General features: G+C 41.9%; 1 protein-coding gene across 1 annotated transcript; it reads right to left on the bottom strand.

The window, feature by feature from the left end:
* Positions 1 to 38,871: 38,871 nt before the first annotated feature.
* Stmn2 (stathmin 2) lies at positions 38,872 to 91,510 on the bottom strand. The gene is made up of 5 exons (XM_048420523.3): positions 91,272 to 91,510; positions 60,926 to 61,021; positions 57,232 to 57,404; positions 46,940 to 47,131; positions 38,872 to 40,210 (listed from the first exon to the last, which is right to left on the bottom strand). The coding sequence occupies exons 1-5, from the start codon at positions 91,288 to 91,290 to the stop codon at positions 40,151 to 40,153; spliced, it is 540 nt and encodes a 179-aa protein (XP_048276480.1). The 5' UTR covers positions 91,291 to 91,510; the 3' UTR covers positions 38,872 to 40,150.
* Positions 91,511 to 144,179: the final 52,669 nt, after the last annotated feature.

The following is a 144,179-nucleotide window of genomic DNA, read 5'->3' as shown; positions in this document are numbered from 1 at the left end:
TCAATTCTTCTCCTCTGGGAAAACTACTGGAAGCCACTTTCTCCTCTGATTTTGGTTTTGTCGTATGAAGATGTTAAATATAATATCTGTATCTATATTGTTGTGCCCAGAAATGATTCTTGCACGTGATGAACACAGGCCAGGAATATGACAGAAGAACGGCACTATGGTCATTAGATCACACCATTCCCAAAGCCCACATTCTGTAGCATTATTGCATTTGAGTATACTGTATATAATCAGGTTTCACTGCGAGCTGTGCAGATCTGAAATAACAGTAACTAGGGCATGAGACATCTTAAGTTCTTCTCGTGTGAAAGTCTGTAGGCACAAGTCTGGTGTGGGGCACCCACGGCCCTGATCTAAGACAGAGCCTTTGTTTTCCAGTTCTTAAATAGTGGCATCTGTTTTCCAGGCACTCACAAAGGGAAAGAGACAAGAAAAAGATGAAGTAAATGCGTTATTTGTTTCTTAGGAAAGATTCTTAGGAGTTGCCAAATACATTTCTGCTCACATCTTGTTGGCACTTAGTGCTCGGGAGACTGGGAAACGTAACTTTTGGTGTCCAAATGCTCAGGCTGTAACCAGCTGTATTGTTATGGGCTAGCAGGAAACACTGTGAGGCGGTGACTTTATTTACCATTTAAAATCAGTTCATATAGAGTCTTCTGTCACCGTGGAGCCCAGGAGATCCAGACTAAGTTTGCTCTGTGCCACACCACTAACAGTCCTCCCTCCTCCAGTCTTTTGGCGTAGGAGTTCAAGTTCTGGTGATCTCGAACTGATTGTTGAGCACCTATTTCCCTTTGTTCTATATCTTCAGAGTGCCCAGTTATTGCCAGGTGGCCTAGAGAGCTATATTGAGGGATTCCATAATTTTGTCTTGGTGATCTGTGATCCATTATTGATGTCTGCTGGGTGTTCGGTATGGGGAACACAGGATTTTTTGCCCTTCTGGTAAATAGAAGCATCGGATGATGTTTCTCATTAAGTGTCTATTCCTACCTGCTTTACACATCCAATGAAGAGCTGTATTTCAGTCAGTCACCATTGTGTCCCACAAAATTACATGTTCCATGCTAAAAAAATATAAATAAACTATGACAGCAATGTGTGTATGATAAGAATCAATCAGCACTTGCTGAGTCTCCATTTTGTCTCCCAGAAGAGTGCACTTGACTCTGAAGGCAATCGTTTAAATGCCCAGGTATGTTTTAATTTAAACATTTGACATACATCTTCACACACATTTAATCCAATTATCACCTTTTAACCCCTCAAAAGAAAAACCTATCCAGTATATCATATTTTGTTGCTGCTGCTTACATTAAGCAGTAGCAAATACCAGGGGAAGATTTCAACCACCAGGAAGCCTGTGTGGAGAAGGATCTCATTTCTAAGGAAAATAACTCTAAGTATATACTGTGCATCTAGGAGAAATGACAGCAGCAGAAATGTCTAAGTAGTCATGGTGATAAAGGGAAGCTAATGAGGGCCATGTGTGTGGCGGGATTCCCCCGTGGGAAAGGCCATGGCTATTTGCAGTGGAATGCCTCACACAGATGGGAAGGACTTTCCTCCACTAGGAGTCCTTTGGATGCCACTGTATGAAAGGTGGCCGGGTCCCCTAAAGAGAGGGCAGCAGGGCGTGAACATGATCAAAGTGCGCTGAATACATGTATGAAAATGTCACAATGAGATCCCTTGTTGTATACCATCAGCACATGCTATTCAAACATTTGGAAAGAGGAACTTGGGAAGAGCCAATGCCAAATGACTTTCTCTTTGTGAAACATGTTTCATATTGTGAATTTCTTAGGTCACCAGGATGCCAGCTAAATCTGCCAACTTTGCCAACTCCAGATGGCTAGCTTTTACTTCATTTCTCAGGAGTGAGGGAAAGTGGAACAAAAACATCCGTTTGCTTCCGTCTCCCCTACCACAGGGAAAATTCTGCCACAGGCAAGCCCCTAAGCCCACGCTGTCCTCCCTCATCTACCTTTCCTTCTTGCAATTTTGTTTGTATTTGTTTTGTTTTGTTTTGTTTGAGACAGAGTTTGTCTGTATAGCTTGGGAGCCTGTCCTGGAACTCACTCTGTAGACCAGGCTAGCCTCGAACTCAGAGAGATCCTCCTGCCTCTGCCTCCGAGTGCCGGGATTAAAGGCATGCGCCACCGCCATCCAGCTTGTAATTGTTTTTTAAGGCAGACTCTCACTATATAGCCCAGACTGATCAAACCCTCCTAACTCCACCTCCCGAATTCTGGGTTTACAGACATGCATCACACCTATCCTCTCTTAATTTTACCCTTTAAATACTAGATCTTGTGTATATATTTGTGAGTGTGGGCATGCGCATGTCACAGAGTGAGTTGTATATGTATGAGTGTGAGCACGCACATGTCACAGTGTGTGTGTTGTGTATGTGTGTCTGTGTGAGAGCACACATGCCACAATATGTATATTGTGTATGTGTGTTTGTGTGAGTGTGAGCACGCACATGCCACAGTATGTGTGTTGTGTATGTGTGTCTGTGTGAGAGCACACATATGTCACAGTGTGTGTGTTGTGTATGTGTGTTTGTGTGTGAGAAAGCATGCACATGCCACCGTGTGTATTGTGTATGTGTGTTTGTGTGAGTGTGAGCACGCACATGCCACAGTGTGTGTTGTGTATGAGTGTGTGTGTGAGAGAGAGCACGCTCATGCCTCAGTGTGTGTTGTATGTGTGTGTGTGAGCATGCATATGCCACAGTGTGTGTGGTAAGGATAGAAGACAGTCTTGACTATTGCTTGAGACAGAGTCTCCTTGCTGCTTCGCACACCAGGCTGCCAGTCCCGCTTCTAGGATTCTTTCGTCTGTGCCTCCTGTCTCATCACAGAAGCCCTGGCACTACAGGCACAGCTCTAGGGTTTGAACTCAGCCTCACTCTGGTGTAGCAAACCCACTGGGCTGTTGTCTCCCAGCTTCCACTGCCCTGTTTGTAAAGGAAGCACCATATAGGTTGCCCTGCTTTCATCTCCTAATAGGACACTAGGGGTTGTAGGAAAACTAGAGAGATGAATTCTTAAAGAGAGAAACAACTCAATTACTAATAGTAAAATAAATGTAATTTGTTTGTAACTCTCTGTTTCCATTCCTTTCCTTTCCTGTAGCATCTACCATTAGGAGTGTGTGTGTGTGTGTGTGAGAGAGAGAGAGAGAGAGAGAGAGAGAGAAAGAGAGTGAATGTGTGTGAGTGTGTGTGCATGTGTGAGTGTGAGTCTGTGTGAGTGTGTGTGTGTGGTGTATATAAGCATGGCCTACACGTAGAGGGCAGAGGACAGCTCCCTCTCTGTGGGCTCTGAGATCAAATTTAGGTTGTCAGTCTGGTGGAAGCACTTTAAGCCTCTGAGCCATCTTGCTGACCTGTAACTCTGGATTTGATTTTAAAAGTTGCTACCTTTCCCTCCCTCTATTCTCTGACTCCTTTCCTAGGGGATCTGAACAGGGGTGGGGGCGGGACTGTATTGCATAGGTACCCTGCAGCCATCGCTTCTACCTGCGGGTGGTTGTGTGGCCTATTTGTTTCTGAGATTGAATGCCGCAGAGGAGTTGGACGGCACTTAAATCTTGGTGATCTTGATGGACCTCAGGAAGGCCCTTTCATCGACCTGCTTGTTACCAACGGCTTTCATCACCAGCCTCCCTATGACTGATCACCCTTCTGCCTGCAAATCCTCTAGAGACTTCAGACTAGACTATGAACAAATATACTTGACCTGACTCTTCAGAGTACCGCTTCTGAATAGCCTGGAAGACGTCTGAGACTCTGACACAGACGAAGGCGAGACTTAGAGGGATTGTGCTCTTGAGTTTGAAGCACGATTAAATGTGGAATTGAGGTTGTCCCGAAAGCGCAGTTGTCTTTTGCACAGAATCCCCGGGCTACTTTGCAATCACGCCTGTGAGTCCTTTGCTGCCGTCTTTTTCCGAGCTGCCAGAGACTGTAGACTGTGGAGTATGCACTGAAGAACAATTTTCTCTCCAACTCTGTCCCTTTCTCTCAACAGTGTCATGGAGCCAAGTCTAGCCTTAGAGTTGCTATGGTAGCTGAGCATGGCTTTGAATTTCGGATCCTCCTGCCTTTACCTCTCAGGTGCTACATGAACATGCTCTGTCTATGTGGTGCTGAGGATTGCGTGTTCAAGGCTTTGACGTCTTCCTAAGTACCGAGTGCCAGTTCACAAAGCGTATTGCTCTGGGGGTAAGGATGGGGAGGGGAAGGACGGCCAAGAGACTGGCTCTTGGTAATCCTAGAGATGCTGGTTCCTGGTTTAGCTTCCTCTGGAGGAAGCTCTTACACGCTTCAGCAGAACTTGTTCATGACTTGGGCACTAGGGGAAAGAAAATCTTGAGATCGCTGCTTTGTCCTGGGACCTTAGTTCTATGCCTTCTTCCTCACGCATCATCAGAACCAACGGAACACGGGTCCTTTAACATCAGGAACGCAAGGCCTATCTAAACTGTACTCTGCAGCCATGCACCGAAGCTCCCGGCGCTCAACAAATGCTGACGCAGCATCTTCCAGCCGGAGCCTGAGCATCCGCATCGGGTTTGTCTCTGGTGCTACTACGTCCTTAACTCTTGAAATCAGGAAACTGTTCTTTCGTCTTACGTTTAGGCAAGAAAGAAGCAAATGCCATGCTGGATCAACATCTTATGCAGGTTTTCAAGTTAAAACTTCACGCCGATTCCATGACTGTCAGGGTCCAGCCTCAGTGGGTACATTCCAGGTGTGGGGGCATGTGGCTTAGAAACCCCAGGCAGGCAGAACAGAGATACAAAGGGGATACAGAGACGAAGGATAGAATCGGGAGGGCAATCCAGCGAAACCTGAATTCTCCATGTTTATTTTCCATATGCTTGTATACCCCACTCAAAAAAGTGGGAGAAGAAAGCAAAAGACGGCTTTAACATGGCACAAGGAACAAACAGAGTAATTATTTCTTCAATACCTGAAATATCAAATCTACTATATTCTGAACTAAGCATTCTGTTGTTTAGGCAGGACATGCAGCAACCATACCTTAGACCAAGTGTCCTGTAGGCAGCCACTCCCTGGGTCAAACTTCCTGTCACTTTTTTGATGGAATAAGAAGAGGCCTGGACTCTCTGACTTCTAGTCAAGGTGGAATGAACCTGCATCTGTGGGTCCTCACACATGATGAGGTAGAGGGGCCAGACTTGGTTAGAACAAGAATAACAGGCTTGATACCAAGGCTACCCTCATGCACTCATGAAAGGAGCTGGGACTGTGGCTCCCTTAAATGGAGCAGTGACCCAGTGGCTTTTTTATATCTGGGTGTCAACTGAGTATTTGCTTGAAAAGATTTACTGTCATCAAAATAACAAAAAGGTTTCTGTTTCCTTTGTCTTCTTTCTTTCCTGCTCACTTGCTTTATCCTTTCCTCTCTATTTCTCTTCCTTTTTCTCTTAAAATATTTTTAATATATACAATACAGGAAAAGTTATTTCTTCATTGCAAGTCAGGGGCCCACACAAATGACCCCTTCCATTTCAAATGCTTTAATATAATTTATCTTTTTTGCTTCTCTTTTCTTGTCACATCAAGGTTTATGGCTCCAAGGAAATAGAAAATTGCCTTTTAACTCTATTCCTGTCTTTTAGAATGCTCACGTTTGAGAGACAGGAAACATAATTAGAAAAGATGACTATTAAGTATAGCGAGTGTGGTGGTATACCTGTGCTCCCAGTGGAAGGCTGGGATTGCAGCCTTGGGAGTGAGGCAGGGGGATTGAGCTCAAGGTCAGTCTCAGCTACATAGTAAACAAAAAGAAAGACAAAACCAATCAGAATATTGAAAAATGAATTTAACCACTCAAGGTGACCAGAAGTTCTGCCTGTGAAAGCAGGTGTCCTACCTACTAAATTCAGATGCCTCCAAATGCCTGGGCCTGTCTCTCACATGCCTAAGGCACAAACTTGACTACAGATGTGGAAGTTATCAATGAGAAGTCACCATAATTTTATTATGACCTAGCAGAAGATGAAATTAGGTCTGTGTGGTTACTAGAAACTTTTGGGGAGTTTGGGAAGTCCCATCTGAGTTCCTCACATTCCTGGGGACATTTGGACCTTCTCACAGGGTTCTTTTTGAAAAATAACTTCTGAGATTACAATGTAATCACATCATCTTCCTTTTCCCTATCTTCCCTCCACTGATCCTTGTACCCTATCTGCTGTCTTTCAAATTCACGGCCCAGTTTTTTGTTAGTTGTTACACACCCACCTGCCCCCAACACACACACACACACACACACACACACACACACACACACACTCCTGGTTATATAAATACAGTCTACTCAGACTGTATAATGTTACTTGTAAGTATGTTTTCAAGGCTGACCATTTGATACTGAATAACCACTTCTCTAGGGAAGATGGTTTCTCCTGCTCTCAGCCTTCCCTAGCTGTCTGTAGCTGTCTGTCTAGGGTTGCAGCCTCACAAGCCTTTCTCTTTCCACATCAGCATGCTTAGTGGTGCAAGAGTTGTTCAGGGGATGTTTAGGCAGCTGTATTGTTGAAACTTCATGGATACAGCTTCTGGCATTTCTAGGAGACACAATCTTTATTTTTAATTTTTTATATTTAAAGTTATTTTTTCATTTTACATACCAACCACAGCTTCCCCTCCCTCCCTTCTTCCCACCCTTCTTTCCCCCACCCAATCCATTGTCCACTCCTCAGAAAGGGTAGGGCTTCCCATGGGGAGTCAACAAAGTCTGGCATATCAAGTTGAGGCAGGGCCAAGCCCCTACCCTCTCTACCGAGGCTGATCAAGGTATCCCTCAAGAGGGAATGGGCTCCAAAAAGTCAGTTCATACACTACACTAAGGATAAATCCTGATCCCACTGATAGTGACTCCATAGACTGCCCAAACCACAGAACTGTCACGCATGTTCAAAGGGCCTAGTCGGGCCCTATGCAGGTTCCCCAGCTGTCAGTCCAGAGTCGGTGAGCTCCCACTAGCTCAGGTCAGCTGTCTCTGGGGGTTTCCTCATCTTGGTACTGACCCCTTTGCTTATATAATCCTCCCTCCCTCTGTTCAACTGAATTCTGGGAGCTCTGCCCAGTGCTTAGCTGTGGCTCTCCGGATCTGCTTCCATCAGTTATTAGATGAAGGTTCTGTAATGACAGTTCGGGTAGTCATCAATCCGATTACAGGACAAGGCCAGTTCATGCACCCTCTCCACTATTGCTTAGGGTCTTAGCTGGATTTGTGGATTCCTGGGCATTTTCCTAGCACCAGGTTTCTCTCTAACTGCATACAGGCTCCATCTACCAAGATATCTCGTTCCTTGCTCTCTCTCTCTCTCTCTCTCTCTCTGTCCCTCCCTCAAACTCAAGTATTTCATTTCCTGATATTCTCTTTTCCCCTCACCTCTCCCTCCCCTCCCTATTTACTCAGGAGATCTTATCTATTTCCCCTTCCCAGGAGCAGCCATTCGTGTAGGATCGACATTCTCACAGCAAACTCCCTGATCCTCTGGCTCTTACTGGATTTCTGCCCCTCTTCCTCTGTGTTCCCTGAGGCTCAGGTGAACAGTTGTGTTGTAGATGTATCACTCGGGATTGGGCTCCACGACTCTGCATTTTCTTCAGTTGTGGTTTCCTGTAATGGTCTCTGTTGCAAAGAGAAATTTTCTTGATGACAGGTGAGAACTACACCTATCTGTGGGTAGAAGGGCAAATATTTAGACTGATATTATGCTAGTTTATTAAAGTGGTGGTTGTAGGTTCTCCTCCAAGATCTGTGACTTCACTAGTTCTGGGTGGTTTGCAAGATCTGCGGTGCCAGGCATGGTTTCCCTCTTGCTGAGTGGGTCTTCAGTCCCGTCAGAGAGCTCTTGGTTACCACACAGGCTGAAACGTGTGTGGCACTACTACAGCCTGAGGGTCAGGGTGCTATCCTCGCCATTGCTGTGGTTCCCAGACATCATAACTGTATTGTGGTTCATAGGAATCACAGCCGTGCAGGGCTGTTGATTGCGTCTTTCCTTTGGAATCTTGAATGACACATTCTGGCACCATGAAAGCTGTTTCTTAGGCAGGAGACTTACAGGTCAGCTTGAGGGCCTTCGACCCTTAGGTCTAAAAATGCGTGGTGTCTTCAGACTTACCTTTCACTTCTAGGGGCAGCCAAGGGCAACAGCCATAGCCTGTACTGTTTTGGGAAGCCCTTAGACAACCCTGACCAACAACTCAAAAGAGGTGTCAAGGATTTTGTTAGATGATCTGTGACTCTTGGGGTTTGGGGAGCATTGTCAGCACAGATGACAAAATTTCATTAAAAACATATAGTTTATATATACATATATAATACATAAAAACCATAACATATAAAAACTATTAAATATAAACTCTTTATAGACTATATAACTATTACTATAACTTTGAAAAAATATATATAGCTAGAAAAGTGGGCAGACCTTAGCAGAATCTTATGGCTGTGGTTTCAGAAGCAGCTAGGCCAGGACTGGGTTTTGTGGGAAGGAAAAGTACATTATATCTCACTAAAGGAATAATTACTCCTCCTATTCCTTTAGCATGTCTTCTTAAAGAGGGGTCTCTTAAGAAGAGATCAACCTTCCTGAGAGGTGGCCTCTCCCTGGTGAAACACAGACCTAGCTGGATTAACTTTCATATTTTGGATAGTTTGGAAACCCAAGGCCAGGGGTAGGTTCCAGTTTTTAACCAGAACGAAATAACTCTTTCTTAAGGGGCCCCAAAAGAACCCAGACCAAGGCCCCTCTAAGGCTGTCTTTACCACTATTACCATCGTCGTAATTATCCGAAGGAACCCAAAAAAGAGTATAAGTCACACACCCCTCACTTAAACCCCTCACTTAAACAAAAATCTTAAGTCTCACACTAGAAATTATCTATCAGAATAACTAAACTACAGCACATGGTTTATGCTTTGCAAGTAATGGGAGAATTGCGTTTTAGGAGAATAAATCCCTCTTGGGTTAATTTTGAGAGTTTACCTAAGCAGAACATCAGAGTTAGGCAGTATATTTATTCTGCTAAATTTTGAAACTAAAACTGAAAAGACTCCTCATAGTACACAGGCTCCAGCCATCTAGTCACCAGTGTGGGCGATAGTTTTAGTTGTGTTATCAAGCTTAAAAGTCCCCTGGTCATTGTTGGTTTTTCTCTGTAGGGTGTCGGAAAATCTTTCCGGTGGGAACCTAATGTCTAGCAGCAGCACTGAGTGAGTCTCAGGAGTGTGGTCCTACATCAGAAACACAGGCATGAACTGCAGGAAGAAGCCGGGATGCAAGAAGACCACCACAAGACCAGGACTTTGGGACCTTACTTCTCACTGGGTGTAGAAGCAGTGCTGGTGAGCACCTGTCTCTCAGCACCTTCGTTATTTATGGATGTGCAGGTTTAGCTCTTCAATAGCCCTAGAGAAGCTGTGGCAAAATCGTGAGAATCAGTTGTCACCCTGAAGCCATGAAAGGAATTGTGCTTTCCCCACTGGAGCTGGTATCTGCAGCTTCATTTGCACACTGGATTTTTTTTGCACACATGCTCACTGCACATGGGTTTCTTTGGTTAGTCTGGGTCACCTTTGGCCTTGGCCTTCATGTGCCACATTCTTTCACACAAAGAGGGACTGCTACAGATAATAGGATTTCCTAACAGCTTCTGCTGGTCCAGAGGCTTTCAGCAGGTGTGCTTTGTATTTATATTTAGTCTGTTAGACACAGGAGTGGGCTTCTCACACCAAGAGGTGAATGAGGGTAGAATGGCCTGTTAGAAATCATTTTCTTGACCATATTCCTAGGGAGTCACTTCCCAAGGACAAGGATCGGGCAGCTGGGGTAGCACTCTCCACCAAGACACGAGTGTAGAAAAAAAAAACCCAACTAGTCTTAACTGTTTTTTAGGAAGATTGGTATCCCAGTCAGAGGGAGAAGAGCTGAGGCAAAGGGAGGGAGCTAGTTTCCTGAAGGCATGGCACTCTGGTGGCTGACAGGAACAGAAACTCCCACAGGCCACCTCCTCAGAGACAGCCTTCTGCTTCAACTTGGGGACAGTTAGGCTAATTTTGACCTGGGTTGAGTCCTCTGTCCCACTTTTTACAATAGAAGGAAGTACTCCCCACTTAGCCTGCTTCCTGATAGTCCCCGAGAAGGTTTGCCGGGTGAGTCTTCTCTGGAATACAGTGTCAGCATTTCACGGGTGAGCTGTGTGATGGGCAAGCGTGGGTGTGGGACAGTTGCCCTGCTCTCTACCTCCTATGGGAAACTGAACTTCTCTATGTGTTCGGTGCTGACAGGGGTCCTCCTAAATGAGATGATACTAGGAAAAGTGTTTAAACCATAAAACAAAACTGACACGTTGTAGATAGGGCGATGGTTCGGTGGGCAAGAGCGCTTACTGGGCAGGCCTGAGTTCAGTGTCCCCCCAAACACATAAAACACCAGGAATGGTTCTGTTTGCCTGTAACCATAGTGATGGGGAGGGGAAGGGTAGGCAGTGACAACAAGATCACCAGGGCTTGTTGGCTGTCAGTCTAGCCAAAACCCAGCCAGATCTAGGTACAGTGAGAGACCCTAACTCAAAGGATGAAGTCACAGAGTGATAGATAATACCTGATGTGCTCCTCTGGCTTCTATGTGCACACACAGGCATGCACATTGTACACACATCTGTCCAAATAGTTCATACACACTCTACACACACAAACACACCTCTTTGCATATGTTTGTACAGTGGACGGTATATGCAAACAAGATGAACACAGCAAACCATCAACCTCCATTCTTTGCTAGGTTGATTTTCATCTCTTCTTCATTTCCTTTGGAATTTATTGAGACGAAGATTCTTTCTTCATCCTCCTTGCCCTCACTCAATCTATGTAGTGTGAGGGCTGGCTTGCCCTCACTCAATCTATGTAGTGTGAGGGCTGGCCGCCCAGCTCCCGCACAGCTAGCTTAGTCCCAGAAATAACAACACACAAATTGTATTCATTTAAGCACTGCTTGGCCCATTATCTCTAGAGAGTTAGTTATTGACTAACTCTCATATCTTGATATTAACCCATTTTTAATAATCTGTGTAGCACCACGAGGTGGTGGCTTACCGGGAAAGATTCAGCATGTCTGACCTGGTGACTGGCTCCATGGCATCTGCCTCATAGCCCTCTTCCCAGCATTCTGTTCTGTTTACTCCGTCTACCTAATTTTCTGTCCTATCAAGGGGCCAAGGCAGTCTCTTTATTGATCAATGAAAATAACACAATAGACAGATAACCCTCCTCCATCAAATCTATTCCTAAAAACATTGTTATGTTTACGTCAATGGCTTCTCTTCACGTTCATTCTTCAGGAAAATTGTGGACTCCAATACTTTCTGTCTCTTCCTCATTATGATTATATATTTAGATTGCTTAAAAATATAAAAGCCACACACACTACATGTGCAGAGACAGATCAAACTATTTCCAGAAGTGCATGGAAAGTTGATTAAGTTGCTTTTGCTTCTGATCCCCCCATCCCAGCCATCCAAGTTAACAAGTAGATGTACATTTCCCTAGCTTCCCTTTGTGCTAGCAGAAGTAGGGTTCAGCGGCTCCTGCGTGAGTCTTCTTCCTTGCCTTTTACAGGAGACCAATCAATGGAAATACAAGTAAATATTACTTTGCAGTTTGTGGCTTTAAAATTACAGGGCATCCCTCAAGATGAAACACATACATCATTTTTAACAGATGCACATTATTTCATAGTTTGAATATCCTGTGGTTTAGTCAATCATTTTCTTACCGGTATCCACATTTTTCAAATTTTTTTCTCCTCATGTAAGTATTTTGAAGCATGTTGCAGCCCTGTTTCGATGTGATGGACTTTCAAGGTTGTGATGTTATTGGTCCAAAGACGTTTCATATACCCACATATGACTGTTAAAAAAAGATCGCAGCAATTCTGTCTGTACTATCATTTGCAACATATGAAAGAGCCTCTCCCCCATGTTCTAGACACCATGGGTGGGACCAGCATTTCTGATAGGTCTTTATTTTTTTATTTTCTTTATATATGTCTGTGTTTATATGCCATGGTACATGTGTGGAGGTCAGAGGTCAGTCTCAGCTGTCAGTCCTTACCTACCTTTTAGAGACAGCATCTTCTGTTTGGCTGCTACATACAATGTATATAATTTTGTATGTGATGTGTACATCGTGTCCTTGTTCATATGTGTGCTTGTGCATAAATGGGTGCGTGTGGATGCATGTACATGTGGAGGCCAGAGATTGACTTTGCATGTCTTGTTTCATCATTTTTTCACATTGTATTGTGAGACAGTGTCTCTCAAGGAACAGGTCATCGATTTGGTGACTGACTGGTCAACAAGCCTGGGGGATTCTGTTTGCCTCTGCCTCCGTTACGAGAGCACCTTGTCACAGTCAGCTTTTACATGGGTGCTGAGGACTGAACTCAGGTTCTCACGGCAAACACTTTACCAACAGGGCCATGGCAGATTCTCTCTATCCATGTATCTGTCTCTATGCCCGTGTGTATGTGCATGTGCCATGACACACGTGGTCAAGGATGTCAGGTCTTACCTTCTTTAAGATGATACCTCATTTCATTGCCGTGTTCCTCAGGTGAGCTGGCCCGTGAGCCTCTGGTAATTTTCCCATCTCTGCCTTCCATCTCACTGATACTATCCCCAGCCAAGTTTACGTGGGTTCTGGGTGTCTGAACTCAGGTTCCCATTCTTGTGCCGCAAGTCCTTTACCCACTGGGACATTTCCCCAGACAATCTGACATATTTCTGTCATATTGATATGAACTAATCTGCCATGTGTAGTTCGCATGTGCTGTGATCTGGATGTATGTGTCCTTGTAAAAGTCACGTGTTAGAAGGGTAACCTCGAGACAGCTGTATTCAGAAGCAGGGGCACAGGAGACGGTGGGCCACAAGGGCTGCTCCTTCCCGAATGAGATCTGCCCATTAAAAGAGGCTTTGGAGAGCTCATTCACCCACTGTCCAGACACTGAGTCTGGGACTGAAACAGGGCCTTTCCAGCCTCCTGAACCGAGAGCAGCAGCAGTCCGAGATTTGCAAGTTACTTCATCTAAGGCCTTTCTCTAGCAGCCGTGTGGATGAAGGCAGGCGTTTCTTCTGGTCCAATGCTCGTCTTTCGTTCTTATGACGGCATCTCTATCTCCTACTCAAGTCATCTACTCTCTTCTCTGAAACATTCACAGCTCTGGGTGCTTCTCGCCCTGCCCTGATTTCTGTCTGCTCTCTACCCGTTCTCCTTCTGTCTCTCAGCAACTTGTTCCCTCCTTCTCTAGTCCTTTGCTGGTCTCGCTCAGCTGTGGGCTGTGCCTGCCTGGCCTTTGGTTTTCCTCTCTTAAAGCTCAGAGCACTTATGCGCTGTCTGTTGCTCTCACTTACGGATCTGACTCTGGTGTCACCCTGCAGCACAGTGCTAGCATGTAGTAAACATTAGCCAGCGTCACTACTGATGTGGGATTCCCCTCTGTATGCTGGAATTACCATTAGTGAACAACGAAAAAAAAACTGCTTTGGACCTATAACAGGGCAGAACTTGCAAGGCAGGGAAAACTAAACTGAATGCTGGAAGAAAGAAGGAGGAGTCAGGGAGAAGCCATGGAGCCACAGCTAAAGACAGAAGCACTGAAACTTTGCTGGTAGACCCCAACCTTGTGGTGATGCACAGATTAATGGAAATGAGTTAAATTAAGATATAAAAGTTAGCAAATAATAAGCTAGGGTGAATGGCCCAAGCAGTGATTTAATTAATATTGTTTCTGTGTGATTATTTCTGGAGTCTAGAAAGTGGGAAAATGAACAAGTGGCCTCCTTACAACAAATTGGTGCCCACGTGACCAACTAAAATCCACTTAAAACCTGAGAGGGCTTGCAAAGGAATTCTAGACACACACACAAAAGTTTAGCTGCATTTATTTTCCTGAATGGGCTTTACTTGCTGGTGGCATGCTGCAGCTTCTTTTAGAGAGGTTTTCCTGATTCAGCGGTAGCAGAAAAAGCTGTGATTTTGAAATACTGGCTTTCTGGACCGTACTGCCAGCACAAACTCTGATTCTTTCTGAAGGTCTGGCTATGGAGCATTTAAATGGTGTTTCTGAACAGAGTGCTACAACTTGCTTAATGGCAACATAGACTGGATGTCTGACTAAAAACGGGGCTGTGAGTTTGGCTCTCAGAAGCAGCAAACAGCTTGGCCTTGCAGGACTGGGCGGGGCAAGCAGGCAGTGTTTTATTTCCCCTAGCAATGCTGCAACTTAGGTTTTTAAGAAGCACTTAGCATTTTAATAAGCAGTCCTGGTCAGAAAATAATTATAAATACACAATAAAGACAAATTCAGATGGAAAAGACCTCTAAATGGGTCACAGTGTTAGATAAATGTATATAGGTTTAGGAGAAAGAAGAAAAAGAATAAAGACAGTTATAAACAGAAGTAAATGGTTTGAAAAAGGGTAAAGTCTTTAAAGAGACAGAGTACAGTTATAGATTAAAAGAAGTAAAAATGAATAAGGCACATAAAGATGGAGAATACTTAGAGAGTCTAGATTATGTAAATTATTGTGTTTTCTTTGAATTTTTTGACTGAGAGACATTTCATTGCATGGGCTGCTAAGCTAAACCAGCATATATGTTTTAAAAGTATCTTAACTTCAAGATTTGAGTCTAAGGATATGTTGCTTTGGAAAAGAGGTTCTTTTTTTATTTCCACAGAGAATGAGAACTTGTGGAATCCTTCCAGACTAATGTGGTTTGATGGACCAAGAACCCCTGAAAGGTCACCTTGAATGCCCCTCAAAAAAGTACTTCACCCAATAAACAGCAGTAATCAATTTGGAGAGAACTACACTTATATTCCCAAATATTGTTTATAAATGTTTGTTTACATTTAAAGGGGATATACTATAGAGATTTGCATTGGTATGGATCTTTATTGATACAAATTTAAGATTAATTTTGTTTTATATATATGTATTTCTGATCTTGATTAAGGTATTGTGTTTGTACAGCCCATTTAAAAATGTAATGTATAATTAAGAAATATAGGTTAAAAGTTATCTATAATAGTCAAGCTTGTAGCCCCATGATAGTTATGTTTTTTAGATGTACAGAGATATATTTCAGTTGGATAGGGATTCTTCAAATCTTTCAAAGACCTTCAGAATGTGGCACTTAATGTGTTTAAGAACTTAGGACTTTTCATGACATTGAGACACATCTGCTCCTGGAAGCACCAAACTACTTCAAGAGGGAGATGGGCACCAAAGAGGCTCCTTGTGGAGTTTGCTAGTCATTTGGGAAAGAAACTCCTCTTGTCTGGACCGTTTGATGAACCAGACATGCAGGACCCACAGAGAAATGACTGCTGAACTTGCCTAAAGGTAAGACTGTCCTTTGGGGTTCATGCTTCATGAAAGAGTCTGCCAGACGTTGTGCAGGACACAGAAGAAAGCAACTAATAGATTTTGCCATTGCAAGGCAGAACAGATCTTCAAATTTCCAGCTTCATGGAAAAGTCTGCTGAATACTATGGGCCTGTAGGCTGAAAATGGGTGCCCCAACAACTCCAAAGAACTTTGGATGACTGTCCAGGCAACAAGATGTCTCTGTCATTTGGAAGTTGTTGACAATGTACTTCCTGTTTACTTAGGTAATATTAAATCCTTCAGGAGTCTTTGATGGATTAAAGAATATGTAATTATAGTTATACTTTTTCTTAGTTATCATGAAAGATAAAGTAGATATAAATATTACAACTGTAATTCTTGCTTGATAACTGTTTTTTCACATGTAATTTTACTATGTTAAAGTTAAAACCTTTTTATTTAAACAGAGAAGGGGAGGTAATGTGGGATTCCCTTCTGTGTGCTGTGATTACCATTAATGAATAAAGAAACTGCTTTGGACCTATAGCAGGGCAGAACTTAGCAAGGCAGAGAAAACTAAATTAAATGCTGGAAGAAAGAAGGAGGGGTCAGGGAGAAGCCATGGAGCCACATCTGGAGACAGATGCACTGAAACTTTGCTGGTTGGTCATGACCTTGTGATGATGCACAGATTAATGGAGATGGATTAAATTAAGATATAAAAGTTAGCAAATAAGAAGCTAGAGCTAATGGACTAAGTAGTGATTTAATTAATATTGTTTCTGTGTGATTAAGTCTGGGCAGCCGTGGAACAAACAAGCAGCCTCCTTACTGTTGCAGGGAAGTGATGGAAGTTGCAGGCTGCACAGACTTCCACAGCTTGTAGTAAACTTAGGTAATGAAACTGTTGTGTGGTCTCCTCTATAGCAGGATGCTGCTCTTGGAGACTTTTCCTTCACGTTGTTAAGGGAGACAGCATCCTCTTGTAATCCCTACTCTAAAAATTATGCTGACCCCTGCTGTCTCCCTCATCTTGATTTTCCTATCACCACAGAATCTTTCCATTTTCACTTTGACTCTGGCTTCATTCTACCTTAAATGTCACGTTAGCCTACAGTTAGTAGGCTAGTTACTGGCTAGTCCCATGTAGTGTCCTGACAACTGTTTTGACTTTCTTTTTAAGAATAAGAGAGTAGGGCTGGGGAGAGAGTTCAGTTTTTCCAGCTTGTTGAGTAAACTGTGACCTAAGTTAGGCTTCCCAGAACCCATATAAAAGTCTGACACAGTAATGCCTGGATCTGCAGTCCCCACACTTCTGTGGCAGTGTGGGAAATGGAGACAGGAGAATTCCTGGAATTCATGATGGTTAGCCTGGTGGTGAACAAGACAACTCTGGTTGAAAAACTGTGGATGTCAAGGACCAACACCCAAGGTAGTCTTCTGTTTTCCACTTCCATGCCATGCATGCTGCTCTTTCCCTCACATGAAGACTAGAAAAACAGGGGCCAGGGCTATATAGCACGGTGGTAAGGCATTTGTCCAATATGTGTACGGCTCTGGGTTTTACCCCCAGTACAGTAAATGGGAAAGGGCCTGGAGAAATAAAATATTCAGAGCCAGGCGCGGTGGTGTGTACAGTTAATTCCAGCACCCTGAAGATTGACTCAGGAGAATTGCTAGTTCCATGCTATTCTGGGAATCATAATGAGACCCTGACTTAAAACAAACAAGGAAGAGTATTCTTTGAAATGCCCTCCACTGCCAGGGATCCCCTCATTTCCCTTCCTGCACCTCTCTCCGCAGATGCCATCACTTTTAGATCCAGATTAATGCAGACATTTCCAGAAAGCACTTCCCGACTTCCTGGGTTTCCTGCAAGTGGGTCATCTCCCTTAGATGTTTTATCGTGAGACAAGTTAAACACTGTGAAAGCTGAGCTGCCGGATCTCTCATGTTCATTTTGTACACTTCCTCTTCATGGATGTCAGCAACAGAGCCCGGTGAGCTATCCTGCCAGGACCTGTAGGAATTAACAATGGTGAACACGTCCTGCCAGGACCTGTAGGAATTGACGGTGGTGAGCACATTCTGCCAGGACCTGTACGAATTAAGCACACCCAATGAGAAATAATTGTCCCTGATGCATTTCTTTATCTCTAATATTTAGCAGTCACCACGTTTCTTGGCTCTGTAGTCTAAATGTCTTCATCCACCTCTTTTATGCTGTTGGTTGTTCTACTACAAATTATTCTCTTCAGAAAATGAAATTTCCTTTTTATTGCACGTGTGTGACTGTCCCAGTCTTCTCTGGTACGTCCAGTGCTCCGCTGTGTAAGGCAGAAGCCCTTCCTAGAATCACAAAACCATCCATTTCTGCTCCCCCTGCTGTTCCCACCACCTCCCATCATGGATAACAGCGTGACTCTGAGCTTGGGTGTGACTGACCACTGGGACTGTTCCTGCCTCTGAGCTATGCTTATCTAGTTCCTTCTACCTGGAAGACCCCTCCTCCAGGAGTCTAGCTGGAACACACTTTTGAGGTAGTCCTCTGAAATGAGCTAATGAAGTCCTGAGTCAATGAGTATTGTTGACGTGGTTATTGCCCCGTCGAGGCCCCCATGCTTTAGCTCTACTGGACTGGCAGAGCCTCCCTGTCTCCCACCCCTGCAGGGTGAAGCTCAGAAGGACGGCAAAGCCTTTCTCAGGTCTGAGTGTGAATGTTGACAGGAAAGGTTCCCCATAGCCCCTCCCAGTGCTTTTTTTTCCTTAGCAAGCAAATGCTTTAAAAGGACGTACTGCTTTGACAGATTTTAATCTGTGTCATCAGTTAAAAATAGATTGTGTTTGCTGATGTCCTTCTCTGCTTGGGTGTCTTTGAACCGTGCGTCCTGTCCTGCTCTGTTCAGCTCCGCAAACACGCGCTCTTTGGTGGCACCTCCCCTGTGGTTACGGTCTGAAGATGGCTCTGCTATAGAGACTGTTCCTAGGACGTGAGCTAAGCCTGCTTCCTTGTTCAGCTGCACGTAACACCAGTTCCTCCCTTCCTCCCTGCCCGATTGGATGTAATAAATTCACTGAGTTTTTAGGGCACTTCAGTTCCTCCACTAGAGAGTATAGTCCACCCAACCCTAGCTTTTCTGTGTCCGTGCGTCTGTCCTTGCTTCATTCCCTCTCAGCCCAGTTAGGCCAGTTCCTGGAGCCAAGCAAGGATGTGGCATATCTCAAAGGTCACCTTTCCCTTTCCTTACTTTTTATCTATTTATTTATTTACAATATTACTACTACTATGACTGCTACTAACTACTAGTACTAATAAATGCTGTGTTGTGAGTACGTGGAAGTCAGAGGAAAGTTTTGCGGACTGCATTTTCTCCTTTCATCATTTGGGTTCTGAAGATCAAGCTCAGGTTTGGCAGTGAGTGGTTTTATCCCGAGGCATTTTGTCAACCCATAAACGGCACCTTTTTATTGTGCTTCTTCCAATCATGGCACTCACATTGAAGACTCCACTGTCTATTACTACACTCACATTCTCTCTCTCTCTCTCTCTCTCTCTCTCTCTCTCTCTCTCTCTCTCTGAAATATATATATATATATATTTCAGGAGTGTGTCGTTCAAGACACTATATATATATATATGTCTAGGAATGAATTTTGGTTATCTTAATTGTCACCTCAACAGGACCTGGGCTCACTTAAGAAGCGTGCTTCTGGATGGGTTTGCAAGGGTGCTTTTGGGATCGACTGACTAAGGGAAGAGCACCCTTCCCCAGAGTGGGTAGCACCTTCTGGAGGGTGGGTGTGGTGGGAGCAGAGCTGCTCTCCTTCACACATCTGCCTTGCGCCTCTCTGGGGAGCACACTAAAACCATCACTGCTGCGGCCGACACATCTGCCTTGCACCTCTCTGGGGAGCACACTAAAACCATCACTGCTGCGGCCGACACATCTGCCTTGCGCCTCTCTGGGGAGCACACTAAAACCATCACTGCTGCGGCCGACACATCTGCCTTGCGCCTCTCTGGGGAGCACACTAAAACCATTACTGCTGCGGCCGTCACCGCCTTTGACTGACGCCAGAACCCAGCGTCTGCAGCCTTTCACCATGGCCAAAGGTTTCCTGAGGATCTTTTAGGTCTTTAACACCAGACTGAAGGTACCATCCAGTTCTATGGTCTGAACAAGATGGGGTCCTCAGACTCAGTCATGGTGGGTGCTGTTTGCAAGATGTTCTGGCAAATACCTTTCTTAACACAACTCTTGGTTCTGTTCCTCTAGAGAACTCGAGTATACAGACATACACCCCCTCAAACACACATCCACTCTCCCCATTAGAAACTAATGACTTATCCAGGGGTCTGTCAGGCATTATGGCTTATTCATGTCTCTGCCATTTAACATAATGTAAGTGGTCCATTAAAAGCAACAGAGAAAATTAATAAGTAACAGCCCCTCCCTCCTTTTTGAGAGGAGACAGGGTCTTACCATGTGACTTCTGCCTCAGTTTCCTAGTCTGGAATTGCAGGTGTATGCCGCCACCTTTGGCACCCCAGTGCCTCTCCTATACGCCCTTGCAGCCCATCAGTGTTTGGGACTCGGTGACCAGGACTATTCAGTGACCTCTGCCACAGGGACAGTCTGTCTTATGCTGTTATTCATGTTTTAAAAATACTTGGATTTCAGTTTCTCAGGATAAGGAGTGTGTTCCACATGGCTTTCCTTGCAAGTGCCGCATGCACGCCGTTTCATGAATCGCTGTTGATTGAATAACCAGGAAGCAAACCTTGAATCATTTCCTTCCAACTTTTAAGCCATTTTGCTTCCTGGAACAGTGTCTGGCCCCTCCCACAAGATTTTTGTAATAAGGGCGTCATTGAGGCTGTGGGACCCTCTTCTTGGGGCTGACCAGGACCTTCATTGCTGCCCCCATGTCCTAGTGGTCTGTCAGGAATCACACCCTCAGGTGTCTTGAAGGACACACCCTGGAAAGCACCTGGCCAGTGAGTTTTGTCAAGCAATGGCTCTGTGCCAGGGCCGGCTCCCTCTGGCTAGCAGCGAGTGAGGACTTCTACTCTGCCAGGGACTGTTTCCTAACTGCCAAGCAAAAAACGGTAATTGCCTCTCGTTGGTTTGAATAACTTAAGATGAGGCTAAACAAGGCTATTCACCAGGAAGAAAGCAGCGGTTGGAAGTGCTCAAACAGCATAAACGTCGAAGAAGAACCGGAAAGCTCCTTGGCTCCCATTATGAGGACCTGCCGGGACCTATAGGGAAGTGATGGAAATGACAGGTGACCAGGAAGCAGGGATTTGTTCCCTCAGAGAAGTCTAGCTGCAGAGCTCTGAGTATGAGCGCATTCTGCTTTAATAGGTTTTAGTCCCACTATAAGACTTGTCACCTTTGAGGATTGTGTGCTTATTAGCGATGCGGAAAGAGTGAATAACACTTTGCTTATGAGTCCTCTGTTTCCTAACAGCGTATTTTCCGCGAAGATTCCAGTGCAGAACGCCTAGGTCGTAGGACCTCTCATCACCCGTGATCAGACACTGCCCCCTGGTGGCTCAAAGGGATCTCACACTTTTGTCCTGAAAGGGAAGTGAGAAAAGAGATGGACCATCTGCCCTAAGGCTCTACTCCCCTCACTGCACTCTGTGACACCAGTCTATGTGCCCCGTGACTGCTCCTCCTTCTTCTGAGGCTCTATGTGTTCTATCAAATGACGGAGAAAGCTCAGTGAATTCCTAGTATGTGTAGGGCATTCGGTCACCGCTTTAGAGGGAGCCTTCAGAACGTTGGCCAGAACTGCTCTCTCCGTTCTTTTAACAGGCTCTGACCCTCATTATTTGAGAGGTTATTTTATTTATTAATTAATTTGTTTGTTTATTATTGGCTATTTATTTACTGTCAACATCCCTTGGTAAGTCTAGAGTGAAGCCTGTGTTACTGTTGTCTATTTAGTATGGACCCAAGCACTTGGCACTTAACGCCCCCTCAGGAAGGTTCACGGAGTAAGTTAGTGATCTCGGTTTCCGTGTGGTAGCTGTGGATAGTGGCGCACGGCGGGTCACAGGGTAGAGAAGAGAGCTGTCCATTCTGAGGAAGAAGTTCATGGGATGGAGTTGTGTTCTACCCAGGTTCCCAAGGGAGGCCTTTGGAACATGAAAAGCGGCAGGAACTGGGGACGTTAGTACGGGTGGTTGGCAGAAGGGTCTTCAAGCCAGGAAAACAGCATGGGTGAAGGCACAGCTGAGCAGGACCTGGCTATGAAGGGCTAGGATCGCTGTCTAGTCAGCAGTGATGGAGGCAGAGGTCAAAAGTGTCTACGGGCGGGAAGCGCAGCTGGGAAGGAGAAGACAGAGCTTTGCAAGGTCTAGATGCCGCGTTTTTACTATCTGTGGGTCCGTGGTAGCCCCCGTTAGAGAAGGAAGTAGTTCCATTGTTTTCGGAGGACCACCTGCTAGCTGCAAAGCTAAAGGTCCGCTTCTAAGCACTTCTGCACAGCACACGGCCATCTCCACACACATGAACACAAGAGTCACGAAGAACGAGAATGAGATACAGATAGCCTTGGCACAGCTGAAGGGATCAGACTGAAGGGAAGAGAATACGGTTTATGTCTGGAAGATCAGAAAGCAGAGGGCAAACGAGGCCGTTTTCTCAGGTTGTGTGAGCCCTACGATGAACCGTGCTGAGGGCTTGTTAAAGGCTTCAGTGAGCCTTAGGGCTACTTACTGAGCTGAAATTGTTGCAGTAAAATTCTGCGGAGTCTGTGAAGTTTTCTCAGAGTTTACTCATTCTGGGCACTGTGAAGTTGCATTAATTAAGTTCTCACTGCACAGTTTATCTGGCAGTGCTAACTGCTTGTCTCACCTAAAGACCCTTATTGATTTGCTTAGACGTAGCCTACAATCGGGAAGGTTTCAAATATGAAGCAAGAGAGGAAATCCTCTGACTTATCAATTACATTTTAATATTTTATTTATTACCATTTTTGTGATTTTTTTTTTAAGAGGAAGTCTTACGAAGCCCAGGCTCTCCTCAGACTGGCTCCAGAGCTTAGGCTGACTTGGAACTCCTGATCTTCCTGCCTTCAGCTCTTGCAATGGTGATATTTCAAGTGTGTACCACCAGCCTGACACAATTATAACTCTTAAAAGTTTGTCCTTTAAATAATTTCTGGCATCTTGCAAATAAAAGGATAGTCAATTTTCAGCCTACTCCTCGTGGTGTAGGGTGTACAACTTGGGAAGCTGAGAGGGAGAATCACAAGTTCAAGGCCTGCCTGGAATACACGAGAGCTCAAGACCAGCTCGGACAACATAATGAAACCCTACTTAAAAACAAAAACCAAAAAACAAAGAACTAGGCATGTAAATTACTACATGTCACAGTACCTGGTTGTGCGAGACTCCAGGTTCAGGCTTCAGAAGAGCAAAATCCTTTCTCAAAATGTGTCCATTTGAGGTCGCCATCACTGGTTTATGGTACAGAATCACAATGTCATTACTCTCTGTCTGCCCGGTACGGTGTGCACAGACATGCTCCACGACTGAGGGTCGAGTTGTTAAACCTTTGAGATTTCTTACTCGGTATTTATTGACTTTAATTTTTTTTCATACAATAGATTTGTTTGTGTTCTTTCTCCTCCCCCGGCTCCTCCCAGGTCTTCCCACCTCCTTACCCACCAACTTCATTTTCTCTCTCACTTTCAAAAAACAAACAAAAATCCAAGAATCAATCAATCAAAAAGCCTAAAAAGACAAATGCTAAATTTAAACAAAACCCAAACCCAAAACAAAACAAAACAAAAAGCATACAAAAATCATGGAGCCTATCTATTTTCTGTTAACCAGCTCCTCCCGAGCATAGGACTTACTCTGGAATACAGTTGACATACTGGCCACTGCACTGGAGGAAGCCGATTTTCCTTGGCCAGCAGGTATCAGCTGCAAACAGCTGCTTGGCTGGAGGTGGTACTTGTGCCCACATTCCCTTCTCTGGGCTGGGATTGACTTACTTGCACTCGTGTGGATCTTATGAACTCTGCCACAGTCCTCAGGAGTTGATATGTACACCAGTCAATGTTGAGTCTGGAAGACACTGTTTCCTCGGAATCATCTATCACCTCCTTCTGCCCCCTCTTCCCAATAGCTCCCTGAGCCCCGAAGGCAGGGCTTTGATGGAGACATCCCATCCCATTTGAGTCTGAGCATTCCAAAGTCTCTCACACTACACATTGAGCAGTTGTCAGTCTGTACTGGTTTCCATCTACTGAGAGAAACTTCTCTGACGAGGGTGGAGTACATACCCACCTGCGGGTATACGATTACGTCATGAAGAGTGCTTTTATTTCTACGTTTCAGAAGAATAATTGTAGTAGGTTTTCATCTAGGGCCTGTGACGTATCTAGTCTCAGTTCTTAACCAGTTCAGCGGTGTCAGTATGGGTCCATCTGAAACTACCAAAACATTAAAATACCCTTAAATTATATGTGTGCATGTGTCTAAGTGTGGACTTACATATGTGAATGCAGTGTCTACGGCGGCCAGAAGAGGAGCCAGGCAGGTGTACGTTGCCTGATGTGGGCTCTGGTCTCTCCATTTAGGGAAGAACACTCTGCAGTATCTTATCCTCTGGAGAGTGTGTCTATGTGTCTATGTGTTAATTTGTGGTAGTTAGCCATCAACCATTAAAAGAAGTTTCTCTGGTGAGGGCTGGAGTGACGTGAACTGCCTCGAACCAGCAATGACGACGTGACCACGAAGCTCTTCTTGCACGCAGTTTATTTAGGACCTTTGCTTCTCTCTCACTTCTCTCCCGTTTCTGTCTGTCCCGGGGCAGACTTCTCCCAGCCCTTATATAGGCTATGGTCGCCTATCCCAGAGTGCCACGTGGACATCGCCCATAGGCTCAAGCACACGTAAGTGACACACGATCATAGCAGGTCACGGGCCATCACCATAAAAGGAGTTGTTTATCACGGAGAGCGCTAGCTTTTGGGCTCGCGGAGGGCGGCAGCCGGTGCCATCTTAAAGGCACAGCTCCACGCAGCTCTCTACACCAGAGGATGCACTAACTCATAGATGCAGAGATAAATCAGTAGAAGTGAGTTTAAAGCCATGTCCATTTAGTGGAACACAGAAGGCAATTTCCCTTAAGGCTTGTCGGCCAAAGGCACTTTGTCTCAGTGTTTTGGGAGTGGGCCTTAGAAAGCAGGAAGTGGTTGGTTACTCTCCAAAGGTTCATGCTACTGCTGTCCTAGATGCATGTCTGTCAGGTTGATCACTGTGACTCCCAGCTGGGGAAGACCGGTGATTACTTTTCTCCTCCAGTAGAGTACACAGCGCCAGCATGGATGAATCTTCCAGGGTGTACCAACTTGATTTCCGTGTCCTGTAACTTCAGCAGCAGGGTCTTACCATCAAGTTCTGGAGAGTAACCAAGAGCAATAACAGCAGCCTATAATGATTGGGGTCTAGGGGACCCCAATGACCAAAAACTCCAAAGGAGGTAACCCATTCCTGGCACTGAACCTTTTATTTGATAGCTTACGGTGTCTAGGATGGGTAGGTAGCATTGCCCCGCTATCAGGTAAGTCTATTTAAATGCTCTGTGTATAGGAAGCATCTATGGGAGTAGGTTTCTATATGACTTTCAAGAGGGGCAGAAAGATTCTCAGAGCCGGAGGCAATGGATGATCACAGCATCCGCTGAACACACAGCAGGGCAGTGCACACATGAACTGCAGCAGTTGTTACAGCATGCATAATATCATGCAAACTCAAGCCCGGCGAAATTCAAGCATGGGTGGGGGAGGTCATTATGAAGCCCTAGCCCTAGCTGAGGAGCTACTGGCAGCTGATAACTTTAAGGAGAGGGAGGGGACGTTAGTAGAGTGAGACCCCCCCCCCCCCGTAGGTCCAGCGCAGTGCGATAGGTGATTCTACACCCAGCAGTATACAGATGGCACAAAGTCGATTGCAAGGGTTCATAAACAAAGGACACAAATTTGGGGGCTGGGTGGGGAATTAGGGGTGGGTTTAGGAGGGATGGGAGAGGAGTGGAGGGTGACTGTGACTGAAATCCATTGTATTAAATTCTCAAAGGATTAATCTTAAAAATGAAAACGAATACAATCTGAAAACAGTAAGGTTTATGTCTTTGTTTCAGCCATTCATTTTATCCATTCGTTCCTTCCACAGTTATTCATTAGGCTTCTGCCCTGAACCTGGCGTGTTGTTAGACACTGATCTTTCCAGAAACTCAAGGAGGTGATGGTGCTCTGCCCATCTACGGGACTGTAATACGGGAGTGCAGACTCTTTCTACGGGAAGGAAGATTTACCAAAATATTTTAGGTGAGGAAAAGACACAAAGAGATTTCCGCAGTAGAGCCCCACCCTAGCTGGCGGGTGTGGAGCGAACAGCAGTGGGCGAATCATTCGGCAAAGGACTACCCTGCTCTTTGCGCCTTGTTCTCCTGCACTTGGTGTTAGCTTCATTCTAGAAAAGAGAGGACCCAGCCAATCAAATGCAAGCTAGTTAAACTTAGAAGGCTTCACTTGACGCTGTAGTCGACATTCTAAATGTCTGTGTGTTGCTCACGTCTCATAGACCCCCACCCCCTCCTCCCGAGCTTTCGCTGTTCCAATCCTGACTGCGTGCTTTCCGCTTTGCATTAGAAAGGATGCTCCCTCCTTCTACAACCACCACTTTCAAGCCAAATGTGTGAACGGTTATGGATTCCTGGGTAGGCACCCAAAACATTAAATGCTGGGTAAATTCTTGATGTGCTCTGTTTTTCCTCATCAGTTCCTTTATGGTGTATTGTTGATCTCCCAGGGGACAATGAAAAGCATATAAGCAAAATATTGTTGCTGAGTGAATGCTTGTTAATGAGCAGACAGATGGGTCACACGTGGGAAACTACCCACAGCTGTCTGAATTTATAACTGATCTTTATCGCTGCATTTTGCAATGTGTTCCTCACTAGAGTAAATGTCATGATTTAAAGGGTAAATGTAGTATATTTAGGCTTCAAAATGAGCAGTGGAAATATATTTATTTATATTCTGCTCTAAAATTGATGATATATGGGTCCTCTCTACAGGGTGGTAGTGTTTTGATTGTGTGTGTGTGTGTGTGAGAGAGAGAGAGAGAGAGAGAGAGAAAGAGAGAGAGAGAGAGAGAGCATAAATATAGCTTCTTACTGCAGACACAGACAAACTTAAAAATTAAATTTCTAATAAAGCTTGCAAAAAAACACTTAGCAATGCAGTTATGACACAAAACAATCCTTCAGCAAGTGATTTGAGTTTTCATTTGGGTTTAACATACAGTCCATGAGAAGTGCACTCCCCTCCACTCCTTCTAGATAAAAATGATAAAGGTAACAGGTGCTCTACTTTACAGGACCATGTGTTGCTTACTAGAGGTCAGGCATAGCTGCTAGGCCTTGGAGTCACAGCTCATTTCATTTGCTATTCCTTCCTCCCTCCCTCCTTTTTTCCCTCCCTCCCTTCTTTCCTCCCTCCCTTTCTTCCTTCCTTCTCTTTCTTTTTAAGGTAAGGTCTCACTCATCTCGGACTGTCCTTGAACATGCTGTGTAGCTAAGGATAATCTTGAATTTCTCATCCTCCTTCCTCCACCTCCCAAGCGCTAGGACCACAGGCATGAGACTTCAGCCTGGCTAGTGCAGCTCTGGGGATTGAACCTAGGACTTAATGTGTGCTAGGTAAGCACACTGCCAACTAAGCAACATTCTAGCACCTCATTTAATTTTCATTTCAACTTAATAAAATGTGTATTGTTCCTATCCTGCAGTTTATAACCGAAGAAATAGGCAAGAAAGGGTCAAATAATTTGTTTATTGTTACATGACTGATAAGTGGCAGCCATGGGGTTTGAATTGAGCCCTTTGGTTCAAACATCTTTATTCTTGCTCGGTACACCATGATGCCTTTGTGGCTGTCAGAAGCTGGCTCCAGAATCCAGATTCTTGATAGTGGATTAGGCACAGATGAAAGAGAATGTCCACACATCTGCGTCTAGACAGACTGAGGGAATAACCTAGTAGCCTGGTACTTGTCCAAAGAGTATAAGACAAGCCTAAGACGATGACAAGAATTTTCATTTCTTGTCTGAGCAGTTAAAAGGATGAAAGCAGAGAGGATGAGAAGTGAGCTGGGCTGGGAAGGAATTACTGGGAGTTTGTAGATGATGTCTTACTTTGAGATTATCATTATCCCCAGAGATGTGGAGCCACCAGTTGGACACAGAAGACCGCAGTTCAGGTAACAGATTGAGAGACAGATTTAGAATTGCTAGCATATGGACACTGAACTGCAGGCTTGACCCGTGCCGGTGACAGCGATAGTGGGAGGAAGAAGCACGGAGACTGAATCCCGGGGGGAGCCCAACACGTCCACGCTGGCTTGAAGAAGAGGAGCCAACAAAGGAGACAGTGGAGCGACAGCACTGACGAGAGAGAGCCTGGAATGTGGGCATTAGAGAGACAAAGAGAACGAGGAGGACAGAGTCCTACACGGTCAGTGGAATGAGCGTTGAGAATCTCTACTCTGCACCATGGGGTCACTGGCAGCTTAGTTGGTACCACACAGCTTTGGTTGGACGGGGATAAAGTCTTATAGGAGCAGGTTAGGATTCGGGAATTGGATTATATCTTCAGGGAGTCCATTGTTATAAAATGGGGCCAACCATGTTGGGCTTGCCTCGACCCCTCTGTGCTGCTTTGCCACATTGACACACGGCCAGCGGACCAACACCAAGGTGGTTATGTCCTTCAGTCACAGACAACGTTCTTGGTAAGCTACTCAGTCTGAAGTGTTCTGTTCCAGCTCCACACAGCACACTAAGGTCGCAGTCTTTGGAAGCTATTGCCTCACTTCTTCAGCGAATCCAAGAGCCATCATCTTCAGCGACACTGGCGGCAGACGCGAGCACCTGCAGGCTCTGCCAGCCCTGCCCTACAGTCTAGCTGGGTGCAGCCCTCACGGTCTCTCTGTTGGGCTGGAGTTTCTCACTGCAGCCTAACTCATCAGACATTGTACCCTGTGCTCCTGGCATCCCTCAGCTTCTTAGGTGTCCATTGTATCTTTCAGGGCTTCATCCATCACCACCTTAGGGGGATGTTCATGGAATCTGACCCTGTTCCTTGTTGTTTGGCCTCTAGGGCTTTCCTTATGCAATTGAGTGAAAGCCTCCACGATCCCGCAGCTCCAGCTGCAGCCCCAGCATGCGGCATGTGGATGATGTCACGGGCTACAGTTGGATTGTTTGGTAGGTGGTCCCTCTAGGACATCATCTACAATAGCCTCTGAGCGCCTGGATGGTTTGCAGGCAGGGCCCTTCCTTGCATAGGTGCTAACTCTCAAGTCTTCCTAATGAGTTTACACTGCTTCCTCCAGCACTTCCTAACAGCAAATCGGATGGACCAAGGCTTCAACACATGAGCTTGTAGGAGGCTTTTCACATGTAAAATAACAAGGAATATGCACAGCACACCTCCCTGAGATGCTAGCAGAATGCCTAGAGGAAGCTGAGTCCACAGGAGAAAGGGTTAGGCCTTTAAAGGAAGGCAGCACACAGGGTTAGTACAGAATCTCACACCCCGAGGCCAGAGGTCAGCGAGGATGTATACGCACCCGTCTGAAGACAGCTTAGTTCAGCTAGATGCCATCTTGTCAGGAACAAGCAGGAACTCCAGGTTTCAGAGAGCTGTGTAACTGCTGCCTTGGGCAAACGTGGTCTGCAGACAGCCAGCAGCCCTCAAGGTGGGCTCAGTGGGACCAGTATTGGCCTGGGGGTGTAGCTGAAGTTTGGCCTTAAGTTTCTAGCTACGGAGCCATGTACAGCTGGGTAACAGTTTTATCTTTCACCGAAGTTTATTTTTCTTGTCATTTAAAATAGTCTTCTGTGGGATGAGAGATAGCTCAGTGGTTAGAGCACTTGTTCTTGGCAGAGGACCCAGGTTCGATCCCCAGCTCACAACCGCCCATAACTCCAGTTCTGACCTCCACATTCACCACACATGGGCATGGCACATAGATGCACATGCAGGCAGAACATGCATATACATATAAAAGAAATTACAAATCTAAAACATAGTCCTTGCATGGCACAAAGCTTAACTTCAGAGTCAATCAGGGTAAAAGCAAGTATGCACTATCAGAATATAGAGAACCAAGAGAAGGTGGGAACTCAGGGCTAGCTGTGCTCAAGCATTATGTGGAGTGTTTCTCTCATGTGAATACAAAAATTCATGTTCTTCATTCTCTCAGTCCCTCCATATGGAGTGTCTGTATGCATTGAACACTTGCTAGATGGTAGGAACTCAACAAAAAGCTAGAGATTGTGTTTCAGGGGAGATTATGTCTAAATGAATAAAAACTACTCAGCAAACAGAAGTTACAAGGGTGTAAAGAGTATTAATAAGTACTAGTTAGCAAACGTTTCTTGAGTACTGGGTGCTGCCTGAGTCCTTTCTCACAAGCTCACTTAATCGTCTTTGCAGTCTATCAAAGAGATTATATGAATCATCACAACAGATATTTACTTTTTCTGGAATATTGTTGTGCAGGCTGTTGGCCAACCAGGCGTAGCTTTGGGTTTTCGTCAGGTTCAGTCTGCTTTCCCTTTGTTTCCCAAGCTTCCTCAGGACAAGCTCTCAAGGTGATCACAGAGGGGTGCGGTGTTAGCTGCCAAGCTCCTGGACGTTTCAAATTCTAACCTAGACACTGGATTCACTGTTGCTGCGCTGCTCAGAGTAGGGTGCGTGGCCATCAGTAAGGTGGAGAAACACATTGTTCCTCCTGCCGGGAGAGGAGCTGCGAGCTAGTGGATGCAGGGAACAAGTGACTCAAAGAGCCAGAGTTGCGGCTGTCATCGTTTACAAGTGGAGATTTAATGAAGAAAGGACGAGGTCGGCACAGCTAGAGCCTAAACCTGGAGGCTGTGAAATGATGTTTTCCCAGGATTCTTTGGGGGCAGGAAGGGGCACAGGTTAGGAAGGGCTGAATAGGGAAGGTCGCCTTTGGGGCCAAGCCTGAATACTGTTGGGTAAGATTTCAGACCTAACTGTGGAAAACAACTGAGGTCATTAGCACTTGTGAGAACAGTTTCCTTGGGGGAGGTGAGAAGAGAGGCAGCTGGTGGTAGATTAAGGGTGAGTGGGAGGTGAGGGAAGAGAGCCAGTTTCCAGAGCCTGGCTGAGGAGGAGGGAAAATCCTGCAATAGGGTAGAAAGAAGCAAGAATGTCACCTTTTTGTCTTTCTTAAAAGTCTTGAATATTTTATGTATTTTTTCCATCTACTAGCTTGGGGTTTAGCTTGCTGTTTTCTGAGACTTTGAGGTGGGTCTTTAGGTTCCGAGCTTCATTCTCCCTGGATTTTATGTGTGGATTCTCATTGTCATAGTTTCCTAGGAGAATGGCCTTTGCTGTGTCTAATAGCTTGTGTTTCTCTTTTCATTGGCTTATAGGAACTTTTTCATTTTCCCCCAGAGTTGTGTGGTATTGTCTCTTGCTGTTGACTTCTAGTTCTATTTCATTATTATCTGATAGGGTACGAGTAGCAGTTTTATCTCCTTTTCTATTTGTTAAAATTTCCTTCATGGCCTACAATGGGATCTGTTTTAGAGAAAGTTCTGTTGGCTACTAAGTATGTGTATTTTGTTACTGTTGGATGGAATATTCTATGGATGCCTATTTTTGTTTTTGATTTGCGGTAGAGTCTCATGTAGCCGAGGGTGGCCTCAAACATGATATATAGCCAAAGACGACCTTGAACTCTGCCTTTGCCCTCTTGGGGCTGGGATTATAGCTATGCATCACCATGGCAACTCGTAGATGCTTACCAAGTCCATTTGATGTACGATACAGTTTAACTCTGAGGTTCCTTTGTTGGTATTTTTGTCTGTGTCACCTCTTTATTCAGGATAGTAGGGTATGAGAAAACCTGCTGTCAATGTACCTGGACCTATTTACCCCTTTATATCCAGTCAGTAGTGTTTATAAAACTGGGTATGCCAATATTTGATGTCTAAATATTTGCTGTCTTACCTTTTTGGTGCGTTGATCCCATTACTGAGTTGGATTGATTTTCTGTGTCTCCTCCCACTAATTCTGGTCTGCTGTTTCAGACAGAAAAGTGACCGCCCCTAACTGTTTGCTGCTTCGCTCTCTTGCTGTAGTTTTCCATCCATGGTCTCTGTGCGTGGTCTGCCAGGGAGATGTGTCTCTGCTGTCATGTCCATGAGCTCTTATTTATGGCAATGAATTAATTCAACTTTATTCAGATGGAGTTTCTTCTTCTTCTTCCTCCTCTTCCTCCTCCTCCTCTGCTTCTTCTTCTTCCTCCTTCTCCTTCTTCTTTGTTTTAGTTTTGGTGTTTTGACACAGGATTTCCTATGTAACCCTGACTTCCCTGGAACTAGTTCTGTACATCAGGCTGGGTTTGAACTTGTAGAGATCTGACTGCCTCTGTCTCCTGAGTTCTGGGATTAAAGGCATGGTTCATCATGCTTGGCTACTTCATTATTTTTTAAGTTTTATACGCATTGCCTATAATTGCAGCTTGAGTTAAATCCTCCTATTTGAACCGTTTCAGGAAATAAAGTTTCATTTTTCAAGTGTTCAACTTCTTATTGCTAAACTCTTGTAGTAGTTACCATCAATCCAATCAATGCACATCCATGCTTATTGCTTCACGGTCAGAACCCAGACTCAGTACAGGTGCCGCCAGCAGTTGAATGAAGACAGTGTGCCATCCCCAAGGGATTTTCATTCCACTCTTAGGAAGAAAAAGATGATGATATTTGTATAAAAATGAATCAAGGTGGAGGTCATCATGTGACTCCAAATAAGCCACATCCAGAAAGACAAATGCTCCTTTCTCTCATATGCAGACTGTAGACTAGGAAGTGGAGACAGACAAATGCTCCCTTTCTCTCATATGTAGGCTGTGGACTAGGAAATGAAGAATTGTTTGGGAAATGGAGATACTAGCATGAGTGGGCAGGGACTGGAAGAAAGTAAAGAAGGAGACAAAACTTAAAGTACACTCGGGACGTGGTGGCACACACCTTTAATCCCAGCACTTGGGAGGCAGAGGCAGGCGACTCTCTGAGTTCAAGGCCAGCTTGGTCTACAGAGTGAGTACTAAGACACTAAGACAGCCCAGGGATACATGGAGAAACCCTGTCCAAAAACAAAAAACAGAACAAAACAAAAAAACAAAGTACAGGATAGACTTACAGGAGAATGTCTAAGTTAATCAAACCTACCATTGTTTTTTTGTATTGAGAACATGCTAAGAAGGAAATGAATAAAACACAACACCACCCCAGAGTACTCAGGGTTTAGTGAAGAGGTGCTCCGGGGCTCATCTCCAGCGCCCTTAGGTCCTTAGCGCTCAGCACAAATGCACTAACTAGATACCGAGGGTGAAGAGTGCAGGGCTGACTGGGACACAACAGGAGGGGTGCGGTAATTGAACAGGCTCTGACTGTGAGTCCTTGTGGCCTGGCTTCACCTCTGTTGGTCAATTCATATAAAGAATATTTAGGGAATGAGGTGAGCTTTATTTTGAAGGAACTTGAAAGACATCTTTTGAGCTCACCACCCCCACCCCTGTTGTCCTTTTGAAGAAGAGGCCTCCTAGATTTTGAGACTGCTGGGGAGGGTTTCTCACTGCTTGTGTTTCCCAGGCCCTCCAGTAGCCTGCACTGGTTTTCTTCATTTGCTTACCTATGCTAATGGAACTGTCATGAACGTCTCCTTATTCTTTGTAAGGTGCTGTTTCCTTTATCCTGCTGGAATCTACGATGGAGTCTATGATGATCAGTAAAAATGTATTAACGGCCCTTGGATACTCAAGCCTGTTGGGTAGCAAATGGAAGCTGAGTGACCCCGGTAGATACAGCCATGGAGGATAAAGGACCAGGAAGATTAGTTAACTGGGCAGAGCAGGTGTAGAGAGTTGCATGGAGCTGTACCTTTAAAATGGCACCGGCTGCTGCCCTCCGTAATCCCGAAAGCGATTGCTCTCTGTGACAAACAACTCCTTTTATGGTTATGGCCGTATTGATCACGCTATGATCGTGTGTCGCTTGCGTGTGCTTGGGCCTATGGGCGATGTCCACGTGGCACTCTGGGATAGGCGACCATAGGCTATATAAGGGCTGGGAGAGGTCTGCCCGGAGAGAAAAATGAGAGAGAAGCGAGAGAGAAGCCATTGTTCAAGGTCCTGAACAAACTGCCTGCAAGAAGAGCTCCGGTGTCGCGTCGTCCTTGCGGGTTGAGATGGCAGCGACAAGCAGGGAGCTGGGCAGAGAGCTCAGTGGATAAAGTGCTGGCTTTGCAAGCATGAGGACTGGAGTTCAGATCCCCAGAACCCACCTAAGCTCACAGGCTGTTGTGGTCACCTATAATCCAGCAACCTGATGGTAAAGTAAGGGGAGGAGACAGGAGAAGCGGTCAATTCAGGGGTCAGACTAGCTAGCAACAAGTGATCCTACTTCAAACAAGATGGTTGGAGGACAGACAGCTGAGGTTTCCCTGTGACCACACACACACTGTGTCTTGCATGTTTCTATGCTCACGCTTAGGGACATGTATACAAATACAGTTCTCTGTCTCTCTCTGTCTCATTTCTGTCTCTCCCTCTGTCTCTGCCCCTTCTCCCAACTGGTGGAGCAGGTAACCATAGGGAACAACAGACTCATGGCAGAGGCTTTGCTCTGGGCATAAGATGGGGACAGAATAGAAGAATGTTCTTTCTTCCAACACTGCACAGGGTCTGTCCAGGGGGTGCCAGGATTTCTGAGGTGACTGGGCGCTGTGCATCTCTTCCCTTTAGATGAGCACAGATGTGTGCTTATCTTGTTCAGTTTCACCCACTTCACCACTGACTTGCTTTTTAAATTTGTTCCCGGTGAAGAGAACTCTGAGTTACTCCTCTCATCACCGTGGCAAACACCTGGACTAAGCAGTTAAGGAAGGAAACATTTATTTTAGTTCATGGGTGGAGGGCCCAGTCCTGATGGAGGAAAGACTGGGCCAGTGGTGTGAGGGACAGTTGGTCATGTTGCAACTGCAGGCAGGAAGCAGGCAGAATCCTGGTGCTCAGTTTGCTCTCTTTAGTCCCCATTTTCATTGAGCCCGGAAAGCCAAACCCATGGACAGTCTGGCCAGCATTTAAATTGGATCAAGCCTCTCTGGAATCAACCTCACAGCCACAACCATAAGCGTGTTTCTTAGCTGACTGCAGATGCAGTCAAACTGAAAATGAAGACTAGCTGGCTATCCCCTGGACTCATGCACAGATGGAGGGAGGAAGGGGGAGGGGGGCTGTGAGGTCTCGACATTAATCTTGATGCATGGCTTAAATGACTTGGTGGTTTTCTGCATGGGGGACAGACAGTGATAGAACCTGAGTAAAAAAAAAAAATGAGCTGAACATTTGGTTCCAGCAGGGTGGCAGTCAGCCGAGCAGCCCACTAAGCCTTCTTGGTTTTCTTCCTCTGATTATGATGGGGGTGAACCTTCCTGTGAACTTGGTGTAGAATGGGCCCATACCACTTGCTTTGGTGAGGTGGGTGCTACTTTGGGTGGAAGCTTGGAACACCCAGTGCCCGACATGTCATGCTTGCAATTTCCCTTCTCTATAGTGACCAGCAAACCCAGCTCATTGGCCTTCGACTCCTGAGTGAGAAATGACAGACATAAGGCCACAGAGACCCATGTTAGCTATGTAACAGGAGTAGCAAATAAAATATTGAGTTTTCATTTATTGTGATTATAAAATACATTTCAAGATCACAGCCTTACCTAGACTGTCACCGTGTCTTGAGTTGTAGTGACCATAATTGTATGCAGAGCATGGCATGGGTGTGGAGGTCTGAAAAACCACACCAAGTGTGTCAGAGTGCACAGTGCTGTGAAGGGGAGTGGAATTGTGAGGACAGAGGGACTCATGGACACTTTAGTGTTATCCTGTGCACGAATGGGAGGGTAGTAAGGTGGCAAACAGACCAGATCAGTGTGCAGACTGGAGCAGAGGTGTGCCAGGGGGTGGTCAGGGGTGTCTAAGAGGACCTGATGGAGGCAGTTCTATGGAGAGAAGAGGGGCCCAGGATGAGGATGGTGTTAAGGGCTAGCTGATGCGGCTTAGTGCTCACTTGGAGATGATAATGGGCACAGGGAGGAATCCAAGCTGGCTCTGAGGTTTGCCAAGGTTTTTTTAGGCCCTGCATGTGCCTGTGCAAATGGCCTGATAAAAGGCCAGGGCTTGTTGCAAAAGAAGTGGCGGACTGCGTTCCCGCCAAGATCCCAGCTTATCGACTAGTTTACACCCGAAATAATTACATGGAAACTATATTCATTTAAACATTGCCTGGCCCATTAGCTGTAGCCTCTTACTGGCTAACTCTCACATCTTGATTAACCCATTTCTATTAATGTGTGTAGCACCACGAAGTGGTGGCTTACCAGGAAGATTCTAACCTACGTCCATCTTGGGCTGGAGCTTCATGTGTCTGCCTGACTCTACTTCTTTCTCCCAGCATTTTGTTCTGTCTACTCCACCCACCTATGTTCTGACCTATCAGGCCAAGGAGTTTTCTTTATTAATTAATCAATGAAAGCAACAGATAGATAGAAGACCCTCCTACATCAAGGGCTGGTTATGCTGGTTGTTAAAGCCAAGGACTCCACATCTCTCTCTTCTGGTCCTCTCCCTCAGCATAAGAGTGGATGGTGCAGTCACGCCAGTTGGCGCATTTCAACTTTATTTCCTATTCTGACGTGTAGAGAAGGCTGGTGAAGAGCCCATGGGCAGATACTTAAGTTTGAATCTGGAATGTTCCCCCAAGTTTCATGTCCAGACAAAAATGGGTGTAGTGGGCTCTCTCTCTCTCTCTCTCTCTCTCTCTCTCTCTCTCTCTCTCTCCTTTCTTCCCTTTCTTCCTCCCTTCCCCCTGCTCTGTCACACAGACTTCATTAGAGGTTGCTTTTCAATGAGTCCTAGAATAAAGGAATCAACCAATCACAGGATGAAGCCTTCAAGACTGAGCTAAAACACAACTTCTTTTTTGTTTTGTAGTTCTTATAGCTATTCTGACACAGCAGGCTCTTGAGGGGGAACAGCATTTTTTGGTGTGTGGTCGTTCCATAGATTTTTGGGTGTAGAAGATGCAGGAGAGACGGCTGGTTCATCAGACCGATGGGATCATGTGAATTCTGCAGACTACTTTAGAGGTATTTATGCAACTTAAACATAACCCTCACCAAAGCAGGAGTGTGGTAAGAATATCTCTAAGTGGATTTCTCTAAATGCCATCACTCCCACAAATGACTCCAACTTCATTTGTGAAGGGGCTGGAGAAGCTGCAGATATCGTTGGCCTTCCTGAAACAATGTGTGTATGAGATGCCAAGCCATTGTCCTTTGACTTTGCCTGTTTCTTACTGTAGCCCTGCCTGGGCACTTCGTTTCTGCCCTCTTGGATGCCTTCCACCCTCCGCTATCTTTCAGGTAGGATCGCATGCATTTCCCTTCATCCCCTGACCATCATGGTTCCCATAGCTGAAACAGTGTCCTCCAGGGAGCAGTGGCTAGGACTCCTCCACACAGCAGAAGCAACGTGTTTACAGTGAGGCTTGGGAAGATGGCATAGCATACCCGGGGGGAAGTGGGCAACAATGAACACTTTGGCATCAAGGTGCGGAGCTCAGGGATAAGAAAGAATCCGCAATCCGGTTTTTGTTTCCCTTTACTGTTCAGTGCTGAAGATCAAACCCAGGACCTCATGCATGCCAGGCAAGTGAACAGTCAGTCAGCTAAGATCAAACTCCCAAAACAACCTGGAGAACTACTGGTCTAGAGCAACGTCACAGACGATCTGTCTACACCAGAGCGATGAGATTTGGGAAGTGTTTGCTGTTAGCCAGGCCCTGGGCACTGCACCGGTGACAGGACTGTCATTTCTCTGTGGCCCGGTTTTTTCTTTCTTTCCTTTTCTGTTTTTCAACATTAGGCTAATTCTTGCTTAGGGAGGGACACACTGCAGTGTGAGTGTGAAGGGTGTCCACTATTCTAATACTCAGAAAGCCTCATGGGAGTAATCTGCTTATCTTCAACCTGCCAAGTGGACTAGCAATATCACTTACTGTTTGGGGCCTAATTAATTAATCTTTGGATTTGTGGTCATTCACGGTCACATTCTGAGGGGCCAAGGAAAAGCCTCAAAGATCACATTTTCCTACTGACTTATGCAAATCAGCATGAAAACAGAGCTTGCCCTGGACTAGCCAGGAGCCCAGTGTTTACAAGCATGCACACTGGGCTGAGAGAAGCTCAAGTCCTTGGCACTGACTGTTCTTTCACAGCCCCCGGCTTGGACTCCTAGCCTCGATATGGTGGCTCACACCATCTGTGTCTCCAGTCCCAGATCTACTACCCTCTTCTGGCCTTTTTGGGTATTGCACACATGTGTGCACAGACATACAGCGGGCACAACATCCATCCACAAAAATAAAATAAGTAAAATCTAAAAAATAAACAATTAAAAAGCATGTGTATCTTTTTTTTTTAAAGACATGTTTTCACTGTGTAGCCTTGCAATACTAGTACTTGGGAGGCAGAGACAGTGAGTTTGAAGCCAACCTGATCTATATAGAGAGCTCTAGTCCAACCAAAGGCTACATCAGAGACCTTGTCTAAAAAAAAAAAAGTGCATGCATCATTGATTACAGTGTTATAGAGTGCTATTATCCCACAAATTCTAAAGGACATTCAAAAGAGATACCAGGTGACCTCAACCTTAAACTTAGCCAGTGCTCTTATGAGCCCAATTTACTTACTCATAAATCTGCATTGTTTCAATTATTTATGACTTTCTACTCAAACTGCATGCTGTTTGTCTGGTCCTATAAAATCCATCTGGGTCTCTGGCAGGATCCTGCTGTGTCCATGTGTGCAGTGTGCTCATTGGCAGGACACAGTTTGGCAGTGTGGCAAGGAAGTCACATTTTAACAGACGGTCCGGGCTGGGGGTGTCCTGTGGGCAGCATAAGAGAACCTGAGGTGGTGCCAGTAACCTCCCAATGCCTGGAACGAGGCTCGATTCCTCAGCACGACTAGTCCAGACCTTCCGTTTCTCCTTCACTCTGCCTATTGCTAAGGGGAGCCGGCTGAAGGTCTTTCCCACTGTGTCCAAGGGAGGGGAAAAGAAGTGGCCTGCTGTTTTGCAAGGGAAGTCAACCAGCAGGCCATTGGCTTCCTCCAAACTAATTACAGCCTGTTTGCTTGTGAGATGGCCCCGTCCAGCAGTCACCCTCTCATGATCTGAACACCAGGGTCGAGACACACGGGGCCCAGAGACCAGACCAAACGTGATTAGTTCACAGAACTCCAATTCTTTATTCTTCACAGCTTGCTCACAATGACATACAGGAAAATAGCACTAGTGGAGAGTAAATATGCAGGCAGCAACCTTCGGGAGTGGGGAGTTGGGGAGGAACGACTTCAGAACTGCAATAGGTACTTATGCTGGGTATCGGCTGATTCTTTTCGTTGGCACAAACGCCCTGCCTAGCCCCCTAACTGCGTCAGCTTCACAGATGGAGCGATTTGGTTTTGTTTACAGGCAGGATTGCCCTACACTGGGGAAGAAAGACCAGCTTGAGTGAAAGTCCACAGTGTGTGTGTGTGTGATTTTCTTTGTGTTTTTTAATGCAACAACCAGCTCACAGTCTCCACGTGGAAAATATTCAGTAGCATCATGTGCTTGTACTACAGGCAAAAGCTTAATACGAACATCATCACCCATGGCATCCACAAGTAAGCCACCCGACACGTTAACTAATTCATTCCATCCAAATGACTGAAATAAGAGAAGTAAGCCCACTTCATGAAGAACGACTTCAGGGCGCCTTGAACCCTCGGACTTCGCATTTGCGTTCAGCACTGTAAAGGTTCGGCCGTTTGCTTCTACCCTGACTGAGCTCAGATCTGTCTTCCCATCAATCCCTTTCTAAGACCTGAACACGCGTGTAGCACATAGTGCATGAGAAGCAGAAGAAAGCGCTAGGACTGGGTTTTCCTTAGCCTGGCTTTGTGGTTTCTTGGCAGGAAGAGGATGTGGAGGTTCTCATGGAGACACAACACCTGTCATTTAGGCGTGGCCTTGGTCAAGCTAGGGATTAGGAAGTCATCCAGGTCACTAGGCAGTGGTGGGTTTCTAGCACCATAGACTGTCTACTGACCTCATTTTTCTGTTGGAGTGGGAAGGGCAGGGACTACAGTTCCACATGGGAAGCTTCGGGAAGAACAGACCTAGCAAATTCATTTGAGTGGAAAGACACAACATCGAAAGCCTGTTACAGGACATGTAAGATTATGAAATAACTTGCATAATGCAATACTTGTATTTTTTAACAAAAATGTAAATATTTACAAAATAAGATCCAAGGTACTTTTTTAAACATCAAGCAAAACATTCTGCAAAGGGACCGCATTGATTTTATTTTATTTTTGATTCTGTTTTTTGTTTTGTTTTTAATAATGAGTTCTTTTTAAACCATGTCATACATTTCCCATACTGATATCTCATGATCCATTATAATATAGGCAGAGGGATTTACTATGGGAGGGGCGTGCCATACCCGCCATTGCTTCAGCCAGACAGTTCAACCTGGAGCTCCTTGTTCCTGCGCACCTCCGCAGCGTGCCTCTCCTAGAAGACATCCAAGCAGAAGAGGTCAGTCCATGTGGCAGAGAGAAGTAGGAGGGCCACCCTAGCCTTTGCTGGACATATTTGGTCAGAAAGCACGCGGTGTGGTATCCACCTAAACAGAAATTCCTAAAGGAATGTTCTTCACTTCACAAGGAGAATGTGGGCCCAAGAAACAGTAGAGAAGACCACAAACATCTTTATCACCCCATACCCCTCCCCTCAGGTGCCATCCTCCCTCGCTGGTGATCAAACCCTGGAACCAAGTGCCTTGTAAGTGATAGGCAAGCCCTTTACTGAGGAGCTGTACCCTAATCCTGCACTTCCAACAACAACAACAACAACAACAAACAACAACAACAACAATATTCTTCTTTTAAAAATTATGATTAAAATGTCAAATAATTAAAAAGAAGATATTGAATATACTGACTTCTGTATAAATTCTGAGACTGGCAATAAAATATATTATTGATTTCCCCATCTTCAGTCTTTAATTCTTTATTTTGGATTATTTTAAGGGGTTTGAGTTTGCCCACAGGCCTTCTGGGAAACTGAGATCCAGAGAGACGACTTTGGTACCACTTTCTAAAGCCTTGCTTGAAATGGCCCTTCTGAACTTGAGCCCAGCCATGTTTCCAGAAACTTTGGCACATGCCAGCCGATTCAGTCCAGCGGAAGCATCTTTTCACGCCGCTTCGAATGTCTGGGGTCCCCACCCTCCATCCCCGCGGGCAAAGACTGTAGGCTGTGTGCTAAGGCCTGTCACAGCCATCCTTTCCCCATAAAGGCTTTCACAAGACCCCAAACCGATACAACTGCATCTGAACTCTTACATAAATGAAATGCTTCCCTTTTATGAGACATTCACATAGTTCTAAACAGGAGAATTTGTCTCCTTGGCTATGTTTGGCTATAAAGTCTTGACTGTGTCATTTTATAGCATGATACATTGCATGGGTTGGTGGAGATTTATTTGCATAAGGAATCCTACTATTAGAGATACTGGCCTTGGGCTAGGAAGTGAATTTTCTAAGGAGGGAACCAATGGAGGAAAGGTGGATCTAGCATTTTTTAGTTTGAACTTCTGCACTGGATAACCAAAGGCATGTGGTTTTACACAGAGGGGCTCAATGACTGTTGAACTGCACTTTGAAATGCTAATTATTAGTAATAGTATTATTTTCTAAAATTTCTTTTCTCCTCATTTAGTTTCTTTGATTCATTCATAATCATCTCGACCAGCTATAAAGTAAATCTTATTATTAAAACCGATTTAAATCAAGTGTCTGTGCTTACAGGGTTCTTTATACTGCAACACTGAGCATGTATTTATACTATAACACTGAACATGTATTTATACTATAACACTGAACATGTATTTGTACTATAACACTGAACATGTATTTGTACTATAACACTGAACATGTATTTGTGCTATAACACTGAACATGTATTTGTACTATAACACTGAACATATATTTATACTATAACACTGAACATGTATTTATACTATAACACTGAACATGTATTTGTGCTATAACACTGAACATGTATTTATACTATAACACTGAAATGTGTTTGTACTATATACACCTAATGCGTACCACAACTACATCCATATAGAATTTGCATAGATTGATATTCCTCAGAATATCATAATAGAGATTCTGTTAGTTTCATTTTACAGGGAAAAAAAAACCCAAAGCTCTGGAAGGCTGAGTAATATTTCCAAGTTTATATATCAAGCAGGTGATGAGATTCAATGTTAGTTATATATGAATGTGACCTTTTCCCCCTCAAGTTTAGGCTGCAGGAGGGAAACATGGCATATACTCTGTACTTCTTCAAAAGTTAAAAATTGGTGGAAGCAGGAAGTTAACTCTAGAGAAATGTAATGTAATTGGTTTAAAAGAGCCTTTCATGCCATTGAAATCATGAAGAGAAGGAGCAAAGGCTTATGCTGAGAAATCAAGTTGTGTGTGGAAATGCGGGAGATCATACAGACGCCACAATTCCTCTTTTGCTCAGTTATTAGGAGGCAAAGCTGTAGTGGTGTCTGTTTTGCATGCAGATGGGGACTCATTAATGAAAGCAACTGGGCAGTGCTGAGACCTCTCCTGTGCTGGGAGACCACAGAGCTTCTGGTAGGGAACAGCTTCACAAGCGTAAACACTAGAATTAGTGCTGTTGGCTTCCTTTGGACTTTACTTCTTACTCAAATTAGTAAAGTAACGAGTTTGCTGAAGAAAATCAAAGACTTAATTTGAGTTCAAGAAAACTTTAAAAGGAAATTTCAATAATCCTTCTGAGTTTCTACAAAAATATTTTCAGGAATTTTAGCTGGCTTGGTATTTGGGAACATTACATTAAATAATGGAATGCAGATTCCTGATGTGTTGATGTGATTTTAAATGAAAATGTCAGAGAAGTTAGGATAGTCCTGCACAGGCAGTGATACCATCAACCTGTGGTCCTGATTAACAACCAGAACACGACAGCTGGGGGCTCCTAGGGTAGCTGTGAGGATCTGTCTATCTATAAAGTTCACTCAGGACGTGGTCTGTGGAGTTCACTCGGGACGTGGTCTGTGGAATTCACTCGGGACGTGGTCTCTGGAGTTCACTCGGGACGTGGTCTGTGGAGTTCACTTGGGACATTGTCTGTGGAGTTCACTCGGGACGTTGTCTATGGAGTTCACTCGGGACGTTGTCTGTGCAGTTCACTAAAGACTTTTTTCTTTAGTAATATCCACTTCATTATACATTTCACACTTACTTTGCTAGGTGCACTTAGAGTTACCTGCCAGGCTAGGCCCAAGCATTTCTGAATTTACAAAATGCTTTTTCTGCAATTCCCTGTCTCCCTATTCCTGCTAAAGGGACGTGTAGTAGTATTTTGACACTGGAAACATTACTTTTACATGAAGGTATGTATGGAAGATGTCTTTAAGAAAACTTCTGGTCCTCTGAAAAAATGTGATTTAGAGATTTCTTATTGGAAGTCAAGAAATGTGAGGTCGTTTTTCTTCTCTTTCTTTATCTCTTAATGCCTTTTTAATGTCCATAGATATCAAAACTTGAACTAGATTATCATGGATAATAATTTTATAAGATTCTATTGTCAAAGTCTATGTAAATGTAAGATTATGTCAGCATAATCAGGTCCTTTTCTTTTTTATTAATGGTTATGAGCCTATGCATAAAAGATAAATCAGGAATAAGTTGAGAGAGCTCATAAAAGTCCTGTTGTCATAAATCAAGATGCTGGTGGTCATGGGGCCAAGGGGAGTTCTTTAACTAATGGCTACAAACGCACCTACTTGTTGCTGGTTGGATAATGAAACATAAAATTGCTACCTATGCAAAGATCCTTCTTAATTCTACACTTCTAGTTGGTGAGGGCAAACCTGGTTGTGTGAGCCCTGCTGGAAACTCCTGTGAGTTCTGTTTTGCTAAGGCAGATGGGCAGGTAGGATGGGTGGAAGGTACTTCAGGTTGCTTGGGAGTACACTGGAGCACCCATTAGGCTGGGAAGAAAGCATCTGTTCAATTATTCCCTCTTGGCCAGAGTGGGTGTTTTCCCTAGTATGGGAACCTTGGTGTGGAGTGATTTCTACTGATAACAGATAATTGGCAATCCCGTCTCTCTCTTTCTTTTAACCACCACCCATACCCCCCTGCCGACAAGGTGTCACTGATTATGTAGCCAAGTCTGGTCCTTCTCTTCAGCCTCCCAAGTGCTGGGACTATGAGTGAGGTCTGCCATGCCTGGATGGAGAGGACCTTTTTCTGTTACCTCCCCTTCCAGGTTTCTGAGCACACAGTAGGGACCCTGTAAATGCTCACCGAGTGATTAACTCATTAATATCCAATTTCTGAAGTAACTGCCTTTTCGAATGTCAAGTTTCAGTAAAGCCTCTGTTACAGGGGCAGCTCCTCTGTTACAGGGGCAGCTCCATGCTCTCAGCATTACACAGCTAGAACCCTTTTGACTTCACTTAACTAGAAGGCTGTGTACAGCTCAGAGCAAATTTGCTTTGTCCTATTTGAGGAAAGAAGTAGTTTTAGTGCTCACAGACACAGACACATAGAAGATGACCCTTACTACACGACACCTTCAGTTCATTTAAAACATAGGACATAGAAGGAAATTTGGTGCTTCCTAGGTGTTCCCATTTCACTGAGGAGATAAAAGATGCTTGTTGTCAGTGGCCAAAGAGTCTATATGATTGGAAAAGTATCCATTTAGTTATGGAATGCCAAAGAAAATCTGGCTCTAGCAATGACCTTTACTGCCCCATATGGTGTGGGCTAGAATGGACTCCTGTAAGCTGAAATTTAAATCAGAGTAGGTTATAGAGTAGTTCTCAAACCTGGGTGTATGTAGAGTTTTCAGAAACAAATATGGATGGCTGGTGTAGTTGTTTGAATACTTTGTCCTCGGTAGGTGGTGCTGTTTGGAGTGATAAGAGGGTGTGGTCTTGGAGTTTTCAAAAGCCCATGTCATTCCCTGTGTCATACTGTCCCTGCCTCGTGCTAATGGGTCCGGGATGTAGGCTCTCAAGATACTGCTTCAGTGCCAAACCTGCCTTCTTACTGTCATGCTCCCCAGCACAATGACCATGGACTCTAACCCTTAGAAACATGGGTCCAAAATTAAATACTTTCTTTTATAAGTTGTCTTGGTCCTGGCATTTTATCACGATGGAGAAAAATGACTAAGACTGTTAGGTATCTCCTGGGATGATGTCAGAGCTTGATTCCATGAATTAAAAACCCTCCACAGGGGGAATATTTTCGGGGGAATTTCAGGCAGAAATGGATACATGCATATATGTATGTAAGGTACTAGATCCAAGTATGAGAAAAAGGGGCAGAGGATGGGTAAAGACAAAAACCACAGAGAACCAGGTGGTGGTGGCACACACCTTTTATCCCAGCACTTGAGAGGCAGAAGCAGGTGAATCTCTGTGAGTTTGAGGCCAGCGTGGTCTACAGAGCGAGTTCCAGGACAGCCAGGGTGGTTACACAGACAACCTTGTCTCAAAAAACCAAAGCCTCAAACTCAACCCTCCAAACAAACAAACAAAAAACCCAAAACATACCAAAGCAACCAAACAACAACAAACCACACAGTAAAAAATGCTTGTTAAAAGCAACACTTCTAGAAATGCTTGCTGAAGTATGTAAATTTTATGAATTAGTTTACAAAGAAAATAAAGAGCGACACATTGCAGGTTTGCATGTATGTTATTTCAAAAGCAATGGTGCTCCTGGATTGCTACTGATGTAGACTTCACCATGGACACTGATAGTGATGCTGACTTCACCATGGACACTGATAGTGATGCTGACTTCACCATGGACACTGACAGTGATGCTGACTTCACCATGGACACTGATAGTGATGCTGACTTCACCATGGACACTGATAGTGATGCTGACTTCACCATGGACACTGATAGTGATGCTGACTTCACCATGGATTCTGATAGTGATGCAGACTTCTCCATGGCTAGTCGAGGTGAGGTTGAGTTAGAGAGTGAGACCACCATATTGCATCCCTGGCAACTGCACTGGATTATTTTAGAGCCTGTGATGTGAAGTGAAGGATGATAGATTGCTCTGGACTGAACACATGGTCCTCTGTTGCCCATGGTTCTATTGCTGTAGTGGTAAGCAAGGAGCTCCTTTGAAGAGAAGGGTAAACTGAGGAAAATGTGACTGGCTCAAGATCAGGAAGGCAGATAACATCAAAGGGAACGTGCTGTCCTGGATTTCAGTGCCTTGGCGCCATCATGTGTGACTTGTGGTGAGCCAGACTCTGACTCTTAAGTCAGACACTGGGAGAAGTGTGAATGCATCTTCACATCTTTTCCAGAGTCCCTATTTTTCAAGCTTAATCCAGTTTTGGAAACAGACAAAGCAAAACTATTCATAGCTACTATGTCTATTTTTTCAAAGACAAGCTTGTGTGTGTGTGTGTGTGTCCACCCACGTGGACGGTGGGACATGAATAAAGGCCTGAGGACAACCAAATATGTATGAAATGGTCCCTCTGCTATGCTTCCATGTTCCAGAGTTTCTTGTAGATTTTCTTACATGGAGAGACTGAAATTATGACAAATATTTTGTATTAAATATATATTATTTTAATAAAATATTATTTGTTAATTTTTACTAACATTAAGTACTATAGCATTAATGCAATCAGTTAAGTATTAAATATGTGCAACTTGGTAACTTCCAACACATTGGTTTGAACAGAACTCATACACATTTGAGACCAGCCTTCCTGGGCTCCCTGTCCAGTGGAACATTTGGCAAGGGCTTCAGGGCTGATGTAGAGTTCCCTTTCTCTACCATCAGGTCACAGATTCAAAATACACGATGAGAGAAGCCTGAGGTTGACTGTCCCACCTCGTTTTCCTGTACCCAGGGTCCCCCAGCTGTGCTGCACAGCGTTTGTCCCCCAGCTGTTCTGCACAGGCATGTCCCCAGCTGTGCTGCACAGGCTTGTCCCCAGCTGTGCTGCACAGACATGTCTCCAGCTGTGCTGCACAGTGTTTGTCCCCCAGCTGTTCTGCAAGGCATGTCCGCAGCTGTGCTGCACAGCATTTGTGCCCCAGCTGTTCTGCACAGGCATGTCCGCAGCTGTGCTGCATAGGCATTTCCCTCAGCTGGGCTGCACAGAGCTTGTTCCCCCTGCTCAGCATTCTGGTGCCCTTACCTTTTCCTGCAGACGTTCAATGATAGCAGCTAGATTAGCCTCACGGTTTTCCTTAATTTGTTCCATTTTCAGGATCAGCTTCTCCTCCGCCATCTTGCTGAAGTTGTTGTTCTCCTCCAAAGCCTTCTGGAGGACTTCTCGCTCGTGCTCCCTCTTCTCTGCCAACTGTTTCAGCACCTGCGCCTCCTGAGACTGGGAGAAAACACAACCATTTTTAGATATCTGGAAGCCGACTTAGCTGAGTGCTAGTTGGTGCTGCGGCCATGAGCATTGCTATTCACCGACTCTTGTCTGTAGACTTTAGCACTTTGTATAGAATGTGTTGACAGCGAGTGTGGCTCCCTGAATTTTCAACTGTCAAGGTTTTAGGCAGATTGTCTTAGAAATAGCATTAACTCTCATTGAAGAATTTCTCTTTCTTTCTTTCTTTCTTTCTTTCTTTCTTTCTTTTATTCTTTTTTCTTTCTTTCTTTCTTTAAAAAGTAAGACGCTGCTAACAGGAAGTGCTACAATGAGCCATTGGACCACTACACTCACTGAGAACCTGGAGAAAATGGCAAAGGCCCGGGGCCTGGACATCCTTTTTTTTCTGTCCACTGTTTTCTAACCATAGGGTGGGCCCTGAAGGAGCTTTTCAACTTTATTAATCAAATCCACTTTCTCTTTTTATTACACAACTGTCCTTCCCTTTTCTCAGCAGCTATTATATTCTCCCTGGTGCTGGAGCTACAACTCAGTGGTAAAGGGCACTTGCTGCTTTTGAAGAAGACCAGATTCAGTACCTAAAACCCACATTACAGTAAACAACTGTCCTCAACTCCAGTTCTAGGGAATCCAATGCTCTCTTCTGGCTCTCTGGACACCAAGCATGAACATGGTGTGTACGCATACATGCAGACAAAGCATGCTTACACATAAAATACTCTATAGAGACTTGAAAATATTTGTGCAAATCTTGTGTTGAGTGTCCTTTTGGCCAAACCCAGAAGAAAGCCCTGATTCTGGCTGTCAGTCTTCAATTGGACACTCAGAGGAATTACGGGGATTCTGTGGTCCTCCAGGAGTGAGAGCAGAGCCAATGGGGTTAGCTGTGTCTTGTGCATGCTCTCACTTCTTAGCATCAGCAGGATATATGGTTCTCTGAAAATTCAGTCACTGGGGGCTTGGTAATGACAGAGAACCCAGTATCTTCCTGCTGAGATCTATTTCCAAGGTTCTTTGGTGAGGTCGAGAAATCTCACCTTTTTATTAACTATTTCAGTGATTTTATTGCTGGTGGCCACAGTCTGCCCTTTGGAGACACATTGGCTTTCCTCTGCTTCAGCCTCTAAGTGCCAGGTTTAAAGGGATGAGCTACCACACCTTAAAGTACTAAACTGTGTGTGTGTATGCACATGTATGTGCATGTGTGTGCCATCATGTGTGTGTGCGCGTGCCATCGTGTGTGCGTGTGCCTTCCCCTATGCAGGCTTATTGGGATTCTATCCTCAATTTCTGTTTCACTTACTCACTTGCTTTTGAGATGTGGTTTCTTGCTGAACCCGAAGCCTGCCATTTTGTAGAGTAACTGACCTGTGAACCCCAGGACCACCCATCTGTCTCTGACCCTAGAGTACTGGACCTACAGACAAGTGCCTGTACTTTTACATGGATGCTGGGCATCTGAACTCAAGTTCTCAGACTTGTGCAGAAAGCATTTTACCCATGGAGCCATCTCCCGGGCCCTGGCACTTGTTTAGGCAAACCCTTCACTATACCATAGCTTAGGGCTCTTGAGCTCTCCATACTTCTACTAGTGCTGGAAGTTAGACTTAGGACTCCATTACTGGAGTGTGCTAGCAGCTCTTTCTGCCTGCAACATCCCTGCTTTGTTCCTTGGAGAAATCAGCTCTTCCCTGAACATGTCTCAGTCTGGCAGTTGTACCATCAAGGAAGGAAATCAGTTTTGATGCCGCTATCTGTAAAGTGAGAAGATAAGCAGTAATCTCAGAACATTATACAAAGGCATAGCATACGATGTGCGAGAAGTGAGAAGCTGAAGACTGGCAACACATGACCCGAAGCAGTGGAAGCTTGTCTCTACCTGTGTGGGGGAGTAAAGGTCTAGCTGCATGTTCAAACCGTTCTTCCTACAGTCTTGTGCTTGGGCAGATGAGCAGGAAGGCAGGTGGGCTGTGTGGGTTTAGAGAGTGGTTCAAATAGGGACCTTGGCAAATGTTGGCACATAGGAAGTTTTCAAAGGTAAGTAATAACCTTGGAGGATCATGGCCTTTCACAGAAGCTCTCTGAGTTAAAACGGAGAATTGGGTGAGATAGAGGGAAGCTGGTACAAGGCAGAAGTAAGCTAAGGCAAATACAGAGCGGAGCCATTCAAATGTGCCATCTGGGGAGATGGGAGAAACTGAGGCAGATTGCTGGTGAGCACGTTTTCTGCACATCCTCACACAGAACTTAGGATCACCGGATGATGATGCGAGAGGTACACGGAGGCACAGTAATGAGACAGGGAGAAGAGTTATTGTCCATTTAGGAACACTTGAACGTTGTGCAAAGAGGTTAATTAGCATCTCTGACGCTACTGAGTCTAAGAGCTTAATTACTGCACAAATGAATTGGATGATAAATCTGAGTTAACCGGCCTATAAAACTCACTTTACGTGCACGTAAGAGATTTAAGACACTGTAGACGCCACCGGGTTCCCATTTACTTCTGAAGTACATATACTCCTGCCACTCTGCCTTCTTGTCCCCTTTAATCATGTGTGGGATATGTTACTTGACACTCAGATCCATTCAACCAACACCAAAGCCCTAAGTTCCAAAGGATCTTTCCACTAGTAGGCAGGATGCTTTCCTAAAAGTATTGGGCTTTCTGCTAATCCTGATAAAACATTGTCAATATGGCTAAGAGCAAAAAGGTGTGTGTTCAAATATGACAGTTGAGTGTAGTTGTGTGAAGCAAAGACCACAACGTTCTCTTCCCACTGAAAAGCCAGGAGTACAGAAAGAGACTTAACATGAGGAAAACCTGAAGTTTCATAATGAGCTCTTTTCGTTCTGAAGCCTGGAATGGGGTGGCTGGGGTCCCCTCGCAGAAAGAGAGTCTGCGTGCTCTTCTTGCTTGCCCAGAGGACCACAATAAGAAGGTTTTATGACCACGAAGCCAGCTGGCTTCCAGAATACCGAACTGCACTATATAAAAACTACGCCCTTCCCCCTATATTCCTCCTCAAGAGCCATTTACCAACTTAAGATGCCAGCTGCAGATGACAGTCCCCAAAAGAATACAAACTTGCCTGGTCTGTCCAATTAAACTGAGTAGGAGCAGTCTATTTTGGCCTTAGACATAATTATCCACCTTTGTGTGTGACCTATTGTGTTGTGGGAGTATCTTCCGCTGCCTCAGCCAATAGTTGCTGAAGCACGAGCCCACAGTGCAGCGGGGAGCGACTTCCGCTCCGTCAGCCAATAGCCGCTGAAATACCAGCCCACTGGGGCGTGGTATATTTCTCTTTTAAAAAGAGACACAGATCCGGATCAGGCCCTCTTGGTTCCGGCTCCTGCTCCCGGCCTCTGCTCCCGGGTCCTGCTCCCGGCTCCTGCTCTAGCGACTATTGGCTGAGGCAGCGGAAGATACTCCCACAACACTATTGTTTTTGAAAGCATCACTTGGAGCCCTTTGCAACACATTAGCCTACGCAGACCACGAAGTTTCAACAACTCAGACAGGAGTGAGACCCGGAGCAGAGGTCTCTCCGCTTTGTTGAGGCCTATCTATCATATCCTTCCTCAGTGTATTTAAAAAGTGTCTTGATTATGATTCCTTCTGTTTTGCTACTATAAATCTTAATGGAACTGCTACCATGTTGTGACTTGGTATTTGGGGAAACCAGAAACTGAGTTCCTGGGCTAGAGTGGCTAATAGCTTACTCAGGAATAAACTCTCTATTAGCCCCATTTAAAGTGAGAGCTGTACTCTTGAGAGGCTGCACCATGTCACTGGAGGACAAGGTCAGGTGTCTTAGAGTCAGTGCAGGAATTAGAGGGCCAGCAGTGCGGGACATTGGCAGCCATGTGTGTAAACTGCACCTGGTTCAGACCTCACGAAAGCCATCGTCTGGCAAATGCATAATTTGGTAAGGGAACAGGAGGAGTCCATTCTAAAACTTTGGAGCTACAAATGAAGAAGTTGGGGTCACCTGATTTGTCTACTAATGGTTCCCTTTCACACCACTTCATTTAGAGCAAGGAATTCACTTCTCTTTCTGAGGTTCATAGGTTGTTAGAATTCACTGTGCAGTGATATTGATGTACGAATTAGCTCTTACTGAAAAGGTTTGAGTGGGGAGCCTTTTAATTTAATCTGTTTATCAAAGTATCATTAAATTTTCATCTTTTTTTATAATATTAATGTTTTCAAGCCAGTTTTAGTTGGCCTGACCTGTTTATATGTATCTGTTTTATCACCTTGATTATTCTATGTATTATGATCAAGACCACTTTAAATTTAAAGTATTTATGAAATGCACTATATGGCAGTATTAATCAGGACCATTTTCCTTTGTAAAATCATTTGCTGGACCATAATTTTTGCTAAGCCAGAACTGGTTGCATTTTATCAGGAATAGGCGACAGCTCATGATGCTCCTTCTATGTGTGCAGAGAGTAACTCCTTACTCCTTGTAATACTCTGTGACATGGGACCTTTTGCAAGTCTTTTCAATGGAGGACAATGCCGGATAGTATCACCAGGGAGGAGGGATCTCAGCTGAGGGGCTGCCTCCTTCAGACTGGCTGTGGGCAAGTCTGTGGGGCATTTTCTTGATGAATGATCGATGTAGGGAGGGCCAGCTCACAGTGGGTGACTCACCCCTGGACAGGTGAGCCTGGGATGTAAGAGAAAGCAAACTAAGCAAACCTATAGGCAGTATTCCTCTGTGGTCTCTGCTCCAGGCTCTGCGTGAGTTCCTGGCCTGACGTCTCTCAGGGATGGACTGTGACCTGGCAGTGCCCCTTCCTGCCCAGGCTGTTCTCGGTCATGGTACTTATCACAGCCACAGGGGAAAAACAAACTAGGAAAATGGGCGAAAGGAGATAGAATTGAGATGATTTGCCCAGAAGTAGTAGCTGCTGTGTGAGCAATAGGCTCAGCTGCAGACATTCTGATACTCAACGTGTTCCTGGGATGATTTGAAAGGCACCTTTAAACACTGTAGCCTGCTTAAGATAATCAGACACAGTCCCCACACTGGGACATATGGGAAAGAGAAATCACTTAACAGAGACATTGGAACAGCAGAGCGTGCTGGATCATCTATGTGGGGTGTGTGGAAGTCTGCTGCCTTTTGCCATGGGACTGTTGAACGAATGGGCACAGGGCCTGAGTGGCCAACATGCCACCATCTGATCCCTAATGTGGTTAGCTGCAATATGAAGACTTGAATTTCAAAAAATGGACACTGATTGACAGAGGTACTTCAATAAGGGAGAAAAAGCAAAATTACTTAGAATAAGCTTTCCTCTCAGCTAAACCGTGGAGCATTAGTTCAGGCTGGAGGAGCCTGTGCAGTTCTAGCCACACAAATCACCATATGGTCAGAGCTATACCTGTGGCCAAGTGGCCTAGGGACTTGGGGAAACTGCCAGGATATTTAATACACAGTATATCTGATCCCCTGTGGAGACACTTGGGTAGCGGCCTTCCAGCCCTGACTTCAGAGAGCCCTGACTGTACAACTCAGGCGGGCCCCTGGCCCACAGAGGGCTCTTGGATTCCCAGGGAATGGCCTTAAACATCCTAGTAAGTGGTTTTGTGTTTAGAACATCCTAATAAGAACCGTATCTCACACCCTTGCCCTTGTCTACCTCCGTACTTGGAGTTAGGATTATGTCAGTTTAATGAGGAAATGCTTGCTCTCTTAAGATAATTGAAGATATTGACTGGCCGTAGCAACTGACCGTTTATAACAAGAGCAGAATGCTGCTGATATGCAAGTGAATGCCATGTGTACTTTGTGGAAGAATATTTAAAAATTTGTAATGTATGGGAAGGAAAATAGGCTCAGTGTAATGTGACGATAGCTGAATTCTGTTTCTCAGTTTTTAGCAGCTTTTTAATATTTATTCAAGTTTTTAGTATTTATTTACTGGGTTTTCTCAAGACAGGATTTCCCTGTGTAGCCCTGGCTGTCCTGGAATTCACAATGTAGACCAGGCTGGACTTGAACCCAGAGATCCACTTGCCTTGACCTTCCAAATGTTGGGATTAAAGGCGTGTGCTATTACTGCCTGACTATTTTGATCACTTCGAAGGATTTGTTTTGTGTAAAAACGCAGACCTCTTTATGACTTACACAGTGGGTCTGACCTAGCGCTCCCTCCCAACTCTCCCATCCACTGTCTGAGCCACTGCCTTCAAAACATCTTCTCTGTGCTTGCCTCTGTGTGCCCTTTGTCATGAGATGGATTTTATTTGTTTGTTTTCCAGTCTATAACAATTTCCCATTTTCTCTATTTATCTAACATCATTTTCCTAGTTAATTTCTTTAAAAATAGATCTTTCTTTAAAACTGGCCTGTGATTCCCATCCAGCGTGGACATGGTTTTATTTTCTTCCTCTGCCTTCCTTTCACTTCAACTCAAAGTCCTCAGAGCACTGCGCTCTGACGTCAGCACCTTTCTCTGAGCTCAGCAGGCCAGCCTCACTGGCCTTTGTGCTGTTTCTCAAACTCACCAGAACCCTCCAACCCCAGGGCCCCGGCTATTGCTGCGCTTGCTGCACTAAACATTCTACCCTCATGTTTTGTTCTCTTGCTCATGCATGGCGTTTTGTATGCTATGGTGTGCTTATGACTGACTATTGGTCCTACTGGTCCCGTAGTGACCGGAAGCTTAGTGAGGGTGTCTTCCGCTCCTAGAGGCAGGGTCGGCATAAATAGCAGGTCCCAGATCTGTCTGCCAGTTATGTGATTTTAATTTCAGGAGGTGTCATTTGGAAACTTACTGCCTATAATTTTGCTTTGTGTTAGGAGTATGGAATAAAAAGTTTATGCAGCTTTTGTGTTGCTACCTTAACATTTGTCCAGAGGAATTTTAACTTTTTATTCACTTAAAAGAGTAAGAACTGTAGTGATATAAGCAGATACTGTTAACACACATCTCTACCTTCATGAAGTTCAGTGGAGTCCAGAGTCAAACAGTCGTTAATGCAAATAAATATATGACTATCAATCATGCTAAGTGCTGGGAGGGGAGAGCGGGATATCACTAACTGTAGTGATATAACCAGATACTGTTAACACACATCTCTACCTTCATGAAGTTCAGTGGAGTCCAGAGTCAAACAGTCGTTAATGCAAATAAATATATGACTATCAATCATGCTAAGTGCTGGGAGGGGAGAGCGGGATATCACTAATACAAGAAGGGAGAACAGAGACCTGGTTAGTCACAAGGGTGAAATAGTACCTGAGCAGAGACTACGGGAAGCCAGAAAGAAAGTGAGGACACAGGTTCTAAATGTTCCTGTGCTGGCCTTGGTAACACAATGAGAAAATTATAGCAAGGGGCAGTTTCTACTTTCTAAATTTCTGTGCCAAGGCAAGTTCTAGAGATTACATATTTCCATATGCTGAGTATGAGTAGTATCATTTGGAAAAGCGGATATTGTTTTTTCATTGCTTATAGACGTTGTTAGATCTACCAGCATCTGGGGCTATTCACTTGAGTGGCTACTGGCCACAGATGGCTAGTATGATTGTAACGCACTGCAGGGGTAAACCACACTCTAGACTTTAAACAGTATGACAAGAAGAAATGTCTCACTTATTAGCATTTCTCTATTGATCACACACTCTATTGATCACATATAATGTTTTGAGTATGAATAATTTAAAGTATCAATAAAATTAATTCAACATGTTTCTGTTTTTATTTGACCACTAAAAATTTTAATATTTTAACTGTATTTCTAATCAGTCATGAAGTTTTATGTAACAGCATGTACACACAGTTCTTTACTTTCTATTCATATAAAAACAACCACATAGATATCAGCAGGCAAAAGAACTACACATTCAATAGCGTATAAGCTAAATGATTGTCCTGGTTGTTATAGTAACACTATAGGTTTGCAGACAACAACTGGGGATACTTGCCATTTTCTGTCTCTAAGCTCTACCCCCACCTTTTTCTGGTGAGGCCTTTATTTTCTTATCTCCAGACTTTGCCTTACCATCTCTCTAGGGCAGAGGTGGGTGAATGGGACAAGTTTGAGCATCATACTCCTGTATCCATGGCTGCAAACTGGTTGCAAGGAGGAGAAGTTCTGTTTCTGCCTAAGTTGCTGTGTTGTTGGAAAGTAATTGGGGACTGAGGGCAACTAAACTTCCCTGGCAGTGAAGCCAGTTAGAAGACAAGAAATATTGGCTTGGAATCAAGAGCGTTGGATGATACAGCAGAGTTATCTCAATTCAGCTATCCTATTTCTGCAGCCACTTGAACTTCCCAGTCTTGTACTTACTTTCTCCTTTAGCTAGCACAGCTGGATTGGAGTTGCGTGTCCTCCCCTGGATAGCGAGGGAGCTGTATGCATTTGCTGGGGACTCTCTAAAGAGACTTAGCAGTTTTTCACATGAGTACTAATTAAGTCAGTACAATCCAACAGAAAAACAAAATCAATGGATGAATGTTTAAGTTGGTACTTTCTCTTAATTAGTTGTACTATCACTTAATTAAGAGTCTACTACTAGAACATAACCCACATGGTAATTTCTTCATTGAAAAAATTTCAAATTCAAAAAAGAAATATAATGGTATATACCATTTTAAAAAGGTCCCAAAACATTATTTTTCTGAATATCAAAATTCTGGCAGATTCCATTTGTCAATGTCCATTAACTACACAGTTCATTTCTAATTTGATTTAATTGTTTAAGTAACTGTTCATAGTTTACTGCTATGAGGATGTGGAAGTTTTACCAAAGTCATTAATTAGTTGCTTCAGGGAGTTTTATAAATTAACACCCAATTAGTGCTCTTTCTCCTTTATCCATTTTCTGAGAAGTAAGTACAGTAGCTGGAAATGTCATAAATGTACAAACCAACAAAACTGAACTTTGCTTTCTGAATATTAAGTTTGGATCAGTCACTGGTTTTGTTTTCTGAGCTCTGTGTCAACTCTGGACATGTATGTGTGTGTGTGTGTGTGTGTCTTCCATGTATATGTCTTCTTCTGCTGTGCTGTGCCCATTATATAGAAAATGTCTGTGCTGAGTGAGAACTTCAATTACCCCAAGTGCAGCAGGCCCTGCAGGACTTTAGTCAAGACAGTTGGGTACTCCTGAGAGTAAAGCAGAAGAGGGGAGTCAAACAGTTAAATCTTGTGCATTTACTTGGGTAAGTAGCTTAATTTCTGTATTATAATAAAGATTTATAACAATATTAATAGATTATAGTGTTTAATATATTGGCAGAATTTTTTATAAATAGAACAAAAGTATTAAAATGAGGAGTTTTACTCATATAATAAAAACCGTGTGTGCAGGATGCTCTTAGTGACCCCAGGAATCTAAAATGCATCATGATAAAGCAAGGAGGAGACGCAGTGCAAGCATGGGTTTTGTGAAAGAAGACTTGACGGGAAGGAATAGCTCTTGTTGGACAGATTCATCCAGACAGAACTTCTTCAATGCATAGATTTGCTAGGATACCTTAATGTCCTCAGACCGTTCCAAATACTTATTTTTAACTATATGTGTGTGTTGGTGGTGTTATGTGCACGTGAGTGTAGATGCCTGTAGAAGCCAGAGGCAGTAGATCCTCCTGGAGTCCCCTGAAGTGGGTGCTTGGAATGGGACTTGGGTCCTCTATAAGAGCAGTAAGTGCTTTTAACTGCTGACCCATCTCTCCGGCCTCTGCCCTCAAATCTTAATGCTCACAGATTTCTTAGTATCTTACTATAGAAAATTAAAAGTGTTGGGATGGTATAGGTTTATTTGGGGATCATTGTCTCTTGGAATCTCTGCTTGACATCTCTCACTTCCTCTGTGTGTGTGTATGTGTGTATGTGTGTGTGTGTGTGTGTGTGTGTGTGTGTGTGTGTCTGTGTTAAAGAGAGAATGGGAGTGGAGGGGAAGAAAAAAGAAAGGAGAGACTTTAGAAAACTCTGAATTCGTGGCCAGCCTGGTCTACAGAGCAAGTTCCAGGACAGCCAAGGCAACACAGAGAAATCTTATCTCTAAAAACCAAACCAAACCAAACATAGCAAAACAAAAACTCATGGAGAGAGTTACCTTTCTTCTTTCCTCGGCAGCCTCTAGCTTTTTCTGGATCTCCTCCAGAGACAGGTCTTTCTTCTTTGGAGAAGCTAAAGTCCGTGGAGCTTCTGAGATGGGAGATGGTGGCTTCAAGATCAACTCAAAAGCCTGGCCAGAGGCTCGCTTGTTGATCTGCTTCACCTCCATGTCTACGGAAGGAACAGTGAGAATGTCAGGTAGGCAGCTGAATGGAGCAACTACTTTAATGACGTGAGTCCAGCAGTTCAAGAGGCATCTTCTTCTAGGAAGTGGAAACAAAGGGCTGCACAAGCTCGGCCTTATTCCAAAATGCACGAACTCCCACAGCTCGACTGTGCATCCACTTTCACAGTATAAATGCTTTTGTTGACAAATGTAGTAAATTCTGTCATTTGCAACAACATGGGTAAACCTGGAGTGCACTGTATAAGAGGAAGCTAGACCCAGCAGGACAAAGATACTGTCCTCATGCATACAGAGTGTGATGTGCCAGCCAAGGCTGATGGATACTGGGAGATGTTGGTTAAACAGTATGAAATTTCAGCTAGACAATTAAAATATGTTCATGAGTGTCCTGGTTTGCTTTCTGTCACTTTGACAAAACACCAAGACCACAGACAACTTTGGAGAAAAAGATACACTTGGCTTACAGTTCCACGTCACAGCCCATCACTGAGGGAAGCCAGTGCGGGAACCCGGGGGCTGAAACCGAAGCCGAGACCATGCAGGCGCACTGCTTACTGGCTTTGTTTCCATGGATGTCCCAGCTTACTTTTTCATACAATGCAAGACTAGGGTGGCACCAACCACAGTTGACTGGACCCTCCTGCATCAGTCAAGAAAACGCCCTGTAGTCATGCACACATGCCGCTGTGATGGAGTCAGTCTCCAACTGCACTTCCCTCCTCCCAGCAGATTCTAGGTTGCGTTAAGCTGACACACAATGTGATCTGGAGTGATAACTGTAGCATTTATACTGTGTTGTTTTTACATTTGAAAGTTATTAGCATGTGTTCTTTATGCAGAGTGATGGGTGTGATTGGGATCTTTTACAACTTTCTTCTCATGTGCTTTGTTCTTATTTGGACCCCATTACCGCCTCTTGTCTTTCTCTGCCTCTCTCTCATTCATCTCCTTTTTCCCAAATATCCCTTCCCCTACTTTCACACACACACACACACACACACACACACACACACACACACGTGTGTTATTTTGTTATTTTTTATGATGGAATAAAGCTCCATTTTGTACTGACAAATTCTTAGTGGTCTAAGCATTTTTTAATCTGCTTTCTTTGATTGGGTTCTTGCCAGAAATGCGTGATAACACATGAGATTAGCATATGTTAACTAACTTGGTGTAGTCATTATGCAGTGTGCATTGTGTTTAAAATGTACACTGTAGGGCTGGAGAGGTGGCTCTGTGGTTGAGAGGTCTGGTTGCTTTTCCAGAGGCCCTAAGTTCCATTCCCACCAACCACATGGTCGCTCACAACCACCTATAATGGGGCCTGAGACCCTTCTCTGTTGTGCAGACCTACAGGAAGATAGAGCACTCACGTTCATAAATAAACAAATCTTTTTAAAGAATGCACTGCAACACATGCATTTTAAGTGTTAATTAAACTAGAGAACAGAAAACTGCTAGCCACGTTGACGATTGTCATATGTACTAACAAGAAGATTACTGGACTTTCACGCTTTAATCATGTATAATATGATTGATAGGCTTATTATCAGACTTTCATATATTAACCATGTGCTATCATTTACAATCTGAAATAATTTGTAGCATAAAACAGTAAATAGGTAGTGTCTTTGAGGACATTTATAACTCCATAGCTCACAATGTAGGAAAATCTATCAATTTCTTTAAAACTTCACTGGTCTTTAGCTTGAGTTCCACACTCCAACACTCTGGTCCACTCATCTTTCTTTGCATCCAGAAACTTCTTGGGATTAAGCCACTGCTTTGTGTCACGAGTATTTCATGTGTAGGTGTGTCTTGTTATCCTCCAGAGTGGTTCCAAGACCCCCAGGGGATTCCCAAGCACTCAATGGCCCAGTCTCTTACTGGAATGCATGACAGAATACTTTCCTTTGAGGTCCAGAAAGAGCACTTTACGTGATCTCTACATTGCTCAGATAATTACCGTCAAGGCAGGAACACAAGGTCGAGTAAACACTTTGGAAACACAAAAGTCTCTACTGAGTGCTTTGGAGGTGGAGCATGAGTGATGTGGAGTTGTCTTTTCAGCTTCAGACAGCTCACACAGCTCCACTTCCTGCCTCTCAGTCCCAAAGCAGCAGTGACCACCCAGCTCTTGGGTCCCAACAATTTGCTGCTCTCCTGGTGTGTTTTAAGACTTGTCTACAGAGCTCCGAGTCCCAGGAAGGCAAGGGTCATGCTAAATTCATCATGGGATCTCAGTGATAGACCAGATTTTACAGTCTCTTAAGAAACACAGCCAGATTCCCGCTAACAGCAACAACTGACAGATAGTACAGATCTATGTAGCTGATTTAATGCCTCGATGGACTTACAGGAACTGGGCATGCTGCATGCGTTCTAGTAGTTTTGGCTGGAGATGGATGGGTTACGTGCACACAGAGACAGCTGCTTCTGGAAAGTTAATTAGCCTTCTAATGCTTGTGTCGTCAGAACAGCACCGGGAGAAGTATGGCTCTGAGATCTCAGAGAGAATTTAATGCACTTAAGACTGGGAGCCTGCCCTTTACCCTCTTTTTAATGACCTTTGCACACGTGGAAAGGCAGAATAACTGTGAGCCTATCAAACACCAAACTGTCTCAGGTAGCTCTGGTACAGGTGACTGCCCTACTTTGATGACATTGGCCAAGTTAGACAAGGTTGATACTCATAGTGTTGATAAGCACACAACAGGTCCCGAGGACGTCTTAGGCCTCAGGGTAAGATATGTAATACCCTCTTCCCAACAGTCCTAGGAGGGAGAGAAAATGATGTTTAAAGAGTCTAAGTACCCTCTTGCCTGGGGCCACACACACATTGGAAGATCCAGAAATGAAGACAAACAAGCCTACCCACCACGAATTGGCATAAAGCAAACTGAAAAGGCTGCACTTAAATTAAGTCCCTTGGCAGCCTGGCACAGTGGTGCATGCCTTTAATCCTGGCACTTGCGAGGCAAAGGCAGGAGCATCTCTAGAGTTTGAGGCCAGCCTGTTCTGTCCAGTGAGTTCTGGATAGCCAGGATAATACATATGAATTTGATCTTTGCTATTAGCTTGTTTGTATTTACTCACAAAATATGTGCACTGTAGAAAGGAAATAGTGATGATGATAGCTTTTCTAGTCTCCGAATGATCTGTGTAGAAAAACAGTTTCTTGCAAATTAAGATCTGGTGTAATTGTAGTTTAGTGTGTTTCATTATTAGAAAAGACTTCCGGTGGATTGTGATGTGCTGATCAGGATGCTGGTAACAAGCCAACCATGCTTCCTAAGAGACATTAATGTGCCGTTATTAGCACCGGCTTCAAACTGCTGTGAGCAATAGGCAATCAATAAGACCTAATGGCTGGACACAACAAATCAACAGAGAGATCTATAAAATGCTCATCTAATCATGTTAGGAGCTCCTAGAGGGAAGCACATGTACTCAGACTCCTCCCGCTGAGCAGCTGGAGGTGCCTCTGCTGCAGGCCACTCACCATCGTAGGTGTAGATGTTGATGTTGCGAGGCTCCGGGTAGAAGCACGAGCAGATCAGTGACAGCATGGACAGCTCCTTCATTTTTTCCTTGTAGGCTGAAAGGGAAGGTGTAGGATTAGAGTGCTTCATTCTCTGAATTCCCTCTTAACGCCTCTCTGAATCTGAGCAATAATTATAACCTTCCGCAGAAGACAGGCTGCTTGGCTTGCTTTCCCAGTGAATGAGAAGGTAAACAACCCTGATGCATATATTTATCCCTATAGAAGAAGCTAAGAGTGTTTTATAGTAGGCTACATAAAAAGTGAGTTAGAAAAAAAAAAAAGGACTTGAGATCCAGCAGGAAGGAAGACAGCAAAAGCACTGGCAAAGGAAACAGACAAAATTAGCGAGTGCATTCTAATTAATGCATGTGTGAGTCCTCTTCACACAAGATTCTCGGGGTTCATCCTGCATCACCACTATTCATTTGGGGATAGTCACAGAACTCATCCTGAGAGTTGTTAAGCGTCTGTACCCTCCAGGGAGCTTTGTTGCTGTTTTCTCTTAATTCCTACAGGAATTTTCTTATCTCACCTTCTCCCCACTTGCTGAGATCTGATCAGGATCTCCCTCCCTCTGCAACACAGTCTGGATACCAGCCTCCCAGAGAAGCTGTAGATTAGCCTGCGCTGCTCTCCCTCCTCCCTCCTCCTCTCTACCCCATGCCCTCCTTTCTCCTCTAATAGTCCTGCCCTAGAAGACCTGGTGAGCATTTCATGGCTGTCACCAGCACAAATGTCTCCAGACAGCAGAATCTAGGACGAGAGGGTAGGACATCATCACTTTGGGTGGTTATTTAATTAGTAAAATTAATTAAAGAAAATGGCAGAAAAATGAGAAGCATATTATACTGTATAGTAGCTTGTGACAGGGAAATTGTAACCTCACATGTAACATCTGTGTGCTGGTGGGATCTTTTAATCATCACTAAGGACTTTTAAAAGCCAAAGAACAGTGTCTAGACCTTGGAGGAAGAAAGAATTCCTAGAAGATGAATTTAGACATTACTGACAGTACATCGTGTATTGATAAGCCGGAAGCAGATCCAACAGATATTTTACCATGTCTAGCACATGGACTATGACCACATGTAGCTGAGGATAGCTGTGAAGGTAGCCTAGAGCAAACTAGTAGGGAAATGTACCTAAAATCACACGAGATTTAATTTTTTGTAACTCAGCTTTGTGTTCCCCAAGCCCCACTTTTGCAGATGACGTGCCACAGCCAAGAGGCTGACAAGATTTTTAAATGTGTAGTCGACCTACTCAACTGCTAATTTTGTCAGTGAGGAAATTGAGTCTCACAGAGGCCAAAGTCACACATGACAGATGACAAAGAGGGGGCCTCTGGATAAAAGGCAGTAAAACGATCTACACCAGAGCTGCCAAGGAGTGGTCCAGGCCTCCCTTTAGAATGCAGTTTAGGGGTTGTAGGTCAATGAGTCTGGGAATGAGATCCAGTCACATGCAAAGATCAACATTGTCGGCTTCACGTAGTTCATCTTAGCATGTCCAGACGGCCTGCTGCAGGCATCTCTGCTAGCTTATTTCCTAACGATGAAAACCATGGTTTGTTCTGTGCCACAGGCATTTCTGACAATGCCCATTGAGAGAAATTTTATTAAATTTTTCAGTTTTAGAAAGTTGAACTATATTTCTTTGTCTTGTTTCTTTTTGGTTAGTCACTTAGAAATATCTAAGATGGTTTTTCACGAAAATGTTCAGTGTGAATCAAAATTTCTACCAGAGTATAGTGTATTTGATGTCTTAACATGTTCCATAAGCTGACTGAAAACAATATAACCAAGCTTTGCATGATAGGATTGTTACCTTTTTCTTTTTTCGTTTTGAATATAGTATGATACTCCAAACATTTTGCAAAATAAAATATACAGTTATTCCTCCACATCGTTGTGTTCTATACCCAGGAATTCAACCAAACTCATATTGAATATATTTGAAATAAAAATGACTTCTGCAATGGCACATACTAGTTATGTAATCACTATTAGACCAACATCATTCAAAGCTGCTTTGTGTGGACTATATATAGATGCTTCTCTTATCCCTTGAAGACACAGCGTAATGGCCATTTCCATAGTGTTCACATTGTATGGGGTAATCAATACATGGCTTATAGGACAGGAGATGCATGAGTCCTAGACAAATACTTTATCCTTTTAAATAGGGATTTAAACACCTGCAATTCCTATATTCCCAGAGGGTCCTGGAATAATTTTCATGCACACTGAAGGATGACTGCATCTCTTATGTACATGATAGATTCAAATTTTTACTAAGAAGTAGTCTAAACACAAATCTAAAAGATTTTCTAACCCAGAAAGAAATACCAAGTTAGAATTATAGAAGTTTGTAAGCTTATACTAATCGCTCTTCATGTCTGTCTTTAGTGACTTGGTAACAAACTTTAATAATTTTCAGTAAGATCTCCCAGCTAGTGATGAGTAGGGTGTAGAGATTGTCTGTGGCTGACACATGGGGAGCCCTATGATAAAATATGATGAACAGTAATTTGTGCTAATAACTGAATGATTTTTATCCTCTGTACCCCATTTGGTAATACGTAGACATGAAACCTTTGAGGATCAGATAGTAAAGTTCAAGTCTTCATGAGTGGTCTAGAGCCCTTGTAAGGGGCAGGAGAGTCGGAGTCAACTCTTCTGTGAAAACACACACACACAAAAGCAACCTTATTTACACTTTGGAAGAGAGTCATACCAGAGTGCCACCAAGCTGCTAGGCAGCTCACAGAACCCTGGTCTTCGGAGCTTTGTTAAATCATATCTGCTGGGTTGACCAGGGATGAAAAATTGACTGAAAAAAATATTGGTTCTAAGCTGTCCTAGGCAGCCTGGGGTAGTGAGGTCCTTAAAGGCTTTAGCCTTGAAGACTTCCATTCAGGGTTCAATTAAGGACACCACAGACAGCTAAAGGGGGCTAAAGATCTGAGGGTAAAGGAGTCTACTCACAACAGGAACTGTCTGTCCATGTCTCTTTATTCTTCTCTCTTCAATCCATCATTCAGCATGGTGCCACCCGTTCTCCTTGTTCTACACTGTTCCTTAGTTCTACCCATTATAAACGTTCCCAGTCATATATACCCTTAAAAACCAGCAATTCCCCAACCCTAGCAGGTTCCAGGGCCAGAATTCTTTTCCACCATAGAAAATCAGGTAAGAGTTTTTATACACACACACACACACACACACACACACACACACACACACACACAGAGAACACCCACCACACCCACACAGATCCATGGGAGTGGCCAGCACATGTCCAGTGAACTCCGTAATGGAGAAAGTTAATTAAGAAAGGAATTAAACTGTCAGGGAATTCTAGAGGGGAAGGTTAATGCACTATGCTACATTTTTAGGTGGTTAGTAAAGGGCTAAAAAGTTTTCTTCAGTAAAATTATGAACAGGGCATGGATTGCAACTTCTTTTCTCCCAGTATGTGTAGAGGCATATTGGTAACCAGGCAACCTACATAAACAGTCAGGGGGAAGCTGGTGGCTCTTGATCAGATAGCACACACACCAGGCACTGCAGATTCTACTGGCCTAGGTCTGGAGTTAGACTTACTGCTCTAAGAGAAGAGGCCTCTAATTGTCAGTCCCGCGCTATGCTGCCATCAGCCGTTCTGATCGTGGGTGTTGTGGGTCTTTCTCTGGGTTGCAGTTAATTATCCCTTCTGTTCTTGAGAGTCCTGAACTAAAATCATCAGCAAACTGAGGTGAAGGAGGTGAAGGTGAGCGGAAGGAGTTAAGAATCATTTAAGTGAGGTAAAACCAGAGCAGCTGCTTGGGCAGGTAGTAATTCTATGTCCTTGGGGATCTGTGAAGATCTAGGATGAAATGCTCTATGCCTGGACCCTAAGCCCTGATCAAATGCCTGCTGATAAAGGTAATTGCAGGAAGGCAGATCTCTGTGCTTACCTAGGAGAGGGGAACAAAGGCCTGACAGGGGCAAACTGTTCTGAACTAGAGAATTATTCCAAAATATGTGACAGAAAGGGAGTTAGCTACAGCAAAAGACAGCCATTTTGTTCACAAAGCAAAGGCACCAAAAAGTCTTGCCTTTTGGTTTTGTCTTTACCAGAGCCCTTGGTTCAGATAAGTCATTTGTGAAAATATGACTTAGCAATTTCTGTAAAATGTTGTGGCTTGGTGCACCGGGGAAAGGGTAGTTGACTTTTGCGGGTGGTTTCTTTAATAGTGTCCTTACTTCTCAGTACATTTTGTTTTTTAAGACAAAGTCTCACTACGTAGTGTTGGACAGTCTGGGACTCACTGTGTAGAGCAGGCTGGCCTTGAACTTATAGATTCACCTGCTTCTGCTTCTGGAATTAAACACAGTGTCAACACAGCTAGCTTCAGTATGAATTTTACATAATGACTCTGACTGGCCAATGACAGTCATTGTGTAGATTGTCACTTGAATGGTTTCTCTGAATCCCAGGGAACTCCACAGAACATGTTGCAAGCACCTGGTGAGTCCTGGCTGTCTCCTTGAGGTAATTATACCCCTTCCACAGTACCTATGCCTGAATTTTCTGCCAGGTGGCATTCATTGCCCCGGGGTTCGATTTGCTCACTCAAATTTTCCCCAAAGTTGGTCTTAATACAGATCCCCCATCCTTAAGTCCCCCTCTTATGGTATTTCTAGCTGTTCTCAGTGGCTTATGATATCTCACTTATGTACTGTTTAGGGTCTTTTGATACTGTTTTTTGATATATAATTTTTGTTAGTTAAACTGAAAGTACACACTGTGTCTTACTCATCAGCAAAACAATTCAGAGAATGGTTCGGGAGAGATCAGAAGTGACGGCTCAATATATTACAGGTGTGTTGGTCAGTGACCTTAAATCTATTTCCATTGACAAGTGCAAGTCCCACCTATGGGCAGGCGTTTCTGTGGAGCAGTCTAGAAACACACAGACATGGGAGAGCGTTGCTATCTAGGCAAGGGAGGCAGGGGTGGAATATGGAGTGGACTAAGACAGATGGAAACAGGAAGGATCACAGGGATGCAGACATGACTGAGAGAAGCCGTGAAGACCCTCAGCCTTCTGCAGCGAGGTGAGTGACAAAGAAGGACTTCACAGTCAGGGATTCCAAACTTTAGTCAATAAAAATACAGGCCACTCAGCTAAGGTTTAAACAAGATACGCGCAGGTCGTACTAAACATCACCTGTGGTTTTTCTGAAATTCCACCTTAAGTGTGTGTCCTGGATTTCATATGATGATCAAAGACAACGGACCTGGAGGGTGAAGACTGAACAGCAGTAATCAGATGTGGTTGTTCGTGCCTGTACCTTAGCACTTAGGAGCCTGAGGCAGGAGGATTGCCATGTCTTTGAGGTCAACCAACCTTGTTTTGGCCTTCTCCCCTTTCTGTTAAAAATGGATCGAGTAGTGTTTAAGAAAACAAAGCAGAAAAGATGTATTTATTTTGTTGTTATGGCAATGGGTCCTGCAGAGACAACCGCAAATCTTTTATGTCCAGGACTGTGTACCAACTGGCCTTCTCTCTCTCCTTGCACTTTTGCTGGTATTCTCTGCATGCTAGGGGCAGCCTTTTAGCTACACTCAATTGGGCTTCGAGACTTCTGTCCTGAGGGTAAGCCTTCGTGGGTGTTAATTTTGCTCAAACATTTTGGGTGAGACTATTCTACCTTTGCTCCCTGAACACATTATGCTTATATTAAGAACAAGATCATACACAATGTTCTGTGCCAGAATGTCAAAGTATTGTGAATAAACAGGTCAATTAAAAGAGATTTAAGCCTGAGAATCGAGTCTTCAGGCTCTCTGTAGGAATCATCTTGAGAGATTTTAAAACAGAATTATTTTATTGTTTTTAACTCTATGTAGATAGTGAGCATCCTCACACAGGCATGTGTGTGAGAGTGTAGGCGGCTGCCCAGGCCGGAGGAGACCTTGGACGCCATGGAGCTTGTGGAATCCAGACAGTTGTGAGCTTTCTGATGTGGGTCCTAGGAATTGAATTTGGGTCCTCTGGAAGAGCACTGAGTATTCTTAATCATGGAGGCAACTCCCCAGTCCCTGAGAAAGATTTTGAGAAGTGTGTGTCTGGTGGCCACAAGTCCTGGCTTCCCTAAAGGTTCCAGTTTATGTTCATTGGTAATGGTTCCTTTCAGTGTTAAAAGTCTCCTAGGTTAGCCTTCATTATCAGTTCAGAAGTGGGGAATCAGTAAACAGGCTGAAAGAAGTTATTTCATAAAAATCTTTGTATCTTCCACCCCTCCTCCCTTCCTTTGTTCTTTTGGACCTCCCTCCCTCCCTCCCTTCCTTCCCCTTCCTCCCCCTTCCTTCCTTCCTTCCTTCCTTCCTTCCTTCCTTCCTTCCTTCCTTCCTTCCTTCCTTCCTTCCTTCCTTCCTTTCTTCCATTCTCCCTCCCTCCTTTCTGTCTTTCCTTTGTTTTGTGTGAATGCCAGGATACCCGCTGTGTGCATATGTGTAGGTCAGAAGACAACCTCTAGTGTTGGTCCTCATCTTTCACCTTGTTTGAGACAGGAGTTCCTATTTATTTTTCCACTGACAATGCCAGACTAGCTGGCCTCTGAATTTCTGGGGAAGTTCCTGTGTCAATCTCCTATCTCTCTGCAGAATAACAGGGATTACAGATGCATGTTAGTGCTACTATGTCTGGATTTTGCAGGGGTTATGGGGATTTGAACTTAGGTCCTTGTATTGGCACAATAAACAGTTTCACCTACTAAGCTATCTCTCCAGGCCCCCTCCCCCTTTAAGAAAGTCTCTATTGCAGGAGACACATGAAGAACCAGTGGTGTGGCATAACATAGGAAATGTGTCGTATGAAGGGAACGAAGTAGGAACACAAGATCTCATTAGAAAATTGCTATATAAATTGCATATAAATGAGTTTGGGACAAAGATGTTTACTAACACAGAAGGAAGGGTAAAAGGTCTCTGTAAATAGGGGTCAAGGGAGATTTTTCATGCAGAATGTAGCTCAGCTGAAGCTCACAGGAAGGGTTTGCTTGGAGAATTGTATGTGGGTTCATGTACTAAACTATAAATGGTTTGAATGATTTTCAAAGCAGCAGCAAAGGACTCCTCAGGAGATACAAAGTGCTGTGAGAAACATGCTTATGATTTCGCTGTTGGCATCACATACACTGAATTGACAATCATTTCTTTTCTTGGATTTTGGGGTCAATGTATGTAAATACTTTTATTAAACTCCAGAGATCATCTTTGCAAGAATGTGGGAGTTAATAGGTAATTCCAAATATTCCTTTCCAGGGGTGGGTTGGTTGACTTAGCTATTAACTGTTAATGTTTATAAATAAGTGCATTTGTCTAGTGAATTCATTTAAAATTCAACCCACACAAAAATATAATAATTATATAGTAATAGTCTCTTAGTCTAATGATGCATGAACACTAATCGTACTTTTTCTATTCTTCCAAATGGCTACAATGAACCATGAGTAATGGGAACAGCTGCTCTTTGTTGAGCACAAACAATGAACTAAGACATCGGAAAGACATTTTTCTGTTTACTCATTTCGGCAATGCCGAGAAAGGTCCAGTAAATAGTCCAAGGTTATAGGTGAAGGAAAAGGTCAGAGGTGACGGATAAATTCTGTGAGGTCTGTTGGATGCTTAGTGTTCATATCAGTCTGTCTGACTCTTTCCCTCTTACATGCTGCTCAATGCTGTTCATGTCCTTATGAATTGTTTTCAATGTCTCTCTCTTCCTCCCTCCCTCTTCTCTTCCTGCCTCCCGCTGTCTCTGGGGCTGATGTTGAGCTCTCGGCTTTGTGCAGGCTAGGTAAGTGTTTCACCACCGAGTTTCGCACCCACTCCTACCTTTCCAGCAATTTTCTTGGGCAGTTTGCTCTCATTTTCACTGTCTGTATGTTTTCAACCAGAAACTAATAAAATGGAAGGCATAAACTTTTCCTCCTTGGCATTTCCTCCCTTACTTCCCACACATGAGCCACTGCTTGCACAGCTAGACATACAGTTGTCTGGGCCTCTGTGTGCATGGAGGACTGGTTTTGGGATCCTCTGCAGATATCAGAGTCTGTGGATTCCAAGTCCTTTCTTTCTTTCTTTCTTTCTTTCTTTCTTTCTTTCTTTCTTTCTTTCTTTCTTTCTTTCTTCCTTCTTTTTTTTTTTTTAAAAGAAGAGTGTAGTATTTAACAATTACCTCCTGGATGATTGCTAAAATTTGTTTTATTTTTGAGGTAATAAAATAGGCACATTTCTGTCTTCTATTTCTTCCTGCAACCCATACCCCAGTACTTCCATCCTTGCTCTTTTTCAAATTCACGGTCTTTTCTGTTATTGCATGTATATGTGCGTATACAACCTCAATACCATTACTTATATATATGTGCATCTTTTTGGATACTTTATACCATCTCTCAATTATTTTTATATCTAATAATTCAACAATTATGGGAGTAAATATTTGTTTTGTGCTGTGGCTCAGGGAATACCGATATGAAGTATTAGTGTGTACATATTTTATTGAGGGACCTTTTAAAAAATATTTCTAATTTGTGATTGAATCTATGGGTGTCAAATCAGAGGGATGCCTAGGTGTCTTTACAGAAGGAAAAGGCAACACTTTTTGATGTATGGATTGTCCATGGGTAATAAATTGGTATAGATATGGCTGGAAACTTCAGGAACAATTTTTTAGAAGAATACATGGATTTTGTAATCAGTTATGATTTTGTTTTAGATTAAAGAATTATAGAGATTAGTTTACTTTAGAAAATACAACATGGGCATATAAAAATTTCTCCCATTCATCTAAACCATATACCGCAAACTCTAAGCTTTACTTGTACTTTCAAATATATCTTAATTGTGTATGTGTCTTACTTTAAGTCGAAAATAATATACACAATTTGAGATGTTATACTCCAGTATTTTTTAAAGACCCAAACAATTAGAAGTAAATGGTTTAAAAATTTTCAATTTTCCACTTCATTTGGCCTATGTGGGAGTAACCATAAATATGATTGCATATTTATGGTTATAAATATAATTTATATAAATATGCTATATAATAGCATAATAATAAATATTATTGCTATTATGTAATTTGGAATTGGCAGCATTATAGAAATTAGTTCTGGATATTCATCCTGGGCAAGATTTTATCTGAATCCTTACTGTTGTCTGATATTTGAAAAGAAAAATGATATGTCTTAGACTTCCTGTTGACATATTAAAGACAGCAAAGGAAGTTCTGGAAATATTAGATATTAATGTACTCTGTTAGTAGGCAATAACTCCTTTAAAATATTTCCTCTCAAAGCACAGCACATATAGTTAAGATGTATTTGAAAGCGTGAGTTTAGAGCGCTGAGTTTGTGATAAATGTTTAGGAGAATGAGAAAAATATTAATTTGTGTATGTTTACTGGGATACTTGTATGTGGCCTGGCACACTGGCTTCCTTTCTCTCCTAATTATCATTTTATTGGTCTTATGCGGTAAATTGTTTTGCAATGATTTCAGTCATTGCACCACAAGCTTCAATATATAGATAGCCAGCATTTTTACTTTTAATGATGGCATTTCTTTTAAGAATTCAGTTCACAAAAACACAATGTCTATGGGGTCATTTAAAAAGAGCTCTAAGCATAACTTAATAAGAACCTATCCCTTTTCCTCCATCCCATCATAGATGGGGAGAAAAGCATGGCTCTCCGATTTTCAATGGTGTTGAAGTGAGATCCAGAAAGGAAACTGTGTTTTGAGAGCCAGAGATCAGAATACAGAAGTCTACGGTCTTTACCCTTTATTCTCAATGGTGGTAAGGGTACTTACTACTCAGAAGACAGGATGGCTAGCCCTGGTTCCAGGCTTGAGGAAGAGTGCCCAGGGTCAGGCTGCACACTTCGTGGATCTTCGCTGTGCTTGTTCTGGGTGTGACCATGTCAGTCTAGTAGGGAGGGTGTGAACATATCAGTCTAGTAGAGAGGGTGTGACCATGTCAGTCTAGTAGGGAGGATGTGGTCATGTCAGTGTAGTAGGGAGGGTGTGGTCATGTCAGTATAGAAGGGAGGGTGTGATCATGTCAGTCTAGTAGGGCGGGTGTGATCATGTCAGTGTAGTAGGGAGGGTGTGATCATGTCAGTCTAGTAGGGAAGGTGTGATCATGTCAGTATAGTAGGGCGGGTGTGACCATTTCAATCTTGAAGAGAGGGTGTGACCATGTCAGTCTAGTAGGGAGGGTTTCTTGGGAAATCCTAAACTGTCCATTTGGATTCCAATTTCTTTGGGAAGTTCTCTGGGGACAAAGGACAAAACAAGACAGCAGAGAATGTGGACTCAAGGACTCTTGCCTTGTTTTACAGCATTTGGATATCCGGATTTCTTTCTAGTAGAAAGACAAAAATTCTTTGACTGAGACTTACTGATTTATATAAACAGTGACAAACAGCGCTGTTTAAAAGAATGATATTGTCATTGAAAAAGAATCTTTGGTACTTAACTAAAGAGCCAGTCTCCTTTACAGTCTTTGTAGTTTGTTCTAAAGATTTACTTTTTTTCCCCCTTAGAGATAAAGTCTTACTATGTAGACCTGACTGGCCTGAAATTCACTGTGTAGATCAGGCTGGTCTCGGAGATCCTCCTGCCTCTGCCTCCAGAGTGCTAGGATTAAGGTGTGTACAACCATGTCTGGTTTATGACAGTATATAATGAGAAAATCCCTGCCCTCTGCTAGCTGATTCTGAAAAAAAAAAAAAAAACTGAGTCTAAGTGCCAAAGGCAGGAATTAGCTACCTGGTAGTAAGTAGTAGGTTTTTTTTTTTTCTGACTGTTTAAAAATTTTTACATTTTGTGCGTTCGGGTCCTGCGGCTTGCTTTAACGAGATCAGGCCCACGCCGTGTATGTGTCTGGTAGTTTGTTCACTAAGTCAAGGCCAAATCATTTACTTTTCACTCAGATGTACCATTCCATTTCAGAATACATCTATTATTTGCTTGTTTATTTTTATTTTTAAGACAGAGTCTCATGCATCCTGGGCATTCCTTGAACAAACTTTACAGCCAAAGAAAATCTAGAGCCTCTGATCCTCTTTGCCTCTGTCTTTCAAAAGCCAGCATGTTCAGCTTGTGTGGTACTGGGGATCCAGCCCAGAGCTTACTTCAGGCTAGGCAAGGACAGTACCAGCTGAGCCACACACTTAGGCACTTATTTATGAAGATTTTGAAGCTCCCCGTGATGTTTAAAGACAAAACAGACAAGGCTTGAGGAGATGCTTTAGTTGGTGAAGAAGCTTTCACTGCACAAGCATGAGGAAGTTTAGATCCCCAGTGCTTACACCTGTAACTCTAATGTGTGTGTGTGTGTGTGTGTGTGTGTGTGTGTGTGTGTGTGTGTGCGTGTGTGTGGCAAAGATAGGTGGATCCTTGAAGCCTATTCAACTTGGCAACTGAGCCCAACCGATGAACTTCAGATTCACTTAGAGGTTCTGCCTCAAAATTAAACATGGACAGTAATCAAGGAAAGACATTTGACATTGATCCCTGGCCTCCACATGTGTGTTTACACATGTGCATACATGTCTACATGCACAGGGTGCACTTACCCCTCTAACAGGTACATATACTACACCACACCACACCCACAAAGAAATAGACTAGTGTGAATTTGCTTAAGATACTTCTTAAAAACAACATTAAATTGGGAGCGAGCATTGAAATAGTTTTATTGATGAATATGTAAATAAAGATGTAACACTGAAAAAGAAGACCAAATAATCCCCAAAGGTCAATTTTTAACATCCTAAACAACATTGTTATAAGATAAGGTTTTTAGGTATTTCTGCTGGGATGATGTGATGTTAATTAGTGTAAAATTAGACTTGGTTCACATTTATTCTACTCATCTCTACCCCAGGAATTGTGGTCTTCAAAGCAGAGGGGTTTTGAAAGACCTCACATTTTAACCAGCCAAGGCATTCCAGTTCTCTTTGTAGGTCAAAGCTCTCTTGTAAAACAAACAAACAAACAAACAAACAAACAAACAACTTTTAAGAGAACCAAGGCAGGATAACCAACCCATCACTGGTGTTTACAAAAGTCCCTGAAGCTCTTAAATTTCAACTCACTGGATTCTTGGCACCAGCAATAGTGACAAGGGAAAGAAATGGGCAGCTGTGAGCCAGTTCTTACCCACAGAGCAGTAGAAGCAGTAGACTGTGTCACTTGAGACGCTCACAGTTCTCTTGACTCTGTAGCTCCTGAAGGGTTTGATGCAAATTTTGCACGTGGAGGAGAGTTGCCACTTAAACCTCCCCCAGTGGAAAATCTCGAGGTCCCTTGAGACTAAGTCATCTTAGAAGCACTTTATTCTGCTTCTGTATCAAGATTTTATCACCAAGCCTGACTGTGCACACTAAAGGTTTCCTTCCACCTTAATCCCTAGATACTGCTAGGAAGTAGTGACCATGTTTGGCTAAAGAGATATGCTAATCAATGTAGAACATTGGGAAGGAACAGTCTGATTAACAGGGGTTCTCTAGCAGCCTGTGCTACAAGCTCTAGCAGATATATTCTGATTTATTTTTTCTATCATTTTGAACATTTCCTAAAAGTTCAATGCATATTTCTAGAAAATGCTTGCATGCAAACCTCTGCTTGAACTGGTGTAAAGTATCAATATATTTGAATGACTTCATGTCATTCTTTCAGTCCTGAGGATATCTTTAATAAAATCTATGCCTTGAGATAAGCTTTCATAAGGGAAAGACAGCGAAAAACGTATCTGCTAAAGATAGACTAGCACTTATCTAGTTTTTTCCTTGAGAAAAAAAATCCCTTTGTGGTTTATTTTGCTCAGGCTTGGGCATGAAATACAGAGATTTTATAGGTGTTTGTAAGTGAAATCCTTTAGAAGATGTGGTGGTGCATGAAGACAGAGATCTCTGTGAGTTTGAGGTCAGCCTGATCTATCTACACATAGAGAGAGTTTCAGACCAGCCAGACAACCCAGTGAGATCTGTCTCAACATCAAAAAGACTCAAGCCATGTATTTTAGTGTTGATATCAACTGTGAATAAAAATATTTTAATTAAGTATTATTGCCAAATAATACTTGTGATGTCTGTTCCCACCAAACAGAGTTCTTGTCTGGGTGGTGGTATTTAAATTGTAGTTACAGAAGTTTTGTTTACTCATGGTTAGTAGAAGGCAACTATTCAAACACAAGCCACAGAAACTTCATGCGGGATCCATATTTTCCCTGCTTCTCCAAACATAAGAGAAACACGAGGTCTCCTTTGACATTGTATAAAAAGCCCTGTATACAGATCTTAAACAATGCTGTCCTAGCAGCTGAATCTCCAAGTCACACTACTATAGTTTATGCTAGTCAGTCATTGAAGAAGTGTGTGTTGAGTGTTTACGAATGTATGCTATGTGTATGCAAACAAAACACAAAAGTCAGGAAAACTTTTTCTAATGAGAGCAAGTTCCATGAGTCTGGCAGTTACAGTGGCATCTGTGCTTTATGGCTCTTCTGTGTTTAAAGAGAACACAGAAATGTACATAAGGGTAAACCCAAGCGAGAAATATGGATGCTGTCAAAGGCTATAACTACCTTGTTTACAAATGATTTCAGGAATTTCATTATAAAGTACTACATACTTAGCAAAAGTAAATATTCTCAGCACACACTCAAAAGTAAGCATGGGCTGAGAGATATGCTAATTAGATTTTTTATCATTTGCCTGTGTATAAATATGTTAGATCATCGCATTGAATCACATACATACATACATATATATGTTATTTGTGAATTCTGTCTTAATGAAGTTGAGAAAAATACAATTTAAATGTAAAGCGATGGCCAGTGTTGTCAGCAGTTAGGTCTGTGTTGCCATGGTAAACGTAAGATCGCTATTCTTTCAAGGTCCACTCTCACCATCACGCCTTTGATTGTAAATGATGCACGTTTACAAGATAGTGCTTTTGAGGACTGGGTTCGGTTTACTAGAAATAATCAACTGATTATTCCTGATACAAGCAGGAAAGCTGAAAAGATTTAGGAGCAGTCATGCTTTTCTGCAGACAGTTTTCTGAACATGGTTAACCTGAAGGATAGCAGTAAGGATTCCGTAAGGTCAGGTTCTCTTCATGTTTCCGGGAAACATGCTGTGAGGAATTCTTCTTATTTTGGTTATTGCATTTTCATTTTTCTCCCCTTTTAAGATCTGGTTGATGTAGATCAGTAAGTATTTACTCCAAAGAGTTACTTTAAATGCACTGATATAGAGAAGCACAGATTATTGATAAGTTGGTACTTGGTTTCTTGCAGTTATGATAATCAATCACAACATTTTGGAATCCAAACAACAGAGAAAATTGCCTAAAGATGATCTCCTACTATACAGGTATGGAAATCTCACCCTGGGCTCCTCCCTTGCTTTGGAGGTGGTGGTTATTGTAGCCAGGAGGGCGTAGCAGGAGCAGGGTGGAGAACAAATGGGCTGCCATGGCTGGAGAAAGGCAAGCTTTAGAAGAAATCTGTGATTTTTACTTGACGTTTAATTCTCCTGTTTTTAAATCTGCTTGTTTGTTTTTGCTGTATAATAAAAATAATTTCTTTTCTTAGTGGCAGACTTTTGTAGTCAATAATGCCCTCCAGATAACTTAGGGGAAGACTTTCAAAGAAGTCTATCCTGGGATGCGAAGGGAAGCTCTGATGACCAAGACTAGCACCTTAGTGGGCGTGGGGTTTGGAGGGAGACTGCAGGGGCTGCTCGCTGCTGCTTCTGACCCTCGCCGTGTACATGCACATTTGCTATTTCAACAGTCTCCACTCACTAAACTTTAATGAAAATGGCATTTTAAAAATTTTGTACATGTGTGGAATGTGTTCCTACTCTTTCAAGTGAGACTATGCTGCCCATATAGGTCTGGACTGATTTTGTTGTTGTTACAGATAGAAAAATGAACTTCAAGTTGCTAAGTGCACTATATGAGTTTTAAGAAATTTTCAAACTCCAAATCCCTTATCCTTTCTCCCCCTTTTTTTGGTTCTTGGGATCAAGGTCTCTATCACTGGGCCACATCTGTAGCCCCAAAGATCTGCATGCCTTGAGCATATCAGGTCTCCTCTCTGTATCCTACTGGCTGTCATATACATTACATACACTTTGCTTTCTGAAGTAGACATCCTTTATCTACCTTATGTTAGATAAATTATTTTATGACACCTCATACTAAATCAAAGCAGTATAGGCTTCATATTTCTGGCTTATAATGTTCTCTTCTTTCTGGATCTTTATGTTTTACAGTAGCTGTGTGTGTGGCAGTGTGAATATTATCAGATGCTTCAGGAAGCAACCCATGTCTCTGATTTCAAATTGCTAAACTCTCGGAGCAAATTCCACTCTTCCCCATGCTCCATAAAAGGTTTATTTTTAGCTTCAAGCATTCTTCCTCACAGGCAGAAAGTGATACATAAAACATAAGCCTTTTGGATGCCATCTGGAACTCTCTTTGAGAGTTCTTATACTACGAAGATTGCAGGCTGGTATAACTGGATGGAAAGATTAGCATGGCCTATGGACTTTATTTGTGGCAGCAAATACTATATGCGGTTATAAACACAATAACAATAGAATTAAGCATTTGATCTGCATAGATATACATGAATTGGAGTTTGGCATGGTAATGTGCTTTTATAAAAATACCACTAATTGGTGATGCATAAAGCCAGAGACACAATATTTGCTCTTCTTTATGTCCTATTCACTCTGGATTTGTTTATGCTAAATATTTTTTTACAAAATAGGGTTTTTTTTCCTTTGGACTATAGCTCACATTTTGAAATTCAGGCAAATTGTAATAGGTTGAATGGACATGTCTATCAGGTAGGATGCAATGACCATTTGTAAATGCCATGTAGTTCCCAAAGCTAAGTGTGTATTTCTAAAACCAGAATCAAACTTCAAGGTTACCATTGCAAAGGCTTTTGGGGTGCCTTTAGTTTTTCAAGGAAACTGCCCCTTTCCTGGCTTGCTGCCCATCAAGTTGGTCGTGTTTTCCTCTATTGCTTGGTTTTCTACTCATTTCTTTTCAACCATTCATTTCCTGAGAGTGAGGGAGGCCATATCTCCTAATGTCTTTGATATTCCCCTGCATGGATGCATGTTCAGTAGTTAACAGTTGTTCCACAAATGCTTATCCTCTGGTTGCTGAGCAGGGAGGGGCTGTCATTCATGTGCAAACAACAGCCAAGAGAGCAGTAGTGAAATTCACTGGCTTTGCATTGGAGCCTCCTCTTAGAGATGACGTCTGATTGTGCCAGGAGAAAGAGGAGACATTTCTTCTGTTTATCTACATGTTTTTTTTTGCGTCTACCCTCAATAATACCTAGAGGTGAGTAAATAGGCCCTTAGAGTAATGGAGAAAATAGGGTTGGAATTAAAGCAATCTTAGATAACATTTTATGTCTTCTGAATATGAGTTTCTTCATCTTAGGTTACATACTTTCTGAACATGAGTTTGTCTACAAATGGGAATAGAATATTATTGTAGTGGTCGAGGTGGTGCATTGAGAAAGTGAAATATTGACATATTGCTAATAAATATCAACAAGTTGATCTTTATTTTTCTGGCACTTTAAATGTGCTGGCTGGTGTTTTGTCAGCTTGACACAGGATAGTCATGTGGGAAGAGAACTTCACTGGAGAAAATGTCTCCACCAGATTGGCCCATGGGAACATCTTCTTGACTGATGACTGATGTGGGTAGACCCATCTCCCTGGGGGTGGTGCCACCCCAGGTGGGTGATTCTAGATGGTACAAGAAGGAAGGCTGAGAAGACCTTGGGGAGCAAGCCACGGCCTTGCCTTAGCTTCTGCTCGCAGGTTCCTTCCTCGCCTTCCCTTATGATGGTTGTGATGTTGGACTGTGGGCTGAACAAACCTTTTCTCCTCAAGTTGCTTTGCTTGCGGCATCTTAGCAATAGAAAGAAGATACTAAGTGTGTGGAACTTTGATTCTTACAATTGTGGTTTAAAAGAAATATGCTTTCATGGCTTTATTTTTATACATGTGTATATGTGCTTTATTTTATACATGTGCATATGTGCTTTATTTTATACATGTGCATATGATGTGCTTTGTCATATCCTTCCCCATCATTGTCTTACTGAACTATTCAATGAGCTTCTCAAAGACACTCCCATTTTCACAGTCATGTTTGTTTGATTATGGCTCTCTGTGGGTTTCCATTTCTCACCTCACTCTTACCACAAGACCACCCAAAACTACCAGAACCCCTATTCTGTCCAAGGAGACTGTAGGTTGGGATTAACTTAGTGGGCTCTGGATCAAAGCAATTTATTTCAAATTAATTCACAATTTTGTTTCTCCTCTTTTCTCACCTGTAAAAATGTAGATGATAATCCTTGTATTGGTTTTGGTACAGTCACAATAATAAACATCAATGCATGTTAACCCAAAGTCATCCTGCAAGAAACAACCCTGCTACGGTGAAGATGAAGTAAGAAAATGTGTCTGACTCCAGACAAGACCCAGGTACAATAGAAAAGAAGAGAAAGAAGAGTCTTACATGAAGAAAATAAAATCATTTCACGGTATAGAACCATGAAAGCAGAGGGAAGGCTGCTGGTTGATGAAAAATAAATGATAAGGAATATGAAAAGAAAAAACCTATAATAGGACTACATGGCTAGTTGCCAAGTTTGCCTTGGGACAATCCTGAGGAGCTCAGGAAGGAAAGTTCAAGGGAACTTGTGGAGATTGACATGGGAAGCTGCCATAGTTTGTTCAGGGACAGCACACAGCAACAGCAGAAAATCTTTGGTTTATTAGCTAAGTATCTTTAGTGTCTTCATGGCTATAAAATTTATCAAAGGAGACAAGATATTAATGATCTGAACAGAACAGCATCATATCTATGGACTTCCTCTGGAGCAATAGCTTCCAATTTTGATCTTTTAAAATGTGTAGCTTTAAAATTCTTTACAGCCATGAGAGACTGATATAAAAGCCCAGTGCTCCTTCTCAAGTGGCATGCGTGCATGCAAGTATGAGTGTGTGTGTGTGTGTGTGCATGCGTGTGTGTGCGTGTATGTGTGTGTGACTTTGTCATAGGTAAACTGTAATACAGCTTATAAATATCACAGACTGCAACTGTGTGTGCTCCTAATTTTTTATATGTCATTTTTGGTAAACTTTCAACAAACACAATCCAGTTCTTTTCAAAGCTGCTTAAGTCCTCAAGTTTGAAAAATAAATTCCTTCAAAATACTGACTTTCATCTTACTTGCTGTAATATTAGACTTCAAATCTCAAAGCTGATAGAGAAGAAGCACTCTTCTCGCTGCCTGTTGGCCGTGTGAACTTCAGCTCTCCTGAGATTTTAAAGCGAGGAGAGTGGCTGCAGTTTTCAGAGCAAAACGCATCGCATACAATGTGGTTTGAGTTTGTGAAGCTTTAAATAATACTGGTGCTTCTACACGAAGCTCCTCTTGCTCATTAGTCCATGTTTATGAGAAAGTAGGAGTATACCAGCTGAACTCTATAGCCTGTAAAGCTGACAAAATATTGAGTTCTTTATGATTAGTATAAGCCATATCTAATCTGAAACATACTTGGAAGCATGAGCCCAAAGTTTTCTCAAGGTATCTATACTCACATAATAAATATAACTCCTTGTTTATATACCATGCTTTTTTTTTTTAATAAATTGCTCTTTTGGAGAAATAGCAAGGATGTTGGAAATTGAAGTGGAAGAGCAGGGCAAACAACAAGAAGATTGGAGGGTAGGATGATTGAGCAGAAGGCAAGAGAGCTGGGGTCTGGGAAACAGATGGGTCAATAGTGTGTGTGTGTGTGTGTGTGTGTGTGTGTGTGTGTATGTGTGTGTGTACGCATGTGAACATGAGCTCATGTGTTGTAATTGTCTTTTTCTTACTCTTCAAGAGGCCCAAGTGTAGACTTGTATATCTGGAATCAGTTTTAATTTCTATTGATTTAATTGATGTCTTCTATTGATGAACCTTCCTGAATAGGTAAGAAGATTCAATTTTACTGATGTTACCTACATTGCTAAAGTATGATGAGATATTAATGTCAGGGAAATGTGACAGAAATAAAGATAACAAAAATACACTCTTAGTTTGTCTTTCTTATTTACGGAATTGTGCCCCAGACGAAATGCATTGATTATCCTATTCTGGCCTTGCTTGGAATGGATTTGTCTTGGAGATTTACTACATGGGCAGCTGAGTTGGATATCAAATTTCCTTCTTCTACCAGGAATTACTGAGTAGAACCATTTCCATAGGTCAAAGTACTTTCCAATGGTTGCCATTATGTGTAGAAGTTAGCGTAAGAATTAAGATGTTTCGTCTTAAAATTATTTTTCCTGGCTCAGGGAATCAGAGAAGGTGATTGATTTCTTTTTAGACTGTCAGATGCTTGCTATCCATTTGCTTACCTAGTTTTCTCAGTGAGCAGCACGTAATTGGGCATTAGTCCCCATTTTGAAATGATGAGAATTATATTAATACTGTAGAATGGATGAACATTCTGCTCAGGGCTTCGTAGGGAGTGAGCAGAGCAAAGCTACATCTGTCTAATCCATGCATCTTTGCACTCCTGCAGCTACATCTTTCTAATCCATGCATCTTCGCACTCCTGCAGCTCTGTCACCTGGAACAGGCAGTCCAACTGCAGCACTTTTGGGAACTGAAGTGCCGCCTTTTCATTCCCTCGGGACTTGTCATCTGTTTGTGCTCCATGCTCCTATGACAGGGAGCTTTGTCTTTCTAATGAATCTCAAAAGCAGCTTTTTCCATGAAGCTGTCAGCACACATGGATAGCGGGCTGGGAATTTCCTCTGAGTAGGATTTGATCTGTCTCAGTGACGCTGACTCAGAGGTGAAGGGTCAAGAACACGCTTGCAGTAGAACTGGAAGTAAAGACTCAGCAATCTGAGTTCTGCCTGTCTCTTATTAGCCCGTTTATGTTTTCTGTGTCTGTCTGTGCTATGCTCAGAGGGTCTCTCAGATGGGTGATTCCTGTCTTGGGCATCATCTTCCACTGAAGAAGCCTAGGCTGGGAAAGCTGAGCAGGGATTCCGAAGGAACTCTGGGTGACTTCGACTTCATCGTTACTTCTCAAGAAAAAGGCTCAAGGTTGCTCAGCAGGGTTCTGATGTCCAGCCCCTCAAGGTAGTACCTGCTGTGCCTGAGAGATCCAATCATCATTTCGATTCACTTTTCACTATTTTGAATGTATCTTTCAAAAGCAGATGATTTCAGATTTAGACTATGTTTCTTGTTCCCTTTTATTCATTCTAAATACATGCTCGTTGATGTTTACATGGGACACTCCTATCCCCCAAACTGGTGTGTGGTGGTGCATACATGTAGTCCCAACAGTTGAAAAGTGGGTGAGGAACAGATATGTTTGAGGTCAGTCTGGGCTGTGGAGTGATAACATTGTCTCAAACACACACACACACACACACACACACACACACACACACACACACATACACACACACACAGAGAGAGAGAGAGAGAGAGAGAGAGAGAGCTATTTATAGCTAATGCATTTATATGGTTACCTGACAAACGCTAATCATTTGCACATTTACTTCCTGGATTCTGACAATCACTTTCTGATATAGACAAGGCAGATAGCATTTCTGTTTCTCTAGTGATTGGTTAGAGAGCGTCACAAAGGAAATCACCATGACCAAGATGTAGTGAGAATGAGGAAGCCAAGTCGGTTGCACTGAACAAGGGCAGAGCAAGGAAGAAGCCCCCCACCCCACCCTGCTGCAGGACCGCTGGGCTCCTCCCTGTGTGTTTTATTCTGGCGTGGGTCTAGACCAGTCGCAGTAGCACCATCTAGCAACTAGATATGCCAATTCATGGGTCCAACTTCAGACCCTCAGGACAGAGTCTCTCCCCAAAGTGCTGCTGTTGCTCAGGAAACTCTGATACAAGTTTTAACCAAAGGATTCCAAGAGGAAGTGACTTGCAGCATCTCGGGGATCTCAGCCCTTCCCCACTGATGCTCCTGTTATGCACCGACTTGCCGGATAGCTTGGATGCTGTAACAGCAATGTTAAAATGGAGACGCTGTCTATGCAGTTATAACTCTTGCTATTGCTTTTCTGTTTTGTTATTATGTATAAGATCTTGTTATTTTTAAAATAGTAAACTATCCAAGGGTGAGGACAAGACCAACTTATACTCTTAGTATACATAACTTCTGAATAGAGTCAGCATTCACATACTAAGAGTAAGTATATAGCTTTTTAGTTTTATGTAAGGGCTATTAAATGACATTCTTATTTATTTGTTCATTATGTAAACAATATTCTTTCTGTGTGTATGCCTGCAGGCCAGAAGAGGGCACCAGACCTCATTACAGATGAGCCACCATGTAGTTCCCGGGAATTGAACTTAGGACCTTTGGAAGAGCAGGCAATGCTCTTAACCACTGAGCCATCTCTCCAGTCCATTAAATGACATTCTTAAGTGACATGATTTAGGATTGCAGGAAAAATATACATAGCATGTACTTTTCTTCTTTGCATATGTTTGACTTCAGGATGGAGGAACAAGTACTAACTGTAATAAGTTTTCTACTTACATCGAATCTATGTTGAAATGGATCCATATCTACCTTGGTTATCCGTGTTTACTGGTCTTGCTGTACACTTGACTGAGTCCATTCTTCTAGGTTTAAATTTGCTCACCCTTAACAGAGTTGCTTCTATGCTGTGTCCAAAGCACAGGGATTACATAGACTTTAAAAGGGTGGATGGTGCTTTATTGGTGCCCATGGGAGGCCTGCCCTTTTCTGAATGGAGAAGAAGTGGATGGAGGGGCGTAAATGGGAGGGGCTTTGGAGAGAAGGAACAGGTGGAGAGGAGGAACAGGAAACTGTGGTCAGTATGCAAAAATAAATGAAAAAAATTAATTAATAAAAGTTTTCAAAAAGAATGTACAAAACAAGTGAATGTTTGCCCATATAGATAGATCATACTGCCTAATTAAAAAATGTTTATTTTATGTGTCTGGGTGTTTTGTATGCATGTCTGTGTGTACCACCTGTGTGTCTGGGGCCTTGGCTTCTCTGGAACTGGAGTTACTGATTGTTGTTAGCTACCATGTAAGTTCTGGGAATTGAACCTGAGTCCTCCGGAAGTGCAACCAGTGCTTGCAACTGCTGAGTCATCTATCAAAAACAAACAAACAAACAAAAGCCAAACAGCCCCCAATGTTCTGTGTTTGTTTATATGCTCATTTCTTAAATCTGTAAAAGAAAGAGTTTGTTCTGGCTGAAGTAGAATGAAAAGAAAAATTTTCAAGAGACAGGAATGTGGGTCTTGTTATCTGCCAGACTTAAATTGATTGGTAATTTGGAGTGGTTGTTAAGAGAATATCAGCTGGTCGCTTGCTGTGGGAGCTACAGTATGGCAATAGATAATTGTGTTGTGTTGGCTTCAATTTTAGAATGAATATATATATATATATATATAAAATATATATATCCAATTGTTTTTTTCTTCCATGGAAGTTATGTTTCTTTTAAACTGGCAGACTATTAGGTTTACTGTGGGCAATTTTATTCAATAGAAATTAAACTTTATAGTTGATGTTCATACAAAAATAAAATATTCTAAAAAGAGTGAAGAGATTACTAATCACAATAATGTATTCTTTTAAATATCTCTTATAAAATGTATTTTGGGAATAAGATTAATCTAAGTATCTTTATCTTGACATAAGGACATTTAATTGACTCATAGATTCACAGTGTTGGTGATCTGTCTTTTTCTCAGGTTCTTGAACAACTGAGAACACAGCATCATCTCCAAGACCCCAAGTATAATTATTGCAGAAGGATAATTACCAAGTGGATCTTCATAAAGGCAATGCAGTATGACCCAGCAAAAATGACATTCAGTATTGAAACAATCCATCCTTAATGTGTTGAGACCATAATTATCTATTTGTTGTCAAAAGGCAAATTTTGGAACTTACAATTTTCCTAAGGTCAACAACACTGTAAACGAACAGATTCTTAGGGCTTTGGTTCTGCTTCACAGCATGACATGGGCTGCTCTCAGGCGCAGGCCCCGGACCTGCTGTTTCCGGGTGACCGGCACAGTGAGTGCCAGGATGCATTAATTAACCTTTACATCGACATAAACGTGCTTTGCAAGAGCAAATATACACAAAATGTTATCTTTAATCACGACTAATAAAAATGGGTTATTATAAACAGGTTTTACTGCTGCAAATGTCTCCTTGACAAATGACAAGGTCGGATTCTTTTATTAAAGATAATTAAAAATTTTGCACCAGGGAGTCAGAACCTTCCCACAGATCTCCTGCCTGTCTGCTCCTGAACTAGGAAGATAATCTTGAAATAATGTATAGTTTTATTAAAAGCAGCCACCTAGGCTCTATTTTTTAATCCAACTTTCTTTCACAAAGCTAAAGATTAAGATTAACTGCCTGGGGTCTGTGGAAGGAGTGAAAGATGCAGTTGGCCTGCACCAGAAAAATGATTCTCCAGCAACGTTGAATACGGGACTAAAATCTCGCCCAGGTCGTCAGTTTAAATTTCTGTCATCTCCGAATGTTATTTCTAAAACCGCAAGGTTTAACCTCTTAATACACACCACCCCTGTATTGCTAGCAGTCTTAACATTCCTTTCTTAAAAACAAAACAAAACAAAACACAGACTAAGTCCCCGAAACAAAGGACGTATTCGCACCTGCAACAATCTGAAGCAGCAGGTTTCAACCCGTTTGTCGGACCCTCTGGGGTCTCCTGTCAGATATCCTGTGCATTATGATTCATAACAGGAGCAAAATAACGATTATGAAGTAGTAAGAAATTTTTCTGTGATTGGGGGTCACCACATCATGATGGAATGTATTAAAGGGCTGCGGCGTTAATTGAGAGATTAACGTTAATTGAGAGATTGAGAGACCTGGGAGGACCTGGGAGGAGATGCAAACAGTAATAAACCCAAGGCCAACCTTACTCCAGTATTGGGCTGTCACTGCATTCTACCATCTGTGTCAATTTTTATTTGGGATAATGTTTTTAATGCTCTATTTGAGACATTTTGTGTTTAGTATCATTTTTGCAGGGCAGAATTTCCAGAAATGTAGTAATGTCTTCGTTGTCACCATTTTATGGGTAAAATGACATATGCTATTTTTGATGATATTCCTTAAAGACCTTTTTTTTCCATTCTAGACCAATTTTCTTTGAAAGGTAATACTGAATAATGGAGGCCCCTTATTGACTTAAGAAAGCAAGAGAAAAATTATTTACTAATTTGTTTTAAATTAGGTTCTTACAATATAGTCCAGTCTGGCCTTGAACCTACAACCCTACCTCAGCATCCTGAGTGATGGGATTGATAGACTTGCGACACCATATCAAACCTAATCTGTTTTCCAGTATAGAGGGATTATAACCCAGTGAGTCCTTAATACTGCTCTTTCCATTCAGAATGCAGGATGAGTACTCTGTTGGAAGAATCTGCTATACAATAACTATGCATAAATACTAACTTTAGTCTGGCTTAATGCTGCTTTACTTTATTTCCCGTATGGACTATACATGCTGAGTTAACTGTCTAGTAAATTGTGCATTATCCTACAAAGGTTCTGGGTTAAATTTCTGTTTTGCATATTATTTGTGAATAACAGTAATCTAGTATGATCTATCATCCCTTTTCTCTATTATCCCTTCTTTACTGAGCCACAAGCTATATTCTCCTTATAGACATATTCACACACACAGCTGAACTCTTATTTCTCCCACAACTTCTCTTGAAAGTCTTCTGCTTAGTCTTTTAATATAAATATGTTTGAAACAATCTAATTAAGAAAGAATGATGGCACAGAATACATAATCCTCTGAGGAATTAAATCCCTGTGCATGAGTTTGGAAGTGAAATATTCTGTAATTCATTGCCACAGGTTTAAAAGTCCTAAACTTTTTTAAAGTCATAACATTGGAGGTTCCTCTGAGGGTGCATGCGTGTCTTAGCTTTGTATGCTAACCGCAAGAGCTCAGTGGTCAGAACTGGCATCATTCAGAGTTAAAGATTCGCCTCCAGCCAGTCCTACCCCATCAGAATCTAAACTACAATGAAAACTATACTAAAATTTGAGAAACACTATAATATGAAACTATTAAATACCTCAGAGGTAGACTATAGTTATGTAAAAATATATAAAAAAGAATTTTCCTTCTATTGAACATTTAAAGAATTTACTTTGATAACCATCAAAATTAGTTTAGATTTATCTGTTTCTTCTTCCTTAAAACGGATATCAGTTATTTACTAGACCAATAAAACTATTCCGAGGTTTTAAGACTAATTTTTCATCATCTTTCAGGAATCATCTACTCTAAACATATATACTTACAAATATATCATGTATAAATCCTGATTGTTAAAAACACACAAAAATTAGACGGAAATCCTATTGGACTGGATTTAAAAAGGTAAGTCCTTTATAAAAATCCTCTAAGAATATGGGAAAGCAGTTGTGGTCAGTTTAGGTATGGCCCTCAGGATCACATTTTTCTGTCTGTTTTACTTATATCTTTTGCAGTTTCCTTCTAAGGTGGAGACTCTGATATTAGGGCTCTGCCCAGCATGAAACATATTTAAATAAATGAATAAATAAACATGATCTTAATTTATGCCTTTACTTACAAATTAAAACATCTGTTCCTAAATAATTTTCCTTTTACTACTGACATTTTCTACCATTTATGCAACATACAACCCCAGAAGTAACATAAATGATATAATAATTACGCTGTAATGAAACTGGAAAGAAAGATCATAAGGGACTAATTATCCAGGGCTCTGCCAACTTGTAGATTACAGTCACTCATCTCACTGAGGAGATGTACTTGCCCTTTTCACTGGGGGAAAGCATGGCTTTACTTTATTAAATCAACAATTGAATGATCCCAGTAAAAAGAAAGATTTTATTGAACAGTTTGTGTTTGGAGCCCATTTTAAATCATTCTTAGAGAAATTGATTGCCCTCTAGTGGGGTGAAAAGATAGTGCAGACGCCTTGGTCCTGGACTGAGAGAACCAGAAAGCAAATAGCTCTGTCACTAACTAGAGAGCGTTTTCTTGTGAACCAGCACACTTCACAGATTGTTACAGATTGCATGGTAACAATTTGTGTTTTTCCACAAACAAAAGGAAACTGGTGAGAGCTGGGGTTAACTATCAGTGTGGGGCTGGCCACACCCAGGTCTGGGTTTGCGCTGTTAGCTGTCACATGGTCCGTCTGAGACCAGTTTTATCTGGCTGTACGCAGGCAGCTAGCTACTGGAGGGACATGAGCATGCAATCCATCTTAGTTAAGGGAATAAAAATATCAATGGATAAAATAATAGCATTTTTCTGAAGATATACTGCAATTATCAATGAAAAGACATTCAAGATGAATTCACCTTCCATTTTATGTTTAGTAATTTGGGTTTTATGTAAAAACCTTGCTTGATAGATATCATTAAATAACCACAGAACTAAGTAACTATTTTGATCCTAAATTACAAAGGGAAACTATTTTATGATTATGAACCAGCTTCATGACATCCTGGAAGGAACTCCTTGTAGCATTTTTTTTGTTACTGACAATCAGAATTTGATTAAAGTCAAACCATGCCAAACAACCTAATGCTTATTCTTCTAACTTAATCCATAAACAATTAAAATTTAAAACCAAAAGTAATGATAGTACTTTTAAAGCAAAAAGTGAAATTCTGCTAAATATTTTAAATGATTAAGGAAGTAGCAACAGCTCTAACAGAAAGCAAGCCTCTTTCCTCTCGTCACAGAAAATTTACCCGAGACTGTCTGTAAGTCAGTGCAAAACCGTTAGGAATTTTGACCAAGCAGAGGTCTGGATTTTAGTAGGTTTTTTTTTTTTTAAATTACAAAGCATTCAGTACTAACGATCATTTTGAAATAGACTTTCTGTCATAGATTTTTATCACGCACAGGCAGTGATCCCCTAATACACAACACTGTGCCAGTGCCTGGCGTTGTGCTTCCCTGGGCACAGCAAGCTTGCTGCCGCCCACCCAGCTACTATGAGTTAGAGATATGAAATCAGTTGACAAAGCCCCACTTATTTCCTTCAGTCACCCCACCCCGACACCCTGGTAAAATCTTCAGCTTTGTATTTCTTGTTATCCATGTATCAATTTATACTGCGGCTCCATTTGAGAAGGGAGTAGGCAATACTTACTTAGCACAGGCTTACTGAATACACTAATTGTTTAAGGAATCAGGAGAAAAGCACTTGCCTTGTTGATTAATTGATTACTCTTTGTAGTTGGGATTTATTTTTTTTTCAAAAACAAAACCCCAAAGCCCAAATGACACTCTTCTCACTGCAGAGGTCGTGCTTCCTTTCACGTTCCCGAGTGCAGCCTAATTAAGGCAGAAAGACCTTTGCACCTGTCATATGTAGGGTGGGAGTTTCATTGGTTGCCGGTTACCATTTCACTATCCTTGTTTCTGGGTAGGATTGAGACTGTATCAAAAAGCACTTCTAAGAGCAGATTTCGGGGAAAATAATAAAAATTGTGTGCAAAATCTATATTTAAATGTTTATGGATGTACCCTCTTGTGGAGGGGTATAATCTCGGTTATATATAGTTTTTGTCCATTGAAACTACAAATAATTCTGTGGAGAATTATTCAGCGATCTTTGACACACAGGAGACTGTCCTTAGTAGGTACCAGCACATGCGTCCCAGCCTCATGAACATACATAACAGCGAAGGGAAGCCAAATCGTATTTGTTTGACAGAAACTTGAATAATAGGAGGCAAAATCATCTTTGGGTTGTGGGTGGGGAGGAGGTGGAGGCAGGCGAAGATGATCAAGAAGAATTAGTGACAAGGGGTTTATCAGTATCAAAAGGATCAGCATCCTTTTTGAACAACCGAGACTAAGGAGAGAGTGAATATTGAAATAATAATCAGGTTGACTTGGAATCACAGTTCTGGTGATGAGTAACTAGCCAGTTCTCTGCAGCTGAAAACCACAGTACGTGAAGATCACCCCAACCCACATCAGAAGCCCTCTGGACAGGCGAATTGACTGCGAATCGTGACAAGCGGGAGTAGCTTAGGACACTGCGCAGAACCCTCTCCTGGGATGCTCCTGCGGAGGCGAACGCCCAGTTCCGAAGGCGAGCGCTGCAAGGCTGGCCGCAGTCCACGCGCGGGATCACCACGTGCGCGCCAGCCTGGCTCGCCACTCCGGGTCTAGCAGCTAGGGGTGGGGCCGAGCCACGCCCCACTGGAGGACCCTCAATGGGGGTCTCTTTCCTGGAACACAGTGGACCATGGGCTTGGGCTGGGTCCCTGGGCTCTGTGGGCTGTGCGTGGGAGAGGACACCTTCCGGAACCACAGAGAAGGGGTCACCTCTGTGGTCTAAGGCCTGGCAGGGCGCGGCCGCGTCTTTGTGTGGCCGGGCGGGGCTCGCCTTTCTGTACAGCCACCCCTCCGCTGGGAGGGGCTTGGCGCTGCGACCGTGAGCTAGGCCAGGTGTCTTCATCCCCGGAGGGGTTCAGGGCTGTTCTGGGAAGCAGGGCTAGGAAGAAGGGTGTCTGTGCTGCAGACTGTTCAGGAGCCCCACCCAAGTTCGTGGTCAGTCAGCCTGGAATCTGAATCTGCGGGGCTCCGCGGACAGGGTGGGGCAGGGCAGGGTGGAGCCAGTCCACATCCTTTTCCTTGCTCCGCAACCAGAGCCGGGCATGGGGGAGGGGGACTTCCAGTCTCCTCCCTGGTGCTGGCCCCTCACGGTCTATTCACCCTTGGGCCACGCGAGGCACAGGTCCTATACAGAACGAAGGCTTTGGATCTGGAATCTCCTGCGGTTTTACAGAGCTCAAAAGACTTCCTAATATTTGGCCCTGTCCGACCCACAAAATGGAAATTGCACGTGGTTCCTCTTAAAGACCTTGACCTCTTTTGCCTTTTATCCTGCTTACATCTTTTTATCTGTATCATTTTCTGTACAACCTTCTAGGTTCCCTTAAACTTCTTCTCCCCCTGCCCCCCGCCCCGAAACGACCTAAGGAGTTTGGAGTAACCTTTTTTCCTTTTTGCTATTATGTCTAAATATCCTATTTAATGTGTTTCTGAGAAATATGTTAACCCACTCTCCTCTAGCCCTACTGGAGAACAATGAGGCCAGGGTGCGGCAGCCGAGGTTAGTGGTCAGGTCTCTGGCATAAGCAGGCTGCTAGCGAGTGCACGGGGCGTGGCGGGGCTCCTCTGTCCCCGCAGGGCTGGGTTCTCTGGTGTCGCGCTGCGCTCCCCACCCACCCCCCTTTCCACTGAGAACGCGCAGCTAGGTCAGGGTGGAGACCGCTTGACTCCGCACAGGGTGGGGCGGTCCGCACAGTGCGCCCAACGCTGCAGGTGCCCCCCTCCCCACCCGGGGGACCGTATCTCCACACACAAAGAAACCCCACCCCGGCGTCTTGGGAGCCGGGTCCCTTTAACCCTCCCCGCCTCACAGGCTTCTCCGCCCCTGCAGCTGCCCATCCCTGCCCTCCACGCCCTCCTCCTCCTCCCCCTCCCTCTCCCTAAAACAAAGAAGCTAAGGTCTTACCCCACCCCTCTGGCCCCTTACCTCCCCGCACCGCGCCCCAAGACTAGCGGTTTTTCCAACAGAGACAATACCATTAAATGTGTCCACTCCCCTCCCCCGTTCTCACCCATTGCTCAAACCGCCCGGATGGGACTGCTTTGACTTTGCGTTTTCTCTTTTCTCCCAACCTCAACCCCTTCCCGTTCTATTTTCTTTATAAACTACAGAACGAATATAAGACGTACAAACCACTTTCTGAAACGTCCCTTCATCTCACTGAAGGCAGAGCTAAGGTAGCCCCCTCCCCTCCCATGGCGTTTTAATTTTAAATATGGAAGTAGAATAAAATTCTTACCCATCGGAGACCAACTTATCTACAACTATCTTTTAAAAAAAAATAAATCATTTGCTTTAGGTTTTCAAAGACCCCCTCGTTGCCTTCTCATCTCCTCCTCCTGCCTCCGACCTTTCCAGCTCCCGTGTATCGTGAATGTCTTTTCCTTTATAAAATACCTCTTAATGTCTTCAGAACCCTCAGAGAGAAGGGCTCTCGTTTGAGCTTGGGGAGAGAGAAGCGCGATTCTTACCCATTGCTGTTTTAGCCATTGTAGGGATGTGCACGCGTGGAGCGGTGGCGAAGGCAAAGGAGAGGGGTCCTGCTGTAGCCGCGGAGAGAGCGAGAGAGGAGTCTGAGTAAGGCACTGAGTCTGCAGAGTGGGACCGTGCTAGAGAAAGAGCAGGAGGCAGGAGCCTATGAATAATTATCACGCAGAAGCTCAAGCAGATTGGCTCCCAGGGTCCCCTGACATGACTCCCGCAGAGTCAGAATCTCCAAGCATTAAATATTGATCGGCCAATGGTGCTGAAGTACAAAGTACCAGAATGCAGTTTGAAATGGAAATCAGTCCTTGCCTGGAAGCTCCCCCCATTTTGGAGCCTGATAGTACAGTCCAAGTGGAGTGGCGCCTTAGCCTGGAAGCCTCCTAAGAGCTAAGGACTGGGCTGTGCCTACCTGTACCCAGGAGGCTATACTTTGCTCAAACATGTGTCATTGCATAGATTGACAAAGAGAAGGGAAAGACTCAGGGGTCTGAGAAGTCATCCCCATGCCTAGTCTGGAAAATCTGTTTAGAGCTGGTGTTGTTACTTTTTCTTGTTTTCTCTTTCACCTTTGGCCCTGTCCTTGGTGGATGCTGACCTCCCTAACAGATGATGAGCTTCAAAACCATCCTATGTTTGGCTGTGGTGGCAGCTCAGAAATGACCAGGGCTATAGTTCTTTCCTTCTTGTGTAGTTGGACTCCTAAGTCCATAAACTCAGAGTCTCATAGGACAGGGAGGCCTGGCCCGTTCTCTCTTCAGCACAGCGAAGGAAATCCTTGACTACTTGGGCACAGAGATGCGTTCCATCTAAGGACATGATACAAGGGAGTAAGAGAGCTGCAGTCACAGCTCAGATTAAGCAGTATGGCATGCAAGAGCATTTGAAACAGGTTATAAGCAGGACATTCACTCATTCACGTATACATACTTTTAGTCTATTCTTTCTCAGTTCGTGTATTTATTGAGCATGTTGGCAACACCAAAGAAACAGCAGCAATGATATTTTTTGGACTTGTGCACATGGAATTTTTTAATCCACATGACTGAATTCTATTGTATTGCCATGGAATTAACCTAAATCTATGGAGAAATTGTGGCTTAAATCTTTAAAAATAGCGAGGAATGGCTAATTCCATCTCAGAGATGGCAAAACCAGAACGCTGTTGCAATCATGAACATGTGTGAAACACTGTATAATTTTAAAGGTATCAGCATTAAGTTGTACTCCATTAGTAAGCTTTATGGTAGCTATTAATTTATATTCTAAAATTTCTTTTTAACATTGTGCACAGTTCAAACGCACATGGGGGAAGACAGAGTACTCTCCTTGGTGCTGAAATCACTCTGCAGTTCCCATTAACTTGTAAAGGCATTTTAACACACTGGATGACTTGCTAAATGATAGGAAACTACTGAAACGGGAGCATTTCTGACCTGCTGAATCACTGGAAAAATAAAAAATAAAGTGGAGATCAATAAAATTATTTCTTGAGCAGCAAGATCAAAAATTATTGTTCCTGTCATTGAACAGGCCTACGACTATGATACAGTATGGAAATCTGCAGGGTCTGGAAACAAATTACCATTTTCTCCTCCTCAGAGCCATTTCTCAGTATAAATGTGAGAGCGTCTTCCTTCTCAGTAGGGTAGCTAGCTTGCTGTGTGACTAATATCTTTGTCTGCCACACCCTTCTTCCCAGGCTGTGTGCCATCCCTATACATTCTTCAGCTCTCTTGGAGGACAGGGCCTTCAGTCATGGCATAACATCTCTAACAGCTACGATTGGCAGGTCAGCAAGACCTATTGCACTTGTGAGCACAAACAAAACACTCGTTCTACTGTCCTCCTTTCTCACTCTCTGGTGAGTGTGCCTTCCTGACGGACAGGGATGTGAGAAGGAAACCAGTGCATAGAGAGGCAAATAGCAAACGAGTGGCTTACATTTTTTTCTCTTGGCTTTTTGGGTGATAGCCACCTCACTGCACTTCTGTATGCTTGTTCTAATGATGCCAAGCAGGGAGCAGACAGGCTAATATAAATTACTGCAAAACAAAGATAATGAGTTATTGTCAACTGAAAGAGAGGTTGGAATGAATGAAAAGATATGGGTCTATATTAATTAATGCCTTTTATTTTCTTTGAACATTGCAATGTGCTACCATGCTTCTTGTTCTGGGAAATTATGACAAATTAGAAACAGGAAAATTCTTTCTTATTCAGCACTTTGCCATTTACTCACTTCTTCAGTTGGCTTAGCTATGCCACAGCTACCTCTTCAATGAAGTTTTAAGCTTATAATATTATGAACTCAGCTAAGTTTCTCCTTATTGTCTAAAAAGTATAAAATGAAGAAAAATGCAGCCCTCCTCCCATAATAAAATGCTATTAACTTTACAAGATGATAATCATCCTTTAAATCAATTAGGGCACAGTTGATGGCAAATAATGGAGAGAAAACCAGAACCAAACAACCACACGTTGCCTCTGAAAATGAAATTGAATTTCTTGACTCATGTTATCATAAAACAGAGTATATTGTAGTCATATTTTCCTAGAGAAAATGCTCAGATTAAAGAACAGGTACCCTAAAATTCTACTGTAGAATAAGGATGGTAGCACAGAGATTTTGATTAACTGATAGGTTACCATATAAAAGTGTCTTTCATTATCATAGACATACAATAAATTGTAGGTTCTATGACTGTGTTTATGACTCTAATATAATCAAACATCTAAAGAGCAAGGGCCAAATGACAAATACCTTTATTAGTTTTCTAATAACACTTGGATGCATGATTCACATGCTAGATCAATAAATGCTTACAATAATAATTATAATAAGCAACAACACTTTGCTGAGATGATTAAAAATCTCCAAACTCTGTGTCAGTGCTTACAGCCACTTCTGCTGAGTTCAAATTGAAAGCATATGTCAGATATGATATTGTTTATTTATGTCATATTCATTCCTCAAAGGACAGAAGTCAATAGGGTTCACACTAGTAGGAGACCAAAGGCAATTTTTGATTCCTTCAATGGCAACAAGCTGAACTTGTAGAAGTCAAAGTTGTATTAGTGCCCTTTTTATTTCTCTAGCTCAGCCTATTGCACTTGTCTCTGAGAAGAGGCCTGAGGAGTTGGTTTCCTTCCAGACTGGAGAATAACAGGTGCTTTGGGTGCTGATTTCATCCCATACAGTCATATGATTTTGCTATTAATAAATTAAATATCTGGGAAATAATCCCACAGTAATTATTAAAAGTTACTAAGATATGAAACAATATTGCTGCACTTGAATTTCTTGAATCTGACTTCATCTGACTACAAAAAAATCGAAAGAAATGAGTCACAGATGTGTTGCAGGGAGCTGCTTATTCATCTTGGCCTCCCGGTTAGCTTAGCCCCGAAACAATCACACAGAAACTATATTAACTAAATCACTGCTTGGCCCATTAGCTTTAATTTCTTTTGGCTAACTCTTACAACTTAATTTAACCCATCTCCATTAATCTGTGCATTACCACGAAGTCATGGCGGCTCCATGACATCTCTCTGATTCTGTCCTTCTTTCTCCCAGCATTCAGTTCTGTCTTCCCTCCCTAGCTAAGTTCTGCCCTATCAGGCCCAAAGCAGTTTCTTTATTAACCAATGAAAGCAACACAAAGACAGAAGAACCTCCTACACCACAGATGTTTCTAGGTGTTTAGAAATTTAGGATATTTTGTTGTTACAAAGTCACACATGAAAAAGTAGCTAATTGATTAGTAGTTTTATTTTTGACGTGTTTATATCAAGTATAGATTGGTAAGAAATAAAAAGTAGTATATCTTTTAGTAGAAATGTAAATATGCCTTATTTGACAAGAAAGTCAGCCCACAGAGAGATTTCTGGTGTTTTTTTTTTTTTTTTTTTTTTTTTTTTTTTTTTTTTTGCTAACAATGCAGTCTGTGTTTAGTAATATGTTAGCATTATTTTTGTCTTTAATAGCCTCTTGAGAATTTAATACAGCATCTTTTGATTACATTCACCCCCGCACCAACTTGTTTCAGATGTACCCTTTCCCTACCCATCTGACTTTGTGTCCCCTTTTTACATTTTAACCCACTGAATTCAACTGTGCTGTTCATATACTCTAGGGTGTGGGACTATCCACTGGGTCTTGGTTGACCTAGTAGGAGCCACATATCTAAAGAAAAATGATATTCCCTCTCCAAGAGGCTGCCAATTGCCAAAGCTCTTCCTCTAGGGATGGGACATTGTATCTACCTCCTGTCTTCATGCTGATAATGTATCTGGCTTGAATTCTTGTATGTCTTCTGTAAGCTGCTGCTTGCCCAGTGAGCCCATAGATGCCGTTTCACTGCAGTGTCCAGAAAGCAAGTGCAATCATTGTTTCTCTTGCTTACAATCTCCCTATGTATGCATTACTACTATTTTTGAGATGAGGAATAAATAGTATTTTATTGTTTTCCTCAGACATAAATTATCTACAACTCAAGAACATTTAGTTAATTCTTATGTCCTGTTTTGTACCTAAGGTTTTCTTTATATCTCTGTGTGGGTTGTGTATATTAGTAATTAAAATAATTTGCCCCAGAAGCAAAGAGACTTAGTGAAATTAGTGAATCCTATTAATGGTTTTATAATTGAACTTCGGGAAATGAACTCACTCTAATCATAAGAGACTGGTCTGAACCTAATAAACTTAATCTTTTCATTATATTGGAGATGTTGAAAAAATATTTGCTATCTTGGCAGCCATTACTACAACATTTTCCCTCTCTTTCTGAGTTGCTTTGCAGCTTAACATCCAGGGAGAATATTAGTTGGACATTATTGAAGCTAAGAGTTTGGTTCTCCTAGCATTTCCATTCAGTTTCTTAGTTCATAAGCCTTGAGTGAGCATACAAGTATGATGATCCTAAAAGTTCCCAGAAAATAAGTCTGGAAATATGACCTATTTTATTTCTCACACAAGCTCTTTCCTTTAAAAGAGGGGCCGTACAATAACTACTTAGCTAACATTCATTGTTTGTTGCTTAAAAATTCTTCTGTTATAGTGGGTAGGGAAGGAGTAAGTTTTCAAGAAGAAAAAGACTTTAACCTTGACTCTAAAAGGGTTACATGACATTGGCTTCCGGAGAGATCTTTCTGTGAGTTCTTTATTAACTAATTCTTCGACCCTCTGAACTTTCTGCACTCTTTCCTAGCGTATTATCAAACAGAACTAAATGAAAAGACATAGGCGGTATTTTGAAAGGCTACTTGATAAAAAATTCAACTCATTAATAGCACAGTCTTAAATGAAACTGAAGAACATAGAATCTCATTCCATTTTCTTTGTCTTTTGACATCTTGAAGAACTCTTCCCTTTTTCAGTTTTTTTTTTGGGGGGTATTGGTTGTTTCTGAATTATAGACTGAGAAACCACTCATTTTTAGAATTCTGTTTGGCAAAACCTGAGCAATGAGCAACTCTTTCCCACTTACTGTAGCACCAAGTAAGTTGCTGTTTTCTCAGATATATTACTGGGTTTTTATTTAGAATGCACAAGAAAGGTCCTCTCCTGAAAGAGCATGCCAAGAACTGTGAACACTCAAATATTTATATCAAAGTGTGAAAGCATCAAACTTAAAATTTTGTCATGGTCTATTTGATCTGATTTGGAAGACGGGCAGATAAGGAACGTGTGTCAGTGCAGTAAAAAGATTGCTAAGGTTTCCTTGCTTTCACTGATTTGTTTTTGTCTTTGAGACATTATTTAAAAGAAAATCTAAGACATGACTTAAATAAATTCTTAATATGTATCCTCAATAAAAATACCCACATTTCTGATACAAATCATAATTTATTGATACCATCTATCACCCAGTCTACAATCATGTTTTCATGATTATCTTAACAATGCTATTCTGTAGAAGCCTTGTTTTAAATAGGAGCCAAATATCACTCACAGGTCTCCTTTTTGCAAGTCTCAAATCAGGTTATACTGCAACACAACTCCCTTTTTTGTTTCAAATTCCTGTCTTCTGTTTATTATGGAAAGTAGGTTAATGGCTTTACTGAAACTTCTAACATTTTGGATGTGGCTGTTTATATCCAGTGTGGTGGTCATTTAATTTGTTTCAATGCTTTCTGTAAATGGGAGCCAACCATTAAGGTTTTAGATTCAATATCATTTGACAAAAGAATGACTCAGGTGTATTTAGCTTAATTAAAAGCAGAGCTGCTGTTGAGTCACATGTGCCGAAGGTCAGTTGTGGAATTAAGGGAAGGGATAGGAATGCAGAAATCACTGCAGGCACAGCAACATGGAAGCATAGCTTTGTCCTTGGGCAAGTTGATTAGTTAAAACTTAGGGGAGGTGTTTTCTACAAAGGGAGAGTTAACTGCAAGATATTGTGACAGAAAGCAGCACAAAGCAATGAACTATTCCAAGATGTGGTTCTTGCTCAAGTCTCTGTTAGACTTCTCCTGAACACTTTAATTTTCTCAGTTGGAGACTACCATCTATGAATGATGACAATTTTGGTCCTCCTTGGGTCAAAATCCACTAGTTGAGCCATGATGTCTTAATATTTTTGCTGTGGTACTATAATGTACTGAAGTTTACACACGTCCCCAATGCATGTGCTGAAGCCCTACAATGACAGTTAGGTGATGGTAATAGAGAGTGATTAGGTCATGAGAACGGATCCTTGTGAACAGGTTGGTGCCTCATAAAAGAGACCCAAGAGAGTGCCCTTGCTCTTCTGTGTGCGACGACGCAGCTAGAAATCTCTACCTCAGTCTTTCATCTCCTAGTTTTCAGACCTGTCGGGAACACGCTAAAGTCTATAAGCCTCCAGTTTATGGTATATTTGCTAAAGCTCAGTGAGACCACAATGTGGTCAGCAGGGCATAATGGTAGTGCACTGTTTTCAGCTTCTTCATTATTCGATACCAAAATAAGTATAAGGACAATCATAAACATTAAGAAATAATCTGAGGGTTGAAGAGATGTCTCAGCAGTTAAAAGTACTGTCTGCTTTTTCAGAGGACCTGGACTCAATTCTCAGTTCCCAAGTGGCAGCTCACACCATCTCTAACTCCAGCTCCAGGGGATCTAACACCCTCACACAGACATGCATGCACACAAAATACCAATGCACAAGAAAAAGTATCTGAGCTGCCTTTGGTGGTGGTAGCCTGTAATCTCAGCTTCTTGGGAGGACTTGCAGGAGTATTTCCAAGTTCTAGAGCTGACTGAGCTACAGAGCAAATCCAAGACCTTCTTGGATATTTTAGTGATAGTATCTTCAATATAAAAAGTAAAACAAACTGGGAAGTGGTGGCGCACACCAGCAGCACTTTAGAGGCAGAACCAGCAGATATTTGAGGGTTCAAGGCTAGCGTGGTCACAGAGTGAGCTCCAGGATAGGCTCCACATCTACACAGAAAACCCTGTCTCAAAAAACAAACAAAACAGCACTAGGATTCAATGGTTGAGTCCTTACCTAGTATGAGGTCCTAAATTCAATCTCTACGTGCGCGTGCCCACGCGCACACACACACACACACACACACACACTTAGGAATACCAGTTTCTATCTAGTTTTCAAGTTACTCAGAACTAGGAGAGTGCAAAGCAGCCTGGCAAACCTTGAATAGTGTGTTACTTTATCCTTTCTAATTAATTAATGATTCTGCTTTCCTTGAAGTTCCTATTCTTGTGGTTTTTTCAGATACGGTTTCTTTGTGTAGCCTTGGCTGGTCCCAGAACGAGCTCTGTAGGACAGACTGGCCGAGAACTCACAGAAATCCACCTGCCACTGCCTTTTTAGTGCTGGGTTAAAGGCGTGTCACTACCTGGCTTTTCTTGAAGTTTTTATACAGGTGTTAGTTACAAATAGTCAGAGACAATTTTGTTAAGTAGGATTATCCTAAACAATATATTTACGTTGACTAGGCTTATAACCTTAGCAAGTTTAATTTGTCTTCAGTCGTAGTCTGCTATAAGTTGTGGACTACAGGTTTCAGTCTGAAGAAGAAACTTTAGTAGATATATGTTTTGAAGGCTTTTCTGATAAATCATCAAGCAGTCTTCCTCCAGATAGAAGAACAGAAGGATTTGTTCTCAATCCTTGCAAAGGCAGAGTGATATTGACAAAATACAGGTCACATTTTGAAGGCAGTAGCTTGGATAGACCATCCCATTCTGCAGGAAAAGTGATCCCTTGGGTGTGTGTCGAGAGAATATAAAGATAATCACCAGTTGATGTCAGTGGATGTCTGAGTGCATTTTGGTCTAATTCCAAAGAGCAGGAACTTAGGTCAGCTTCAGCAAATTGGGTGATAGTTCTGAACTGATCGATGGGAAAACAGTGACCATAACTTGCAGGATAAGACTCTCTTCTCTTTCTGCTCCCCGACATTCCACGGTGAATTTGAGGCTTCTAATCAATAGACGATATTAGTAATTCTGGCATGAGGCTAGAATTCAACTGAATTACATGAGTTAGATGTGCTGAGGCTAATACTTTTTTGAAGGGCATAGACTGCACAGGAAATCTGTAATTGACAGGTTGGCTGCTATGGTAACTCTCTGTTTATTCTGTCAACTTCTTGCTTCTGTAGGTCTTTACGTGAGTTTGGCATTAAAATTCCAGTGCTGGTGCATAATCACCCAGCAAGATTCTTCATGTGTTTGCATTGAGAAGGGAGAGCCCACAGGTGGTATTCTCTGGAGTTTGAGAGCTGGCAGCATTAACATTAGTGGTTCAAAGCACTTGTGTGTTTTTTTTTTTTTCCTATCTAGTTCTAAGACTGGGTCCCAGTGGTGTCTCTTTGTATATAACCACACGGTGACTATCATAGGGCTGTGTTCACAGGCGTTTCTTTAGGAAATGCAGCAAGCATCTGTTTGCTATGGCTTCAAATCTGACCATAGGTCTGGAAAATACTCAAATAGATAAAAATACAAAAAATAAAAATATAAAATATATTATTGCCCAATAAAGGAGTGAAGGGTTTATAATGTGTCTTACATTATAAGCTATATCAGGATGAGGGATATTAAATCCTTTTGTAAATAAGACCATTCTGGTTTTAAGTAACAATTTATAACTCTTAAACACATTGATTTGATTTTATGTCCTTAAAGAAAATCTCCAATATTTTAAAATAATTCCTTGTTTGTATAGTACAGTGACGAAATTCAAAAGTCATTTTGCATATATAGCAAGGTTAATAAAATGAACTAATGTAGTCTCATTGTTTGGATCCAGACTTGTTACTGTGGGATAATAGATACATATCCGAAACCAGAGAAACTAGAAAAGAATCTTGTTATATTGGTAGGGTTAGAGGAGCATGAAACCATAGTACCATACATATTTACAATTATACATTTCTTGATCTGTGATTTAAGATACCAAGAGCCTATATTTATTTTATTAAGAATGATTTTTTGTCCTTTCAAAATTTTGCATATGCATGTGTGTTTGCGAAGGATATGTTTGTGTCTTTACAGTTGCTTGAGAACAGGGAGGGTGTCAGAACTCCTGTAGCTGGAATTCCAGATGGCTGTGAGTCACCTGACCTGAGTGCTGGGCACTGAACTCTGGTCCTCAACAGGAACAGCATGCACTCCTTTAACTACTGAGCCGTCCTTTTCATCCCTGATGGTCTATATTTCCTAAGAAATACTGAAACTCAGTCTGTGCACTCAATGAACTTAGGAGCAATTATACTCTTGTCTAATGAACACAGAGAATATATACAGATTTTGTTTTGGAGTAAGGCAGTACTGTTCTTCTCTATAAGGAACTGGGATAGAAGAAATATTTGAAGGGAAAGGATGATAGGTCACTTCCTAACTGCATGGAGAAACTATTCCTACACCTGGAACTGGGTTAGTGTTTGTCAACTCCAGACTTCCTGGAAAAGCATCATTCCCTGTGTAGGGAGCAGTTAAATTCTTTTATATGAAAGCATAATATACATTATTATAATATAATATATTCATACTTGGGAATATAGCTATCATATCAACTTTATAATAGTAGACTTTCATGTGGCATTTCAAGCATCCACCATGTTGGCTATTCCTTCTTCCGACCCTTTCCTCTCCTATCCTCATCATGGATTGGATTCTGGATAAAAAACAAATCTATATAAAGATTGCTTTGGGATACCTGGTGAAATTGTAACACAGATTGCATATTATAATATATTAAATCTTATAGGATTTTCTGTATTTGACGTCTGTACTATTGTTTATTTAGGGCAATGTTCCTATTTCTAGGCAAACATAAAAGTAATTAGGAGTAAAGGGACATCATATAGGTAATCAGTTCTCAAATGGTACAGTAGTGATTATGAAAATTTTATTATTTATATGAAATGTGAATATAATTATTCAAGAATGAGAAAGAAGAGAGCTATGAAGAATATGCGCAAAATGTTAAAATTAGTGAGTGGAGGTGAAGGTATACAGTTCATCAAAACATTCATGTGCTGTATCAAATACTTAAAACTTTCAAAATAAATGTGAAAGGGGTATAATTAATAAATTTTACCTTTTTAGAACTTTGAGGCTAATGGAGGATGAAAGTTCTGTTTCATATAAAGGAAGAACTTATGACCTCTAGAGCATATCATCTGTAAAGAGGAAATTCAGAGCACACAGCAACTCTTTCCAAAGGTAGAATAATATGATTCCAGCAACAAGAACCTTCAGTATGACCAGAAGAGTTTAGAAATACTACTAAAATCTGTTTGAACTTTTTGTGGAATTGTGAAACTTGCCTTGTTTTTGTGGTCTCCTCATTTTTATGATTATTAGAGAAAAGGCAAGGGTGGCTCACTTGTTTAGCCTTATACAGGAACATATATGCATATATAATATACATATATCATGTATTACAGAATATTGCATATTTTATATACGCTGTGCTGCAGTTTGAACTTGTGGCCTTGTATACGTAAGGCAAGTGTTTACTACTGAGGTGCAACATTTTCCCAATATTTTTGAGACATTTGGACCAATCTGCTTTTGCCACTGTGAGTATTTCATGCCGGGCTGGATCGAAATGACTCAGGAATATTTAAATCTAACCTTCTACAGCAAGTAGTGATGATATAGTTTCTCTTTCTTAAAAGGACAGATGGTTATATTTGATAAAGTTCTTCTGGATACATGGAATCAGAAAGGAAAACTTCATTTAACACCATTAGTAACACAATCAATAATGAGTTGTATTAGTTAAACGTCTCTAGATAAGCAGAATGAATGTTCTACAGATAAACACAGGTGTAAGGTTGATTTATTTAGTTATCTTAAGGGATCAATTTGCATGGTTATATAGGCTGAGAAGATTCCCAAGAAACAAGACAGCTCCTGGTTTAAGGTCTAGTCCAAACACAAAGGTACAAGATTGAGGCTGAAGCTGAAAGACCTTCTGACAGAGACAGAGCAGCCTTCCCTCTGTTCAGGCCTTTAAGTGATTAGATGACGCCCAGTAATACTGGAGAAGATACCCTGCTCTCCTTAGTCTATTGATTCAAACACTAATCTCATCCAGAAATACCTAGACAGGTGCAGAATAATATTTGCTGTGGTGGTTTGAATCAGAGTATCTTATTGTTGGAACGGTTTGGGTCCTTGTTGGAGGAAGTGTGTCACTGGGGGGTGGACTTTGAAGTTTCATTTGCCAATGATACTCCTGGTTATTTCTCTCTTTGGCTTAGGCTTGTGAATCAGATGTGAGCTCTCAGCCTGCCTCTTGCCATGCTTCCTGCTGTGATAGTTATAACCTTGTCCTCTGAACTTTAAGCCAAGCCCCAATTAAAGGTTTTCTTTAATAGGTTGCCTTGGCCATGGTGTTTTCTTCACAGCAACAGAAAAATAACTAAGACACGTGCCAAACATCAGATACCTTGTGGCCATGTTAAGCTGACACACACACACATTTAAGCATCAGAAAGGTGTTTTGTGTAACACAGTCTACAAACAGAGTGACTTTTTCTCTCTCAGCAATGCGAGCTGATTTTTAATTTCTAACAAAGATTTCTTTTGCACATTGAGCTCAGGCAGGCAAGTCATTTCTTTCTTCTTCATAATTGATTGCAGTATTTTATAAATTTAGACTACCTCTTTGATTCTATGCCATATCTGCAGAACAGTGACAGGATGTTGAATTTCCCTTCTGGAAGGATCTAGTGTCTGGTTATCAGTACTTCTAAAAATTATCTTCAGTTGTTTTGTCCAAAGTGGGTTCCCTCTCTCCAAATCCTTCATCTGTAGCCTGACTGTTTCTGAGTGAAATTTCAGCTTTTTCTTCCTATAATGGGTCCCAATTCTAAAGGATCAGCCTGGCTTCAGGGCTTGCTATAATGGATCCTAATTCTGAAAGATCAGCCCAACTTCAGAACTCTTAGGTCCTGTTTACAATGTAGTATGCTCTGCCAATCTTGCACCTTTTTCCTTTTCTTTCAGAGGCATTGAGCCCCACTGTATGCCTCAATGAGTGTCGTTCACAAAGCACTCTCTCTTAGGTGCTGCTGCGTGGGGTTGTGATGCAAAGCTGTTGTGATGAACCCTCAAGCCAAGCCAGCTCGAGCCTTTCATGAGATAGCTTACAGAAAATAGGCCCATGGCACAAAATGATGTTACTTCAAGATATGAATTATTAACCAATGATACACTGAGGTTTCTAGGAAAACATTAGACAATTAGGATAAGTCAGCTACTAAATAGTCATAGAATTATCTTGAGGAGAGAAAACCAAGGAGGTGGATTCCTGCTGGGGTAATGTTTGGCTACCAGCAGCAGAAAAATTTAGAAGTGGGGATAAGTTTGCTTAAGCAGTGTTGGGTGTTGCTTAGGAATTGTGAGGCTTCTTCTAGATTAAGGAGTCAGTGTAGAAAGTGAGACAAGAGCAATGTAGGCTCCATTCAACTCAACCCCCTGTCACTAGCACCCGTAAGCACAGTAGAGAGCTGCACTGTTATGAGATATATCAGAAAGAATAGACTTGAAGACTGGCTCTATGTAGGATAGACTTCACTGTGACCTGTAATAAGAGAGATTTTATGTAGTTAGGGAATTCAGGAATACTTGTAATGCTTGTTTAAGAAAGAAAACTGTCTCTGATATTAGAGGGTTATAGATTTGTTTACTTTTGTGGTGAGTGAATAAAATTGGCATATGAAGACTTACCATGTTTTAATTATTTCCAGCACCCACTTTTTGTAAGGTTAAAGAGAAAAATAAGTGGTCCATTTAAGAGGCACCAAGGGTTGTGGGAACAAGAAAGGACATCATCTGAGGTGAAATAATATAGGCACAGAAAGAAGACTGCTAGTTCTCATTTATGTATGCAATGAGAGAGAGAGAGAGAGAGAGAGAGAGAGAGAGAGAGAGAGAGAGAGAGAGAGAGAGTCAGAGTGGTGGCAGGGATATCCTAATTTTAGATTTAAGGCAAAGTTCCAAAACACAGAACGGGTGTGATGAAGATGACTAGAAAGACCTAAGAGCCCCAGTTAATGAGTGTGCGTTATATTCAGGATTTTCATTTGCTCTTTGAGACAGGCACATACTATGGAGCCCAGTCTGAACTGGGACTCTCTATAGGCTAGGTGGCCCCCGATTCTTAATCCTACTGTTTCAGCCTCCCACATGTTGGGATTTCATGGTTGTGTCACCATGCCTGGTTCATATTTATGGTATGTGTTAAATGAGCATTTTTTTTCTACAAATGGGGAAAATTTGAAGCTTTATGAAATAATGGAGACATTAATTTGTTTTATCTTAGTAACATTTTACTATATATATATATCTTATAACATCATGCCATATATCTTAATTTAATTTAAAAGAATTTTATTCTTATTTTATGGCCTATTCTGAAGTCTGGAAAGCCATTATCAAAAAGATTTTATAGGAATATGGTCATTATGTCAGCTAGAGGCATAAGTTTTGGTATTTAAATCTAAGATTTTTTTTATTGCTTTTGAAAAGACAATATATTCCAAGTGAATGTAACAGCAAGTATATACAGACATTAGCAACCATGACCTTTTCAGAAGCAAAGGTTTTGCAACAGAAATGATATCTTACCCATACTTTTGCTGATTAGTTCTTGGATTTTCTTCTTGACTGTGCAAGGAGCCTGCAGATGCAAATATCTCTCTGATATGCTGACTCCACTGCCAGGATATCAGCTCAGAAGGCGACTGTACCACAAGGGCATTCTAAACATTGTGAGGCACTTCCTGTTTCCCATAATGGCTGCACTGCCAATATCATACCCAAGTTTCCCCCTCCATATTCTTGCTAACGCTCATTCCCTCTGTCTTTGGATTACCCTGAATAAGTTTGCCATGTTACCTCACTGGCCTTTATTTGTATTTCCTCGATGACTAATGGTGATTTAAAGCTTCCCCCATACCTACCAGACTTCCCTATTTTCCTTTCATGGATATCAATTGAATATGCTACAGATTGGATATGAAACTTCCCCCACAGCTGGTGTGTTTAAACTCTCGGCCCCCCCAGCTGATGACACTGTCTTGGGAGGTTGTAGTGCTTTTATGCATTGTGGTCTGACTAGCAGAAGTAGTTGGCTGGGGGACTCATCATCCTGGACTTAGTTCAGGATGACACTAACTAAGTGTCTTAGTGCTTCCTGTCATCCACAACAGTGGGGCCATTGCAAGTTTCTGCAATGGGGGGGGGAGGTACCAGCTAGCATGCTTCTTGCCTTGAAACTGTGAGCTATAATCAGTCCTTTCCCCAAGTGGCAAGACTCCTCGGCCTGAGTCTGTGAAATGAGTCCTCCTAAGCTGTTTCTTATTAGTATTAGGCGTCTTCTGCAATGGTGGAGGAGTAACAAATAATAGGTACTGTGCCATTTTTGTCTTTTACCTACTTTCTTATTTATGTGTGTGTGTGTGTGTGTGTGTGTGTGTGTGTGTACATGTGCGAGCACACACATGTGAAAGTTCAGCAGACAATTTGTGAGAATATGTTGTCTCCTTTTCACACGTGGGATCCAGAGGTCCAACTCGGGCTGTAAGCCTTGGTGAGAAGTGCATTTGCCCACTGAGCTATTTCACTAGTCCTTTGCATTTAATAGATTGAGTTGTCTCCTTGTTATTCAATTGGTTGACTTCTTTATTTGCTTTGGATACTAAACTGTTATCAAAGGTATAGTTTGAACTGTTTCCTTCCACTCCATAGGAAATCTTAATATCTCCCTATGTCTTTTAATCATGTTGTCTCCTTTGGTGTATAATAAAATTTAAACTTGATGTAACTCTATTTGTCTGTTTTTGTCATTGTTGCCTGTGTTTGGGACATCTTCCCCCATCCTCACACAGAAGGGGAAGATGTGCAGCTTGTGCGAATGTTTAAGTCTAGCTTGAGCTGTTGTGATGTGGATGGTATGAGGGAGGGGTCCAATTTCATTTTTTCACTTGTAAACATATTAAAAGTGCTGGCCTTTCCTAATTCTATATTTCTTTACCATGAAATACAAGTGGCATCTTCACTTAAGATCACCTGATGGTAAATGTATGAGCTTATTATTTTTAATCTTCCTGATCGGCCTTTTCTGTTTCATTGGTCCACATGCCTGATTTTTATACCACGACCATGTTATCTTTGATTATGAGAGCAATACTAGTTAGTGTTGCGTGACAACTTGGATGAATTAAGAAACATCTAGCTAACTGAAATAAACTCATTTTTGTAGGTGTTCTTTGCAGCAGACTGACGTGCATGTTATTGGGCTGTGTGGAGAAGATTCTCCTTCAGGCTGGTTGGGCGCCATATATCTGACTGGAGGTTCAGAAAGGAAAAAGAGTAGAAGCACAGTTTCAGTCTTGTTTCCTTTCACCATGATCAAATACCCTGACAAAAGCAACTTAACAGAGAAATGATTTATTTGGATCACAGTTCTAGTCTGCAGTTTATCATTGCAGGGAAGTCAAGGCAACAGGCTCTTGGAGCAATTGGTCATATTCCATCCTTGGTCAGGAGCAGAGAGCAATGCATTAGCGCACACAGCATACTTTCTTTACTCTTATACAGCTCAGAATGAACATAATTAAATATTTATTTTATTTGTAAGTGTGCATGTGTGCATGTGTGTGTGTGTGTGTGTGTGTGTGTGCATGTGAGTGAAGGTGCCCACAGAAGACAGAAGAGGGCACCAGTTTCTCTGAGGTTGGAGTTATAGTCATTGTGAGCGCCTGATGAGGGTTCTAAGAATAGAATTCGGGTCCACTGTAAGAACAGTACTTGCAGTCTTAGCCAGTGAGTCACCTCTACGGCCCAAATTAGCAAAAGGAAGATAATCACCCACGGATGTACCTGTAGCTACCAAGGTTTTTTCCCTTCTCCTGGCGATTCGCAGGGCTGTGTGACCTCCGGCTCCCTGGAGACTCTGTATTAGCTCTGGCTTGAGGGGATAACTTAGTAAGAACCTGGTTCTCTTTGTTATGGTGATTTTATTTGTATTTAAGGTTTTAGCAGTGGGCCCATAGCCTGCCTCCCCCAGCTGATCCTGCCCAAGGCGCCGGGAAGCTTTAATCTTCTCCTCCTGCTCCTGGATGGGAGGAGGCCTTGCATTTTAGATCCCTCTAGCCCACTGGTATATATATCCGACTTGAGTTTAATAAAATGGCCATTTACTCTGGTAAATGAGCAAAGGTCTCTTTTGTGTGTGTCTCTTTTTTAACCCTCAGGACAATCGTCCATTCTCGTGGGCCCGAGTTCGGGAAAGCGCGCAGCCTAAATCGGGCGTGGGTATCCACTGGAAAGTGCAGACTCTTACAGATGGTGTCCCTGGGTGGGCTTTAAAGAAAAATTAAAAAATCGTGTCCTGCCGTCAATGGATCCACCACAAAAACCCCAATAGAGGTGAGGGTCTCCCCACAATCCAAAATCTGGCCAGTTTTATAATGTGTAATTGTGCACATATGATAAGGGGATGAATAGGTTAAATAGTTTGATTTTTAGAAAAATGGGTGCTGATATGTCCACTCCGGAGCTAGAAGGGCAGTTAGCAGATCAGCTACTGCAGCTTATGGAAAAGCTAGGCACCAGGATCAAAGGTGACACAGCACAAGGGACCATCAAGGTAATTTCAGAGCTCAGTCCTTGGTTCTCTCTAACTGGGAACCTTAATATCGAGGACTGGGAACAAGTTAGGGCTGATCTACATATTGCACAGAGAGAACGGGGAACTAAAGCCGTCCCCCTAGCAATCTATTCACTCTGGCGTCTTATCAGAGATGCCCTCCTTAATAAAGATGTTTTAATAAAAAAACAATTAGAGGTTTTAAACAAAACCCTTAAAAAAATTCAAAAAATAAAATCTATAAACTCTATCAAGAGTTTTGAGGATCAAAAAGTCAAAAACATTGATAATTTAGATAAAAAAGAAAAAATATTAGAAGGCGAAATCGCACTTCTAACCAAACAGCTAGAGAAGGAGGAAGGCGGGGCCACTAGCAGAGATGCCCCCATTAGGCCTCCTCCACAAAGAGCATTTTCTGCTTCCCTAAACCGCTGTGCTACAGCTTTTGCCCCTGTTAATCTGGAGGCGGGAGCTCAAGAGTTTTCGAACAGGCCTGATAATCTCGGTAGAGATAGGTCGGTCTATCCTACTGAAGGAACTCTTGGCCAGCAAGTACTTAGTATCAGACAGCCTGACTCTCTGACCTTTAAGATGGTCAAGCAATTAAAGGAGGCAGTCGTTGCTTATGGTGCTTACGCTTCCTTCACTGTGACATTGCTGGAGTCCTTCCTTAAGTTCAACCTTACGCCCAGCGATTGGATACAACTTTGCAAGGCCTGTCTCTCTGGGGGTAAATTTTTACTATGGAGAGATGATTTGCAAAGGATTTGCAAAAAATCTGCGGGGCTTAATGCCGCCGCCAGTTTCTCCCAGCATGATCTTGATATGTTACTTGGAGATGGTCAATATTCTGATCTCACAATACAAACCACTTACGATCCTGCAGTTTGCGCTCTAATGACTGCCGCGGCGATAAAGGCCTGGACATCTCTACCAGTTAAAGGAACAGGAAAACTACTCTCAAAAATTGTACAGGGACCTACAGAGTCTTATTCTGCATTTATAAACCGCCTCTTAGAGATGGACAGCCGTACTCTTGGGGATATTAATTCTTACTTGCCAGCAGTAAAGCTATTAGCCTATAAAAATGCTAACAGGTCTTGCCAAAAAGTTTTACACCTACATAGAAACAAAGACCTGGATGATTTTATTCATCTGTACAGAGGCATAATTCCTTCTACTATGATGGGACAGGTGGTCACTTCTGCCCCTAAGGAGGTTACAGCCAAAACTGGTTCAAAAAATTGCTTTCAGTATGGAACATTTGAGGGCACATAGCGATCTTCCTGGCCCCCTAAATAAAGGCAATGCCTTGGCTGATAAACTCACTCGCCAGGTTTATACAGTTAGTCAAAAATCTTATGAAGCTGCTAAGAAAGCTCATAATCGCTTTCATCTCAATGCTGGGTCTTTGAAATTTCATTATAAAATATCTCAAAAACAAGCCACTGATATTGTTAAGAAATACCCTTTATGTGTAAAACTTTTAACTGCTCCCCATTTGGGAATTAACCCGCATGGGCTGGCTCCCAACCATTTATGGCAGATGGATGTTACCCACGTTCCTTCTTTTGGACGTTTACAATATGTTCACGTAACTATGGACACATATTCACACCTTCTCTTTGCCTCAGCTCATACAGGAGAAAAATTACGGGATGTTAAAAGCCACTGCCTGCAGGCTTTTGCCTACATGGGGGTCCCTAAATCTCTCAAAACGGACAACGGACCAGCCTATACCAGTGTTGGTTTTGCTAAGTTCTGCCAGGAGTTTCATATTTCTCACAAAACCGGTATACCCCATAACCCCATGTACCCACAGACTAATCTAATCTAATCTAGATCATTAATCTAGATTAATTCTTTCCCTAGGAGACTCTAGATTGTGTCAAGTTGACAACTGAAGCTAACTTGGGATACTTTCTTCTTCTACTGAATATCAGAACTCCATCTCTTTCAACCTCTAGAAGTTGGGACTTGCAAAGTAGACTGACTGCTAGGATCTCAGTTTTCACTCATAGACTAGGAAGTGTGCCATGTTTCTATAGTCTTGATGCTGTGGCAAATATTTTTTTTAAAAGATTTGTTTATTTATTATGTATACAGTGTACTGCCTGCATGCATGCTTGCAGGCCAGAAGAGGGCACCATATCTCATTATGGATGGTTGTGAGCCACCATGTGGTTGCAGGGAATTGGACTCAGGACCTCTGGAAGAGCAGCCAGTACTCTTAATCTCTGAGCTTTCTCTCTAGACCACTGGAACAAACATTCTTTTGGTCTTCTTGTTTCTCCAGCTTTCAAATGCCTAATGTAGGGCTTCCCAGTTTTCATAATCACAGTAATGATAATAATAGTAATAGTAATAATAATAATGATAATAATTTTTGAGACAGGGTCTCTATGTAATGCTAGCTGTCTTGGAACTTTCTATGTAAATGAGGCTAGCCTTGAATTCACTGAGATCTGCCTGCTACTGCCTCCCAAGTGCTGGGATTAAAGGCATGAACAATGCCAGGCCTTTACATTAATTAACTTTTAAAACAATCAATCAACCATTATCTTTCTATTATCTATGTATCATCTATCTATCTGTCTGTCTGTCTATCTATCATCCGTCTGTATATCTGTCTATCTATTATCAGTCTACCATGTATCTAGCATCTATCATTATTTCCTCTTGGTTTTATTTCTCTTGATAACCCTGATTAACACAGTAGCTTTGTAAGTAATACGAGATATCCCCTGGTAACTGTAGAGGATCTTCCACAGATACCAAAATATGTAGTTTCCTAAGCATCTTATATATGGCAATAAAGTATTTAAATATAACCTAAAGATAGTACTCTATATATTTCAAATTATAGATTCTTAAACTGAGTGTCATGAAGTCACATAACTGAGTGGGGGGTTTGTGAAAAATATGGCAGTGGTGAAATCCTTATGAATGTGTAATAACCAAAAATTAATTCAAAATCAAACATACAATGAATCTAAGGTATTTGTGCAAGCAAGTGTTCCCTCTTTCCTTGTTTTTTTTTTAAATTGCATTTATTTATTTATCTATTGTGTTTTTACATGGTGTATCTTGATCCAATTGGTCTCCTATTCCTTTGTATCTGCTGTCTGCCCCTGCACTCCCTCCAAATTAAACAAAATTTAAGAGAAAAAAAGGAAGAAAATAAAATGAGTAAAATAAAAAAGGGAAAAAATTAAAATCTCATCACAGAAACTGCAGTGTGACCCAACAAGTCATGCTGTGTACTCCTTTGTTCATACATCTCTACTTGTAAGTGTTTGTTGCGAAGAGTCATTGGTCTGGTTTGAGGTCCCTGGTGTCCACTGTTTCCAGTGTTGGATCCCCACTACGACTCTTCCTGGATATCCCTCTGGTGCCCTGTGTTGTGGAAATCCTGCAGCTTTGGGCCTGCTGGTAAGGCCCTTTCACATGCTCCAGCAGATCATTGATGAGACAGATGTTGGGGCAGGCCAAGGCATAACCTCATGACCCTGGATCTGGGCCTTGGCAGCTGTAGGGTTTCATCACCAGATGAGAAGTGGGGACAGCTTGCCTATGGTCACTTTGGGCCTGGCTCATATACATCTGTACTATAGCTGTTGGCTCAGTTAAGCTTCCCAGATGAGGTGCAGGGCCTTGGGCAGGTTAGTTTCACATCAACTTGACGTGAGCTAAAGTTGTATCTTAGTTTAAAGATTGTTTAATATTCTGATATGAAGTCTCAATCTTCAAGATATATATGTATTAAGTATTATAGGTCAATAGTCATTCATGTTTGTTATACTTTTAGTCAGACTAATTAGGTTACTTAGACACATAGAGATTGTATTCTGCATAGATAGATAACCTTCAACTGCTTTGAAGATCTGTAGAACATGGCATTTAAATAATTTAGAATTCTGTTGACATGAGACACGGTTGCTCCTGGCAGCACTGACTGATCTATTCCTGAGAAAGTGTTGAGCACCAAAGATAACTCCACTTGGAGCTTGTTTTCTTCTTGGCACAACTGGCTTTTGGGCAAGGAATTGCCCATGCCACAACCATTGACAAAGTGCATGATGTCCAGATTGGACAAGCAGGATATAAGAAAAAAGACTGTCAAATATTGCCAAGACAGGGTAAGATGGTTCTGAAAATTTTCCTGCCTCTGAAAATGGTCTGTCAGTTACTCTAGGTCTTAGCCAAAGTTGGCTGCTTCAACATTACAAATGAGACTTTGGGAGATTGTTCAGCCAGACAATTGTCTCTGTCACCTACTGCATATTTTGGAAGCTGCTTGATTGCACTTTCTGCCTACTCAAGTAATATTATCTCCCATCTCAGGCCTTCAGTGGGGTTGAAGATTAGATAGTCATAGTTACCATCCTTTGGTAATCTATCCAAGTCATTTCTAATACAAAATTTAGATTCCTTAGGATAGAATGTTTATTAAAACATTTAGAATATGTTCCCAGCTTAGTTTTGTTTATTCTGGTTGTAATTTTGATCTTATACTTTGTACCTGTTCCTAGCATACATAGTTTTTGTATTGGGTTTGGAACTCTCTTATTTAAACAAAAGGGGGAGGTGCTGTGGGAACCCCTTCAGCCAATAGCCTTCAATATACCAGCTCACTTGGGCATGGTCTCTTATAATATAAATGGAGCTGTAAAGTGTGCGCTTATTATCTCTTCCTTCTGGCTCTTACTTCCGGCTCTTACTTCTGGCTGCTAGATTCGGTTCCTGTGCCCTGTTTGTGCAAAGTACTGTGATCTAGGACTGTGATCCGTGAGTCTATCCCTAAATAAATAACCCTTTATTATATATAATTCTGAACTAGTGTGTGATTATTTTGTAACTTCCTTTGTCAAATGAGCTATTGTGAAACCGTAGATGCTGGTGGTGAAGACTTAGCTTATAAAGTTTCAGAGGGAAGTAGAATTAGAAGCTCTAATAGGGTCATAGGAGAGGTTTTTTGAATTAATAATCTGTGGTTCTGTTTAACTTGGCTGGAAGCATTGTCTATGACTAACCACTAGACTAGAGCCACTCACATAAAATTTTTGCTTTGCTGGGACAATTGGCACTTGCCAGGTGGGGTTGAATAATCTGCCACGATTAAGAAGAGACCAGCATCATTAAGGCAGAATTTTCTGGGAAGTGTCTCTTTGGCATTAGCACCCAGAAAGCTTTGTTTCTGGCATAATCATCTGTGATCCAACTCATGAGCCTTGCAGGTTAGAATCCTCTAGTGAATGTACCTGAAATGTCTCAGCCAGACTTTATTATCGTATGTTGTGAACTGTTATGTTTTTGCTGTACATTCAAACTTTCCTGCTCTCCTAGAAATATAATGGTTTAACTACAGAAACCAATAGTATTTTCCTTCTTGTCTTTCTTCAGCATGTAATTATCAAATTGGTAAATTTTTGAACTGTGTTAGAACAGTAGATTTTAAAATATGCTTTTGTCTTTTGTTAGGAAAAAATTTCATGGGTTTCTGAAATGGCCCAAAAGAAACTTCTGCCATTTTTACTATAGCTTGGGTTGTTTCTTGCCAGCTTTTTAAAAATTATCCTGGCTACCTTTTGCCTCTGGACTTTTTTTTTCCTTACTTCTGTGTAACTTACCTTCATTCTACTCTATGGCTGACTGGGTGCTTGGCCCTGACTTCCCCCTCTCCTTGTTCTCCTGTTGCTTCTCTCTTTCTTGTTTCTCCTTCTATTTATCCTCTCTGCCTGCCAACCCCATCTATCCATGCTCCTGCCTCACCATTGGCCATTCAGTTCTTTATTAGAACAATCAAAGAATCACAGCTTCACAGAGTTAAACAAATTTAGCATAAGCAAAAATCACACACCTTAAAATAATATTCCTCAGTGTATGTGTATATGTGTGTGTGAGTATATTATATATACATATATATGTATATATATTACTCCTAGTTATTTTTCTATTACTGTGAAGAGACACAATGACCATAGAAACTTACAAAAAAAAGCATATGATGGGATTTGATTATCATCATGATGGGGAGCATGGTGGCAGGCAAGAAGTCATGGTGCTTGGCAGTAGCTGAGAGTTTATGCCTGATCCACATGTATGTGACAGAGAAATACCTAACTGGAATGACATGGGCTCTTGAAACCTCAAATCTCACCCCCAGTGACACATCTCTTCTAACAAGGCCACGCCTCCCAATCCTTTCTACACAGTCTATCAGCTACAGACCAAACATCCAAATATATGAGTTCATGGGAGCCATCTTCATTAGACACACACACACACACACACACACACACACACACACACACACGTGCACACACACACACACACACATATACATACACATCTTGATTGAATATAAGACCGATCAAGAGATAAGCTGCTGGTGGGTCTCTGAGGACATCTCTAAGATTAACTGTGGGGTGGGGGCAGGAACTTTCCCTCAGAGCGGCCACCACTTTCTGGTGTGTCCCAGATATGAAGAGGAAAAGTGGAGCTGCCCCTTTACTGCTTCCCATTGTCAATTACAAATGGATCTGTTTTGATGTTGCCATTTCTGCCATTCTCTGTGACATTAAAACTCGGTTTTCTCAGCTTCCAATGTTCACTAAAGCAGTAGCTCTTCAGGAAACCTCCAGGAATTTGGCACTAGATTGGAACTGGTGAGGTATCCAGTCTTGTCAGCTGAGCTCCACTGGGTCTTCAGCCTCTCTAGTGTATAGACAGCCATTGTGGGGCTACTTATCCCACAATGCTTGGCTCAATCTTGTACTATATATTTTTTGTTGGATTTATTCCTTTAAAGAATCATGAATAATGCATGTATAAAAGGTAAACTTTATATCGTCTGTCACATATACAGAACACTTATATAAACTCAGATACATACATACATGCATGGATACACGGCATGAAAGCAGAGAGAGACTCTTTGGGGGAAGGACTAGAACCAGTGTGTCTGTGTGTGAAGTCAAGAACAGGTGCTAGAGACTGAGTATGAGGAAAAGCCTCATTACATATATGTGAAATGCCATTATTTTAAACAAGAATGCCAGTGGTAGTTGTATACACATTGATTTCCTATAACTTTACTAAATTCATCCAATAGTTTTAAGTCTTTCACTAGAGACTTTACGTTTTTAATAAACAAGATTATGACATATGCAAAAAATAACAACTTGACTTCTTCTTTTTGGGATAACTGTTACTTTTTTTTTCTCATTTAGTTGCTCTGACTACGATGCCCTAGACTATGTAGAACCGAAGCCATGATTGTGGTCATATTTATTTTCATCCTTACCTCAAATGAAAATATGAAAGCTGCACACCATTGGATATGCTGTTATCTGTGGGCTTGCTATGCCCTTGTGTTCAGCATGAATTCTTATAGACCCAACTGCCAGAAGTTTCAACTATGATAGAATGTTGAAATCCATCAAATGCCTTATCTGTATCTTTTGAAATGTTCGTATGATTTACCATTTGTTCTGTAGTGTATAACACTTATTGATTAGCATGTGTTAAGTGTTCTGGCTACTTTTTTGGTCAACTTGACACTATCTAGAGTAATTTGGGAATCAAGAACCTCTAATGACCCCAACAGCTAGGTTCATGGAAACATTTTCTTGATTAATGATTGAGGTGAACAGGCTTGTATCGTGAGGGGTTGGCAGATGGCCCTGGATGGTGTGAGAAAGTAGAATGAGTAAGCCATGAAAACAAGTAAGCAAGTCTATAGACACCACTACTCCATGACTTTTTCTTCAGTTCCTGCCTCCAGGTTCCTGCCTTGACTTTCTTCACTGACGGAGTGTGACCTGAGAGTTGTAGGCAGAAATAAACCTGTACCTCTGCAAGTTGCTTTTGGATTTTTTTTTGTCACAGTGCTAGAAACTTTAAGACAGAAATCAGTACCAGGAATAAGGTGTTGCCATGACAGATTTGATTTGATCATATTTTTGAGAGGATTGTGGAAGGACTCTGGTACTTTTGAACTAGAAAAACCATTGAGTGTTTGGAACTTAATAAGCTATTGTGGAAAGAGAGAGGAGATAATTCTGAGAGCAGTAAAGATGACCTAGGACTGATTTGTGAAATTTCAGAGAGAAGTTTTAGAGACCCATGTAGACTCTACTGAGGTTGTTCAATATTTTTAATTAAGAATTTGTGGTGCTTGTCAGCTGTAACAAGAGACCAGAACCAGTACAGTTAAACTTGCCTTTCTAGGATAGTTGATGCTGGTTGTCTGAGCTGAGAAAATAGTGGTAATTAAGCAAAATATCCTGGAAACATTCCCTCAGGGTCAGTAAACAGAAGCTGTGGTCCAGGGAGCCAAGGCTGTACCACATAATGGCAGATGAACTTGATAATGTGTAAGAGGTTCCCAGGAGCGGCTGGCTTGCAGGCATGAAGGGGTTGTTAAGAGATGCCAAGGTTTTATACCATGAGAAGCCTGGAGCGGCCACTGAAGAAGGTGCAGTCTCAGTTGCAGCAGAAAACCCAGGATTGAAGGGGTCATGGAGTAAGGCTTAGCACCACGAGGCAGGCTCAGAGTCCTGGAAAGACTGTTGGTGAAGGTGAAGACCAGTTGCAGAGGGACTCCAGCATGTTGGAGATGCTAATACTGTGGGAGGACCACCAAGGCCAGCAGCTGTGGAGTGGAACCAGTCTGAGTCTAGGATACAAGCTGTGTGTATTACTTTGAATGACAGAATTGGAGACGTGATGCTGCTTAGCCCCTTGGGAGTCCAGAGAATCATGCGTGGGTCACTCTGAACTTTTTACACTGTTACATTTTGGTTTTGCTTTGATTTGATTGTGACTTTGCCCCAATTCTTCAATATCAGAGTAAGAAACTGTTTTTTTTTATTTTATAGGGGCTCACAATTATGAGACCTTGGGTATCTTAGAGAAACTTTGAAATTTTGGAGAGACCTTGTATCTTTTAGAGCGGTTTTGTGCTTTGAAAGAGACTTTGGACATTTGTAAAGAGATTAACTTTCAAAGTATTTGAATTTTTAAAGACTGGGACTTTGAAAAGTTGTGATATTAATATTATTATATCATCATGAGAATAAGTGATAAAATGACATAGTTAAAATAGTGATGTATTTGTGTGTCAAGTTCACAGGGAGTCAGTTTTATGTCAACTCGACACAAGCTAGAGACATTTGGCAGAGGAAACCTCAATTAAAAAAAATGTTCCCATCAGATCAACCTGTGGGGTATTTTCTCTACTAATGATTAATGTTGGTGGGTCCAGCTAATTTCAGGCTGTGACACCTCTGGACAGTTGTCCTGGTCGGTATTAGAGAGCAATGGCAGCAAGCCAGTGAGCTGCGTTCCCCAATGGCCACTGCATCAGCTTCTTCCTCTAGGTTCCTGCCTTGAGTTATTGTCCTGATTCCCTCAGTGACCGAGTATGACCTGAGAACTGTAAGCTGAAATGAACTCTTTTCTTCCCAAGTTGCTTTTGGTCATGATGTTTTATTTGTTTATAGTGAGTAACTCTTATTTGCTTTAAAATTTGGTTTTCTTGATTTTACAAGTGATATTTTCTACTGGGCTAATTGAAAGTATTGGTGTGTCTGTTAGATATTTTCTTTTTGCTCTGATAAAATATCCTGACAAGAACAACCTAAGGGATAAAATGTCGTATTTGGCTCACAGTTCCAGATGAACATAGTCCATCATGAGTAGAGCGCATGGTGGCAGGACCGAGAAGCTGGCTAGTAGTGGATGTCTGCATTCAGGCCTGTCCCTACTGACTCTAGCCAGGCTCCATTTCCTAAAGTTCTATAACCTTCCCAAATAGTGGCATCAATCCCTACAGCTGTTAACCTGTTTTAAGATTTTAATATGAAAAGTAATTCTGCAATGAATACTGTCAGATGTAAAATGTTTCAGAATTTGTCACTTTCGGATAGATTCCTAGATGTGGGATTTATGAGTCAAAGGGAAAGGACACAGCTGATTTTTATTAATTAGTATGCGTGTTTCTGTGTAGACCTGTTGATGCATCCCTGATCTTGTTCATATATGTGTGTTTCTGTGTAGACCTGTTGATGTACCCCTGTAGTTTGTTCTACTGTAATAAAATAATATATTGTCAGTGATTTTTATACATGAAAAGTAGTATCTTAATCCACTTTGAATTCTTAAGAAAATTTGATAATTTTTTATGTCCTTCATTTCTTTTCTATACTTTGTTATTCATATATACCAAATTTATATTTTTATCCCAAATTTAGGGCATCTTTGTATCATAGGGTATATTATCCCTTTGTCTATTATATAAATTATAAATTTCATTTTATGTTATTTTTGGTATATAAAATTTTAAGTTTTACTCAATCAATCAATCAATCAATTAATTAATTTTTGAAACAGGGTTTCTTTGTATAGCTTCGGATACTGTCCTGGAACTCACTCTGTAGGTCAGGCTGGCCTTGAACTCACAGAGATCTGCCTACCTCTGCCTCCTGAATGCTGGGATTAAAAGTGTGTGCCACCACCCCCTGACTCTTAAGTTTTTATTTCTTTTTTCTATTGCTTCTGAATTTTAAGTGACGGCTATCTAGCCCACCACAGGATATAAGTAAATTCATGATTTTTATTTTTCTATGAGACAATTTAATTTTTTTTTAAAAATTCTTCACCATGTGTTAGTTACTTACTGTATTGTGACAAAATATCTGACAAAAGCCACTTAAGAAATGTCTGTTTTGGTTCACAGTGGAGGGTAAGCTCCTCCTGCAATGGCAGGAATGGCTGTTTTGGCTCACAGTGGAGAGTATGTGCCTCCAGCACTGCCAGGAATGACTCTTTTGGCTCACTTGAGGGTAAGTTTCTCCCACAATGCCAGGAATGGCTGTTTTGGCTCACAGTGGAGGGTAAGTACCTCCAGCATTGCCAGGAAGTCATGGCAGCTAGAACTTGAGAAAGCCTTGTCTACAGGCAGGAAGCAGTGAGAGACAGAAATTCTCATTCCACGAGTCCATGGAATGGTGTTGCCCACATTTAGGGTGGGTCTTTGTACTTTGAATTATTAACCCAGTCAAGAAACTTCAACAGGCATGCCCAGAGGTTGGTATCCTAGGTGAGTATAGATTTTTACTAAGTTGATGGTCAGTATTTATCATTACTCTATAGAATTTTATTTAGATCTGCCTCCACACTGAATTGGCGATTTAGCAACCAGACCTTTAACAGGTTGTGAGGGGATGACAAGATGGCTTGGTGGGTAAAGGTGCTTCCCAAGCAAGATTTAGGACTTGAGTTAAATCTCTGGATCAGATTCAGAAGGTAGGAGAAAAGGACGGACTCTCCAAACTTGCTCCCTGATCTCCAACCCTGCCATGCTATGGCAAGCTTAACCCTGTCACCTCCTAATAATACCCTACAATAACAGCAGCAACAATAATAATAAAATTTAAAAATAGGTTGTGAATTTGCTGCTTTCTTAAACTATTACTATAGATTATTTGTTTTTATTTTTCAAGTTTTTTCCTTCCTTCCATCCTTTCTTCCTTCTTTCCTTCCTTCCTTCCTTCCTTCCTTCCTTCCTTCCTTCCTTCCTTCCTTTCTTCCTTCTTTTCTCCTATTTTCACTTCACTTCTTCTTCTATACCTGTCTTTTAATTCATTTCAGTGGTTTGAGACAGGGTCTTTCTATATAGGTCAGGTTGACCTTGAATGCTTGGTCTTCCTTACAAGGCAAGCAGGGCTGTCTTACAGACACTATATGAGCCATGGGAGGCCGTGCAAACCTATAATCTCAGCATGAAGACCTTGAGGCCAGAGGCATAGTAAGATCAAAGCTGACTTAACGAGTTTGAGGCCATCCTGGTGCCATTGCAAATGCTTGTCTTAAAGCAAAGCAAAAAAGACAATATCTAAATGTGCTATGACAGCGTTAGAACAACAATTTATCTGAAACTGTGCAAAAATACATATTGATAACTTATTAAATTACATGAATGCCACAAAATATGTTTTTATCAAACATCTATATTATATTCACTTTTTTCAAGGCCTCTTTTTCTTTAAATGTTATCACATATCTTCCTAATATATAAATGCAAAATCTTCAGTTAGTATAATGTTATTTTCGTGAATGTATTCTCAGGCTGGTATTGGATAAGCACTTGGTGTGCTCTTCCCTGGGGAAGACTATTTCTCTTGCTCTCCATACCCCTTAGTTGCCTGTCCTTTGTGTAGGGTTGAGGCCTTATGAGTCTTCCCCTTCCACACTAGCATGCCTATTGGTGTCTTCCTTGTTCAGGCCATGATCAGACAGGTGTGTTGGTGAGACTTCATGGGTGTAGCTTCTTTGACATTTTGAGGAGACATACATAATCTCACAGAAAATTTCCTGCCCCTTTATCTTTTAGATCTTTGATTTGTTAATGTGAAAGACTTAATGTTTTCTTTTTATGTTTTTCTAACACAATTTGACAGGATCCCTGCTTTTCCCACTGATTTACAATGCTACCTTCATTACATGAAGTGATGTATTTTTAAGGTTCTGATTCCAGAGATAGATAACACATTAATATCTGACAGAAACAAAGTGACTTCACCTTTAAATAATATCAACTCAAACTCACCCTCAAATTTAGCCACAGATATTTAATGCTGGGGCTTACTGAAATGCAAACACATTAGATTAAAAATAGAAGTGCAATTTCCAAGGCAATGTCATGCGTAATACTTCCAAGATGCTTTTCTGGCATAGATCTTACTTAGGAGCTAATAGTAAAAAGAGAGACACGCACAGAGAATAGTTCCTTTCTATATAGCTTCGATACAAAGGCTGTTGTTCATCTGTTCTCAGGATGTGGGGAGATATATTTGTGGTATACGTTCTTCTAAAAAGTAAAGAAACCAAGAATGCGAAGGAAGAGAATTCTGTTATTTTCCTTGGTATATTATACTCAAACATAGAGGGATAAATGATGTGTGCAGAGGAAGGGAAGTCAGTGTTAATGGAGCCTTTGGGTTCTGGGAAAGGAGGTAAGTATTTCATGTTTCATATTTAAGGACAAGGCACATTTTGGCATTCTAGAAACTTTCAATTCTCCCTGTTTAGTATTTGAAAGTCTAACCTTTAATGGAGGTTCCTCCTTTGGGAAGAATTGTCACCCCCAAGGTGGATAACGTCAGAGGGGTTCAGAATGGTTTTTAACCAAGTGGCCAGATGCACCTGCGTTGTGCCTGAGGCTTTAATATTAATGGACTCTCCAAGACTCATTTTCCAGGGTTCAGAATCCTTTTACGCTGGAGAATTGTAGCTTCAGTTTTCCACCAGCAGGTTAATTAGACTTCAATTTTTCTTCTTTCTTGGTTGGAATTTGAGTGATTGGAAGTACGTTCCCTCATCTGTCAGGGTCTGGGGAAACTAAGTGGAAAATGGATTCTCCGGACAGAGACGTATGAGCCCGTTTCCTCACCGCAGAGGCTTGACAGGAAGTGCAGCCTCGGGTGAACGTGCTCTCCTTCGGAGCATGCCTCAGTGCTGCACTGGTACTGAATGCTGGAACGCTACCCTGGGGAGCGAGGGACGTCTCAGCTAACAGCCTTTGTGAGTAATAGCCTGCTGTTTCTCAATCAATGTCATTTCCAACTCCTGCAAGGAAATTATTTGTGGGGAGTGGTTATCTGACAATTCATCTATCATTTTGATATGCGATTGCCCCCTGGATTTGGCCAGAGGGATTTAGAGTTTTAATTAAAAACAGGTACACCTCCAGCTTTGTCGTTTGAGTTGGGAGGAACAACCATGCAACCTCGAAGGCCTAGGTTATATTTCTCTTTATAGAATCATTGCATTTGTGTTCTTAAAATTACGTAAAAGGAAGTGTTTGGATGCATGTCACAAAATGTGATAAAAGTAAGAATCAAAGATGGAAAGAAAAATGAAATTGAGTACCCAGTTAACAAGTGTTGCCTTTTCCACGTTCCAACTGTCTGGAGGGGTGCAGTGGCTTGTTTTTCCTTCAGGGTGTCTGTGTCAAGGAATTATTTCGATTGTTTGCTAGCAGGATAGGTAAGTACAACCATTTGTATCAATACCTTTACTTACCTTGTATTGGTAGCATAATAAACACCTTTGTTTTGTTTAAACATCCTGTGGGTCTTATGAAATGACCCTATCATCTCCACTGTGAAATTTTAGACCTAAGAGGTTAACAGCTTCGACAAATGAACAGAATCAGCAATATTTGGGTTCAGGCTGACCTGTTTTCAAAGCACATGTTCTCAGTGATTGACTTATTCACTTGTGTGGAAACCCAAGTGTTTCTGGACTTGAAACTATATTTTAGATAGAAAATATACCGAAAAGTTTAAGGTGGTACCTTGGAGAATAATGAGAAGTTAATGAGCAGCAGTTTGAGATCTCACATCTGTTAGAGCTTGTGGATGTTAAGAATGGATGGTTTTGCTTTGTGTCTATGACTCTATGGACTAAGTGGTTCTCAACCTTCCTAATGCTGTGACCCTTTAATACAGTTCATGCAATGGTGAGCCCCAACAATAAAACTCTTTTGTTGACACTTCATAACTGCAATTTTTCTACTGTTATGAATTGCAAAGTAAATATCTGATATGTGACCTAAGGGGTCATGACCCACAGGTTGAGAACCACTGGGCTAAACCTTCAATAAGGAAATAAGTATTTTCATAATAGAAAGAGAAGTCCAAGAGTTTCTGAGCTAACAAATGGGAGTTTCTGCTGTAAGTTGCTTTTCAGATATTTGTTATATAATCTCCTATGGGATCAAGGTTTCATGTCATACTTACGTATTAAGGTCAGCCCACAAAACCCATTATTTTGAACTGGTAAGAGCAGATGCCAGAGGCTCAGCAGCTAAGAGTGCTGGCTGCTCTTGCAGAGGTCAGTTCAGCTCCCATCACCCCCAGGCTGGCTCACAGGCCTGTGATTCTAGTCCGAGGGGATCTGACACCCTCTTCTGGGTTTTGTAGATATCAGACATGCAAATGGTGCACATATACACATGCAGACAAAACACTCACGCATGTAAAATAAAAATTAATTAAATCTTACATGAAAAGGAATAAAAAAAGGTAATAATTATCTAAGTGGAACATAACATTAAGTGCAACTTTAAGAGTAAAATAGTTCTGAAAATGTTTGAATGTCTCTTTCCATAAAACAGAGTTTTTTAAAAAATTATTTGTTTTTACATGTATGAGTGTTTGGCCTGCTTGTATGTCTGTGCACCACATGGGCATTGCCAAGGAGGCCAGAAGGGGGCATCATAACCCCTGGGGCTGGAGTTACAGATAACAGCTGTGAGCTGCCACCTGGATTCCGGGAATTAAACCTGGATCCTCTGGCAGAGCAGCAAGTGCATTAAACCACTGAGTTAGCTCTCCTGCCCACTTCATTGCATTTAATATGTGAACAGTTTTTCACAAGTAACAGTTCTCAGGCCATAGGTATTACGATCTAGATTTTCCAGTGCCTAGCATATCTTCTATAATTTATAGCAATAAAGGCCATTTCAGGGCTCAAAACTAGCAAGTGTTACCTTTCTAGATAATTTCTAGTTGTTACAGAGCAAGAAGGGGCCTGGTGGGATTTCCCTCACCAGTAAGGCAGTGACTTCTTTTTGAAGGAAAAAAAGTATCTAAATATGCACTGTTGGTTTAAATTAGTTTTATCTTTATGCAATTTAAATAAAACACTAAATAAAAGGTTGTGGAAATAGTTTAAATTTTTATTTCCAGAACCCACCTCAGGCCAGAAACAATAGTATACATCTGTAATCCCATAATTCCCATAAGGTGGGGTGTACATCTGTGATCAATCTCATAACTCCCATAAGGTGGGGTGTACATCTGTGATCCCAGAAATACCGTGAGGTGGGGTATACATCTGTGATCTCATAACTCCCATAAGGTGGGGTGTACATCTGTGATCCCAGAAATACCGTGAGGTGGGGTGTACATCTGTATCCCCAGAACTCCCATAAGGTGGGGTGTACATCTGTGATCCCAGAACTACCATGAGGTGGGGTGTACATCTGTATCCCCAGAATTCCTATAAGGTGGGGTGTACATCTGTGATCCCATAACTCCCATAAGGTGGGGTGTACATCTGTGATCTCATAACTCCCATAAGGTGGGGTGTACATCTGTGATCCCAGAAATACCATGAGGTGAGGTGTACATCTGTGATCCCAGAACTCCCATAAGGTGGGGGTGTACACCTGTATCTCCAGAACTCCCATAGTGTGGGGTGTGCACTTATGATCCCAGACCTCCTGTGAAGTGGGGTATGCACCTGTGATCCCAGAACTCCAGTGAGGTGGGGTCTGAAGCCTCCCTATGTGTTTATGGACCAGTCATTTTGGCATATGCAACAGTGGTGAACAAGAGATCCCATCTCCCACCATTAAAAGAAATAAAATTGATATGAATTGTGGATTTTCTTTTTTGTAGACAGTGGAAATCAACCTGAAAATTTTATAGCTACAAAACACGTGTACTATCAAAGCTCATATCCAAGCCATTCATTAGCAACAATCCTCAGGGGGCAGGAGATTCATCTACACTAGACTAACAGGATCGCTTAGTCAGGCAATTGCTTTTAACATAAAATCAAGAGAAGTATGGTTTTTAATCTGCTTTTGATTCCCATGTTTTTCCTAATAAGCTTCACTTAAGAAAATGACGACTTGGGAAGTAGAGTGTGTAGAGAGCCCATGTGGCAGTGCTCAGAGACGCACATTGCTTTTTGAGTTGTCAGTGTTAGGACTAAAAATGGGAATTATTGGGAGAAGTAGAAGCTATTTAATACCTCGCTCAGTAACACATACCTTTTAGAAGACTCTATTTTATTAATATCTGTATTACTGTGTATAATCACATTAATAGTAATAATCCAATGGTAAATAGTCAATGTTCGTAGTCTATTTTCAGTCTTTTTTCTTTTGACCAACAGCTGCATCATTTCTTCACATTTTTTTTATTTCTAACTTTTATTGATCCTTTGTGCTTTTCATATCATTCATCCTGATCCCACTCATTCCCTGTCCCCTCACTTCCACCCTCTGACCTTGCGACCACCCCTACAAAAAAATAAAACCAAACAACCAACCAGTTAAACAAAAAGTCTTGTGGGGATACTGTAGTATGGCCCAGTAAGTCCTACAGTATATGATGTGGGGTGTCCTTCTGTGTATGTGTTGATTTTATTGGTTGATGAATAAAGCTGTTTTGGCCAATGACTTAGCACAGTAAAACCAGGAGGAAAATCTGAACAGAGATATAGAGAGAGTAGGCAGAGTCAAGGAAACGTCATGCAACTGCCATAGAAGAATGCCAGAACTTTACCAGGAAGCCACAGCTGTGTGGCGATACACAGATTACTAGAAATGGGTTAATTTAAGATGTAAGAGCTAGATAGAAATATACCTGAGCCACTGGCCAAGCGTTGTTGTAATCAATATAGTTCTTGTGTGATTATTTGGGTCTGAGTGGCCAGAAACAAAAGTGTTGTCTCCATCAACAAAGTATCCCTTTAGTCCAAACTCCTTCAGTTGTAAGTGTTCAACCGACGACCAGTGAGCCATCGGTTTGGTTTAAGGCCTCTGACTTCTGCTGCACTCTCAATACTGGGCCTTCACTGGGTCTCCTCTTGGGTATTTTATTGCATGCCTTGTGTCATGTCAGGTTCTGTAGTTCTGCAGGTCTTGCCCCTTCACATACTCCAATAGTTCATAGGTGAGGTGGGTGTTGGGGTGGGCTGTCTCAGCCCTGGTTCTGGGCCTGGGTGGTAGCTGGGTTGATCAACCTGCCAGCTTGCCCTTGCTCTGCTAGTTCACCCAGGGACTCAGGCAGCCAGGAGCTGCCAGCTCTCCTGCTCTCACGGCCGCCGGTTCAGGTAGCCCACATTCAGACTACCAGGGCCAGCTCTCCCGCCTGCCTTAGGTGGCAAGAGGTTTGCGTGGGGTATTTTTCCCTCACCCATGCCACCACATGGCTGTGCGGGAGGGCCAGGGTTGCTCTCCCATTACAACCACAGAACCGGCTCACTTGCATCCCCGTCAGCAGCGTCAGCTCTAATGCTGTCACAGAAATTTTGATTGCATTTGTGGAGTGTTCAGCCACAAATGGGACCTCTGTTTCCATCTCCTGCAAAGTTCAGGGAACGTCGCCTAAGAGAGAACACAAAGATGGTTAAGAATAGAGACTGAGGTGGACCAAAGCAAGACAGTACCTTTTTGGACATGGGTGTGACAAGATTGCTACTGCAGTTGTGGCTGCCTGCACAGATCTGCATATCCAGTCAGTCCACATTCTTAAGTGGAATGGGGCCAGGGGTGTGGGGAGGTGGGAGTGGGGGTAGAGGTGTGGGGAGGTGGGAGAGGGGGCAGGGGTGTGGGGAGGGTGCTCACCAGCCACCACCTTAGCTGAGGAGTTATTGGCAGTTGATGGCTTCTCAGCAGGGAGAATCAGTTTTCTTTAGGGCTGTGGTTCCTGCTAGGTGGACCCCATTATTTTTTTGGACAACACAAATTGGATTTGGTGGGCTATTAAAACAAAGTGGACATGTAATTGGAAGGAAGATGGTGTGTGTAGGTGAATATGTGAAAAGGCAGGAAGATAGAGTGAATGACCAAAATACATCATAGTTGTGTATGAAATTTTCAAAGAATTAATAAAATAGTATATTTAATAAGGAAAGTTCAATAGTGAGAGGAACTCTTTAATCTTCTCCATCCATTATGTACAGTTTTGTTTAGACTGTAGCACTGTTCACAGGAAAATGAACAGATAGCCTTTCAACGAGTGCAGGCCCAAGTTCCTTAGAGCAGAGTGTGTGCCTGGGAGCTAAGAGTGCAATCATGCTTATCCAGAACACTGTGAGAGCAGCTTTGCTTTAAAGTTTCCCTTGTGAGTTCTGCCAAAATAAATGAATTAGAACAACGGTTATTGAGTTTCTTAGAGGTTTTCTTAGTATTCTCTTTTCTTTGGAGTATATTTCTGTTTCTTTTTTTCTGATCATTGATAAGAAAACAGTAATTATTTATTGATACACCAAGTGAGGCAGCTGAGTGTTATGTTTTATAGGCCAACTTTGCTATTGTTTTTTCATTGACCTAAATAACATTTTTTTCATTTATTTTACATAATCAGTGAAAATTTGACAGTCATTAAGAAACATGCAAATTATTTAAGTGAGAACAGCAGTTTGAAAGGGTGCAGTGGCCTAGTCAAAGGGAAGGGCGACCTCACAGAGGGAAAACCACTTTTTCCCACTGTGTTTTTGTTCTGTTTCCCTGTTCCTGGCAGACATGGTGTCGCTGAGCATTCCTGATCTCTCCTTGGTCTTCGTCTGTATCTATTTCTCTCCCTCTGAGACTTTCTTTCTCAATAGTTTGGCTTATGCACATAGGGAAAGGTCTTCCCAGACTCCCAGCTGTCCAGTGTTTCACGTTAACAGAGACAATGTGACATTCTCCTAGCACATTCTCAGGAGAGAAAATCCAGCTGAATTAATTCGGCTCAGGTTTCCATTCCTGGCTCAACCAGTTGAGACCATAGACAGAGAAGAATAATGGAGCAGAAATTCATTACTGAAGTGGACTGTGAGGCCACTTTCATCAAATCAAAACAGCAGCAAGCACATACGCAACATTACTGTGAGCCGCATACTGTTCCGTGTATCAACTCACATAGTTAGAAGGCAGTAAAGGCCTGTGTCTCCGAAGGTGTTCACAGCTGTTTGGCATTCTCAGGAGCTGAACAGCCATCTTTGAGTGTATTGCCTTCTGTTAGATGATATCTTAATGTAACTTATTTGTGACATGTTTAAATAAAGTATTTTGTATGGATTAATATATATTGGACAACCAGTGATTTCATCTTTACTCTCTTTAATTCAAGATTTGTCTTTGTATTATTAATCATTTTATACCATTTTCCCCACTTATAAAATATCTATGGTAGGAATAAGGACATTGAGATGAACCAGAAGAGAGCGTGGATCCTAGCTGTCTGTTATTGGCCTGAAATCCTGACCATGTCTTACTTAACCTTTTTGGGTTTTGTTTCTCCAAACTTAAGATGTAGAAGTAAACACCTTAAACAAGTGGTTATGCACACCTTTAATATCGTACTTGGAAGGAAAAAGTAGGCAGAGCTCTGTGGGTTTGAGGCAAGCCTGGTCTACAAGAGAAAATTTCAGAACAACTAGAACTGTAGCACAGAGAAACCCTGTCTTGAAAAACCAGAAAAAAGATGTAGAAATAAATGTGCTATGCACAGAATTAAAAGTAATATTTAAAGCAATGCCTGGTGGCTCATAACTGCAAGCCTAGTTACTTGGGAGGCTAAGGTCAGAGGATTACAAATTCAAGGCTTACCTGGATTACAAAGTGAATTCAACTTCAACCTGGCCAACCTAGTGAAAATATATTTCAAAATATGAAGTGGGAAAAGAAGGGTAAGGATATGGCTCAGGGATAGAGGGATTTCCTAGCCTGTGTGTCTCCAGGACTTGCCATCCCCAAAGTAATATGTTCAAAGGATCCAGTACATAGTATGATGCGTAGTTAACTTTCTTATTTTCCTTGTTTAATTCTTTTATATTTATTTATTCTTCTCTCATACCATGTATCCCAACTGTAGCCTCCCAGTGCTCTGAGTCCCCCCACCACACACTGCCAGCCCCACCTCTCCTCTCCCCCAGATCCATTGCTCTTCCATTGCCCCTCAGAAAACAGCAGGTCTTTCAGGGATATTAACAGAGCACGGCATAACAGGACACAATAAGACTAGGAACAAACACTTATTATCAATACTGGATGAGGCAACGTACAGGAAAAAGGGTCCAAAGAGCTGGCACCAGAGTCAGAGATACCCCTACTCTCACTGTTGGGAGTCCCACAAAACCCCCAAGCTATACAACCACAACATATATGCAGGCTCCATGGTTGCTGCTTCAGTCTCTGTGAGCCCCTATGAGCCCTGCTTAGTTGATTCTGTGGGCCGTGTTCTCATCCCTCTTCCACAGGGTTTCCTGAGGTCTTCCTAATGTTTGCAAGATGTGTTGGGGTAATGATGGCTCAGAGCTTGTGCGAATGGCTAACCAATGACTGCTCCAGTTTGAGGCCCATGTCATGAGAGGGAGCTCCTGCCGGACACTGTCTGGTGGCCAGAAAGTGGAAACTGGATAGCCCAGCAACTTAGGGCAGAACTAAACATGAACTGCAAAAATTCCATGAAATGATTCTTTACGATATTCTGTCATACTCATAGATCAATGTCTAGCCCATTTGTCACCAGAGAGGCTTCCTGCAGCAGCTAATAGGAGCAGATGTAGAGATCCATAGCATAGTTAATTTTCACGAAACACATATAATGATATTTCTCATGTTAGTCACGTGCTTCTTGACTTACGGAGTTACATTCCAATAACTTCCTTGTAAATTGAAAACATTATAAATTGGAAAATTTATTTATTATAACCAACCTATCGACTTCATAGCTTATCATCATAGAATAGTGCTTTAAAGTTTTACCCTTGGAAAAATGTTGAATCTTTGCAAACAAGATAACAACCTCCAGGTAGCCACATAGCTTTACTGAAGGAAAGGGACCCCCGATGGCCTTCTAAAAAACCTAATAGAAATCATTTCTTTCTGTGGGGGCAAAGGAGATGAATCACAGAATTAGAAGAAAATGAATCTGGTCCTTTGAAGTAACTGACTCCCTGATTAAACTATGAGCCAGAAAGCCATGCAGGTCCTCAGTCCCATGCAGTTCAGGGTAGTGCACAGAGAGGCCACACCGTGTTAAGATGGCTTTACTGTTTGAAACAAGCTCGCCTCTTTCCAAAAGATTGTAAGTCCAGCTTCGGGGAAAGGTGTCAGTTATCTATCAGTAGAATTACTGGATGAGTGAACTTTGTTATTTGAATTCATGCTTAGAAACAAGATCTGTTTTCAGCAGAGATGGTTGCTGTCATTTTGACATCTGGTTTGAGTCCTGAGTCCGTGGCACACTCTCTCGACATAGCTTCATAGAGGTACAGAAGCATCTCGAAGACAAGGGGATTCCTGATCAGGATTTTTCTTATTCTTCATTTCTCCAGTTTCTTAGCGTAGCCACTGGACTAGACAGCACATGTATCATGCATGCACCTTCGCCTCGGGAGGCCATTTCTATTGTTAGTGGGCTCCAGGCGATACTAATTAAAAACCTTATCCCTGAAGACCAGTTACACCTTGACCATCCTTGTTGTCAGTGCCTAATTTGTTTCCAGTATCCAGTTTATGTCTTCTTTCCACCAGCAGATCAATCACTGCCTTCTTCCGGGAGTGGATTCTCTTCTACCTTATCATCTCCAATGTGCCAGGTTTCTTCTGGTTCTACATCCCTGTCTTGTCTCATTCATCACTCTCAGGGACTGGAGTGCCTACCTGGAATCACAGCAACCATGGCTGCGAGGTTGCTGTGAGGATTCATGGTAAGAGTTTTAAGTAGAGTCTTTGTTGTTCAATACGGTGTCTCCAGGATCCTGGATGGCGCCTGGCATATACGAGGTGGATAATAAGTTTTTTCTTTGTTGTTAATAACTGTTGTTGTCAGTTGTGTCACGTTGACTAAAGAATCTCATCTGGTTTTGGTCATCAGATGCCTGACACTCCCTCTGCTGAGTGATTCCCAATACTGATATGCATAATTCAGCTAGAGTACCACACTAATGTTAATTATTATTCACAGGACTATTTAGCACTTTTCATCATCTAAATGTCTTCCAATTTTAGTTAATTAATCAGCCACAGATTTGTGTGGAGGTGACTGTAAAGTCTGATGTGATGATAAATCGTTGCCAGGTATCATGATCGTTTTTAATAGGAGAGAGATAAATGTGACGAGGATTCCGATGAACTGTTCCCACCATAGTTCCTCTGATGGCTTAGGGAAACTTGGATTTACTGCCAAATCCACCAGCTATTGCCTGAGTGTCTTGGGCAGTTTTGTTTACTGACAGCATCTTATTGTCCTTGTTTATGCAAAGGTAATAATCGCTCCCGGAAAACTTTGAGGGATGTTTTAGTCAATGTCTTGTTGTTGTGAAGAGACACACCATGACCAAGGTAACTCTTACAAAAGACAGCACTTCACTGGGTCTTGCTAGAGGTTCAGAGCTTTCGTCCATTTCTAGCATGGTGGAAAGCATGGCGGCCGCGAGAAGATATGTGCTAGAGGAGAAGCTGAGGTTTCTCCATCCCAATCTGCAGACAGCGTGAAGAGAGAGACTCTGGACTCGGAATGGGCTTTCTCAGATAAAAACACGTGAACTCCGGCAAGACCACACTTCCTAATCTCTTCTAAATAGCCACTCCCTGGTGACTAAGTTTCCAAACATATGGAGGCCATTCTTATTCAAACCTCCACAAGGACTAAATAAAATATCACCAATACTGAGTGTGGAATACAGTAAGGGCTCAGTAGATAATGACCACATAGTTTCTTAAAATGAAGCTCGCATAAAAATGTGAAATGCAGTGGAATTTCTAAGTATAACAATTTACTTTTTGGTCAGAGTAGGAAAGTTTCATAGCTAGAGGATTTGGGACTATCATAATTATTGATTATGAACCTGGACATGCCACTTTGAATGACCAGGGTGTATAACTTCCCAGAGACATGACTCATGTAACCTACAATTGAAACAGAGTCTCCTCAAGTTTTAATTTTCTCCCATGGCATTTTAATTTTCTTAGGTGTAAAATACAGGTTAAGAATCACTTTTAGTCAGACGGTGGTGGCGCACGCCTTTAATCCCAGCACTTGGGAGGCAGAGGCAGGCAGATCTTTGTGAGTTCGAGACCAGCCTAGTCTACAAGAGCTAGTTCCAGGACAGGCTCCAAAGCCACAGAGAAATCCTGTCTCGAAAAACCAAAAGAAAAAAAAAATCACTTTTAGGGCTATGAGTATTAGTGAAGGTAATTTATTAAAGAATTCACTGCCTAGTAGTATATGACAGGTAACTAGTAAGTAGTCACTATGCTTAGAAAATTCAATAAATATATGTATACATATACACATATATATTGTGCAATGTATGGTGTGGATTTATTTTCTTTTTATTACTTTTCTTACAAGTATGTATTGTATGTTGACCATGTCATTATCTTCTGAAACTCTTTCCACCTTTTCTGCTACTGGGGATTCTGTTAATCCCTTTGGTTCCTGTGGCTGATATAGAAGTAACATTGTCTATCATCACTTCCATTTAGTATATACAAACATGACTTTACATTATCGACTATATAAAATCTAGGAACCACAAAAGAGAAGCATTATCTGTCTTTCTGAGAGTGGGTTAATTTGTTTAAAATAATTGTCTCCAGTTGCATTCATTTCCCCACAAATGACACAACTTCACTCTTGTGGCTGACAAAGTTCCACTGTATATATGAGGCATGTTTTCCTTAACAGTGCTTCTGTTCTGGGATACTTAGGTTGGTGCCATGGCCTAGCTGTTGTGAATTGTGCTGTCATGGACACTGACAGTTAAGCATCTCTGTGATATGCTGAGTTGGAATTGTTCAGGTAAATATATAGTTTTATGAGAACACTCTACCATGATTCCCATAGAGGTTGGAGTCGTTGACATTCCACCAGCAACAAATAAAGGTTCCTTTGTTCTTTTCCATAAAAGTGTTTTAGGCTATTTACTTTATAATTGCTTTTCTTACTGGAGCAAGTTGGAGTATGAAAGGAGTTTTGAATTTTATTCCTTTAATAGTTGGTGTGGGAGGAATACTAAACACTTTTAACCTCTTTGGTAACTGTTATTTTAAAAAGAGGTATGAAGAAGATGCCATGTGACAGAATTTACGAGGAAGGTTTTTTATTGGAGGAAAGCGAATGGGAAAAGGGAGCAGTGGAAAGGGGAGACTGGCCTCTGGGGACAGGAGTGGCAGAAGAGAGAGGCAGAGAGGCGTGGGGGTGGGGGACGGGTGGTGGTGGAAGGGAATGCAGTGAATGTGCACAAGAGGTGCTCTTAGTGGTTGCAGATGAGCACACACCCTACAGGACCTCCAGGACAGGCCAGTACAGACGCCTGAATGCTGACATGACCACTTGCATTTTTTCCTTTGTGAACTGTCTGCTTATTCCATTAGCCTAATTTATGTTTCTTTCCTTGGTGGCCAGGTTTTCTGTTTGTTTTCTTTTTTTCTTTTTAAAACCTCTTCATATGTTATAGTCTGATGCAGAGCTGTCAGAAATTTCTTGGTGTAGGAGGTCTTTCTGTTTATGTGTTGCTTTTATTGGTTAATAAAGGAACTGCTTTGGGCCTATAGCAGAGCTGTAGAAGAACAGAGATAGGCAGGGAAAACTAAACTGAATGCTGGGAGAAAGGAGACAGAGTCAGAGAGATGCCATGGATTCGTCAGAGATAGATGTTGGGAATTTTACCTGGTAAGCCACTGCCACATGGCCACACACAGATTAATAGAAATGGGCTAAATTAACATAAGCGTTAGCCGATAAGAAGCTAGAGCTAATGAGCCAAGCAGTGATTTAAATAATATGGTCTCTGTGTGATTATTTTGGTTCTGGGCGTCCAGGTTGAACAAATGCCCCCCCCCATTTCTCTCCCATTATACAGGTTGTGATCCCTGCCAATCAACCATTTCTCTTCCTGTACAGAAAGAAGCCTTTCAGCTTTAAGAGGTCTCATATGTAGGTTGTTGGCCTTATATTCCAAGTGACTGGGGTATTATTCACAAATTCCTTTCTTTTATCTATCTCTGAGAGTTTGAAAGTTTTAGGTCTTACGTTAATGTCTTCCATCCATTCGGAGCTGACTTTTGTGCAGGGTAGGAGGTAATGCTGTGGCTTCATTGTTCTGCATGTGGATGTTCAGTTTCCCTTGGTGACTTAGATCAAAGGTTGATTTTAGTTAATGAATGTTAACATAATTTGTTCTTTACTTGGTTTTCAAACGAAACCATTGTGGTTAGATCTAAGAAACCTCAAAAATTATTTTTACTTTATAAAAACCACAAAACGCTGCTGAGGCAAAGAGACTTTTCTCCTGTGTTCATTTTTTCCCCCTTTTGTTAGACGTCTCTTTACCATGATCTTCCTCCCTTTTTGGTGAACTCTCAACTTTCTCTCTCTTTTAGGATTTACTTTCTATTATTATCTAAGGTTTTTCATACAATATATTTTGATCATTTTCTTTCACTAATTTCATCCCAGATCCTTTTCACTTCCCTGATCACCCAATTTCATGTTCTCTCTCTCTTTCCAACAAAACAAAACAAAAAATGCCCAAACTTTTAGAACAAACAAAAAGAATCCAACTAGGACAAAAAAAACAAAAAAACAAAAAAACAAAAACCACACACACCTCAGAGTAATCCTCATAAGGAGTTGTACAGGTCTCTCCCCTTAAATGCAGGCAGAATTTTTAATTTACACCCAGATAGTCCCGGGTAGCAAGGACATGAGGTATGAGGTGGTTATACAGTTCTGTAAGATGCTGTCTTGGCAGACGGGAGGGTCATCCTTCTGGTGGCCTCAGAAAACTGAGCTACCTAGTAACACAGCTTGTGAGGAGACTGTGGGCAAAGTATGGTGAGCAGTCTCTCCAGCCCCATGCTGGAAAGCCCCATGGGAGCAGCCCTATGCGAGCAACCCCAGGCTGGCACACAGTGATAAACTAGACACACCCTGGCAAGAAACAGCTCTGCCAGAATTGCTCTGGGTTTTGATGACCACTGGAAGTTGCACTAGGAATGCAGCCTGGAACCTGGATTTTGCATCACAATGCCTTGAATAGAGGACTTAGCTGGTTTTAGACTGCAGGCCCCATAGAAATTGACAGAGGATGAATAGGTATTGTTTTAATCTAGTAAGTTTGTGGTTCTTTGCTGTACCAAAACTTAAGAGAAAACTAATATGTACTTCTTTCATTGGACGTACTGCTCAAGTCACTGAGTACCTAATAATACTATTATAACACTTTCATTTCAGGGTGTAACATATTATCTTGTTATTTACTGTGTCAGGTTTAATGATCCCTGCTTTTTCTTACTGTATTTGGAACAAAGCCTTGTTGGGTTCCTCAAGCTGGCTTCAGGCTTGCAACCCTCTTGTGTCAGCCTCTCAAGTGCTGGATTATAGCCTACAGCACAATGTCCAGTGGACTCTAGGTCATTTATAAACAGCCAGACAGAGTATAAGATTGGTCAAATGCCGTGTTTTTACAGAGTGATCCCAGGCCAGACAACTACGTGATGTTGTCTGTAGTTGAAATGTATTGAGATGACATGTTTCAGAGGTCTTTTTCCCAACTCAGACAGCAGGACAACATACCCTGATAGCTTCAAAAAATCATCTCCCACCACAAGAAAGAACAAATGTCCTTGTGTCTGTGTAGGAAATGAGGGTGAATGGCCAGTAGATTTTGACATATGAAGAAGGAAAATAAGCTTCACAAAATAAGCAAATAGTTTTTTTACTTACTGGACAAATAAGCTTGTCACTGCCATGAAATTTTTGTTAGAGGGATAGTACCTAACATTTCATTTTACATATGAGAAAATATAAAAGAGTTGTTAGATTTTCCTCAAATTGGTATCTTATCCCATTAAAAATAAATGCATAGATATTGCCTTCACACATTTTTCCAAGTTTAAAATGAGGAAAAAATTTATTTATGCTGTTTAGTATTTTAATATCCAAGCTCTCTTAAAATGTCTGAATTGTTTTCAAAGTGTTTTTGTTTTGAATGTTATAGCCTAGATAAATTAAGTCATTACCACTAAAAGGAAAGCTTTCACCACAGAATCATCAATCATGTAAGCCGCATCTTCAAGAGCGTTCACTTCTATTCTCATTGCCTCTGCAAACCGCCTTTTCTCTTCTGCTGTGAAGATCTGGGCTTCTGTTGCAGGTGCTCTTTGTCACAGCACTACAGACTCTGACAGGTGAGCGGGTGTGTACTGAGAGCCTTCCCTTCTATAGTCTAGCATTTTTGGTAAAGGAAGGTACTCCGCATGATACCATAGGAGAAATGTAAACAACAGCTGAATCACAGGTCCTTCTGTCTACACTGGTGTTCTGCCTGCAAGGTACGCAAGTGCAATGTGGGCACAAAGCATGGGTGAGTATTGATCCAATATGTGATTTGACTGAAGGCCTGTTCCATGAGATGGAACCCTTACCCAGCAGCCTGTGTGAGCAAAAGTTGGATATCCCAGTGACCTAGGGTAAAACTAACAACTACTGCTCTACTAACAGAATATATAAAGCAATTCCTAATAATATTCTACTATACTCATATATCAATGCCTTACTCAGGCACCACCAAAGAGGTTTCCTCTTGCAGCAGATGGGAACAAACACAGAGACCCATAGCTAGACAACATGCAGAGAGTGAGAGACCTTTGGAGACTCAGCACTAAACAGGATGTCCTTATCAAAATTTTCTCTTCAGGGCTCAGGAACACCTGTGGAAGAGGATGCAAGAAAGAATGCAAAAGCAGAGAGGATGGAGAACACCAAAAGAGCAAGGCCTTCTAAAGACATCAGAAGTAATGCGTCATGCATGAGCTCACGGATACTGAGGCAGCAGGCTCAAGGACCAGCATGGATCTACACCAAATGGAGTCCTAAACTAAAGGAGAAGTGGACACATGCCCCTGACCCTTACCCAGAAACATGTCCAGTTGATAACTGTTGTAAATAAAAATTAAGATGACAATATACAGAATGGAAAAAGGTCTTCACTAACCCCACATCACACAGAGGGCTGACCTGCAAAATATACAAAGAACTCAAGAAATTGGTCACCAAAAGAACACATAATCCAATAAAAAAATGGAGTACAGTCCTAAAAAGAGAATGCTCAACAGAGGACTCTAAAATGGCTGAAAGACACTTAAGGAAATGTTCAACATTCTTAGTCATCAGAGAAATGCAAATCAAAAACAACTCGGGATTCCATCTTATACCTGTAAAAATGGCCAAGATCAAAAACACTGATGACAATTTATGCTGGAGGTTGTAGAGAAAAGAGAACACTTCTGCATTGCTGATGAGAATGCAAGCTGGTACAACCCCTTTGGATGTCAGTGTGGTGATTTCTCAGAAAATTAGGAAACAACCTTCCTCAAGACTCAGTAATACCACTTTTGGGTATATATCCAAAGAACGTTCAATCATGCCACAAGGACATTTGCTCAACTATGTTCATAGCACCTTTGTTTGTCACAGCCAGAGCCTGGAAACAACCTAAATGCCCCTCAACTAAAGAATGGATAAGGAAAATGTGGTACATTTACACAATGGAGTACTATACAGCAGAAAAAATAACAACATCTTGAATTTTGCAGGAAAATGGATGGAGCTAGAAAACATTATTTTGAGTGAGGTAACCTAGACATAGAAAGACAATTATCACATGTACTTACTCATAGGTGGGTTTTAAACATAAAGCAAAGAAAACCAGCCTACAAACCCCAATCCCAGAGAACTTAGACAACAATGCGGACACTAAGAGAGACTTATATAGATCTAATCTACATGGGAAGTAGAAAAGGACAAGATCTTCTGAGTAAATTGGAAACATGGGAACCTTGAGGGAGGGTTGAAGGGGGAGGGGAAAGGCAGGGAGGGGAGCAGAGAAAAATGTAGAACTCAGTAAAAATCAATAAAAAAATTAAGCTTTCTTCAAGGGAGTTTCAGTGTGGAAAACTACTCTTAGGGGTAGGCTACAAGACCAGAAGTAAATGGTCAATGAAAAACAACCTCAACAGTATCTTTCCATGTCTCATAATTTCACGCCAGGGGTATTACTTTTCTCTTCTTTCTCCTTTAAAAAATTTTTACTTTATTTATTTTTACCCTTCAGATATTTTGCATATGTGCTATGGCTTTTGTTTTTTGGGATTCTTGAGTGTGGGAACAAGTAGGGCTCTGTACCTTTATCTGTTGCTTGTGGCTTTTTTTGAGTTCTTTTCTTTTCATTTTGTTTGTTTTGTCATATCCCAATGTGTTTCTTGTTTTATCTTATATTTTATTTTCTTGATATCCCTTGGAAACCTCTTTGTTTTCTAACATGAGACAGAAAGAGGTTGAATCTGGATGGGAGGGGAGATGAGAAGGAAATAGGAGGAGCAGAGAGAGGGGAACCGTAACCAGGATATATTATATGAAAAAAAATCTATTTTCAATAATAATAGCAACAATAAAAAAGAACATTTGGTAAAAGCAAAACAAAACTGACAGATCCAACATAAGAGGAAATCCTTGTTCTGGCTCACAGTTTCAAAGAGATTTAGTCTACCATGTCAGGCCAGGCATGGGAGCCAAAGAGTTCGTGATTGACTTGATGACTGTGGCTGGAGTCATGATTCACAGGGCAGCAGGCTAGGAAGCAGACAGAGGACTAAGTGGAAGTAAACCAATTTCAGATGAAAATGCATAGACGAGAGCTGCCTTCACCACACCGAGGACCTCTACACACGCATTGTCCTAAGGTCCTTTCTATTCTACCCTTTTAAAAACTTCAGAGGAGAAGTGGATCTGGGGTAGAGAGGAGGTGGGGAGAAAGATTGGGAGGAGAGGACAGAGGGGAAACTACAGTTGGGATGCCTTACATGAGACTAATAATAATAATGATGATGATGATGATGATGATGATGATGATGATGATGATGATAATAATAATAATAATAAACATCAAGAACTTATTGGGAATTTGAAGTAATTTTAATTTTTGGTTATTTTTGAGGCCAGAGACATTCTTCATGTTTGGGCTTTTTTCTGTTGAGGTCCACTTTCCTCTCCACTCAAAGTCCACTCCTAGCTAGGAAGAAAGTTCCAGATTTTTACTTCTTAGATGCTTCCTTACTCCGAGGTTTCCCCTTTCTCAGCCAAGGTTCCTTGTGTTCTACAATTCCTTAGGGTTTTATTAGGTAACTGGCCAGAAATTCAACTGAGTCACTTTTTTTTTTTTAAAGAAGTTCAAGGCTTATGTTTTTCCCTAGGATGTGTAGTATTGTCTTGTCAGATCATTTTAGAGTCGCACATTAGTAATCTAGAACGTGATGTTTCTTTGTCTTTGTTTGAGAAAAGGATGGAGATGACTGGGGTGGATCAAATAGTGAGAACAGAGTCTTGGACTCTTAATGTGGGATTCCTCTCAGTAGGCTGTGAAAATGACTTATTACCATTGGTTAATAAAGAAACCATTTTGGCCCGTGGCAGGACAGAATAGAGCTAGGTGGGAAAACTAAATGGAATGATGGGAGAAAGTAGGCAGAGTCAGAGAGACACCATGTAGCTGCTGAAGGAGACAGACATCATTGAGAACCTTACTGGTAAACCACGAGCCTCGCAGTAAGACAGAGCAATAGAAATGGGTTATAAATCAAGATGTAAGAGTTAACTAGAAATATGCATGAGCTAATTGGCCAAATAGTGTTGTAATTGATACAGTTTCTGTATGATTATTTTGGGTCTGGGTGGCTGGGAAATGAATGAGCAGCTGCCATCTACAGGTTTTGCTTCTGGGCCTTTTCTTTCTTTCATTTTCCTGGCTACGGACGGCCTATTTCCCATCAAAGATGACACTGATGTAGTTCCAGGCACTTTATTGGCCCTGTAAAATGTGATCAGTTTGCATACTTTATAGTTCATCTGAACTGTTTTTTCTTAGCACTATGCATAACAATCATCTATTGATTGATATTGAACAAAACCAAACAGAGGTTGGCACCCTATCTCAGACCAAACCAACTAATATTTCCTATAGACAAAGAAAAACTTGGTTGTAAAAAGTCTACACCCAATTATGACTCCCATCTCTGATTAATAACCCATCACGAATGGATTTTGCTCTTACTTTGGGGAGTAGGATTAAGTGAGAATCTTGTTATAGCTTTTCCCATGTCAGTCACATTGTCACCCACAGAAGGGCAATAGCCTTCTGGGCTGTTCAAGCAGACAGTGAGATGTGAGCTCAGCACTTAGGTTACTTCCCAGAATTCTGCCATCAGCAAGTGTGGATCAAGGAACAGTAGAAAAGTTTCTATGAAATCACATGGGAGTCAGTTATTTACACAGGTGTGGGGTACCCCCTAACTTAGAAGAGTGAGAACTTGAGAGAAGTTGGTGGTGGTATGGGTGTGATTAAACTAAACCAGGGCTTAGCACACTGATACTTTCATTTCCTCTTTATCTGATTGGTCAGATATTTTTCTTTTTTCCTCTTTAAATGATGGAGGTCACTTTTTTTTTATCTTGGAGGGCTGCAGTATACTAGTATACTGTTGTATTACAAATCATATAAACGTTATTGACAAAACAGCAATTTATTTGCTTATGGTTTTGAGAGTCAGCAGTATGGTTTGAGCCTAGCTTGCAAGTTTTGCAAATCTTTTCTGGCTCATTCAAGTGGATGCACTCAATCCAGAAGATTATTGAAAACAGCTTCATGTGAGGTGGTTAGTAGGCTGTCACACTGAGATAGTCTGGGTTATTTCAAATTATTATGGATTATTATGGTTATTATGGATGAGGTTCATTCACACTGTCCCACCTGAAGTCAATGACAAGGCAAATGATTTTCAAGATCTTTGTTAATTGCTTGCTTGCTAACGAGATTTGAACATGAAATATATCATAGATTCAGTTTTGAATACTTGATCCTCTGTATAGTGTTGGTTTGAGAGATTGTGGAGCCTTTAGGAGATGGGGACTTACTGGAGGAAGTCAGCCATGATGAGGATGGTTCTTTTTTTAAAAATAATTATTTATTTATTATGTATACAATATTCTGTCTGTGTGTATGCCTGCAGGCCAGAAGGGGGCACCACACCCCATTACAGATGGTTGTGAGCCACCATGTGGTTGCCGGGAATTGAACTCAGGACCTTTGGAAGAGCAGGCAATGCTCTTAACCACTGAGCCATCTCTCCAGCCCAGATTGAAATTTTTTTAACTGACACTTACTTGAGAGATCCTCCTACCTGCTAAATCTTGTTCTTGTCTTATTTGCAAATCCTTTCTTGTTGACTTTGACTTAGAGCAGAGAGGGGAAAGAGGAACGAAGTTCAAATCTGTCTCCCACTATCATATGGTAGCTGAGTGAACATTACTTCTTCCTCTACGACTTGACTTTCTGTTAGTTTTTTTAATGCAGTATAAGCAGAAATAATAAATTGCTTCAAATAGAAGAAAATTCTTAGAAGACAGAGTTAGAGCTTTGTGTTCATCACTGCTCATGGTGTTTATGAAATTGAATTATTCCACCACAAGAAAAAAAATAGTTTAAAACACACAATCATAGTGAGTAGTCATCTTGTACTCACAAGATGTACATTGCGGGCCAGTTTGTAGACACTGGGAAGGACCTGACCAGGCTCAGGGTCACTGTGCAAACTGGACTTGATTAATGAGTTACTGCCAGGAGAGTAATGAGTTGGCCTTGTCATCTGTACCATCGTTTCCCAGGGCAGGCTCTTCTGGTAGTAACTGTTTGCCTGTTTTGTTTGTGGGCTACAGAATGTTGATGAGGAAAGCTATTGACTGGAGAGAAGATTTACAACAGACGTTGACAATACTTAGTTTTGAGCACGCTTGCACCCTTTTTGGGTAATTCTTTCTATACTTTTTTTGTATATTTATCTTTTCTTTTTCTTTTTTTGGTTCATATTTCTCTCCCCCCCGCCCCGTGTGTATGTGTGTATTTGTATAATACACCTGTTTGACGCACAGACTTTGTGCCTCCAGAGTATTGGTGTGTGCACTCTAGTCTCTGCAGTTTAGTATTTAGTGACTATTTCATAGACTCAAATGTTACCTATTGGAAAAGGTCTACAAACTATAAAAATGGAGGTGGTGCAAATGTATGAATGAGTGTGTGGAGACCAGAGGACAGGTTTTTTGCCGTTCCTTAGGAGTGACCTACGTTTTTTTATTGAGACCTGATGTTTATTATCTCGGAACTCTCTGAAGATACTAGGTTGGCTAGTGAACACCAAGAATCAGACTGTCTGGCTCTGTAGCACTGAGATTGAGATCACAAGTGCATGCCACATAGCCCGACATTTTTTTTTAAATTAAAATCCAGAGAAGGTTTTATCACCACCACGACCACTACCACCAGCACTACCACCACAACCACCACCACCATCACCACTATTATTTTATAGTTTGTAGACCTCTTCTAATTTCTAATTTCTGAACAGGCAGTTGTCAATCATCTGCTTTACTAAAAAAAAAAAAAAAAAAAAAAAAAAAAAAGCAGAATGCTGAGAGAGAAAACATCCCGCTCAAAGTTTTACAGATTGTGAAAGTAGACAGACTTGATTTTTAGTATACTCTCTTTAAAGCAACTTTGCCTCCTGTGTCATATACGGGATATATAGAAATGTAATCAGTTATGGATTGTGTGATACACAGAAGTGTAATTAGTTATGACTTCATTGGCTGAAAACAACAGAACTCCCCTGATACACCGGTGTAGACATGCTCGACATTCTTACATGTATTCTGGGGTCACACTGAAGTCTCCCTATTTGTGAGACAAGTGCTTCATCAACAGCTGTTCCCAGCCTCTCAGTGGCTTAAATGAGGCTTTAAAAATGTTTGGTAATTTCACACGTGCACATAATGCATTCTGATCTAGTCTATTTCAGTTCTCTCCACCAGGATGTTCCCTATCCTCCCCACTATGTTTCCCTCCCAATTTCACGTACTTTTTCTTTTAGGGCCCTCTGTATGCATATGGTGTAGAACAATTTAATATTAATGAGTAGCCTCTCATGGGTCACATCCCTGACAAAAACTGACTCTCTCTCCCCTAGTAGCTATCAAGTTACAGTAATCTCTCAGCTAAAGGTAGGACTTCCTGAGGCTTTCACACCATGCTGGGAGTCTATCTTGCTTAATATTATGCAAGTCTTGTATATATAGTCACAACTCCATGAGTTCATGTGTGCCATGGCCCTGTCTCACCCAGAAAATACTGGTATGCTACAGATGTCCTCTACTTCTATCATTTATACTCTTTCTGTACCCTCCCTGTGATGATCCCTGAACTCTGCAAGGTGGGTGTCGTAGTTATATTTCTAGTAGAACATTGAATGTTTCTTGTTCTCTGAATGTTGATAGTTATGGGAATCTATATTAATTGTCATCTACTGCAAAGAAAGTCTCTCTGATGAGGGTTGAGAGATGCACTAATCCAAGAGTATGAAGATAAGAACTTAGGAAGCTGTTCATGAGTATGCCCATTTAACAGATAAATAATATTGGGTTCTTACCTAGAACTTATGATCTAATGAGCCGTGGGTGTTTGGTCCAGTTAACAGTACCAGGCATGAGTTTATTTTGTGGAGTGGGTTTTAAATCCAATCCTAATGTGGCTGATTATTCCTATACCATTTCTGCTACTACTGTTCCGTGGAGCTTATCTTGACAGCTCAGTTTTTATTGTAGCTTGCAGGGTTCACTGCTGGGTAAAACTGTTGACTACTTTTCTTATCCAGTAGCAAACATAGAACCATTTATACTACAAAAGCTAGTCAGTAGAGATGAAATTTTTAGGTTGGTATCAGCTTTCTTTTCCTGTGTCCTTTGACCAATGTGTTTGGTGTCTTCAGGATTAAAGTCTTATGGTCAAGTTTGGAAGGGTATCCCAGGGCAATGACAACAACTTCAACAAGGGGGTGAGTTGTTATGTTACTTCATT

Source organism: Myodes glareolus, chromosome 16 (genome assembly GCF_982192425.1).
Source record: "Myodes glareolus chromosome 16, mMyoGla1.1, whole genome shotgun sequence".
NCBI lineage: Eukaryota > Metazoa > Chordata > Mammalia > Rodentia > Cricetidae > Myodes > Myodes glareolus.
This window is presented reverse-complemented; position numbering and strand designations above follow the sequence as displayed.

Bases quoted from the DNA above. Each gene is read 5' to 3' on its own strand.
- Stmn2 (XM_048420523.3), bottom strand. The intron at 57,405-60,925 runs GTGAGTGGCCTG...TTCCTTCCGTAG, and splicing joins CAACATCTACACCTACGATG to ACATGGAGGTGAAGCAGATC. The intron at 47,132-57,231 runs GTAACTCTCTCC...GTTTTCTCCCAG, and splicing joins CTGCCGAGGAAAGAAGAAAG to TCTCAGGAGGCGCAGGTGCT.